We start from the raw sequence: 144,179 nt of genomic DNA, 5'->3' as shown, positions 1-144,179 counted from the left end.
CACACAGAGATCTGGATGAAATTTAACCTGCAAAGGGGTTAAATATGAAAAACAAGACTATACCTTCGTCTAGCTGGCTCTTTCCTTCCATTGCTTCAGTTTTAGCTCTGATTGACAGGGCCCTGGGGAGTTAGGAGGTTAGGCCTCTGTCAGAGCCACGGCCTGGTACTGGAGATTTGGGGCCCCAGTCTGATTACTTGTACGATCCAATTGGGAACCATCTTTCAGCTCTCCCTGACAAGAATCCAAGCATCCTTCTGCCTCTAATTTTTCATTTCTATCGTTGCCAAATAGGATGAGGTTGCTAGGTAGTTGGGGGTTTTTTGGTTGCCCCTTCCTTTTCACCCTGATTCATTATGGTCATCATATATCCTCCTAAAAAATCCCTCCTGCAAAGCTGTACAGCGGAGAGTGTAGATAGTCGAGTTTCTCCAGCATAAAGAAACATAATTGTGTCTTTAAATTTCTCGACATAGGGGCTCCCTTTTTTTTGTTTTTGATCAGGAAAGCAGGACAAATTCCCAGGTCTCACCGCAAAAGAAACTTGCCTTAAATCATCAGCTGATACAACAAAAGGCAAACATAAGGTAATCAAGATATAAATGTTGGCAGCCCACGTAGCCCATGGTGCAAGAGCTCTTATTACTTCTATTCTGGTAGTTCGCCAGGAATTGGTGCCTCATTGTGCTAGGCACTGTACATGCTTAAAAGAGAAAACCTTTTGTACGATACTAAAGTTAGAAAAAAAATAGCATCACTCGACCTTTTTGTTTCTGTACCTACTTACCTATTTTTTCTGTATTAATCTATATTGCTATGTTCCAAATGTGTATTTTAGTCTCTTCTTACTTTTTCCCCATGCGGTTCAGGATGGCAGTTGCACAATTAGAGTTGCGACACACGTTTCTACTTGTAAAGGCCTTACCTTACAAGCATTTATGCATGTGCCTAAATTTAAATGTGTTTGCAAGTTTGACACAGAAATGCATAACTCTGGTATGAATGGTGATTGAAATCTTTATTCCTATTATTTTGCTTAAGACAAGGAAAAAGATTTAAATGAATATACCTATGGGCTGCATTTTTCTAGAGGTCTGCAACATTTCAGCTCACAAGTTCTTTTAATAAACAACCGGCTGAACAATTTGTGCGTGTGTGATTCTTGGGCAGCACTTTGAAACCATACTCCTCGTTTGGAATATTTCTGATGTCCCAGTATATTAAACTATTTGCATAAATTAAATAAACCCCAAATGGATGGCATTCGGAACAAATATTTGGAACAGCTAGTTTTTGAGAAGTTCCACAATTGTTACCAAAAAAGATGGAGCTTTAAACATCTGGAATTTCAAACTTCAATGTTCTTATTCATAAATTTTAGCCATTTCAAGGCATTTCCACCACATCTACAATTTGCCCAGATATGTTTTAGGGCTCGAGATGAAGAAATACATTTTGCCTCAGGTACATCAATGAGTCAGATTTGTGGAGGGCAATTCTGTGAGACAAGATACTTTGGAACTGTCTAAAAATATGTCATGTGTGGAAAGAAATAAGCCTCTTCTGTGGTCCCTTTAAGAAGAGAACTACTCAAGTGGACTAAGAGGATTGGCTCAAGTTGTATCAAAATTGGGATCATTTTTTTTTCATGTGAATCAGATGGCTTAACAGCAGCACAATTCTTTTCAGTGTGGCATTGTTTTGCAGTCAGATTAGCACCAGGTATGTCAAGACTTGAGCAAACAGCCGGGGTATATCAGTTTTTCCCGGAAATCTCTGTAGACTAACTTTGGGATTGATGGGTTTTCCATTGTATTTAACACTGGCTGCACTACCAAGTTTCACAAAGCTTTCAGTGATTCCAACATCCCTCAAGCTTTAATAGGCGGTATTTCCTATTCTGACTGGTACTGTGATCATCCATAGATCTTTAGCACGTGTTAAATGTCTCTTGTCTTGTTCTTTGGTCTTGAAGGTGGAGAAAAATGTCCATTATTTTCATGGCACATGCAAATATGCCACGTTTGATTTTTCAGCACAGTCTTATTCCTCCTCAGAATCTTCTGCATGGTTAAATTAAAGCAATGACATGCATCGTTAAATAATACTCAAAACACCTAACCAACTCCTGAGGAAAAGGGGTTGCTCTTAATCTGTAGCAGTTCCAAGAAAAACTTGCGATGTGATCCTTCTGCAGAGCAATGTTCAAGTTAGTGCCTTTGAGACTGGTTAAGGTCAAAGTTGGGAGTCTAAGTGAGTAAGAAGCTGTCATAAAATAGGATTGCCTTGATGGAAAGATACCCAGTAGCCAGGGCCTTCACAATGCACTATGCACAACAAAGACCAAAAGCTGGACCCTAAAATTATACAAATGAAGCTATTTCTTTCTGCAAAAACTAGGCTGCCAGATGGTCAGGACAGTACATTTTATGCTCTCTCTACTGTTCATCAGGCTGCAACTTTGTATGCTTTTTGTATTTGCATGGCACCTTTATTCTGGCACACGGAAAAGGTGGAGCATCCCAAGCAGAGATACATGGTTTAAGCAGGATAACAACTCTGTGCAGAATACCAGCACCCTTGGGGCTGAGGAGAAGCAAAGGCTCTCTGCTTTTTTGTGCTATTCCTTCCTGTCAATGAAGATGACATATCAAACTCACTCATACCCACTATGCTCCTTGGCCTTGGCTTATGCTAGATACTGCATGCCTTGCATATGATGTCTGAAATCAGAAGGTTTCAGAGAAGTTCCCTACATATCTTTCTAACTCCAAGAGATCCTTGTCTGCTTCTGAAGTTCTTCTGAAGTAGGGTGTTAACTTCCATGTCCTGGCCAAATTCCAATTTGAGGAATTACAAACTGTCTACCTAAATTCCTCCTCCTGTGTCAACTGGATACAATATTCTTGGATAGGATATTTTTCTTCACTTTCTGTCCTAAACAGTTATATAGTGCTGCTGTGTGCAATTAAAAAGTTACCACCTTGTCCCCAGATTAGGTTGCATGCTGGAAGCATGTAGCTACAGGTCTGCCATGTTTCAGCTATTCTAAGCTAGAGGATCCCCCTGGGACCTTTAGTAGTTGGTAGTCATTTTTAGAGCAGCCCCAAGGCTACCCTAAACTATGACATGGCAGGAGCTAACACAGAATCATGGCTCAACAACCAGTTCTCTGGCAGCCCCCTTTGTCTCAACAGTGCCAGTGGAGCCTGGGTGCAGGAGAAAACCTGGTCCCTTTAACCTTTGTAAAATCACTAAAGTTAATGAAGATCCTTGAGATCACAGATGAAAGGTACAAGATGATTATTGTCAACAAGATCACCAGTAATGTGGAATAAATACATACTAAATATTGCTTTTCCAGTCTCTACGTAGCTGTAGGATGCATTGGTAAGCAGCACCTCCAAAAATATTGCCCTTTCCCACACAGATTATAGGTATGTAGATGAGGAAAGAGGATTTCTGAGCAGCCCATACAATGGGAAGAAGTATAATATTCCCCTACAATAACTTGGTAACAGAGAAACCTTCCAAAAGTGCCTTTGTTGAAAATGGCTAACTCTATGCTAACAGCAGCAAACCAACAATCCATTAATCTAGCCTATCATGCCATAGTAATTTGTAATGTTCTGAGCTCTAGAAACCCCTGGGTCCTAATGCAAATCCATCTTTGCTGCAGTCAGACATTACAGGAAGCTTGCAATAAAAAGATTACTAGTACAGTTCAGCACAATGAACCCAAAGACATTTGTGCAGTCTGAGAAAAACTACAAGCCGAACCCACTTAAAACCAAGACGTTTACTTACCTTGAAATATTTATTATTCCTTTTCTGTATTACTTCCCTAATATCAGCTGTCTCCAAAGTGGAAGAGTGCATTCCAGATTATCCATGATGCTTAAACCACTGCAAGACAATGGTGCATGTGACAAACTATTTGTTCAGGGTTCTTGCACCTTCGTGCAATTCCACTGGCAGTTCCCCCACTCCCAATACTTTGTTGCACTGTAAAGTGCTTTCTTCTCCCTTCTGTTAAGAAGACAATGGGAAAATATGTTTTAGCACTTGCGCTGGAAGGAGTGGCACAAGCGATGTCATTATGAAGTTATGTCACTGGGAGAGAGGGTAGGTGAGAAATCAAAGGGTTAAATGTTGCTTAGGGTTTTGGTGAATTAACACCTTCTTTCACATCTTTTGTGTTTCTTGTTAGAGGGCACGATGGGCCGGAATGAAATCCCCGTGAAGTCAATGGGATTCTTTCCATTCACTTCAACAGGCTTTGGTTCAGGCCTTATATGGCATGTTTTATTTCTGCCTCCTGTTCCTCTCAGCTCTTCTTACTGATGAAAATAAGCTTTAAAAAATGTAATAAATCAGCATAATACCAATCTCTCTCTCTCTCTCTCTCTCTCTCTCTCTCTACATATATATAAATGGAGCTAGGGAAAAGATTGCAGGATTATCTTGTAGTTAAGCCATAGAACCAGAGTCACGAGACTGGCTGCCCAATCCTAGCTCTGCCATAAACTGTGTGACCTGAGGCAAGTCATTTTAGGCTAATTTTGAAAATCAGACCTGCACAATTGCATGCACCTAATTCATGTGTGAAAATGACCTGTGCGCAAAGGCACTAATTGCGTACATACATCAGAGGCCAGCTCCTCATTTAGTGTAAAGCGGCATTGCTCGGTGAAGTCAAAATTCTCCCCTCTGATCTGCCCTGCACATTTGTTACCCAAATCACACTGTCTGACATCGGTGGGAGCTCAGAATATCAATCTCCCTGCAGCTTCACGTACTGCAGGGTATGAAAAACAAACCAACCTTCCAGCCACCTCCCAGGGTGTGCTTATGTAACCCACACACCTCTGGGGTGTGGTGTTCTGACCCATCTAGTGACACTGAGACCACAGAGAGAGCGAGAGAGAGAGAAAATGAGTCTGCTCTACAGCCTTAGCGAACAGCCAGTTGGCTTTTAGCTCATGCGGTACAGGCTCATGCCCTAAGCTCCAGAAGGCCCACGTTCAATCCTGACGACTGGGTTCTGTCAGTGTTACGCTTACATGAAGTTATTATGTATGCACTATCACCATAGAGATTTTCTAAGTGATAGGTGATGTGTTGTGCTCAGAGGGATGAATCCAGGAGCCATTTCTCTCCCCCGGATGGGCACCCCCAGCCTGCTCTCCATTACATTTTAGAGGTATTAAAGGGAATACACATGAAACCTTACACTTTGCCTGCTTCCTTTTTCTGCCTCTTTGTAATCTGCACCCCCCATGCCGCTCCTACTGTAAGATCTAGAAATTCGGTATTCATTTTCAAAGATTTCCCTTTGATTTTCTTTACAGTCTACTGCGTTTTTTAAGCCCTTCTAAGATAGCTGCATTGGGGCAGGAAATTCTGTAGTCCCCACTCTGTCTCAGGAAGAGGAAAGGTGAGCCAAAGGCCTATTAGCACTTCCTTTTAATTTTCCAGCCTTTGAAAGAAAAAATCATCACACAAAAACAGCACAAGGCACATGTATTTTATTTTATTGATACAATGCAGCACAACAAGTTCTGATGGGCAGCTTATCACCAGGAAGACAATTTGCCAGCCTAAAGGGCACAGGATATCTCCGGACAGAACAGACTGTGGGAAAGCAGATGCAATTGTTAGTTCAATCTGAGCTTTCAGCTTCAGTGCATGAATCAAATACCTGAATCAAATTATTATGTGCAGCTGAAAAAATTGTGATCTTGAAACCAGATTATAATTTTTTTTGGAAAGGTCAGTGACAATACACAAAAGATCCTCCCTGCTCTAATATAAACATGTGATGGAACAAAGACTACTTTCTCTGTATGCTCAAGGAGCCTTTGCATTTCTCAGCAAAGGAACATGTACGATGCCAGCAAACTTCAGAGCAGAAAGAGTTCAGCACTGACTGGAATTGGCTGTCCTCTAACCCTTTGGGCACTTTGACTTTTTTCCTCCTGAGCTGTTTTAAATCTCACCTCACTAAGCATTTCAGTACAGCCGATAGTAATTCAAAAGGACTGTTCGAATAAACAAACAGTTAGCCGCATGGTGATCCTCTCAGTATACATTTTCCATGCAGTGAAAGCAGACAGCTCAACTTGATCCTGTTCTTTCACAGGTTTCCACTTGGACAATGTAGCAGTAGCTAAACCTTCATGCCAAAGCCAGCAATTACACATAAACAAACCATTGTGAAGGACGCAGTCTGAACCAGATGGAGCCAGGTGTTAATATTTCATGTTGCCTAACAGGAGATCCAATTTATGGCCAAACCTGCGAACTCATACTCATTCACTGAAGTAAAGATGACTCACATGAGTAAAGTTCTGAAGGATTGAGCCCTTAAAATGCAGTTATAGATGTAAAGGGGACTATGTGAAAAACAACTCCTTCCTACATAGTATGTCTACCTCCACCATATTTTCCAGTCATATCAGCTTTCTTTACTGCCAAAAAAATGGGCTGTCCTACTAGACACAGAGATTGGTCATGTGGTTAAGTGTCTCCCCCCACCCTTATTCATATGCTGGAGATCTGGCTTTGATCCAGGCTTCCTGTCTGCCTCATTTCCGCATCTGTAAAATGGGGATAATAATCCTTCTCCTATTCTTTGTCTTCCTTGTCTATTGAGATTGTGAATTCTTTAGAACAGGGACTGTCTGTGACTCTGTATTTGTACAGTAACTGGCCCAGTGGGCTCCAAGATTTAGTTTGAGCCAGTAGGTGCTACTTTACTACCAATTGGTAATACTGTTAGTTCTGCAGAGTTTGTGCAGTTACAGCTACGTTTGAGTAATTCTCTTCTGACTCGGACCGCATCCACAAAATTGTCAGCCATATTTGACTGCAGCATATTTAATTTGCTGGTGTGGATATAAAGAAGCTGAAAAAGGATTGTAATTTAAGCTTGTTTGAATGACAAGAATATAGGAAATGGTATCTTGCTTGGGAAACTCAGGAAGAGCAGAAAGAAAGAGTCACCTTAAATCTATGTTTTTCCCTCAAAATGGGGTCATTTTTCATGTATTACGAGAGCTGTTTGAAAATTTTTCCATCTACGCTCTTTTAAAGATAAATAAATAATGGCTTTTTTTTCCGGAACATTTTAATTTTGTTTCACTTTTTTTTTCTTTTGGGCGGGGGAAGGGGGCAGGGCCCTGAAAACTTTTCAGGTTTAAAAACCAAATCTAATTTTTTTTTCATTACAGCCATTCATTGGAGGAAGAAAAGTTGAGGCCTGTTGTACAAGGAGTGTGCACCTCACACCAGCCGTGATAGGGTTAAAGAGGTCCTGAGAGGCCAACAAGGTTACCTGGCATCCCCTTAGAGGAGGGGGCGGTGGCGGGGAAGGGTTAATTGAGAGTGAAGCCCCACTTGGGAAGGGCTGGGCCAGCACTATAAAGCCAAGAAGCTGAGAGCAGAAAGAGGATGCAGAGGAAGGATTCTGTGATCACCCCTTGGAAGGAGGAAGGTTGTCAAGAACACGGAGGACAATAGGGGGATAATAAGCACTAGGATCCTGCCCTCCAATAAGGAGTCTGACATGAGGATGGGAGGGACAAAGTAGCCACAGGGAGGCTCCTGTGGTAAACCTAGATCCAGGCAAGAGAAGACAGAGAGGCTGGGTAGGAAGTAGCCCAGGGAAACAGCAACAGAGATAGGGACTGAGGACCTGGATTGCTGGTTATAGGGTCCCTGGGCTGGAACCCCAGGCAGTTGCTGGGCCTGGGTCCTCACCAGCCAGTGGTTTAGTGGTGCAGAGCCCTGAGCTGGGGTTGAACACCATCTGGAGACAGCATTCGGACAGTGGTCCTGATGGACGTGGTCACCGAGGATGGGGGCAGATTAAATGGTAACCTGGCCTGAAGGCCAAGTTACTGGAAGAAAGACTATGGCAGAGCAAACAAAGAGCAGCCAGGGGGCACCCGATGAAGCAAGAGCTAGGTTCCAAGACGTAGATATAAGGACTCACACCAGCGGTGAGAGCCAGCCTCATTGCAGAGGCATTCTATCCACAAAAAGGAGCATGAAAGAAGGGGCAAAGATGGGAGTGGGAGATGGAAATGAGAAAGGTAGTGAGGTTAGTGTCATTTGTACAGTATGGGAAGCAGGAGGGAATGTGATAAAAGGCAAGATGCTGGACATTATGCCCGGGATGAAATTTTACAGGGGAAGCCAGTGGTGCCAGTAGGTAGTGAAGCAAGATGATTACATCTAGAGAATAAGTGCCACCTCTATTACCCTCAGGATTTACAAGCTCCAGGATGAAAGGGCCCAAGGCTGCTCATGAACTTGGGCCTTTGGAATGGCAATTTGCTGGGCTTACTGCCAAGCCACTAGACCAGATGTTCCTGACTTCGTTTGAAAACCACCATCTCAGTCAGTAAACATCACATCAGTGCAAACTCAAACCTGATTAAAGGAAACTTTGGATTTTCCACTTAATGAAGAAAGGGCGAAAGGTAGGAATAGACAAAGGGTCGCTCTGTGCCAAGAATGAATCATGGAAGTCAGTGTCTTTATTCAGCTGACTACAACTACTGTAAAACTTCACACAGGTCACAATCTCAATCTCAACCACTTTGGAGTGTGGGCTCAGTTCAGCTAATCATTCCAAAGTTCACATGGTTCCCTGGGGCACCTCCTAACTTTTCAAAATTCTTGAGTCAAGAAAATTGGGCTAGAAATCTCACAAGAACAAGGTCCCCATGGACGAGTCCCAGTACCAGCTGCTTCCATCTCAAGTACCTTTCAGAAACTGCCTGCCTTGTGTGCTCTGGCTCTAATGGAAACCACACATACAAAAGCCTGAAAAAAATGTTATCCAGACATTTCAGAACCACAACAAAGTTCGATTCAGCTTCCCTTAGAAAGATTGAGTCAACCTCCAGGAGAGTTATTCTTTTCTTCAACCTGCTCACTCCATCCCTACTTCAGACATGTCTTCCAGTGTTTGGGGCTGGATGTCCAAGTCTCTTCACATCTCTGTCTGGTTCCTCTCCTGCTTTTTGTCTAATTTGAGAGGTGTTGCAACTCTGTCATGAAGGAGGGATGGCTGGGCCAAACCTGCTGCCATAGGCTTATGAGGCGGGGAGGCAGTAGTCTGAGGTTTTGCCTCGGGCAGCAGATGGTCTTGAGCAGCCTCTGATCTATATTCTAAACTCTTTGCAGGCAGGGACTGGCTCTTACCATCTGTCTATACAGTGTCTGGTCCCAATCTGTCTTGAGATACTATAATACAAATAATAAATACAATACTACTACTAATAAGGCAAAAGCTGCTTGGAAACGTTGGTCCCTTTGACTTCTAAGTTGTAGTGTAATTCATAACAGGCCAGACCATCAGCTGGTATGACCGCACTGGAGCAAGACCTGTTCACAACAGCTGAAGATCTGATCCACTGTCATCGTATCACAATTAGAGGCCTGCAAAAATATTCACAATGAAATCTGAAGCCACTCAAAATTTGATTCCCCACCCATTACATTCTGAACTTCAAAATGGTCCCATTTCACTGAATCTCTCCCTCCCCCCTCTCTGCCACAAACAGCATTTCACAATTTTTGTTTTTTGCTGGAAAATGGGTCTTTTTTCCCCAGAGAAAATCAATTTATTTGTGAGCAGAAATTGGCACAAGAGTGGGTGTGAAGTAAAAATTGGCCATTTGAATTTTCACATGGTCTCAGATCAGTTCTTATTATATACTTAATCTAGGTTTCATTCAGCATATATTCAATTATAGACTGAATAAAGATATTCTGATTTGCGACTTGAACTATGTAAAACAACTTCAATTTTAGCTTGCTAAAGCAATGAGGTGAGTAATTAGGAACAGAAAGAAACATTATCTCCATTTGTTCTGCACTTAGTGGTATTACCATTATTTTTTCTTGGTCTTTTCTTAGCCTTAAGCAATAAGACATGACACGATGCACATGATTAACTGGCATTTAACACATGCCTCAGGTGCAAAGGGGAATGACTTCATCCACCTGAGAAGTGCGTTAATGCCCAGTAATATATGGGTAAGACAACTCTCACAGGAAGACTGTGCAAGAAAGAGCTGTAACTCATGTTTGAGATAGGAACTAGGGTTCATAACTCACTGGGTTACCCTCACTAAGGGCCTTATTCTTCTCTCGGGCCAGTATGAATTAGGAGTAGCTCCACCGAAGGCAAGAGGAACTGTGGGTGTTCAGCACCTCTGCAAATCAGAACACTTTATTTTGGTGACTAAGGAGGGATTTACCTGCCTAAGCTTAGCTTGAAAGCTTTGGTTCAATCTGAAACCAAATTTAACTCTATGCCCATGATGAAACAATGTGATGAATATTAACGGCATAATTTAGAGTAGTACCTCCATCTGACTTCCATTTTCACAATTCTGCACATGCATACATAACCCACTGGTGAACATGTGTTACAGGCCTACCTCTATACCAGTCTCCAGAGGATGTGAGTTGGCATAGATCCTGGATATCAAACCTTAGATCTTTACCTCAAGCTGTAGAAGCTTATGCTTTTAGCTCTGGAGGTCACTGCTATGCAGTGCAAGTAGCTCCACTGAAAAGAGTGTGTGACAGAGGAGGACAAGGGTGTGAAAAAAATCAGACCCTAAACGTGCTTTTAAACAATTTGAACAGGTCTGCAAGGCTGAAAAGAGGTAAAAATGTGTGTATGAACATACAGGCCCAGAATAACTAGCTTTCACTATGAGGTAAAACATTTCATGATTTCTTCCCTGCCCCCCAGTTTTTTTCCAGTGCGGGGGAGGTGTCTCAAATTTGGCACCTCCCCAAGTGGAGATATCTCCAATTCATGACCAGAGTTTGAAAACTGAGGCCTCATTGACTTGCCCAAGGTCTCATAGGAAGTCAGTGTCAGTTTAAAGAATAGAATCTACATCTCTCGTGACTTATAGCCCTCTGCTTTACGTACTCAGCCATGCTTACGTGTTAACCACTTAATCAGGAGAGCATGGATGTGGTTTATGTCACTTTCTATTTACTCTGTGCAGTGTGATAAATATTATGTAGCCTAAATGAAGTAGGAAAGCAGATGAGATCATGTCAGTTATTCAGTGCAAGTTAAAAACGACTGTAGGATCACTAAAAGGCATTCAACAACCCATTAAATGCTTTTGTTTTTGGCAGTCAATAATGGCCAAAATGATACTAGAGGAGTAATTTATGGAACCACTTTGTCCTCAGCATGCACATGTGTGATGTAAACAGATAGATAATAAACAGCAGCTGAGGATCCCCTTTTCACACAGATGGAAGCTTGTTTGAAAGTGTTCTTGCTTCCAACTGTAAAAACGTTTTGCATTTTTCGGCTTAGGACAATAGCCCACATATTGGAAACAACTTTAATTATCCTGGCTGCGTCAAGACAGGGGAGGAGGAGAGGGGGAAGGAAGCCCATGTCATTTGTGATAGTTTAAACCAATTGCTAGAAATTAGACAATGTCAGTTCAGTTTACTACGCACTTTTTATGTAAGTAGTCAACGCTGCTATTAACAGCTGAACTTCAAAGTTCCGATGAAGCAGGAATCTTGAGGTCTGTGCAATGTTACTTTTCTTTTTTCTTTTTGCCCCTGTAGTCATTAACAAGAGCTGGTTTACATGAACATCAAGTGCTGATAAGGATGTCTGAGTATTGCTACAGAAATTGCTCAGTAAAGAGAGCAATTTATAGGAAAGCCAAGTGTAAGACATTAGTCATGAACTATTAGGGGACATTTAGATTTTACAGAAGGATCTTTTTGAACTCAGTTGGACTTGAACTTAATAAAAGCAAATTCTAAGGGACTGGTTAGCTGTATATTGTCCAACCCTGTTAAAATTATATTGGTCTGGAGGTAATAATAGCAATTCAAATTAACCAACTATCACCAATAGTTTCTTCTGTTGGAAATACAATTGTTCAGAATGATCAGACTTAAATTCAAGCTTAGAGATGGTTGAATAATGGAACAAAGTTATTCTCAAATCAATTGTGTTGATAAATGAAAAATATCAGAGGATTCTTTATTTTGCTATGCTATTTTTATTGAAGTCATTGGAGTTAATTTGGTGTAAAACAGGAGTAACGGAGCAGAGAACTAGGTGCCAAGAATAATTATTTGGTGGATACCAAACTACCACCTATAGAGCTGGAAGGGTGGTGAAAAAGTTATTCATAAATAATTTGATGAAAGAATGCCAGAAATTCACATTGAACATTAGGATGAATTATTTGACCAGCCCTAATTACTGTTGAAATCTTCTCTCCAAGGATGTGTATAATGAACACGGTAACTCCGTGAAGTTTATTTATTACCAGGCTGACACAAAGACTGCGCAAGGAGCACTGAGGCAAAGGAGGTGTAGGTGTTGAACCTGAGTTGAGGATATTTTATCATGCAGGTGACAAAGTCAACAGTGAATAGTTTAATGCCGAAACAACAAAAAAAGATCACCTCCATATATCTACAAAGTTATAGGGCTAGATTCTTTGGTGCCTCTTGTGTTGCCATTTATACCAGTGCAAAGTGGGTACACAATGCTACTCATTGATCTAGTAGTATTTTACACTCTTTTGCTCTAAATGGTGCAGAGGAATAAAGAATGAGGCCCACCGAATTTACAATGAGAGCAATCTATGAGTTATAGATGGGGCTATTGCTTACAAGAAGCCTTTCATTGAGTACTGAAGCCCTCAGATGTGACCTACTTCATACTGTTACACTAGGCTGCTTTACACCGAGAGCTTGTCTTTTGACCACTGTTTGATTCACTTCTGGATATGCACAAACACAGGTTTGGATTTTCTGTGTGACAGCACCTGTTAATTGTCCAGTTAGGTATTACCTATTAAACATTTACTGCCTATTTCCTGTACATGTCTGGTGAGGCTAGCAGGAAATTTAGAACAAATTAAGCAGCAGCTGTAATCCCTCACACTTTTAACTGCCTGCAATATTATAAAATATTAGAAATAGATGTCACAAAGAGCAGACGCATTTCATCCAGCAAGCCTCTTCTACACTCCCAGTCTGCCTTGCCGACCAGCCCCAGAAAGTTCAATTACTCAGCCCATATCTCTCCCCTTATGATCTCTGTCTCTCCACCCACACTTTTGGTATGTTTGATGGGGCTCTTTCATCCCCCTCCCCCCCCCCACTGTTCCCACACAATTTCACATGTGGTCTGAGTGGGGCACTTCCTGCCGTTAAAAAAAGCAAAACCAAGACCCCTGCAGAAACAGCCTGCGTGCAGAACACCCAAGTTGACAGAGTGTGAGAGAGAAGGCCTAATCCATACCAGATGAGACTGCAGTGGCCTACCGAGCCAGGCCAAACACAGAGCAGAATACAGAACAATTCCTTTTTTTTTTTTTCCCCTTCTTCTTCTCCAAGTGGACACTTCAAAACACTAGAAAAATATTCCAAAGAGCATGCCCTTAACTTTAAACCGATATTGTTTGGGTTAAATTGCCTACTATGCAATGTCCTTTCTTCACTTTCAAAATAAACCATAGGAAGCATTAATGCAAATACTACATAAACACACATTCATTCCTACATTTTAAAATCTGCCCTAGCACTTGAGCCCAGTCCCTTTTTGTTGCAGTTTAATTTGATGTGAGAACCAGATGTATCTTTAAATTGCAGACTTCACAACCTTCTTACATGTAAACAGGAGAATATCTGATCTATATCTGACAAGGAAAACTACAAAAAACAATCCATCTAACTACACTATTTTCTTCTCACTCTGGGGTATGTTTATCATTTTAATTTCAATTTTATCCAATTTAAGAATTACAACAAACGAAGAGATGGATTTAAGCAAAAAGCTCAAAAATGTGCCTTTGACTTGGAATTTTATGTGGCTACTTTTAGTTGGTTATGAACTGTTTAACACTCAGATCTGGTATCAAGAGGGGTGAATCATAGGTAAAAATCCGTACATATTTCAAATCATAGGTAAAAATCCGTGCATACAGGGAAATTCAAACCAACTTATATGTTCTTTGAATATATTAAGGTACATTTTAAAAGTGAATATAAAGAATCAAATGCATGATCACAAACTGCAGATGTTTACAGTTGCAAGATAGGATTTAAATACCATACTGGCCCAGATTCTGATGTCACTTGCAATGGTGTAAAAATGGAATAACTCGAGCTTATTGGTTGTTCCAATTTTATGCCATTGTAACTGGAAACAGAATCTTACCTAATTATATTCATGCCATTTTCAGTATTTTTTTAAAAATTCTTTATTTGAAGGATATTGTAAAAGAGCTGGTCAGGAAATAGTTTTGGTTCCCATAAAAACAAAAATGGGTTAGTTTTCATCAAAATTTTTATTCTATAGTTTTTAGCTTTTCATTTAAAAAAACAAATCCCCAAGCCTCAACATTTTTCAGGCAAGCCTTAATTTTTTTTTTGACAAAACCTCAACCAATGTAGTCAAAATTGACATTTCCCATAGAAATTTCCATGTTGATGAAAAAGCTATTTTTTCATGGAAAAAACATTTTGAATGACAAATTTCAAACAGCTGTTCATTATATGCCAGAAATGAAATGACTGGTTTGGGGATTTTAGCTATTTACTTGCAAAATCACATGTATTTCCATTCATATGTATATACATGGACGTAAAATATAAATGAATGCATCTATTTACAAATAGTAATGTTAGGCTGATAGCCTACAAGTTGCATTTTTTCTATATCTCGAAAGAATTTCATTGCCAAAAGTGTACATTACGTCACTAACTAGATACTTTGTGTTCTAGGATTTTGCATAGTTTACTGTACCATTGGCTCTTCTGGGGCCCATGAGAAAGTCTTTTGGAAAATGCATGCACAACACACCAGTTATTCCGAGAATTGTCATATACAAAAATGAAAGGATTCATCTGTGTGTGCCAACTGAGAAGAAAATGACTAACACACACACAGACAGAGAGGTAAGGTTTTTAAAGTGGTCATCTTTGGCTTAGCTCTGTTCCCAGTGAAGTGAATCAGAGTTTTACCACTGGCTTCAATGGAAACCGTATTAGCCCAATGCTAAATGCTTTTTAAAATCCCTCCCTGGAGGCTTAGATAAGCTGTGTATACACAGCTCCAGAGAGAATAAATTTATATGTTGTTCCTGATTGTACTACAATCATCTCTTCACGTTATCGTGAGGATCAATTATCCAATTAACAGAGCATACTCAATAAAATACTGTGTCAACTCCTTGGCAGAATTCTCCATTGACTTCAATGGAACCAGGTTTTATCCTATCATATTTTGGGGCGTTGATCCTTCAAGTCCCTGAACTGTGCACAGCTGGGTATATAGGGTTCCATCACAAACAGAAGCAAAGATCACACACATGGGCTCCAGTAAGGTTGAATGCTATGCATAGCCCTCTGCAGAGGTAGAACGTTTTAACTAACTGGGTGTCTGCTCCTTTAGTACGAGTGCCAGGTTAGAAAAGTTTCAGAGTAACAGCCGCGTTAGTCTGTATTCGCAAAAAGAAAAGGAGGACTTGTGGCACCTTAGAGACAAACCAATTTATTTGAGCATGAGCTTTCGTGAGCTGCAGCTCACTTCATCGGATGAAGGGGACACAAAAGGGCACACAACAGCCATGTCTGAAGAGATATGGGGTGAAATCTAGGCCCTGCTGAAGTAAAGGGCAAAACTCCCATTGGCTTCAATGGGCTAGGATTTCACACCAGTCTTCTGTGATCCTTAGCTATGAACTCCTCTCCCAGATCTTACACCTATAAGTAGGAGGGATAAACTTATAGGACCACACAGCAGAACCCTTATTAATTCAGGACTCAATTTCCCCATCCTCCCCGGTCGGTTCATCACTTCTTATCTCCTTGTTTCCCATACAAACCTCCACCCCTGAGCTGTGTGGTAGGATCAAGTCCACTGTGATTACTCTAGTGCATGCCAAAAATGGTGCACTCATGCAGCTCATTAGGTCAAAAATCCACTTCTCTGAGATGTGCTTAAATACATATTTACACAGTAATATACCTGATGACAGCTTTAGAGCTATTACAATCAAATGGGTGAACAGTACACATTAAAATATTGTCTCAATAAGTATTTAACAAGAGAGACAGTAATGACTCCAAAAATTGCTTTCCCGCTCTCATTTCTTTTGTGTTTATGGCCAAAATGAACACGAAAATCCCAAAAGAAAATTCACAAGCAGAGTGAAATGGTATTAATCATGCAGAATGATGCCCGAGGGATGGATAGGCATACTCCCCACCTCCACCAAATAGACATTTGGCAGGAACAGTGCATGAACTGAGCAGCTCTGATCCACCACCGCAACTTATTTAGGCACCCTTAATGGCTTACTGTACAGCAGAGGTTCTCAAGCAATGGTCTGTGGAACACTGGTGGCCTATGGTAATTTAGAATGTTACATGATTCTGCCTCTTACCCTTATTTCCAGGTGATTGAAAGAACAGCTGGGATGGGGAGATTAAAGTAGGAGCAAAAGGAGACACTGGGCCAGACCCTCCACTGATGAAGATCAATTTAATTTAATTCACTTCAGTGGTTCTATGCCAATTTATACCTACTGTGGGCTCTGACCTGGTGTGGTTAACTTGAGGGGAGGGGGGGAGGAGAGAGAGTACATATCTTGCACTGAAAGACAGTTAAAATGCACAAGTATTTGCCAAACACTGTAAGTAAATACTGTAGTTGTACAGAAATTTTATGCAATCTCAGCTGAAGGTGAGGTACTCCATGGGTTGCATGGGGGAGCTGGCCCCGAGTCTTTCTTTCTATTTCAAAGTGGTCTACACTATGGAAGATTTTGAGAATCTCTGTGATGTGGGTGCCCAATCCTGCAGCATTACTCCTGTGAATACTGAAAGCCTTCTCTCCTGCAAGCCTGGTGCAGAATTGGGACCTCTAAATATTCGCATTCGGATTTTCATCCCGGCCTTTGCTTCTGTGGGGTCTTGTTCATGAAATGTAAGGACACAGCTGAGTTAATGAATGCACTTAATTACCCAATGTGCAGCCACAATAAAGCACTTAGGACTGGATCCTATACCACTGACTTCAGTGGGTACAGGATCAAGCCTGTAGACAACTAAAGGATGTAAATTACACCTACACACACACACACTTATTACAGGAATAGAATAGAACAGAGATTGCGGGCACAGAAAATCTGGCCAACTATATCTACATGTGTGCGTGCATACCATTGGTTCCACTTCTCTTACCACTGTTTATTGTGCTATTCTACTTTAACGTAGAGAAAGGAAAAGTTCACTGGCAGTTGCCCTCTCCTATGAACAAAACCCCTATTCTACATTTTTTAAAGCCTGCAGCTGAATAAACGAGAGAACCTGGCCTTTCTTTACAGGCAAGGGCTGTCAATATTATATGATGCTAGAAACACAAGGGAAGTGAGTCAAGGAACGAAACACCAAGATTTTCTGTTTCAAATACCAAATGTTTGAAGCCAATGTTAGGCCGTGCCAACATACCGAGGAATGAATGCAATGTGCAACACAATCCTTTCGACAAGCTGAAAGACACTGGGGCTGGATCCTTGGAGTGTTGGTATTAAAAGCCCTTTTGAAACTCTGCTTTGCCCTTTGGGAGGATAATAAGCAAGAGAAGTTTGCTAGTAAAGATTATATTTAATGCTATGTTTCGGATGCCTGGGCAAAATGTCAGAGACAACACAACTCTACATGTTTTTTCTCTGTTTCAGCTTTCTGGAAGGGATTTTTTTTCCCCCTTTTCCTTTTTTTTTTTTTTAAAGCATGAATAACCAAAATATCATAAATGGAATAATTAATCTCTTTTTTTGCCCTGGGATTTCAAAATGCAGCATCTTATTGAATAACTCTTCTATTTAAATGTAACCCAGATGCTGCTCCTGCAGCAATCATAAGCACAAACTATGAGTTTTAGTTCAGGTCATAGCCAGTTTAGTTATTTGAACTTCTTTAAGTGGCCTTGCATCCCAGCTCTATCATTTGTCAGAGCAGGGGCAAATAAGGCAGATGATGGTCACTTTTTAAATTGAATTTTAAAACTCTGCAGAAGCCAACAAAGGTTGCAGAGAGCCACAAGTTCTACTGTGAGATCAAATTAATCAGTTTCAGATCAGCTATATAGGCAGATCTAGGGTTTATTTACACTCAGCAATTTTTGAGAAGGGATTTTTTTTAACTCATCACTATTCTCATTATGTAGAACCTGGTATCAACACCAGGTAGCTAACGGTGACTGTATCACATTAAAGTCCATATTCGGATGCTTTACTCGTGTTGAGAAGCATGTTGCTTTGCAAATAGTCACATTGAATTCAGTGTGACTTTTTTATAAAGATGAATAAATTTATTGAAATCTGTTCCTAACAGATCTGTTGTGTATTCACACCAATTACTGTATATATATACATGCTGCTTATTATATAATTTACATGCTATTTATTATGACCTCATGTGTGGTAATTATGTGTACGTGTGTGTAGACGCACACACACCACAGACCCAAATATACGGCGTACAAATTCCTTTACGCCATAATCTAAATTTTGAAACATGATATAAACTGACAAAGGGGAAAAAAGCAGAGGGAGACTGAAAAATATACAAAATATGCATTAGAATGGACAAATATGTAGCCTTGATATGTATCACTCATTCAGAGCTATACCACATGTGGTGAGTAATGTGGCTTTGCAAACCAGACTTTATAAAGCTCTTTCAAGAACCAATGTGGCTCAACCATGTTCACTAGGACCACCTTGGGGCAAGAGGGTAGGCTAATTTCCATGGTCCATTCAGTCTCCGGCTTCTCTGCTGACACTGCTTAGTAGGGAGAAAATTAGGTCCCAATTATTTAAGAAGTTAGATGCACATTTGCATGTATACATGCTTTTGCAATGACAGGCCTGATTTCTGAGAACAATTATTGTATTTATACATAAGAAATTGCATGTGCAAATGGCATCCTATGCGTCTAAATTCACATTTTGACCACTCACATTTTGAGATAACTTTTTTTTAATTGAGCTCTCATTGCCAGTTCTTATGGTGGTTTAATGAGGTGGCATATGGTACTAGGAGTTGAACAGAGATAACCCCATTTCACATAGGCTACCACAGAGATGACATATGGCAACAAGTTTCATCACTACTAAACTGGACTGGATTTCAGCTCTTTACAAGATCATAGATCTGAGCCTACCTACCAACCCTTGGTACCACCACCAACTTCCCTATACATGTAGAAAGTTCATAATAATTGTTCATTTTAAACTAGGTGAAAGGGCTTATCTTGCTTTAGCCTGTTTTGTTTTGTTTTTTAGTTCAACTTATAAGACCAGTGTGACTGTCCTGGAGCTTGATGCTTGAATTTAAATGTTTTATGGGACATAATTCGCTCTCATCTGGTGCGCCTCGTAAAACGAAGAAGAGAGGTGGCTGCATCCATCCATCCACTTAAGAATGCTTCCTTCCCTTTTATCCATCTTTTTACAAGACCAGTGCTGTCTCTTGTTGTTTTCTTAGCAGTGATCTGGTGAAAGAGAAATAAAATGTCACAAGAGAAATAAGATGCAAATGCCGTCATTTAAGAAAGGAATTAAAGGAACTTCTTCCTTGCCCTTTGCCAGTATAGATTTGCTGCACACCAGCTTGTACCATGCAGCTGTTTTGGGAATGAGCAGATCTAAAAGCATGTGCAATATTTTCCAGTTTCCTGATGGGCTCCATTTAATGTAAACATGGTTTAACTTTTTAACTAGGTCATTAAAAGTGTTGGCAAAAAGGTGCCACTCATGTCACCGAGCTGCCTGCTGCATCACTGTGATTGTTATTTGTCAATGCCATCTTAGAACTTTTGCGCTCAGTTAAGAAGTTCCAAATGGTTGATGCTGAATTGAACACAATGGGTTGAGGGTTTTTTTTCTTTTTCACAGTTCTTACTGTGCAATAAAAGTCACTTGCTGCCTCCTTATATCAGATGAGCCAGGTATAAGTAGTGCCCATGAACATTTGTCCACTGGCTTTTTTGGGGGCGGGGGAAGGGGGGCAGGAAGAGAGTCTGATATCCAGAACCTGTTATCATGATAAAAAGAAAATATATTAAATTTTAAAGCCAATAATTGGTAGGTTTGTAGGCATTTGGCTTTCCATTTATAAACAGAATGAAAAAAAAATACAGAGACTTTATCCCAAAGGAAGATTAAAATCCAAGTGTTCAAACAATAACCTAATTACTAAAAAGAAAAGGAGGACTTGTGGCACCTTAGAGACTAACCAATTTATTTGAGCATAAGCTTTCGTGAGCTCAGCTCACGAAAGCTTATGCTCAAATAAATTGGTTAGTCTCTAAGGTGCCACAAGTCCTCCTTTTCTTTTTGCGAATACAGACTAACACGGCTGTTACTCTGAAACCTAATTACTGTAATCCATTACCGTGATGGAGTGATTTCATCTTCACTGTCCAATGAAACAAGACTCCCAGCTACTGAATGTGCAGGAACAGATGGAGGGGTGTCAGGAATGATAAAAAACTCCTGAGTATAAATGTTACAAATAGGTTAACAGAAAGGAGTGGCGCCATGCACATCATAAAACTCTGCTAGGCTTGTCATGTTCAGAATAAATCTTGATTTTGTAATGGAATAACTCTGCAGCTCCCTGCATTGGGTTTCACAGGTGATTAGATCACTGATGTATGTGGCAGGATTGGGGGCATGGGGAGGGGGACCTTACAGGAGAAGCCTTAAATGACCTCCGTTAGCTGCTTTTTGATAATATGAGGAAAATGTAGCTAGCTAGCAGGATGTATATCTGCAGGACAGTTTTTTTCCACCTCCGTATTTGGGAAAGCAATCAGTTCAATCACAAAAACCCGTTCAGGGCCTGCCTGGCAAGTCTGATGCTGGGCCTCCTGGGGAAGGTGGTCTGATGGGTGAACTGGTGAGCAGGCTTGCAGCAGCAAAAGTCACCTGTCATCTCCTGTCAAAGGGAAGGCAATCCTGCAGCTTGCTGAGACCAGCCATGGAGTGAGCATGGACTGGGGAATCAGGACATGCACTGGTTCAGAGCAAACCCCCACCAACTCCACCAGACTCCTATGGAAAATTCAGCAGAGATTAAAGAGGTCCCTGAATGGTTGAATCCCAGCGGGACAAGCTCATCTCCTGACTTCCCAAGATGGCTCCCCACTCTCCTGGGCTAAGCAGATCTCAGGTGCAGGGCAATCTAGCCACCACTCACTCCCAGTTTCATTCAGAACATGGAACTGACTTGTTAACACAGCATTTCTTTGTTGTTTTTTTAGTTCACTATTTCCAAACTCTGTCATGCAACAAAATGTAACTGTTTACTTGAACAAAGCTTCCCTGAGACACCAAACATGTATGAACAAGTGAGGAATCTCCTTAACTAGCCAGAAAAACCATTAAACTTCATCTCAGGCTATGTACCTATTCATCTTTCTTTACTTGATTCCTTTTAACACTGAAAATACCCCATAGCTCTTGAAATCCTCAAGGTATATTGGCAATGCAGAGGTCAGTAACTTGATCTCAGTGCTAAAAAGACACTAACAGTTCTTGAGGGTAAAGGAAAGTTCCTTAATGATTTTAGCAGATGAATCAGAAGAGAAGAGGGAGGGGTCAACTGGCAAATCCCATACTACCCAACAAAAGATAACCTTTGACTTCCTCTGACTCTCTGAACTGTGGTGCCAGCAGAATCCTGAGTCCTTTTGGGACCAATAAATCCATGGGTGTTCATATCAGAGATCCTATATCCTGGCTGTAAAACATGAGAATCTGAATTCAACCCAGTTGTTAAAAATTGTTGTTGATAAACTCTCTGGGGTTCATTTACTAGTAAAATGGGATCGAGCACTGGAAAGGATGCTATACAGAGTGCACTGAATGGCTTCCTTTTTCAAAAAAAAATAATCCAGTTTCTGTGCTGGCTTGCAAAATAACCAAAACAACAAGTCTTTAGGCCAAATTCTGTCCTCAGATACATGCCTGCAGCGTGTGGAGAAGTCAATGGGAGTTGCAAGTGTTTATCTGAGGGCAGAACTTGGCATTCACTGTTGTAACTCAGTGACTTCAGGCACTAGACCTGCTGCTGCAGACATTCATATGAGAGATCCTCAACCATCCCTTTAAAAATGAATTCTATTGGAAGAAAAATTAGAAGATGAAGCAAGTGATCTTTTGATTATAAAAAAAAAAAGATTTTGCTATTTTTGTTTTCAAGAGCAGGAGGTGGGTGTGGGTGCTCTGTGGGATTTTTTGTTTAAATTTTGTTTCCTTTTACAGAATTCGTACATATTTGATGTGAATATTCCAAAATAAGCGCTCTGATTAGCCATTAGCATGACGTTTATGCTGTGGTATGGTGAGAGTATTTTTCTTAAATCTGTAGTCAGCTGCAGACCAAAGCTTAAAGTTTAGAGAAAGAAGACCCTAAGGATTAGAGCACAGAAATTCTGCATTCTTTTCTCAGTTCTCTCCCTGACTTGCTGTATGACCTTGGGCAAGTGACTTAACTGCTCTGCCTCAGTTTACTTCTCTTTGAAATTAATCACAATAGTATAGTGAGAGTTTTTTAATCAGGGCCCAATGGAGAAATTTGTGTACATAACTGCTCATATGCAAAATACACACCCATCTGGGGGGGCATGAGTACCATGAATGCACACACAAATTCCTGTGTGTGCAGATGGACAACTGAATGCATATCTGTTCATCTGAATGCATAATACTGGATTTATATATATCTATAGCCTATGTGTAATAATAGATGAATTGTTTATGAGTTCTACTATAGTTATTTTCCTTTATTTATAAGACTAATATGAATAATAATGCTGTTAGTTTGGCAGCCATTTGATTTCAGCTCTTTCAAATGGTATTACACCTATTATACCTGCAAAGCTGTTTTTCCGAAAACTAACAGACTTAAGACAAAAATAAATAAATACATAAAGCAGCCTCAGCTCTAGTTAGGGTCGTCAATTTTGGTTTTGATGTATTCCTGGAGGTTTCATCACCTGACATAATCTTTCATTAAAGATTAATCTTTAATTCCTGGAGACTCCAGGACAATCATGGAGGGTTGGCACCCCTAGCTTTAGGAGGAGGAGCATGGTGGCAAAAGAGATTGTTAGCAGGAATTTCACCAAAAGTTTCAGTTGGTTTACTTTGTGCTTTTAAAAAGTTTGTAGATCCACAATGCGGCCACCCTATGATTGACATCTTCCCTGTACTGCTGACGTGACCCAGCATGCACCATTGTAGAGATACATTTTCATTCAGTGGTGTATATCTCTCTACAGTTTTTGTTTTTATTGTTCCTATTTTATATCCTACTGAATAGTTGTTTCTTGGCTATCTGTTATTTCTTATCTAATCAGATATCAATTTGTCTCTTCCACCAGTGCAGTGATGATGTGGAGCTTATCAGCTGAAAGCTTAGAAATGCATTTATTATATTAACTGAGGAATTTTGTAATGAATATAACACAGAAAAAAAAAGGAAGAAGAAGAAGAAGAAGAAGAAGAAGAAGAAGAAGAAGAAGAAGAAGAAGAAAAGATCAATGGTCATAACTATTCGCTCTTGCTTTGAATCCAAAAGGAAATATTCCACAAAGAACTTTTTCCTGATGGCAAGGGGACAGGAATGCTAAGATGGCAGATAGGATACCTATAAAAAGTTATATTTAAATGACAAGGGTGTGGGAATATGGTAGCAGAAGGAAATGGTATTTTTAAATGAATTATTGTAAGAAACAGGGTTCCTAGTCCTTAAAATCTGCCTTTTAAAAAAATTTTGGTTCATCAAGATTGATTAGCCCCAATACCTTGCATTGTTTATGTTTAGCTGTGTGGGTAATAACCTCACAAAAGAATTACTTCAGTAATAATAAAAAAACAGCATCCCAGCATTCAGCGAACAACCCTGGAGGAACATACTGGAATGGATCGCTCAGAGCAACACTCCAATAACAAATTAGTTAGGGTGTGCAGCCGACCACTCCTGAGCTACCCAACAACAACAAACCCATGTGTGCAGCCCAAAGCATTCAAAAACAACCCAAGAATAACAAACCAGTTTGCATGCCTGATGGGAGAAAAGAAATTCGGCAAGGAAAGAGATTTCAGTTTGAATTGTCCAAGAGGTTATTATTGCCAACCGTGTTAAACCATTGATGTTTAAGAATAATACCTTTTCAGAGCCCAGTCCAGTTCCCATTGACTTTACGAAGAATAGGAACATGTCCAATGTATCCGCAAGATGTTCTTTTGGTGTTGAGGACATACTGTTTATCAGTGTACTACCTGTAACTAATGAGCCCACTATGGCAAATGGAAATATTTTTCATGTCCATTTGTTAAGGGAAACTTGAGGGGGAAATGGAACCTGCTTAATTCTTGGCAGTAAGATTGTACTTGCAGCAACCAACTACCCAAGAGTACTGAACTGAACAAGGGCTATAAAAGCTAGAGGAAAGGTAACAAATCTCTTCATAGTTCTCCTAGTGTGAAGAGACACCCCAAAAAAATGCTTCTGAGCTGAATAAAAAGGAACTAGGTGCTCTATACAGGAAACCTGAACCAGTGGGAGCCTTCTCCCTGTAAAGCCTTACTTCAGGAACATCTCTCTACATATATTTGTATCTATAACACATTATGTTACTGCGCAAACTGGTGGGTTAAAATTTTCAAGCCCAGATTCACAGCTTGGGCCTCTGCAAAAATTCTGAAACAGAAATCTTAAATTTTTAAACCACACCCATCTCTGAGCTCCTGAGAATTCTGAACACAGCCCAACTCAGCGAAAGTTCAGAGTGAGCCATGGATGTGAACTTCCCAGTCTGGGCCCATCTCAGATAGAATATGTACATCCCAGTCACAGTAACATTGAATCTGCTATAGCTGGTCCTTAAGATGATGCAATATTTGATGAAGAAAATCTGAGCTCTGGTCTGAAACATGTTCTTTAATATTCAAAGACTTCAGATACTCTGATACAGCCTTTTGACTTAAACAATGGCCTATTGAACCACTAATTCATTTTTCTTGTAGTGTAGTCTGACCAAAGGAAAGCTGGAAAAGAGCACTAGTGGAAAGACTTTTACAAGGCTCCTCTGTGGGGAGATTTGGATTGGAAAGGGATGACTAATAAAGCCTAAACTGTGTAGGTTTTTTTTTCTTCTTGGTAAGACATAATTTATAGAGTCACAGGATATGATTCTGATCTCACCCTGGTGTAATTCCATTGAAGTCCATGGTGATACTCCTGATTTACACCAGTGTAACTGAAATCAGAGTACAACCCATAGTTTTAGGGTTTTTTAAAAATTATTATTTTAAACCTCCCACACTCCAGAGACCTGAATGGAGAGAAATTTATTACACAGATGGAATGGGAATGAAGCAAATTGGCCAAGGAAATCATATGGAATATCAGCCTCACTACTGAAGACCAGGAGAGAAGAGGGGGAATTACCCCCAGTTAATCAGAAATCCCACACTTCTGTTGCTCAGAAAAGTGATGATTCCTTTGGAATTTAGATTCATGGTGAAGGCGAAGGTCGGGGCTGAACATTAGCAAGATACCTACTTCCATTGGCTGCTGCCTGTCTGGCCAACCATACCAAAGGAGTTTCCTCCCTGACAATGAATAGGAGCAATGAGTGAGCCAGTTCTCTCAGTGCCAGAAATTATCTAGATTTCATAGCCATCTTGATGTACTTAGAAGATCAATAGGGCACAGAGATACATTTTTCCAAAGACTTTGAGACTGAAGGTAAGCCAAGACTCACGAGAACAGATAAAGAACACCAAATTATTCTATATATGGATGAAATATCAGATCCTAAGACTTCCATTTATGAGAGGGAGAAGTATATTCTAGGTTCATCGTATTTAATTAAAGTGTGATCAGGCTATTGATTTTAAGTGGAAGGTGCTCAGATACTATGGCAAAGGGAGACAATATAAAAACCCAAAGACCGACAGTTTGAAGGGAATTGTAAGTTATCCTGACTTCACATTTATCATGGTTCGAGGAAAGCTTTTCAAACCTTTAACAAAGAGGTGGTAGATGTGTTTTCATGGCTGGCCTGCCCTGCTACTAAAAGCAGGTGATAGATGGAGTTAAAACTCTTCTTATTGTTTTTCTTTTTGTGCTTTGCAGTGCAACAGATTTAGTTTTAGGAGCTGTTCTGCTGTCCCAGAATGTAATTTACAACGAAGTCATGATCAGCCTCATTCCTGGGTATGTAGGATCTGGGTCCATTAACAGTCTCAGCTCCAGCGAAGGGGGAGTCCCAGCCAAACCAGCAATAGCTGTGTGATCTGCTGGAATAAGCACAGGGGTAGGAGCCAAGCAGTCCTGAGTTCTAAGCTGGGTTCTGCCATTGACTCATTGTCTGGCCTGGGGCAAGTAACTTCACCTTCTGAGTCTGAGTTTCTTTAGGTGTAAAATGGAGATAACTATGCAAACTCACTTACCTCAGAAGGGATTAATTAACTAATGTCTGTACAATCATTTGAACATCTTAAGTGCCAGACCAATGATTCAACATATTGTGAGCTCCACAGAAAGCCAGGTAAAACCAACCACTGGGCAGTGCTGAGGAAGGGAAAAATGTGAGGTACAAATTTCCATGAGATTCAGATCGTTCCTGTCCCTGGGCAAAACGCAAAGTCGAGATTGGTTTCAGAGTAACAGCCGTGTTAGTCTGTATTCGCAAAAAGAAAAGGAGGACTTGTGGCACCTTAGAGACTAACCAATTTATTTGAGCATGAGCTTTCATGAGCTACAGCTAAAGCTAAAGCTTATGCTCAAATAAATTGGTTAGTCTCTAAGGTGCCACAAGTCCTCCTTTTCTTTTTGCAAAGTCGAGATTGTTATCTGTGAAACTAGAAACCGTGCTAGAATGTTATTAATTCAGTGCTTTTCATTTTCAGTTTAAATTCAGTGACATTTTAAGAAAATACATGTATATGCTAGATGGATATGGCTTCTGAGGATGTGCAAAGACAGAGGCGATGCACAACATGGAACAATAACTTATTGCTTTCAGCAAATATCAGTACCAAAAAAATGACTTCTTTGCCACATGGAATATATACAAAAATCCCAACCCTGCATCCTTTTTCAAATAAAAATTTCCTAATCTCACGCTACGGTACCAAACACATAAATGTATAACAATGAATGGAAAAAGAATAAGGTTCCTTTGTATGACAGTTGGGTTAGAAAGGAATGATTGGAAAGCCTAAATTGTAACATAAGAAAATTCCATTTTAGGGATCTGATGACATTTTAGATGAGCTTTGCTCTTGTGGTTTACAATACCATCATACTGTATATCTAGCTGAAAATGTATCCTTGTATGAAATGTTTTCATAAACATTATCCATATATTATTTTCTTCTACCATCGTCAGAGTGGTTTCTTTTATCATTAGATAAAGGGTACAAGTTAACATGGCAAAAACAAGCATTCTTTTAAAAAATCTTTATTATTAATTTACATCTAAAAATTTCAAAAGGTAGCATTGGAGCAAAATATAGCCATTGGAAAGCTATGTCAGGAACTGCAAAATGTTACACGTGACTGATTTAGTCAGGCTGTATGACACCATTTGCTTATGAAAAATGTCACAAAAATGTGGTACTTTGAAGGCACAATAATATGAAAGTGACTTTGTCTGGCATATAAAATGATCACTGCGAACATCCCACACTGTCTGGGTGGATTGAAAAATGTATTTTCTTTACATTCTATTCATATTATTCAATTAGAGCTTGATCAAAAGGAATTGAAGTCAATGAGAGAGCCTTTCCCCTGACTTCAGTAAACTTTGGATTAGACCCCTAAATTGTAGTCCAGTAAATCTAATCTAATAATGAGTGGATCAAAAAATTGAAAGTCTAAACAAATCTGCTTTGTTTTTAAAATACACAGTAAGTAGCAGAAGAAAGGCAGAATTTTTCTGCAAATTTATAAGCTTGCTTGATTAAAAGGAATACCAGAATAGTTTTTTTAAACACTGGTATGACAGAATGTTTGGACTTCACACATACTCGGTAAAAGTCTACATGATAGATCAGAAGACAGAGTGCTTCCAGAGTAACAATACATATGAATGTGTTGAAACTATTGTTTCTGTTATCTTTTTATTGCTACTGGGAAGCTTTTGGTGGCAAAGCAATAAAGCTATTGCCAGCTACATTATTAGTCTCAGGCTAACATCTGCAATTACTATGGAATAAATGGTTTGCATCACATATGAAATATATACAATTAAAATGAGGAACAGATTTCACTATTACTCTCTCTCTTTCGCTTCTCAAAATTCTGTGATTTTTTTTCATGGAATATTTGTGCTCTGGAAGAAATGTAAATCGAAGTGCCCATTTACAATTAGTGACAGGTGGACCTCAAATATAGCTTGCAGGTTCTGCTAAACTACTAAAAATTCAGATGCTTATCAGAAATCTATGGAAAACTTATTCAAACCTCAATAGAAAGCAGGATCGAAATGTAACAAAAGGAAGCACTTATGAGGTTTCCAGTACTTTGTGCAGAATGCTGCCACAAAGATCATTCTCTTAGTCAGTTGCTTTAACCACATCACCCCTCTCTTTGAATCCCACCACAGGCTCCCCCACTTCTCTAGTACATCAGAACACACGCTGTTTGTTTTTGCTTTCAAGACCCTTCACGGTCTATCCCCACACTGCCCATCATCTCTCATTCACTATTGAAATGTTGACACCCACCTTCGATTTCTGGGGCTGCCACAGACACTGGCAGATGGCATCCAACCCTGTCCCCACATCTTTGCCAACGCCCTCCTCCTATGTGTTCCCAGACTAAGGTCTAATTTGTGGGAGGGTCTTGTATAAATCCCTTCAAACCAGGATGGATTTCAGCCTCACGGAATATATTACAAATCACCTTAATGTAGTTGCCAAGTCCTGAGATCAGGGCTCTGGGTTTCTCTGTTGTTGGTGTCATAAGCTCTGATAGGAATTCTGACAATGAGCCCCCTACTTGATTCAGTGGAAACTTTATGAACCCCAGACTTGTACTTAATATTCCTGATGCTATCATTGGAGGAGAAATGAACTCGGGTCTTTATACGCTTACCACTTACAAAGTGTTTTTATGTCTTCAAAGCACTGTGCAAATATTTAATTAAAGTCTTGATAGGTAAAATGTTTTTTGCATTTTGACTTTAAATAAGCTATAGTCAGTGTGGTGGAAATTGATTAAGCTCCCAACCAAAAAAAAAAAAAAATAATCCCAGTTTAATAAGAATCTAATTTGGAGCATACATTTGGTTTAGAACTGAATGAGCATTTTTTAGTAAATGTATTTATTTATCCATTTTAATGTGATTTCCTCTTTTTTCCTGCATAAAGACAAACAAATACATTCCATCCTGAGTCAAATGATATAATATAGGTAGAACAAAGTTACATGCCAAAGCCAAGTTGGCCAATTAAACAAAACCCCACTGTCAGGGGGCAATAGAAGTGTCCAATTCTTTCATCCAAGTGTTTACAGCTTATTTCTGAAATATGATTCTAAGTGGATAATGTAGTGCACAGCAAGAGCTCCGTGCATATAAATACTTTCCTGTTTGTGATTTTTTAAATCATAAGACTTTGAAATACAATAATTTTCAGTCTTGACACAATCAGTGTAGATGAAATGAAGCCAGTTACCACCATTTCACAGGGCTGCAGCAATCCTGGAACCTGAACAAATAATTCCTTGCTTAAAAGTAGAGGCCTCAAATGTTCAAAATAGAGTGACGAAAGCTATACACCTAAATTAATAGTGACAGATCTGCAGAAGTGTTGGGCACCTATCATTCCCCCACTTTGACTTCAGGGAGTGTTCTAGATTCTCAGTCCCTCTTGAAAAAATCAGAATATTTTTAAATATTTAAAATATTTTAAAATAAAATATTTTAAAATACTTTTAAAAAATCAGACAATGTACAACATTTCATAAGTATAAGCTCTCCAAAATGGGTATAGGATAATGACCTAAGCTGTCAAGAAGGTGCAGGGGAGACAATTGATGCAGTAGGTGATTTTAATTCATACAGCGGGGCTTTGGGAAAAAGTGTATTTATAGGTATGCAATAGTGCCATGGATTGTATAGCTTTTAATGCAACTTCCATGTGTTGTATTTATTTCCTGATACTTCTCCTAAATAATCTTAATTTTTTCACTAACTTGGTATTTGACACCACACCCAACTGGTCTGCAAGGGATGCTTCAGACTTCCATCTTTTGTGATTATCATATTTTTGTCACTGTTTCAGGACTAGAATTATACGTTAAATTGTAGATTGTCATGTACAGATCTTAACCGTCCCAGTTTTGGCAAGTATCCCTTCCTCAACCCATGGTGTGTTGTCTTCTTAGAACGTAAGCTCTTCAGAATACTGGGTTTGTGTCTTCCTACGTCTTTGACCAGAACCTAGCAGAATGGTACACTTTGGCTAATGGGGCATCTGGACACTACTGGGTTTTGACCACGAAGACTAATGCACAGATATCAACACATAGCTAAGGTGCAAGTTACACTTGCAATAAAAAATTAGGTGCCCAAACTTGGGCCCATAATTTGGAAGTCTGGTTGAAGCCATTTTAAAAATCTCCCCCCAACTGCCCATTGTATATCACCAGAAGTTTGAACTGAGATAATAAATCAAGATGTTTTCCTCTTTTGTCAGTTTCCTAGTACTCTTGCTATTACGGTGCACAAGCAATTCACGCTGGCAGAGTTTGCTCGGAAATATTTTGGAACACTCAGAGCGCGGGAATGCAGCCATTAGCATACAAACACGCATATACATTTGGGACCAAGAGCTTTTTGGGTGCATTCAGTACATTTTTAATAACTAGCTCATTGGCAGGACTTTCAAAAATTGTTGGTCTGCTGCACCAATAAACAGAGAGAGCTAATTCCTTTCCGTTAAGTTTGTTATTGATTGTTTTCGCTACTTGCTTCACTCAGAGAAGCATTACGACCCAATCTCCTTAATAACTGAGATCTAAGAAGTTTTCTCATGTTGAAATGTTTTGTTCTGATCAGCTTATATAAAATGTTATGCAAAATTGAATAGAATTTACCATTAGGAAATGTTCCTGTTATTCATTCAGAATTTTCATTTGCTTAATTTCATATCCTAAATTTCCCCTTATGCCAACCAAACAATTCCTTTCCTTCCTCCATGTTTTACAACATTCATATACATGCAGACAGTCATCACATCCTCTCTTAGTAATAGTTTGGCCAAGTTATACATAGTTCTTTTAATCTTTTCTCATAAATCAATCCCTCTAGACCATTCATCATTTTTATTGCTCTTCTCTGAATTCTCTTCAGTTTGTTGATATCTTCCCAGTATTGATGTGGTCATAGTGGAGCACACTATTATATGTATTGTCTCACCAGTACCCTGTTCAGACAAGCTATCACCCTCCCCCCCCCGCCCCCCGGCATGATATTCCATCTCTGCCTATGGAGCCTCTAAATCCCATTTGGCTTATTTTTGCTGCCATATCACATGACAAGCTCAGCTCAAATTCTCTGTCCGCTCTCTGTCTTTACATTTCTTTCTGCATAAATGTGTTTGGGCTCTTGATTTTTATTAACCAGTTCTTTTCTTTTAGGACAAATCACATTTTACTTCCTGCCAGGATTTCTAGCTTCCATGTTTTATTCCTGTGTCTTCACTGATGCTTGTCACATTTCTCATTCATCTGCAAATGTAATTAACATGTTTGCCTCTTCTTCCAGTTTATTAATGAATACATTAAATAAATCTAGACTTAACTCCAATTCCTTTGGAACGTTTCCCCCAATCCGACATGCTGCCTTTAATCATTATCTTGTTTGTAATACTTCAGCCAGCTCGGAGACCACAGATGACTACTTATATCCAGACCAGTTCAGATCAATCTTTCATCATTTTACGAGACTACCAAATGCTTCACTAAAATCCAGACAGATTTGCCCAGAGCGCTGATGTTGTTGTACACTGCACTGCTGGCCAATTAAAGCCAGCATACCTGCCATAGGAGGGTCAATCCATTTCAGGGAGATCTTCTGGCGGCACAGAGCCAATCATGAGATTTCTACCGTGCTACTCCTCCCTCCTGCCAACTCTACTGAGTTCCAGCTACCAAAGCACCCCCTGGGGACTGTTGGCAGCTGAGGTAATTTAGGACAGTTGTGGGCTGCTCTGTGTTATATTAAGAGATCTGCTCAGGACAAAGGGAGCTGAGAATCAGAGAAGAGGAAAGGCCAAGTGGGCTGGGCCATTATGTCTACTGGTGTTCTGTCATCTGCTAATTCAATAATTTGTACTTTTATAATTTTATTAAAAAAAATAAAGAATAAAGTTAATCTGGCATGATTTGCTCTTTGTAATCCCTGGCTCATGTTTCCATGATCCTATAGATGTTCAGATATTTGTTTTCTCTCTTTGTTCCGGGGCAGATGATAGATTTATGTTCTATCTAGTGTGTAGTACGACCCCTGGATACATAGCAATCAGTGATTATTGACATGCCTTGAACAGCATCCCTCCTTGGCAAGATGATTTGGAAATGGCATTTACAAGAGGATGGGGAAAGATTTTTTTATTTCCTGGAAGGAAATTGCAACTGCTCTGAAGTTGGCATATGTCTGACTATTACACCATCTAAGGTTCTGACTTTGAGAGCCAACAGTTAGTAACAGGGCAGATGCTTCAGTGTGAACCAAAGTCACATGTCCTTCAAGGAATTTCACCATGAAGCCATTCACATATCTGACGTTAATTCTCATTGGGTCAAAACAATAATAGGAATAAGTGACTTTTTCAGTTTCTGTTTATTTTTTCCCAGGCCACAAAACATCCATCTATTATGTCATTTAAATTAACCAAATAACAGATGCCTGCTTTCATAACAAGGTCCCAATGCTGTTTCATAAATAATAGCATAAGAAATTACAGACACAGACTTTACCAAAAATGAAAAAGAAAGCCATATTCAGTTTTAATATTTAATGTTTATCACATGATTTGATAATGCAAGAAACATGTTTCTTCATAGTTGGGGGCTCTGAAAGCAACATTGCCCACTGAACTCAACATAAAGCTAGCAAGGAGGAGTTCTTATGTCACCTCGGCCAGATTCTCACTGCATGGCCTTGGCTAGATCACTTGATCTCTCAACTTCTATTTCTCCATCTGCCAAATGGGTATTTAATTACTCACACAGGTGTTGTACAGATCAGTTTGTTTGCATAGTGTTCTGGAGACATGGAGCCTGATGGACCTTGGGTCCGATGTAGTGCAATGATTCCTATGTTATCACATGTATTTAGGGCACAATTCACTAATATGCTCTGGCTGCTTTGTACTGATCTGGAGATGTAAAGTCACCCTGAACCTGGTTTAACTGGCTGGTTAAACCAGACTGATAACTGATTTGCACCAAAGGCATGGTGTAAAACAGCTGGTGCATACCAGCAAATCTGGTCCTTGTTTTATAGTTATTTGCATTTCTGTAGGGCTCATTACCTTAGTATGTGAGCACCTTACTATATTAAAGATACATCAAAATAGCCCAGGAAGTTGGAGCTCTGCTTTCTGCCGGAGGCAGATTCCTTTCCATTGGGTTCTTTTACAATCACTAGATGACCCCTGCCTCCATAAACGAAAGTGCTTGGGAACATAGCAGGGTGGGGAGCAGAAATAGAATTGATCCCTGGAATAATTGTTCTGTTGTCCACTCATGGCTTGGAAAATGAGGGTTTTTATTTAAAAAAGGGACCCAGTTTTCGATTGGCAGCCAGTGCAGTATTTGAAAGTGTATCCATATCATTCAGCTCGGCTTCGGAGATGGGCCAGTCAGTGCAGAATTCACCTTTTAAAGTGTTAAGCACTGGTTCTCTGCATCAGTCATGGTGGCTAGTGGGTTTTCTCCATAGGTCAAAAGTGAGGCTGAGCAAACATATTTTCTAAAGAACGGTGGGGTTTGAACAACAACAACAAACTGCACTGAGGTTTATCACTTTTTAAATAAATGTGACGGTCCCCCTGTGTTCGGAGAGGATTTAATACCAGTTTGCTCGCAGTGTGAGGCGCATCATGAGCCATTTTGTGTTATTTCTCTTGTACGCGTTATGCAATTGTGGCCCACCCTATGGGGCTACCTGGGGAAATGGCAGGGAAAGCATCATGATAGACACACTGGGGTTAGGGGCCTGCTGTCCGTTTGCTTGTTCTAACACAACAGAACCATCTCCTATCTTTTGACGCCAGCCCTCTTAAGTAGGGAACATTGAGCTAGAGGGAAGGAGAAAAGATGTCTCTAGTCTTACTTCCGGCCACTGCCACAATCCAATGTTAGCCAGCAAGAGCCCAAACCTCAGCCACAGCAGCCACAGTGTCTAGGTGGGATAACTGTCAAGGGAAAGCAGCTTTGTAATGCGTCCCTAATTCTTTATTGACTTTGAGAAGCTGAGAGTTGAAGGGCTGGGCAGTGGGCTCGACAGGAAATACAAATAAGAGACCATTCACAATGATGCCTGAATAACCATATTCTTCTATGGGAAAACAATAGAATAATAAACTACTTACAAGCAGGCTTATACATATGGGGTTTCTAATCATTGTTTGTATATAAACGCATTCTACCCAACTAAATTGGAACATCCATGTCCAGTTTCCAAAGGCTTTACAAGGTTACATTTTAACCTGGCTCTTCATGCAGTTAATTCAAATGCTTTCCTCCCTCCTTGTTCATTTCTTAGTGGTTGAAGTCTGTAGGGTCTGTACATCTCAGGATCAGGCCCTTAATGACTTGGACTTGCAGGTTTCAGTATCTTTCTGCATTTGGATGCATTGTGGAATCAGGCATCCATGGCTAGTTGTCCTTCTCAATTTCCCCCAGGTGCTACAGAAAAGCAAAACAAAGAGCAGTAAAATTCACACACATTGTTAAGTAAGTAATCTCAGTGGAGGTGAGGTTCTTTCAGCAAAGGAAAGGAAAAAAATACACTGAATATGAAGTGGCAAGCTGTGATTTCTGTGTCTCTGCTAACTCTGTTCATTTTATTTTTACATTACCCTCCAAACCTACTACTGTCTTACTGTCTATTTCACCCCCCTATTGCAGCCTGTCTGTTGTGTAGATTGTGATTTCTCTGTCTTCTTTGTTACGTTTACAGGCCCTAGCAACCGGGGGACCTGATCCTCGACAGGGATCCAGAGGTGCTCTTGTAATAATAATGCTAATATAGAAGAAAGTGTCTGAGAATGAGAGATTTTAACAGTCAAAGGAGAATTTGAAGTAAGGGTTTGGAGGAGGATATGAGGTAGTTTTGCTGAGGTTTATAGGGAGCTCCTCCAGGAGACTATGGCCTCTCCCACTTTTTACTGGCCAAAAGGGTGAGTGACAGGGGGTGGGGGGCAGAGAGGAGTGTGGGGGAGGTGGGGTTTTGAAGGCAGTGCTGGAGCGGGGCATTGGGGAAGGGAAGGTGCAAGGGCAGGGCCTCAGGTGGGAAAGGGGTGGCACAAGGAGCAGGGCCACAATTCGGGCACTGGTGGGCCCCTCACTTTTAGGGACCTTCTGCCGCTCCTGAGCTCCTCCCAAGCATGAGAGACAGCATGGGAGAAAGCATAAAGGTGCTTATTTGAAAATGTATGTGATGGAGGCTGGTATCACGGACCGACCAAAGGCAGGAATCCACCTTTTGACATGAATGAGAGGTGATAGGTAGGGTATCCCATGAAGGGCCTTGAAAGTTAAGACAGGCAGCTTATGGTTAATGTGATAGAGGGGTGGGGGGGGTGGGCAGGCAGTGATGGTATTCAAAGAGAGAGGATTAACCACCACATGGGCAGTCAATGATCACAGCACCATGATGGGGATACTGATGTGTCACTTAGCCATGCTGCTCCTCTAGGTAGCTCCTCCCAATTTTGAACTTTTTACCACTAGCAGCACCTGTGCTAGGCCTGCCTAAACCTGAATAACCCGGGACTCAATCCAGCGCAACTGGTCACTGATTTTTAGTTATTTCACCCCTAATGAATTTGTCCCTAAGGGCTACATTTCCAAATGACTTCTAGTTGGGGGTGCACCTATTTGTGCATGCAAATCCCATATTTATGCATGCAGATCAGGCAATTGTACACACAGCACGCTCCAATGAACACTAGCATTTGCAGATGCAAACTGGATGATCGAACAAACAAGGACCTCTACACCCACAATTACCCTGGTTTGCAGAGTTCAGAAGCCCAACTGCACTGACAATATTTATGGCATCTGCCAATAAGTGCTCCTAAAAATTCTTTGTAAGTGCATTAAGATGTTGTCCTAAGCAATGTATACTCTAGCCACCCTTAAAAAGTTTCTTCCAATTTGACAGATTCTGCTGATCTGAGAGATGCTCCTTATAGCAGTGGTTCTCAACCTTTTCCATAATGGATTCCCTTCTCCCATTAATGTCTCCATACCAGGACACCCTTCCCATCTAGCCAGGATCTAGGCAGGGCTCCTTCACATTTAACAATGTGGGGAGGGTGATCAGAACATCCAGGTTGAGAACCCAAACCCTATACTTATAAGATATAGAATGCTAACAGCACTGATAATCTCTCTTAAACCAGAAGAAGCACTCACTGTATTCTTCGCTCTTTATGCTTGCTGGAGGTTGATTAACACACTCAAGAATGAGGTTGTCTCAAAAGGAAAATTATTGATTGAATGACAGTTACCCCCCAGTCAGAATTTGGACCCCACTGTGCAAGATGCTGTGCAAATATACGTCCTTTCCCCAAACTGCTTTTAGTCTAAGCATATAAAAAACGAACACCTTCAAGAGAAGAGTAAATAGATTAGAGTTTTCCCATGTTGTTCAGTATGAAAAACGATCACAAGAAAAATAACTGGTAACGCCGAATCAAAGAAAAGGAGAAATAGACTCAAAAGTATACTATTGGGTCTTGACCTTTCAGTTCATTGAGTATTCCTATATAGCACCGGGCTTCCTTGACTCCCAGTGAATTGAGTAGGATTTGAGGAGACTTCACTCACCACAGAAGTTTGTTCAGTACCAAGCCCTAAATTAACTTTTTAAAAAGTCAAATCAGATTCTAGGTTAAAAAGTTCATTTTTTTTTACATCCTCTCATCAATCCATAGGGATTCATTTGTTTAAGAGTGACAAACTTGTGGCGTACACAAAATCACTGAAATATTTAATCATACAGAAAAAGATAACATTACAGCATAAACACAAATTCTGCATCTATAGTCTAAACAACTGAATGGATATAAATTTCCTATCTTATAAATTAATAAGATGCAGACCCTTAAGAAAATATAGAATCCAGTCCTGTAAGCACTCCACTGGTCTGATCCCATATAGTCATAGACCTCAATGAAAGTTGGATCAGTTCCTATCTGGAAAAGTCGCATTAAAATCAATGGGATAGCTACATACACATGATCAGAACAATAATGCACTCAGAGCTGTCATTTCATGTTTATCTACTTTACTTCATTTAAACCTATCAAATTAATACACCTCTTTGCAGATGTAGAATCATAAATCAATATACCTCCCTTGAAATTCTTTACGGAATAACTGCTTATGTTTTGTTTTTATAACACTGTAAATAAAGATTGAAAAAACAGTCTCGCTTACTGCTAGTAAACAAAATGAAAAGAATGGGATGAGAATCAGGACATAATAAAAAAAACCAATCTCCCCTCCTGGGATGGACATTTCTAAGAGACAAATAGGGGATAGGTTTAGGTTTTAGAATAATTGGGTGGGATTTTCATATGTACTTGAGTGATTTAGGAACACAAATCCTATTGACTTGCACTCCCAAATTAGACACTTTTGAAAATTCCACCCATAATTATCCAATTTTGTATCGATATAAAATAGGATTTTAATTATAATCTATTTTTAAACAAAAATCAATAATTTATCAATGTAAAATTCTCATTAAATGCATTCTTCTTGTATTCGATATTTAGTTTTAAGTTTTCTAGAAATTACTTTTAAAATAGGAACTGGTAAGTAAGAATTTTTTTTTCAGTGTCTCTTGTAAAAAATAGACAGCTAAATAATGGGGGAAATGTGGAATACAAAATAAAGTTGAAATATTTTAACCTACATGTTTATTGCTGTAAAATGGTACAAATAACACTTAAAGATATAAATATAGGTTCATTACAGAATATAATATAGTAAGGGTTTGTGATCATGAACAAATATGCTGTAAAATAGAGCAAGCCATTTAATAATAATGATCTTTTAAAATCATTATACAAGACTTTAAGAGGGATCAGGTGTATTTATAAACCAGGCTATAGTAAAATATAAATTATACTTTGTATTGCAATAACATACCAGTTATTAAATTTAAGATGTACTATGGTATGATTGTTTTTTCTTCAAATCTAGAGTTGTGTTTCACAGAAAGACTTTGCAGGCTTTGCTATTTGATGTATTTTTCAGGTTTCATCTAGATTGGCTTTTTTTTTTTTTTAACATTAATGGTTTTAAAAAAGTAGAGCTAAAGAACAGGAACAGCACATATTTCTTGAAAATTCTACAAATTCAAAATATCTGACCATTATCCTGACACATCTTTTTAAATATCTGACCTGGTGTTCTTTTGCTTGTTAAAGAAATATAAAACAGAAATCAGATACTCCATTTTTTCTTTAATCTCATTCTCCTGGTGCTTGCTCGGTTGATAAAACTCAAAAGTCAGTAAGTCCTCAGTCCAGCAATGAAATTTCATACTCTAGATTTCAGTTCAGTAACTCACAAAAAAAGCTTCACATTTCATACATGTTCATTGCTGTTATGGCACTGAGTTTCAGAAGCAGGCAGGGGAAAAACTTTACATCCAAAATTTGACAAAATTAAATATGGTTACAATTGAGGAAGTTTGCAATAAATAAACAGACAGACAAAAAAAAAAGCACATACTGTACACCCAGGAGAACTGATTAATTGCTGGCGAAAAGTTCTTAGACATTCAGATTTCCTGAGGCTTTTCCACTCTTTCTGTGCACCACTCACTTATAATTACATCTGGGGCCATTCCTTCCTATTCCACAGGATAAACTGGAATATACGACTCAGCAGCTTTGTCTCTTGCTCTTTAAACACTAGAGACCTTGTAAGCGGACAACTTTTTTTCCTGTTATGAAATTTTAACGATCTTCCAAGTCTCTCAAAATTAGATCAGGTTTTTTTTGTTTTTTGTTTTTTTTTTTTTTACTGAGACAGACCTGGCTTATTTATATAACAGAAAATGGCTTATTTATACTACAACTTTTATAACAGCAAAACCAAAAACAAAATCAGTGGAATATATATATAAAAGTCCAAAGTGTTCTCTTGCTTTACTGTATCTCTGGCTATTCCTGATAAACTACTGCTTGGACTATATCTGGTTAGCACCAAAAAGAAAGTTGCACTCTGGGTCCATGGGTCAATCATCATCTTTTCACAGGACTACCTTTGAAAGGGCACACAGTCTTTGGAGTGGGTGGCCTCTAGCGAGAACTCACAGGAGATATCAGGAGTCACCATTCCTGCACACCACCAACTTATTGGGCGATGATCCCTTATGGAGCAGCTTTGCAATGAAATAGCCCATTCAGACCTGTGATAACTGCCTCTGAATGACAGACACTGGCAAGGGGAGGCAAAGTGAAACCAAATAAGAAACTAATAAATATCAATATCCTTGGCCTTAAGGCTCCTTATTTTAGCACTCACTGATGTGACAACAGTAATAATTTAAAATAGGGGGCACTTTTCACTCTAAAGAATCTAAAATATGGACCAAATTCTAGTGTAGTAGACAAGAAAGCCACTTCACACACACGCACTGAACTCACTCCATTAACCACTGAAATGCATCCAGCTCTGGGGTAGAACATAACTGGAGTTTAAGTGTCACAGCAGCACAGAATTGTTCAGACCAGGAAGTGAATTACCATATGTATGGCCAATTTGTAAAAGCATGTCGTCTTTTCTCAGACTAGATACTTGCCTGGACAACAGAGCTATTACCCATAACCCTCAGAGAAAATACAATGGGGTGTTTAATGAGCATAAGATATCAGGTTCTTGGCTCGCTCTCTTTCTCTCTCTCATATCCCAGAGGCACCAGGAGAACAGCACACTCTAGCAGCCACCCATAATCACCTTCTACCCCCAGTTCTGGATTGCTTGTGGTTCAGTCTGGTCCCCCTGATAAATGTCAGCAGCTTTAGGGCCTCTCTAGTTGATGACCAGGTGCCTATGGTCCAAAGAGGCCATTCTGACCAAGAGGTTTTGCTAGCACAAAGATACCCCAGCCAAGCTCCCTTTTTCTACTGGATATTCCCCCTTTACGAGAGGCTGGGAGGACAGCTTGTGTGCGAGCTTCTACCCCAGCTGTATATTTCCTCTAACGTTATGGGGGATCCTTCACCAGCCAGATAAGCTGGACACAGAGCTACTTTGAACCGCTGGAATGATACACTGTGCAAGGGCTGCTTCGCAAGGAGGTGCCCCACATTTCTTCAAATCAGAACAGATGACTTTTGAACAGCTGCAGTACAAATACCTACCTACTTCACAGGGGGGCATTGTGAGGATTAATTTGTGACTGTTTGCCCAGCTCTTTGAAGTGGAAAAGTGTGATATAGAGCTAAGCTTTGTTATTATAAACACTCAAAGTACCCTCCTCCCAAGCAAGAGAAAAGGGAGCATTTATAAATGTCAGCATTATTCATAGCAACAGGGGAAATCAGTGATGCAAATCGCAGACCTTCTAGAATTTGGCAATTTCTGAAGAGAAGGGAACCTTTGGAAATTCACATTCCATGCCTAAGATGTCCCTAAAACGAGACAGATTGACTGCTTTGTTGGCAATTGAGTCATCCCCACATCCCCTAATCTGTCCATCTATATAAACACTGAGTGAAAGCAGTAGGGTAAGCAAGAGGAGGAATATGAGAGTGGACTGTGTGTCACTGCTGAGTGGTGAAGAGGGACACCATGGGAATGAGGTCTGGGCAGGGTTTGGATATGTCCATGTATCAGTCACTGTACTCCCACAGCCCAGTGCAATATGTTCACTGAAAGTAGACATGTTTCCTCCCAACTATTAGAGATGGGAAAAAAAGCAAACCAGGCCATCTTACCCCTCCATCTGCCAATGGAGAGCTACCCCTCTCTCTCCCTGTCTCTGGAGATATTCATTGTTGGGATTCTGAGCAGATATTTCAGGCTGACACTTTAGCCACTAGACTCCATGATCTCCTGTCAAAACAGATCAGTGGATTTTCCATGCCCTGGACTCACTCTTCTAGACCAGCAGGATTTACCAGAGTTGCAGCTTACCAAGAATGGCTATGTCATTGTAGCAGGCTTCACTTGGGGGCCAGCAGACCTAGTGGTCAGACCATGGCCACACAGTCTTTCTGAGTCTTGGAAGTCTGAGGGGCCCAGTGGTCAAGTCCTGGTTAGTCACAACTCTCAGGCAGGGCAGGGAGGATCCCTGAACTCCAGCCCAAGCCCGAACATCAACATTGCAATTTTACCGCCCCCCACACAGCCCAAACCCCGTGAGCCTGAGTCAACTGGCACATGCCAGCCATGATCATTTAACTACAGTGTAGACATACCTTCAGTGTCCAGTTTTCCCCCCAATCAAGGAAAAGAGGAGAACAGGGATTGGGTCAGGCTCTTGTTTGAGTCTTACTCCCAGTCCTCCACCTTCTCTGCCTCAGCAGCTAACACTGTCTGCCTTCTTGCAGTCAGTCAATCTCTCCTTCCCTCTCCCCACACCTGACTGCCGGAACTCCCTATGAAACCAGACCTCCATAGGGAGCGTACCTGGAAGCTGTTGAGGGATGGGGGGCTTCTTTGCCCAATAGTGCTCCACCACTCCTTTAACCTTTGTGAGGGTTCTGTAAACCACAGCACAATCATGGAGGGAGAAAATCACCGCCGAACAGAACTCATCCTAAGGCTCTGTGCTCCTCATGAGCCCTTATGGAAGTCCTGAGAGGTGTGTAGGGTCTGGAGCAGACCTCCTGAGTTAGGGTGACTGACACCCATAATAAGCAGGAATTAACTGGGGATATTCCATCTGCCTTTTGAGGGGGATAGGGGCTGCATCTATCCCCAATGTCCCAAAGAGGTTGGCAGTGCAAACGGTGCACCTCTGAGACAATACATCTTGGGAAGCTGTGGATGTCTTAGAGAACCATACACTTGTTGCCAGACTCCATTTTCTGCCCCTCGCTGGATATATATTTTTTTAAAAGCCCTTACAAAATAAGCAGTAAATCATAACAGATTGAAAACATCATTGGGCGTCTGTCCTACCGCTTGGGATTTTGGCTGCTGTGAGCTTATCAAACAGGTCTGGTGCTATATGATGGGACAAATATGACATGAACTTCACCCCCGAGGTCTGCCATCTTCACATAACAAGGGCATATATTCCACAGCTGGGGAGCTGTTATTCGACTCGTACTGTACCACAGGTCAGAATTTATGACTTTGTTATTATTATGTTTGAGTTTTATGGCCACACTGCTCCCGCAGGAACCCAGAGCGCTTTTGCTAGGACATGTCAGTCAGACGTTCGTAACGCACTGAAAAGGAAGCATTGAAAATGCTGGGAATATCCTGTGTAACACTGTTTCTCATCTCTCCTGACCCGCAGGTAGGGGCCAGACTTTGTTTGCATCCAAAGTGGGAGGAAAAGCTGATAAAGTGCATAAGCGGGGGGAGGGAATGGCACCGAACCCTCGGCAGCATTATTGGCCGACACCTCTGCTGCCTCTGTTTGTTCTCTGTAATGACACATGTCCCAAATTTCCTGATCATAACAGTTATTACGATGCGCTCAGTGGTTTATTACCCTCTGATGTGAAGCCAGAAGCTTCACAATGGGAGTTAACCTAACGCTAATGAGTTTAACCACTGCCACTGATTTGCTGACTCCTCAAAGTGTTAATGCCTTTGGTAGCAGAGCGATTTATATTTTTACCCTAGCACAGTACATCAACAGACAACATGGTCTCTATCTTGTGGCAATCTACCAGCAACAAAAAAGGTTCACACTTTGTACTCTAGATGCTTTGAGCTTTGCTGAGAATGGACAGTTGCAGATTAAACAGAACTGCAGTTTATTGTCCCCCAAAGATAATGGATGAACTGCACAGGGGCCAGGTTTTGGGAACCTATCAGACTCTTTTGGGGGTTCACAAATCCTGCACGACGTAGTGAATTTTTCCCCTGTAATCTAAAGCCTAGTATTTGCACCTACAGACTCCAACTAAAATCAAGGCCCAGCTGAGCTAGGCACATGGCCAGATTTTCAAAGGTATTTAGAGTCCTAAAGATGCAGATAGAACACTTGTGAGATTTCCAAAGAGGCATCTAAATGCCATGTACATCAATTGGAGTTAGCCATCTAGCCTGAGCAGGTACTTTTCAAAAACCCACTAGGCACCTATCTGCAACATTAGACACCTAAATACCTTTGAAAATCTGGCCCACAATCCCCACCCCATACAATCTAAGCAGAAGACAAAGTGTTAGAAGGGAAACAGAGTCAGGAAGTGACTTGCCTAGGATCTCTCAGAAGGCCAGGAGAGTAGAACCCAGGTTTCCTGACTCCTAGTCCAGTACCCCATCCACTGGACCACACTGCTTGATATAAACTCATGGTTTCTATTCCTTTTATTCCCCCAAGGTTGATTCACTTTTTGTACCAACATGTTTTCTAACTAAGGAAAGCCCTTTCTGTGCATATGAGATATGACACCCTCCCCTGTGTTCCCTTGAAAGGGAACTGAAATGATCCTCAATGTAGCCAGGCCAACCTAGTGGGGGCCTTCAGCAAAGGCTCAGCTACACTGCAGTTGGCTCCTATGAAGCTCTACAAGGAACAGCACTCCCCACCCAAGTTAACTCCCCAGACCTGCAATGGATCTGTATGGATCGTGATCCCTTTGTCTCTTCTGGCCTACCCTAAATCCCATGGAGTCACAAGCATGGGAAGAAAGAGTAGAGCAATAGGAGGCTTCAAAAACAATGCTTTGCTGGGCAGTGCAGAGGAGAATTATGGGAAGAAGAACGCAGGTTTCAGCTATCGCCATCTCCATTTCATCTCCCCTGGAGATGGGCCAGCTGACATCTCCACTTCGTAGCTGTCATCCAGGCCAAGTACTGAGTGGAGAAAGGGGCAGCTGGTCCCTTCACTGACTCTCTGGCTTCACTCAGTTAAGAATTGGGTCCTTGGAGAAGGCATTGCCTTTCCTTTCATTCTCTGGTGAGGCCTCATGCTCTGAATTGAAAACATTGTTGGGCATCTGTCCTACCCTCTGCCATGTACAGAAATGTGGCAGGAAAACAGAAACATAAACTCTGCCTGCTGGGAACCAGGAGGTCATATCGAGTGGCTGCAGAGATGGGCTGGAGCCGCTGCCTGGAGATTCTCCCCTCTGGTTTGGAGCTTTGCTCTGTGGCTGTAGCCAGGTGCTCCACCCACAAGGTAGCAAGGTCAAGCTTTCCTTAGAATTCTTCTCTCTCCCCATCCCTGCTCCTTCGTTCAGTCTCAAGTGACACGTAAAACCAATCATATTCAAATTTAGCTCAGACTTTCAAAACTGACATTGTGGGAGGTTTGATGTTCAAACAAAGACCATACTTTACAGCATAGGAGGTTTGATTTTATTAGAGTTTAGATGCACAAAATGTGTGTGCAATTCAGGGGTGAAAGTGGGCCGGTACAGCGTACTGGTGCGCAGCCGACATTAAAGCACTGCCAAGGCAAAGAACCCTCCTTAAAGTGATGCCACGGCCCTTTTAAATCGCTGCCGGAGGCCCGGGGCAGCACGGCCCTGGCAGCACAGATGGGCTGGCAGGGGGAGGCTGACCCCCAGCCTCGCCCCTTCTGCCCGAGGCCCTGCCCCTTACAGGGGCCCAGAGCTGGGCCCCCGTACCGGTAAGGGATTAATATTTCTTTCACCACTGGTGTAATTCCACACCTCCATTACATGCACAGTTATGACAAGTGGACGTGCAAAGTGGTTAACTGTTGGCCAATGTAGCCAGTTAGCCACGGGAGGTGTGCACAAATCAGGGAGTTGCACAGTCACGGTAACTGTGCACATATAATGCATAAATTGGGCAGGCAGTTACACAACCTCTTAAAGTTCCAGTATGTAACATACCTATACACACACAGCCCCAAACAGTCTCCAGTGCCATATATCGGACTATACCATATATGCTGTTTTATAAGCATGTTTGTTTTTAAAATCTGAATGAATGATTTCCTTCCCCACCTGTTCTTAGACTATATCTTCTCAATTTAGCATACCCCAGCCCCTGCTGTGGACAAGTGGAAAGGAACACTGGCCATTCAAGGCCAAAGCTCTTTCTCCTTCACCCTAATAAGGACACACAGCAGCAGAGGAATCTACAATTCCACTCAATTTTTCCCCAAGGAGACAGGTGTTGCTATTCCTCCAGCAATGTGAGCTTCCGACTGACATGGTCATAATTCTGAGCCCTTATCTGTTCTTCTTTGGTCTTTGCGTTCTGCTACTCTACACCAGCGGTGGCGTTTCTTTCACAGGCGCTCATACCTTTGGTAATGATTATACTCTACATAGCGGTGGAAGCTGAGGTTAGCATAACTTATCTCCAAATGCCAAATCCCATTCTCTGTCATACTCTTTGGTACTGATTCTGCATGATTTGGAATACCAAGCAGAAGTCAGGTAGAGGTACACCAAGATAGACTGGGGTGCATCAGCTGCCCTCTCATTTTGCCATTCATCTGCTTTGTGAAATGAAAGCCTCTTTAGTTTCTCCAGAAATAGGGAAAAAGCAGTTAAAGCATTTATAGCAAAAAGTGACTCAGGGACATAGGCAGCACAGAGGTTTTACACAAACTGAGAGCAATGCCAGCCTGTGATAGCAGCATATGGGATCCATAGTGAGAGAAGGATCCAAGGATAGAATGGCATTGATGAATAAAGGGCAAAGGGAAGAATTTGCTGAGGAATCATTGCTATGACTGTAGGTGGGGAGAAGAAAATTGGAATCCATAGATTCCTGGGAGCCTCCCACATGTGCCGTCAATTCACACAGCGGGTTTTTATGAGGTGAGACGTAATGCTGGAAGGCATTGCCTTCAGCCTGTCAAAAAAAGACTAACATGAACTCAGCAAAGTGAAGTGAAGGCTGCTGTACAACTAGAGGTGTAACGAACAAAGAATAAGTGGCTTCTTTGATACTTGGCTGTTAGATTGTACAAAGTCTTTGTTGAGTCCCAGTCATGGGAGGAGAGTATTTAACCCTACACAAAAGAGCCTTACCTTCAGCTTAAATTCCAAAATGTATCACAACACTGGGAGAGAGTTTCTGTCTTTTGGGAGCCTCTAAATTAACGAGCCAACAGTTTCAAAAGAAAATAAAGGCAGACTGGATAAATTCTCCCGTTCCCCCTCTGATACAGCAGACCATAGTATTGTAAAAGTAAATCTTGGCTTTTCTCACAATGCAGGAAAATTGCATATATAAATAGATTCCCACATATTTATGCATTTAATCTTAACCGATCCACTATCATATATGCCTTGTAGAATAAGAAAAATACAGAAGTACTATTCATGTATAGGTATGTATAATAATGCACACAGTGTTGTAGCTGTGTTGGTCCCAGAATATTAGAGCGACAAGGTAGGTGAGATAATATCTTATTGGACCAACTTCTGTTGGTGAATGAGACAAGCTTCTGAGCTTACACAGAGCTCTTCTTTGGGTCTGGGCAAGGTACTCAGGTGTCACAGCTAAATACAAGTGGAACACATGTTTTTTAGCATAAATAGTTCACCTTGAATGGTGCCTTGTAATATGTGTTAAGTGGCCAGTTAACGTCTCTCCCATGGTGGGGGGAGGGGTGCGGGGGGAAAAAGCTGGGGGGGAGAGGGGGATTAGTGGGTTATTATAGATTGTTGTAATAGGCCACAAATCCGGGGTCTCTAGCCAGTCCATAGTTTTTTAGTATCTAGCAAAGTTATGAATTTAAGCTCCCAGGCTTGTCTTTTGAAGGTGTTGTGCAGGTTTCCTTTGAGGATGAGGACCAAGAGGTCAGATATAGAGTGATCACTTTGTGAAAAATGTTCACCCACAAGTGATACAGTGGTTTTGTCTTTTATCATAATGTACAAAATACTTTATATATATATATTAGTTATACAGGGCAAAGTTTGGGTGTGTAAATTAAGTAATGTCCTTTGCGGTGTTTAAATTGCACCCTAAATCTACTTCCAATGTAGTTTATTATATGTAGGAGAAAGAGCACTCTTCAGCAGTGAAGTATGAGCTGGCATTATTTCCATTCTAATATCTCCCCACACTCACCAACATTTTCAGATACTCAAAACTTTCTGAACAAATTCCTTTTCATCTGAAAGTTTCCATTCTTTATCTCACTCCAAAGGTGATATTTTGTTGGTGGCAAATTGTTTCTAAATCGATTTAGCCATTTTGAAGTTACACCTGGTTGAACAGATAGACTTTTCCCACTGTAAGATTACTTTCCTGATTTTTGCCCCAATGGATACAGTGATAGATTTTGGAAAGAATAGTCTAGTTCAGCGGTTCTCAAACTCTGGGTCGGGACCCCAAAGTAGGTCATGACCCTATTTTTATGGGGTCACCAGGGCTGGCATTAGACTTGCTGGGGCTCAGGGCTGACACCAAAGTCTGAGCCCCACTGCCCAGGGCTGAAGCCCTCAAGCTTTGGCTCCCCACAGGGTGGTGGTGCTTGGGCTTTGGCCCCCCCGCCTGGGGTGGTGTGACTTGGGCTTCGGTCCCCCTTCCCAGGGTTGCGTAGTAACTTTGGTTGTCAGAAGGGGGTCATGGTGCAATGAAGTTTGAGAAACCCTGGTCTAGTTGATACTGAAGGAGCTAAATTAGACAGCAGCAAAGAGATTAAAGGGCAGTATTTATGACTACTCTAGACTACCAATGTGTATGCATTAAAAATACCCTTATAGGAAGAACAATGGCATCTCTGTGTTATACCTCAAAAATACAGGGAACACTTTTGAAAGACTCAAGGCCCACTTGCACATCCAAAATGTATACATGTAACTGTGCAGACATTGGCAGGTGCAAAGAGAGAATCTGTGTGCACTGCATATTAGCCAGTGCAAAAAGCTAAAAAACTTAGACATGCAAATGCTAGTTCACACTTTCATGAATTTTGGATTTTTTGCATATTTACCACCACCACTTTGTTGAATGAAGTTCAAAAAATTTGGAAAAGTTGTATAATATTTATTAAAACTAGGTAATGTTCGGCTAAATTCCTTTTCTCCCCCTCCATTGAAAGTTACCGCCCTAGTCTCCCCGCAAAAATTGCTCAGGTAAAAAATAAATTTATTTTTATTATGTAAAAATAGGTAAAAGGCCATGAGGTTCAGATACCGTCTGAATGCTTCTCAGAATTGATTCATCAACATTTCCCCAGTTTAACCACCACTATTGTGTAACAGGGTTACTAAGGCCAGAAAATCTAACAGCAATTTTCATCTCAAGCAAATGGATACACAAATGTCGTCCCTGAGCCCGAATTTTCACTTTTCCACCAAATGACAAAATTTAGAATTTTCTTTTTGCATGCAAAACCTTCTTGTCCCTAATGAACAACTTCATATAAACCAAATTGTACCACTGTTGGACAGAAACACATTGAAGAAAGTTACTGGTTTAGATATATATTTTTTAGGCAACTCTTTTCCTTTCTGTTCTTTTCTCCGGCAAACATATCAAATGTGGCTTTAAGAAGCTGTTTTGAACAAGTAACCCAGTGTTTTAGCGTGTATTCTATTTTTCCAGCTGAATTTAAAATTTTTATAAATGGCTTCATTAATGTCAATTTGCGGATCTGTGATTTGTTAAGATGTAGGTGGTCCAATTCCTTAAATATGACTGTACATTTGTTCCATTCCACCACTCTGAGAAATGCTTCAGTGGGATAGAGCCTAAGGAACTCTGGCTTGCCACCCAATTTTCTTTCTGCTTTCAAGAACAGCTGTGTCACAGAAATCTCTTCCCTCCATTCCCCTTGTTCAGCTGACCTTTTATTCTGAAATCCTACTGGATTCGCTCTAGGGAGGACAAATATTCTCTCCACCTTCCCTCAGAATTACACGATCCTTTAACCTTGGAACAATCTTTGGCCACTAAAAATAGGTGACAGAGTAGCAGCCGTGTTCGTCTGTATTCGCAAAAAGAAAAGGAGGACTTGTGGCACCTTAGAGACTGCCACAAGTGCTCCTTTACTTTTTAAAAATAGATGAAACTCCAAAGCTCAGTAATTGATTCCTTTAGGGCCGGGCTAGGACTAATTTTCAACTGTGTTTAAAATTTCTGTTCTCCTCATAGCATACGTTCCTCCCTCCCTAACAAAGGTGACAAGAGGCACAGAGCACAAAAACCAATCTGATACTGAAATCTTGAATAGTCATTTATACTTGCCAGACCTTTAAGAAGAAATGCCATGCATGGAAGCTCTTTTCACATGCAAAGCAATAGAAAAGTATCATAGAATTACAGAATCCTGGAAGCTAGACATGGAAAATCTATTAGGTCATCTAATCTATTTCCTTGCCAATTGAGGATTAATTCCCTATAGAACAATCTAATTTTTAATTTCCTAAACAATATAGCTTTTACCACTTATCTGACATGACTATTCCATAACCCAATACATATTTGCATCAATACGTCAGAACATTTTCTGATATTCAAGACTAGATTTTCCCTCTTCTGAATTTCACTCCATTTCTTCTAATTATCGCCCCTGGTGCCACCAACAAGGATTCATCTTTATCTTGGTGTTTCAGGCCAAATATTTGAAGACAAAGTGACGGCTAATTTGCTACCTTCTATCACCACCAAGTCTTCCTCAGCATCATTGTTTCTAGGTTTCTTCCATCCACTGATTATCAATTTTGCACTATGTTTAACCAGATGTATTAACTGTAATTATTTAAAAAATGAATTTCTTTTTTTTTTCTTTTTAATTTTCTGCCCATTTTTCTACACTCTCAAAGCCAACTGTGGATAAAGTGGGAGTTTGTGGATCAAGTAAAAATTGGGGTCAGCATTGTGAATTAGCCTCATACGACCTTGGACAAGTCACTTAAGCAGTCTGAACCCTGTCATAGCAGGACAAATAATGCTGACTCATCTTTGTAAGATAATTTGAGATCTGCAGTTGAAAACTGCCGAGGTGCAGGGGGTGAATTCAAAAGACAGTGTAGACAACTGCACCTACAAGGGGTTATTTGCTTGGTCCTGGTGACTCACTCATCTCTCACTAGTAGGTCCAAGTAGCTATGCGTGCACTGCAGCACCACCCCCCAGGACCGTACCTCAGCTGGCATGATAAAACTAGTAAGGGTATCTATCAACAACCACCATTAGTGGCATGGCACATCTGGCCCTCCAAGTGCACAATGCCTCCTGCAACAAAGCCAGCAAAATAACTTCCAAAGTATTTCATTGACTGAAAGGTGCTGGAGCAAGCTGGTGGATAGCTTAGAACAGTGTTGCAGATGGATTGCAATATATTAGTCAATCAGAAAGCCAAGGAGCCACGGGTGGATACTTGGCAAATATTGGACTATAGAAACCACCTGAATGGAAAGAGAAACAAAAACATGCCGGCTTGGTCATCATCACCTGAACAAACAAGGGCCGTGTTCACTGCTCAAAAACCAACACAGGGGTGAAGAGTATGCAGTCAGAACAAAACACAACCACAACAATATGCACAACGGGCAATTACATGATCAGCTTGAAGGATAAGACATTTATCGGAGCATAGACCGTAAGAACGCTGTACCAGGCAGGAGCACTAGGACTAATGACAGACAAGTTGAAAAGATATCAGGCAGAAATTAATCAGTTTTATGTGAAAGAAGATGGGAAAATGAAGGTCAGCACAGGCTATTGGTATCGGGGAGAGAAGATGGTGGACACCAAGATGAGTTGCATTGGTGCTAAAGCTGAATATAAGCTGGGTTCTTATGGCATTTAACCTGACTTCTCCCTGTATGTTGAAGACGGGATTGAAAATTAACCTGGTGTAGTCACGGTAGTACAAATATATATGCCAACCTTAGCAGCAATTAAGAAATTGATGAATTTTATAAAGACCTACAGAACAATATAAGAATTTTTAAGGCAAGATATGTTATTGGTAATGGGAGATTTTAATGGAAAAGTTGGATTGGACTGGAATTCCAATCAGCTGATTCAGACTCAAAGAAAACAAAAGAAGAGAAAGGCTACTAAATTTCTGCTTATGTTGATTTCAAACATGCTATTTCCACAAAGAAAGTTGCAGAGGAAGTGACTTGGATATCACCTGGTGAGCAAAAAAAGAAATTGATCAACTTCATACTTGTGAATCAGACAGAAATCAAGTGTGTTGTCATGCAAATTATTTGTGATCAATATCAGATCATAAATGAGTGCTGGCATCAAGGAGGTTGAGAGCAAACAAAAGAGTGCTGAGAACTAAGATCTATGATGTAAAGAGCCAGGAATCAGGAAAGAATACAAAGAAACCAGGAAAAACCATCACATCTCTGGCAAAATTAAAAATGAACAAGGGAGAGAAATGGAACAGTGTGAACAATGGGATTATGAGGGTGGCTGAACAATTGTTGGGCTACAAGGCCAAAACAAAAATAACATGGCTGGCAATGGATTAAGTTTTGCTATTGAGTGACAAGCGTAAGAAGGTTTCAGAGTAACAGCCGTGTTATAAAGTCTGCTGCAGTTTCCACGGTATGCATCCGATGAAGTGAGCTGTAGCTCACGAAAGCTCATGCTCAAATAAATTAGCAGGAGAGTGAATTTGTGTGGAGGGCTGGGGGGTGAGAAAACCTGGATTTGTGCTGGAAATGGCCCAACCTGATGATCACTTTAGATAAGCTATTACCAGCAGGACAGTGGGGTGGGAGGAGGTATTGTTTCATATTCTCTGTGTGTATATAAAGTCTGCTGCAGTTTCCACGGTATGCATCCGATGAAGTGAGCTGTAGCTCACGAAAGCTCATGCTCAAATAAATTGGTTAGTCTCTAAGGTGCCACAAGTACTCCTAAGCGTAAGAAGCTGAAAGAGAATTAAAAAAAAAAAAGAGAGAAGATACAAGTTTAAGAGCTGAGTTCAGTAGTTGACCAGAGATATAAAATGGAAAGTAAAGAGAGACAGAAACAACTGGGTAAGTGAACAGTATAACAAAGATGACGACACAAAGAGAACTGTGACACGGGTGCACTGCAAGATAAGAGAACCAAATGGGACATATAAATTGGAGACATCAGCGGTGACAGATGAGCACAATGAACAAGCAAGATGAACAAGAAAGGAATAAATAATAGAAAAAATATTTTGAAGAACAGAACACAGTAGATGAAACAATCTTGGAGAAACTTCCCAATACAAATGTGGGAGAGCAGATGCCAAAATTTTTAGAAGAAGTAAAGATCTCAATAGAAAGTTTCAAGTATCAGGGGGTAGCCTTGTTAGTCTGTATCCACAAAAACAACAAGGAGTCTGGTGGCACCTTAAAGACTAACAGATTTATTTGGGCATAAGCTTTCATGGGTAAAACACCACTTCTTCAGATGCACGGAGTGAAAATTTTCACTCCGTACATCTGAAGTAATAGAAAGTTTGAAAAAGTAAAAAGGTGCTAGGAAATGACAACATAACCCCAGAGCTGCAGCAGGCCGGTGAGGAACACATGGTAAAAGCAACGCACAAGCTATTCAAGAAGATTCACAAACAAGAGCAGGTGCCAAGCAAATGGGGGCGGGGGTGGGTGGACTGATAGTAGTACCGATCTGTGAAGAAGGAGATAAGAGTGAGTGCAGCACTGCAGAGGAATCAGCTTACTGAATATGCCAGGGTAGGTATTCACTAAGAAGTTGCAGAGGAGAATAAAGAGAGACTTGGAAGTGGTGCTTGCAGAACAGGCCAGATTTAGACCAGGATGAAGTACAATAGACCGGCTATTTGTGGTCAGGCAGGGATCAGAGAAGTATATAGAACACAACCGATCCTGTTACAACAGCATTATGGAGTTGAAACAGGCTTTTGACAGCATTTGTTGGAAAGGGTTATGGCAAGTCTTGAGAAATTGTTGAAGCTGATAGAAAACATCTACAGCAAGTTGATGAGTGAAGTGAGAGTAGACAAGAAGCTGACAGAATGGTTCAGGATGATTGTAGGAGTGAGACAAGGACGCACGCTATTTCCAGATTTGTTCAAGTTAGTAGTCGAACCGGTAATGGTTGTAAGCACTGAGAGACGCAATGAGAAGAGTCAATGTTGTGAAGGAGGTCAGTGAATAATCTTAGATTCGCAGACAATATTGACTGACCAAGGAGGATTTACAGAAAGTAGCTGACAAAGACTGGAAAAGCAGAAAAATTTGGACTGAAGATCAGCATGGAGAAGACAAAAATTATGGCAGTTGGAAGATGAGAGGAAGAGATAATCAAAGTTGGATACAAAGAAGTAGAACAACTGGAAAAAACTGTGTACCTTGGAGGACTAATCTAGAAGAATAGAAATTGTGAAGATGACATAAAAAGAAGAATCAGATTAGCTGCTACTGCATTGGGGAAATTTTGCAAGAGCTGGAAGACTAAAGCATTTCAATAAAAACAAAAATTAGAATATATGAGACAATTGTCACGTGGATACTGCTATATGGTAGGGGTGTTGGAGTATGAAGAAAGCTGACAAATGAACTATATTGACTGCAGAAATGAACTGGCTCGGGGATCTACTGAGAGTTTCAAGTCTGCAAAAAAATGAAGTGATAAGAAAACAGCTAGGGCAAGAAATAACTCTGTTTCAAAAGATTCAAGAAGGATGACTGCAATGGTTTGGACATGTCTCGAGAATGAACCTGGAAAGGATACCATACATGGTGATACACATTAGAACTAGCAGGAACCAGAAAGAGAGGATGCATTGGATAGACACTGAAGAATGACATGGAACAAAAAGGTGAATGAAGACATGAAGCTGATACAAGACAAAGTGGTGGAAAGACTTCATTTGGCCCCTTCATCACTGCTAAGCTGATGGATGGGACCTGAAGACGATGAGATGGAAAAGGGCTGTAAGTATAAATTACTGTTATGGATCCCATTATATTATTTCCCCTTATCCTCACTGCTAGGTCGAACTCCTTTCAATGTAGTAAAACCAATTAATTTCATTAGCATTCAGTTTACTCATTGTCTCCATTATTGAAATGGACATTACATAAGACTAGTCCTGCAAAACCCCACTAGTCTGTTCCCTTCAAGGTAGCAATTAGATAACCCTGATGACCCTGTAAAGATGTATAACCATGCTTAACTATATGCACATAAGTAGTCTCATTTCCATATGCTATGCAACATGCAATTTCCATAGAACTACTCATTTGCTTAAAGCGAAGCATGGGCATGAGTCTTTGTAAGATTGACATTGTACATGAACCTGGTCTATATTCTATAGGAGAACAAACAAAAATAGGATTGGAATATCAATTCTTTATTCCCCTCTAAGGGAGCACTGCTGCACCTAGCAAATACGTTTAATGGAAATAGCCCAAGGAAAATTCCTTATTTGCAAGACATTTGTGAGAAGATACTGCTTCTAATGGTTGCACATGCTCACTTTGGCACTGAGTAGCACACACACAGAGCTGCGGAAAAGGTGAGGACAATGAATGAAAAGCCTGATGGATTCTCCAGATGGTGGCCACATGCAGAGGATGAAGCTGTAAGTTTTCCAAGGGCTCTTTTTTTTGATCCAATTAATTAATTAGTCTGAACACCATTCTCCTTGTCACAGATTTTAGGGAGAGGGGAAAGTTTACATTTATGAAAACACATCCTATAAAATCAGGACTTTGGGATCAGAGGGGCCAACTAGAGCGACGCATTTCAAGTTCAGTTTTGTTAGGTTTTAAACATTTAAGCCCAATGCAAACAAGACCACCCCATGTGAATTTCACCATCAAAGCAGCAATGTGCAGTGGACCCACTGGGCTTGATTCTGGGAATACTGCAGCCAGTTCTTGAACTCCTACTTACTTCAACTGGACCTGGACTATTTATAGAAAACCTATGTAACCTGATGTCATTACTACTTATTATTTATACAAGGCCTCTAACGTTCATGATGCTACACAGAAAAATAAGAGAAAAGGGGCAGAATTCATTATTGGTCTGTGTCACTTTCTTCCCCCAGCCCCATCAGGAATACCCCCTGAATAGAACTCCAGAGCTTACATGTAGAGCCGGTCCCAACAGCTTCTGCACCACCTCTGTAGCAGCTCCACCCCAGAGCATGGGACCAATGGATGCAGGGGATAGGAGGGAAAGAGAAGGTCTTGATAATGGAGGGGAGCAGGTATGGCCAGAATGAACCTATGCTGTGGCAGGTCTCATCAGCATGGCAAATCCCAAAGGAACGTAACCTCCTTGCAGATCAAGAGCCACCCAGATTGTTCTCTAACTAGGTCTTTAAGGGGGGTCTGGTTGAATATTCAGTTTATATCCATTATTGGTGATCTTATTGTACCACCAAAGCTTTTGGTGACCACATAATCACTGGCTCTTATAGCAGCATTCCTTGGTCAGTTCTCCATCCCTCAAAAGCCCCATCAGAGCTACTGTAATGGGACTCATGATGGAAGACTCCTGAGGGCAGACTTTGACTCAGCCAGTGGCTAGAAATTGTCTCCCCATCTGTCCTGCTACCGGTGCTTGCATCTGTATTGCATCCTTAATCTAACAAGCTTGTGATTGAAATTACCCCCATAGTGCTACCAGGCCCTTTAATCTGTTCTACATGCAGGATATTTGATGTTTTAACTGTGGCAACACTTGTACATCTCATCGTACCAATGAAGTTATTGAAATTGAATGGACAGTTTGATCTTCAGGCATATTTGAAAATTCTTCTGTGTGTGTGTACACACACACGTATTTTTCTTTTAAAAAGGAAAATCTTTCTCAAAGGATAGGCCAAAGACAGAGGCCTTTCCTCAGTTTTTACTTAATTTTCATTATTGGCCAGATTTCAGTTCTCTTGGAAAGTCAATGGGACTTATGTTCCTAAATGCCTCAGTCGCTTTTGATACTGAGATTGGGGCTTTTAAATCACCTAGCAGCTTTTGAAAATGTTGCCATATATTTTCACTCGAGTGTTGGAACATCAGTGGGAGTTTTGCTTGACAAAGGATTGAGTAAAAAACCCTCAAGATTTGGCCTAATTTCCCCCAACTTTAGTTAGTGTAACTATGTAGCCAAATGTTTATGTTTGACTTCAATGGGCTTTGGCTCATTCCCTATGTAAATTGGTTTACGTTTCACAAAGCCCTTCATAAAAATGACCTCTCTCCATGATCTGTTCCTTTAAATGATAGTGAGTCTCAGAGAACAGAACATCTAAATACAATTCGTTCTGATTTATCCAAATGATTCGGGGAACATCCAAAACTTTGGGGTAACCAGATGTTCGGATAAATGGAAGTGCTATTTTGAGCGGCATTTTCACTGATATAGAAATATAAGGAATGAAGGGAGTAATGCTGATGTTTTCTTAATACTTTATTTCATTAAGAAGAAAGACAAAGAAAATGTCATTTAGTCTACTAAAACACCAGATAAAAGGAATTTGGATAACTGGAATTATATTGTAGCTCCAGACCCTGTCATGGCAGCTTGAGATTCAAGCCTTGATCATGCTAAAATGTTCCACACAGGTTCTTTCAAAAAAACAAAAAAAATTGGGTCATTCAAAATAACACTGATTTAAAAGTTGATACAAAAGTTCTAATGAGTGACATTATCTCTTGCTCCCTTCCGCTCAAGACTGACTTTGAAGGGAGACACTTTGTTGAGCTGTCCTGTTTTAAATTACCATGTGTGCCTGTAACCCACTTGTGAGATTAGGGTGTTTTCAGAGGTGTAAGTGTCTGGGATCTTAAATGTAAATGAGTTGGCACTCCAATTTGAGAGAACGTCAAAGCTTATAGATGGGAGCTGATTACTGTAACCCGGTGTGAATGACAAACACTTTGAACACTGACAGGAATGCAAGAGGCAGCTTCAGAACCAGAAATCAAACACCACTTGTGTCTGGATGCGGGAATCCAGTTTGACCTGTTAGAAAAATAAGAGCCTCTTTGGCAATAATCCTCATCTCCTGGTCTGGATCTGAACATCCCATTGTTAAGAACTATTGGAGCTTTGGTTTGGTCTCATTTCTATTTATAAATGGGTGATCACTTGGATCCAACCAGTTCTAGAATGAGCCAATATTCACATTTGGGGCAAAAAACAGAAAATAAAAGCCTGTCTGAAAGCTTCAGGGAATGGAGAATGCTGACATGCTGATGCTCTGGCATAGTTTTTTCAAGTTTCCTTACCTTCCGAGAGGAAGGCTCTCGGGAGTGAGTGGTCCATTGCTTCAAGCTAACCTGTTTGTATCCAAGCCCTGGAGCATAATATATCACTTTCACTTCAGCCTTAGAAACGGAGCCCTCCTCACAAGCCCAGCTTGTTCCTGATCAATTCTTCATTAAGGGTGAAAGTGAATGGGACAAATGGAAGAGATTTATTAACCCTACTGATATGTTAAAAGCATTCTGTCAAAGAATTTGAAAAATGCTTCTCATATTTAGTGTTTGGAGACAGAAAATCCCTTTTGAGAAAGGAAAGGGATGTTAAACACATCAGTACCTCAGCATGGAAATCCAGAGCTGGCTTACTGTAGCCATTACTGATGAATAAGTATTATTTAAAACTGCATGTGGTTCTTACAAGAGGGAGCAGCTCTGCCTCAGAATGAGAAACAGCACTTGTCAGCGCTTGAGGAGAAACACTGTCACATCTTTGAGGGAGTGGAGAGAGCTGGAGGCCTTCAGATGGTAGACACAAGATTAATGGAACTGGGAGACATTGACAGAACATCCTGAGGGGAACGAAATTGGAAAGTGATCCATGTTGGGACATGGCCCTATGAAATTTGCAGCAGTCTAAGTTTTTATGCAGATCTACTCACTGTCATAAATACACAGTTTGAAAAGAAATGTGCATTTAACCACACATCAGAAAGTTCCTGTTAGATTGTCATTCCAAAGTGCACATTGCAATACCACAACTCGCAGACCACGGCATACATTGTGTACCATAAGTGGACAGACAGTGTGATGCACTGTAGGATAAGCTAATCATCAATCATCATCATAATGCCCGATACCATGCCTTCTGTCATAACAGAGCCCCCAAAGACCTACCTAAAACTTGGGCCATATGCTTTTCCCTTACCTTTTACCTTAATTTTACCTTAAATCACCAGTCCTGTAAAATCACACAGCACTTGAGCACTTATAATTAAACATAAATAAACCTACTTAAGGAGCAAATAAAGATTCATCTAGAAACAAGGAAATGTGATGGGAACAAATGCTTACAATATAAAAACAATCCTAAAACATGAACTAGGGTATGCACTTATGAATGGTTACCTTTCCTATCAAGTAAAGTAGGTTTTCCTCCCAAAATTCAGTCTGTTGCAGAGCTGGCTGGCTTCACAGAAACCAGGATCCAAACTTCCATGAAAACATCCCCAACTCCACAAGATGTTTCCTTGGTAAAAGGATACAAAATGCCTTTCCCCAACCCTGTGTTATACTGAAATGGTCTTTTGTTTCTGTTCATAGACAGGGTGATCCCATCTGTTGTAATATTCCTTTTTTACCTCCAAATGGTTTGGATTGTTTGCAGGTGTTTCTGATAGTCTTCCATTGATAGTCTTGGGATGGAGCAAGGCTAGACAATTAAGCCTTGCATTACATCACCAGCTAACCACTAGCTTGAATGGACCATCACATGAGACATATTAGCCTCTGTGGTGACTAACTTTTACTCCAAGAGCCTAAAACATATTTGCAGTACAGGTTTCAGAGTAGCAGCCGTGTTAGTCTGTATTTGCAAAAAGAAAAGGAGTACTTGTGGCACCTTAGAGACTAACAAATTTATTTGAGCATAGTTACATTATCCCTTAAATTTTACTCGGACATACATCTCACAATGCTTATGAGTTTTGATAAATTACGAGCTTTCTGTGGATAGCTTACATGATACCCTTTATGGATAAATACCCTGCAAGACGTGTTTGGTGCACTGAGTTTGTCAGACCTGAGATGAGAGTTATTTGCAAAGACCTTTGCTAAGGGGGTCTATGTTATGGTCAAGACCTTGCTTTAAGGTCTCAAGACAAAGAAGGCACTTTCAATTGCCCAGTACCCCCTTATGCCAAGCTGGGACATTGCTTCAGTATTGACAGAGCTGAAAGAGCTATCTATTGAATTATTAGTCACATTTTCTGAGGCATCCTCAATTTACCTGCGAGGTATTCCAAACAAATAATGGCCACCCCAATCTTACCGAAAATGTGAAAGCTGAAGGAGTTTCAGCTAGAAGTTGGCAATGGCTGCAGAAAAGTTTCTTGGAAATATATATGCAATTTCTACTGTGCAAAGACTAGAGAGTTTAATCATTCCTACCAAAGGACCAACCTGCAAGCACTACAGAATATAATTTCCAGATGTGTCATGAAATACATCTTTCTGTCTTACTGTTGCCTTCTGCAGAGATTAGAGGGAGGTTTTGAGAAAACAAAAAATACAAGCAGGGAAATATCCATTTTTATTTTAATGGGCTGATACAAAGTAATTTTGTTTAGGAATGTAACTCTTCACATCAATGGAGTTTTCCGGCTGAATGTTGATGTCAAATCTGTGAATATGTCATTTCACCCAGACTTGTTATCATTGCTAGTATCAAGCACCTAAGAACAGTAGAATTACTAAATTGGTTGAATATTCCAGTAGCTATTTTTAGAAAACAGATGTTTGTTCATGCAGTGGAATGGCTAATGAGGACTGTACCACTGACACTTTTAGGGGAGTAGGCTGTTTATAACAACCAAATCCTTTTTTTAAAAAATAAAGGAAATAGGCTAGCCCAGTGGCAGGGCTTGGTGACATGCGTGCCCATTTGGATATCTTAGTTTGTGTCATAGACCTGGTCTTTCACTCCAGATGCCAGCCAGGGTTAGGAAGGCTGTGGAGGAAACATATATATCCCTTGAGGGATAGGAAAAATCTTTGCTTTGTTCATCATCTGATGAAAGAGCCCCAATGATTTTTTCCAAAGGGAATCTCACAGAAACTTTATCCTACTTGGCTGAAAGGATGATGGTTACAGTATGGATATTATGAGAATGAGTTAATGGTTAAAATGGTGGGGGTGGAGGGAAAGAAGAGGAAGAGAATTCTCAGGGGTGCATAGAAGATTCAGAGGGCCCCAACTCTGTACACCGAATTAAAAAGAAACAATAAACAATCCTCAAAGTTGCTTTGTTAGGGAAGGATGAATTGATTCTATAAAATAAGAAGACATCAAAAGTCTTTGTCCAAAATTTCAATCAAAAAGAACTGCAAAGAGTTTGGAAATGTTTGGTTTATGCTTTTATAAAAATAATTAATGTTACACATTTCCTGGTAGAAATTGTAGGGGACGGTATCAGTCTGAATCTAAACTTTGAACTGAATTTCATGGCTTCTCCATCAGCCAGACCTAAATGCCATCTCTCAATACCCTCAAACTCTATACGTACATCTACACTGGCATAAAAGACCTGCAACATGGCCGTGGTTGGCGCGCGTCAGCTGACTTGGGCTTGCCGGGCTCAGGCTGTGGGGCTAAAAATTTCTATATAGACTTTCGGGCTTGGTCTCTGGGATCCTCGCCCCTTGCAATAAGAACTGATGTTTGTGGGAGAGACAGCTTCATAGGAATGTATCGCTTTGTTTTGTATACACAGATATGCAAGCTGGTCATAAATACCAAGGAAGAAGAGAAATTGATTAGGGTGATATAAAGGGGTGATATTGATTGAGTAATGGAAAATACCTTAATTGTACCCCATTCTTCCAAGGAAAGTGATAAATGCCACATAACATGAGTCATTTAAAATAGACCAAGCAAAGCACTTGAGAATAGGACTGCAGTGGACAACCCTGAATTAGATGGGATGGAGAAAATGGCCTGTATGGTCATTTTCCATCTCAGATAGCGGACAGTGGGCTAGATTCTGACACTCTCTCTCATGTTGAGTTTGATCTTCCCCTTCAAGGACTGTCATTTATATTACAGGGGCTGTTTGTGGAGTGTTGTGTTATTCAGTGTGTGAAACAATGTCAGAATCTGGCCCAGTAAGACTTAGCACAGCATTTAATCACCCCCAATGCTTCTGAACGTCAGTTTCAGGTATCAAAGGATTTGAATATATTGTATTGTTGCAAACCCAACATTCTTATACAATTACAAGGCCATTTTGTAATATTGCCTATAACAAAGAAAACCATAGACAATTATGATGGTTTTTATATCTATTCAACCTTTAAATGACTAAATTCAATGATTTGGGCACTAAAACCTCCAGTTAACCTTGCCCTGAACAAACTGTGGAGTGATTGTGTAAATGAAGAGGTAATTAACTGGGAGTTAACTCAACCAGCTGCTCTCTGAGGCAGACTAAACCCTTGGCAACTTGGTTTGGTAACACCCTTCAGCAATTTGCAGCATGTCTTTTCTCAAAGCCTCTGATGAAGCCAAAACCCCAGGAATCCACAGGTTTTTAAGTGATCAAATACACACTTTGCCTGCCTCTCATGTTCATGCTGCAAATGTAGTGGATCTCTTAGAATAAGGTTTGTGGCACGTCTTCTGGATTTGATTAGAAGAAAATCTGTACTTCATCTTAACTCCTCCAGTTTTTCCTGCACTAGACTTAAAGAATGTGATATTGGCTTCTTGCTCAGCTACTCCCACATTTGTAGCAAACATTATTGTGCTGGGTTTTTACCTAGATTTTTACTATTCCAAATGTTCATTTCCCACCTCCAGTGCACAGCATTTAGTGCCACATAAAATCATTTACTATCAATGCTATGTACATTTGAGAGCTTGCCCTAAGTTATTACATGGAACCTTAACGTGCTCAAAAATGTTCTCTTTTCCAAGCTGCAACTTGAAAAAACAAACATAGTGCATTTATAAAACTATTGTACCACACTGAATAAGGGAATCATCAAAGGAAAACTCCCCCTCCAAATGCACAAAGAAAGAATACAGGTGATAAATTCAAATAGAATTCCTGGGGTAAATTTGTCTCAGAGACTGTAATTGCACCTTCACCATCTTGTTTAGAGATTGCAATCCAGCAACGCATGCAAGCAGTGTGCTTTCCGAGATACACATCATACTGTCAGAAAAAACAAAACACATAGAATTTGGAATTCAAAATAATTAACTGTAGGCTAGAATTTTCTCATTGGGTTTTTATTTCATAAAGTTTTTTCAGGCCAGTGAAGACAGTCAAGCAAATTTTTAGCATCTTGGTTGTCTACTGCTAAATGTACTTACTTGTTAGAGCAAATGCTAGCATGGTTCCACTCATTAAGTCCCAAACTAGTTGAAGTCAAAGGGAGTTTTGTCATTAATGCGAGTCTATTGGTGGATCTGTTGGAATCAGAGTCTATGTTAAAGTGTTAAAATCCCTTAAGAGCAGTATCATCTTAGTTCCAATATTCACCTGCTATATGGTGGACCTTCATTCCTATAAACAAGGCTCTCTCTGAATCGAAGCCCTGCTTCCCAGATTTAGTCTGTTGTAAACCATGTCTTACGTGAAAATAGAACAGTTGTGTGAGAAAAGCCTCGCTGATGTTGTAGATTTGTTGCGTGGGGCGGATGTCATTCCTGTCCACTGATAATAGCCACTGGAAATGAAGGCAAGGGAACGAGAGGCGATATTAGCAAAATTCAAACAGATAAGGGAAGAAAAATGTGATGATGTTTATCATTGCTGGCAAGAATTCAGAGTTCTTTGCCCACGTGAGATGGTTTAGATTCCAGGAAACCTGCTGCCTGAGTGTGGATTTCTCTGAAAAACCAGCCAACGAACCTCTGTTATCAGCTTGCAATGCCACTGCAATATCAGCTGCTCTCTCTCACCACATAACATGTGAACTGTCCAGAAAGGAGTTCGGAACAGGCAACTTCTGCCCTTTCAAATTAAAGTTACTATAAACACTTAAATATGACTGATAGGAGGCTGAAAACTGCTAAATCAAAACTATCTAAGGATAAAAATATGGACTAAAAGTAGGAAGCGAAGGCACAGAGATGTAGCCAAAAAGTACTTTTAGTCCTTTCTTTCTTAACTGGAGAGGTTTGAGCTCTGTTGGCCTGGAGCAAAGATCGAAGGTATGCTGACATGTGATGTTGTTCTTAACCCCAAGAAAAGTAAGAAGTAAATCAGAGGTTCATATTTGTTTCGTTTTAAGTTAAGTGTTAATCCAAAGTGGCTGACTGAGGACTTGAAATTTTAGAGTTAATGATAATGGGATAGTTCCTTTAGAAATTAGTACATGCACATTTACCAGTGTCATATCAGGGTGATAGAATTCAGATTGAGCTTCTGGTGAACTGCAAACATTCAAGATGAAATACTGGTCCCATTAAAATCAATGGTAAAATTCCCATTGGCTTCAATGAAGCCAGGATTTCATCCTTGGTATCCAGTTACTTTTTGGTTTCAACTAGTTGTGAATGCCTTTTGTTTGAGTTTCAGTTTGCCTGGGGTTCAAACCCCTTGAACTTTGGTTTGAGTTCAGTCCAAAACCAAACTCAGTTGAGTCCACAGAGTTTCATATTTTCGTGTGGTTTTGATATGTGGGTCCAATTTTAAACAAACTTAGGCCAGAATTGATTGAAAAAAATTGGGAACCTCTGCAAACTTTTGATGAACCTTAGTTGACTTTTGAGTTTCCAGAAAAATTCAAATGAGGACAAATTCTACATTTTCTCCAGTTTCACAGATAGAGGTGGTAGAAGTTTTTTGTTTGGTTGGTTTTGGTATTCATTTTTGGAAAAGTTTCAAACGTTTTCTCTTTCAGATTAAAACAAAAAATAATGGAGACCCTATTGGTTGCTCTGCAAAATGCTTTTTTGCTTATGTCGTCTTTGATTTTTATTTCTTGTATTGCCACTGTGTAACTTCTGATTGGTTGGCTGTGTCATCTGGGTGAATTTTTTTGAAAGTGAATTGTTGTGTTTTACAAACTGTATTACTTCACAGTCTAAACATTTTGGGCTTGATTTTCCCATTTCAAAGCCAAAAAATTATATTTTCAAAAAATATTTCTGCAGAAAATTTGGCAACCATAAACGGGACTGTTATAAAACAAAATCAGGATGAAAAATGCTCCCAAATTTTGCTAAAATGTCCAGAGAATCTTTCAGCCCATTTTCCATCTACCATTATTTGTAACCAAAGTTTCCCAAAGCTCAAGCAAGCACACAAAGAGCAGCAGAGGAGGAGTTACAATGCATAGTTACACTAAGTTAGACAAAGATTAGCTTCCACTTCTTGTAAGAGACCCATCTGAATCAGCTATTGAGACGTTAAAAAACAAAAAGGTGCAATAAATTGCTGGGGCTGGCTGGTGTGGTGGAAGATGAGTTATGTGACTGCAAACTATAGAGTGAAAGGTCACTCTGTCGCAAAGCTCCCTGGTCTGGCTCAAGTATTAATGTGCAGTGTTAGGAACAATTCCTTGCCCTGTGAAAAATACTCCTTCTCCTCCATGTAATTGGACTAAATCTCCAAAGATTCCATTGGCAAGTGCTGGGACCTCCCAACATGGGACTTGATCCATCCTTGAAAATACGGCTTGAATATTTTTCAATTAATAGATAATTGGTGGATGTCTGACACTTCAGGGAGAAAATTCTGTTTAGCCGCTTTGAGCCAGAGACAATCGGCTCAAGCTTTTCAACAGCTGCTTTATCTCTGCTTCTCACCCCCACCCCAATTTGAGTTTAAGATGAGCCTCCACTCCCAAGCCCATGATATCTCACTCCAACGTCCTGTCAGAGCCACAACCAGGACCATAAATTTCCCTGCTGGGTCACAGTACTCCCTATTCATTTACTGAAACATTATAAATGTGTCCAGGCTCCAAGTGAAACCTAATCCCAACATTCCATGCATGGAGATTCCTTAAACTCATGTCAGGGTCATCTGGAACTGCCATCATCTTATCTGATTGGAAACTGATCACCTGCATTTCAACACCAAGAGCTCGGTAATGTCTGGTAACATAAGGCTCTTTTCTGCTTCAGTTCTGTTTCTTTGGGACAGAACATTGATAGTCCATTAGAAACACCACATCGTTTGGCTTGCCATGTCTAGCTAGAGCTTGCTCTGGATCAGTAGAAACAACCCGTTTGAGTATTAGAAGCCATAAAGAGAGCAACATGAGAAATAAAAGACACAAATTGCTAACAGCTCACAATGAGGGAGGAGAGGAAAGTGCCACCCAGAGGACAAAGCTAATTTATTCACTGTAAAAAAAAAAAAGAACTTTAGGAGTCTGCAGCTTGGAAAAGTTATTGTCACTGGGGCAGATCCTCAGCTGGTTCCATTAAAGCTACATCAATGGACTATGTCAATATACACCAGCTAGTCCATTCCACTCTACATAGGGTCTTATATCATCGTCACTAGCATCTGAGCATCTTCTAGTAATGCACTAAATGATATGATTCACATCTGTCACATGTGGTTTGTTCTTTTTCTCATCTTCCCAGGGGAGAATTGTGTTTGAAATGGAGTGTTCTATTTTGGTAGGGCTGGTGTGGGTTTTTTTTTGGTTTGTTTTTTTTTGGCGGGGGGCGGGGGAAGCTAAGGATAGGGCCTAAAATAATACTTTGTGCTCTGGGAGCCTGATTCACCATTGCCTTATACCTCATATAGTTATTTACACGAATGCAGTGTAAAACACCATCATTCTGATTTGGTGGAATTTTCCCTGGGGCAAATGACTGCTGAGAGTGCCAGTCAGTGAAGCATCAGGCCCTGGGACTTTACTAACTTAGCTGGCTGCAGATTTAACTACAAAGGTTGATGGGATGCTCAGGTTAGACACAGTGGGTTTATTTTTTATACAATCACACTTGTGCAAAAGGTCTGATTTTACAGGCCACTATCCTAAGTATTCTGGGTTAAATTCAGAGGTAATGTGGAAGGGTATATCATTTCACAAAGTTGTTGTATCGCTAAGAGACCAATGGAGAATTCCGTTATCAGAAGAAGGGAACTAGGGGGAAAAAGAATGTAAATTCAACCAATTTAGGCTTACTCTTTTACACTCCTTTCTGAGTGTAGCCTTCTAACTAAGTAGTTTTTAGGTCCAGAGATGGGTGTATTGTTGGGGTGAAGGTTAGAAGGGAGTGTGGTCAATAATGTTAGAGTCCTACTGCCAAACTAGAATTCGGGGATATATATACACAATATGGAGCTAGTCCAACATAGTCCTCTACAGTCTAAGGTCCTGTGCAGGTGCAGAATTTACCTACAGGTAACAAAAGTTTAATAGCAACTTGCATATTTTTCAGTGTAACCCTATCTGTGTTGCTTCTATTCCTAAATATGAAACAGCAAGTACCCATGAGCTATACACTAAATAAACTAAACACAACCCAGGAAAAGCTAAAACAGAAAGTCTATATTGTTGTATTAAGTCAGCATTCCTTTCCTTATGCCAGCCATTCATTCCTGTAATATTTAGCAGATTGCAAAGAGATTCTGGATTTGCTGCCATGCTTATATCCTTCAAGGAATTAATTATGGATCAGGGATTGCTGTGTCCTTCCTTAAGTTGTCAGATTTAGATATTGTTTGTAATGTCTCTCTCCATCCCTCAGAAATATCCTATTCAAAAGACCCAGGAAATCAATGGACTTCGTAGAATTTTATTTATTTATCCGGGTCTGAAGATTGGGTCTTGACTGAGTATACAGCAGCTCTCGGAGGTACAATGTGTGCAGGACAGAGAGGAATAAAACACTTTGGGCTATTGGGCACAACAGGGCATTTACAATAATTGTTTCCTATAAAACTAAAAAGGAAGAGGGAAGGAATCCCAGAAAACACATTTATAGGGCAAGAAACTCAGATTCAATTACACTTCATCATATCTGAGGAGCATTGTTTGATGTTATCCCATTCAAGTAGTCCCCAGTGACTGTATATGGAACAACTGACCACACTGGTCAAAATAAAACTAAAGCCACAATTTAGTCACACACCAACTGGTTGGTCTCTCTTACTTCGGAGCAAATATCTTACCTGACAGAGCCTACTGCCCTGAATGTGCCATGTCAGAATTTTCTACCAGTTCAAATAAACTGTGATTATTTGTATAATGCTATAGGTGTATGTTACACAGTACAGTGGGTAACAGGTAATCTGTGCGTTTGAAACAAAGCACAGTTCCAGAATATTAACCTGTAGGCATCCTAGCAACTAGCCTCCACTCCTCCCTGCAATCAACATCCTGTTCACTTGGCTTGAGACTGGAGCGTGAAGGGATCCACTCAGACCCATGAACTCTGTCATGCAGGGCACTGAACAGCCATTCCTAATAAACAGAGCAATTTTAAAATGTTATTGTCTACCTAATAGGTAGAAGCATTCACCTCACATAAATATTGATAAAATCTTGTATTTTAAAAACAAATTTGGAAGCTTAGTACATTCAAAACTGATCAAAGGGAAATGCTTTTTCACACAAGGCAAAATTACCCCGTGGAACTTCCTGCCACAAGATATCACTAAGGCCAAGAGCTAAGCAAGATTCAAAGACGGTAATAAATATTTAAACACAAACAAGTTTGGGAGGGATATAAAGCCAAACTTTAAGTACTGGGCATTAGGTGGAAACTTTCCCTGGGAGCAGGGAACTTGCAGGATTTCTTGCACCTTCCACTGGTACATCTGGTACTGACTCATGTTGGTGACAAGACACTGATCTGAACCACTCTGACAATTCCTGTGTCCAAGTGCTTGTGCATAACATCATTATTGAGTCAATCATATGTTTGTTTCCAGTGTTGTAGCCAAGTTGGTCCCAGGATATGAAAAAAAGAGAAAGAGAAAAGAATGTCTTATTGGAATTTTACTTTATCAGAAGTTTGTCCAATAAAATATATTACCTCACTTACCTTCTTTCTCTCTCTCTCATACATTTATCTGGCACTTTTTGTCCCAAAGGACATTACAGGCTAGGGACCTGATTCTACAGCGCATATTCATGTGAGGAGTTATTAAGTCTGTTCATATTTATTTCAGTTCCTCTGTCTGGGCAAAAAGCCATCCCTTCAGTCTGAAGCATTCCCAGCCTGATGGAAAAGGTTCAGACTAATCTTCATATACAAATGTGGAAATAGACTTATTTTTTACATTGTGATTTGCAAGTAGTCTGACTGGAGTTAAGGGAACTACCAACTTGACTAACCAAAAGGCCAGTTTTGGCATCAGCTAGCCCATGTATCAGTCTCTGAACAAGAGAGGCGTATGACTGCCATAGCAAACGTTACTGCTGGTCAGGATGGAGGAGCAATCTCAGAGGCACGTGGCCAACACAAGAATAGGACTAAGGACTGCAGGTTAGGACTTAATTTTATTGGCAGAGTTGTGTGAGCAAAGCTGGCCTATGCCTATTAATCCTTCACCCTTTTGCTCTGTATTTCTTCCTCCAAAATGTCATAAATGCATCTCTTCAGTTTGCCAGCGCATGCCACAAATGAACTGAGTATAAAAGAATCAATGTGTATGTATCCGCAAGAGGCCTTTTCGTTACGTTGGTTTGGAAATGAATTAAATCCTTTGGAGGGAGCAAGGAAAGTACTTCCCATCAGAGGTCACAAAGTAGCTTTCTCAGTACCAAAAGGCTTGCATTGCACTCCTTTGGAACAGAGCATGCTAATGTAATGAAGGAATTTTTAACTACAGCTACATATAAAATAGGAGCAGGTGCTCTCAATAAAGAAAATTCTTAACCTTGTTCATATTTATTTCAGTTCCTCTCTGTCTGGGCAAAAAGCCATCCCTTCAGTTTCAAGCTTCCCTGGCTTGCTGGAAAGTGTAAAGGGCAATCTTTTTGTGGAAACAGATTTTAACAATCAGATCCAGGAGAAGTTCTTAGGTGATTTGCTAGTAAGGCTTCTGAAATGATTTCCTAACCCTTCTAATTAAACAAACTTTACTGAAATCTTAAACCTATGCCTCCTACAGTATGGGAAAGACTATTTTTGGCCTCTTTGAAGAAGGGGGTTAAGAGGCACTCTCAACAACAGTGTTACAATTTTTGTGGCCCAGGTGTGGAATATTTTAAATAGTGTTTTGTTTTCTTAAGAAGAGATAAGCCCACGCTGCAAAATTTACACCAGAAACTACAAATAGATCAGGAACCCCTGAAGCTCACCATCAACCTCAGCCTGGACCAGTCCACACAAGAGATCCACTTCCTGGACACCACAGTGCTAATAAGCAATGGTCACATAAACACCACCCTATACTGGAAACCTACTGACCTCTGTTCCTACCTACATGCCTCCAGCTTTCATCCAGACCACACCACACGATCCATTGTCTACAGCCAAGCTCTATGATACAACCACATTTCCTCTAACCCCTCAGACAGAGACAAACACCTACAAGATCTCTATCAAGCATTCTTACAACTACAACACCCACCTGCTGAAGCGAAGAAACAGACTGACAGAGCCAGAAGGGTACCCAGAAGTCACCTACGACAGGACAGGCCCAACTAAGAAAATAACAGAACGCCACTAGCCGTCACCTTCAGCCCCAACTAAAACCTCTCCAACGCGTTATCAAGGATCTACAACCTATCCTGAAGGACGAACCATCACTCTCACAGATCTTGGGAGACAGGCCAGTCCTTGCTTACAGATGGCCCCCCAACCTGAAGCAAATACTGACCAGCAACCACACACCACACAACAGAACCACTAACCTAGGAACCTATCCTTGCAACAAAGCCCGTTGCCAACTGTGTCCATATATCTATTCAGGGGACACCATCACAGGGCCTAATCACATCAGCCACACTATCAGAGGCTCGTTCACCTGGACATCTACCACTGTGATATATGGCATCATGTGCCAGCAATGCCCCTCTGCCATGTACATTGGTCAAACTGGACAGTCTCTACGTAAAAGGATAAATGGACACAAATCAGATGTCAAGAATTAGAACATTCAAAAACCAGTCGGAGAACACTTCAATCTCTTTGGTCACTCGATTACAGACCTAAAAGTTGCAATTCTTCAACAAAAAAACCAGACCCCAACGAGAGACTGCTGAATTGGAATTAATTTGCCAACTGGATACAATTAACTTAGGCTTGAATAAAGACTGGTAGTGGATGGGTCATTACACAAAGTAAAACTATTTCCCCAAGTTTATTCCCCCCTCCCCACTGTTCCTCAGATGTTCTTGTCAACTGCTGGAAATGGCCCACCTTGATTATCACTACAAAAGGCCCCCCACCGCCCCGCTCTCCTGCTGGTAATAGCTCACCTTAAGTGATCACTCTCATTACAGCGTGTATGGTAACACCCATTGTTTCATGTTCTCTAGGTATATAAATCTCCCCACTGTATTTTCCACTGAATGCATCTGATGAAGTGAGCTGTAGCTCACGAAAGCTTATGCTCAAATAAATTTGTTAGTCTCTAAGGTGCCACAAGTCCTCCTTTTCTTTTTTTGAAGCTCAAGAGTGTCCACATCTGGCGTTTGCTCTGCTCATTATAAAGACAGAGGCCATTTGCAAAATTCAGAATTGAATTTCAACTACCCATATAATTCAGGGATGTTTACACCTGGAGTTTGATTTAGGACCATAATTTTTCTTGTTAATGGTTGATCAATGCACTGTCTTGTGTGCCTTGGAATATTGCACCATCGCACCTCATGCTCTCCCTTCTCGTAAAAAAGAAAATTAGTTAGCAGAAGAAAGAGCATCAGCTTATAAAATAAAAGTCAGCTGAGCTCTATTACTGTTTTCATAATTCATGTGAGCAGGAGTTGCTAGCTGCTAGATCTGCTAAACTGCTCTGGGCTTCTGGACAAGTCTGGGGTGAAAAAGGACTGCCAGAGGAGAAGGAGACAAATGGGCCATTCATAAATGCATCACTGTGGTGCTTTATGACATTTCACGCTTCCAGAAAGAAATCACTAAGAACATTGGGAATCAAGCTCTAAGCTAACCACCAAACAGGTCTTGAACTCTCCTACTGCTTAAAAATAGATGTTCTCTTTCCCCCTTCTCCCCCTCTATCAAACTTTAAAGTGGAGTCAGACTGATATAAAGGGTAAGGATATTTAAAAACTCAGTAGTGAAATAAGGGCACTTCTCTGTTTGCCCTTCACTGCAGTAATCAGGACATGTTTGGATACTTTGATTAACATCTTACTAGCATTTTATTTTCAGCCTGCTAGAAAATAATCTAGAGAGGCAAAAAAAGGAGCCCTATCAATTTGAGTATCGTTCCTGAGCTTTGCAATGGGCCTTTCCTTGTATTTTCTGTGGTCACCAAACTGGGTAAATAAAAGGAAACCATTATTTCTGCAAAAATATTTTATCTGAAAGATTCATCAAAGAATGAATTTGGTGACGTGACCGTGCAAATTCTCTGAGCAACTCTTTAAACTGGGGAAATGCTGAATAAAAGGTTAGTCAAACAATATAGTGAAAAATTTTTTTTTAAAAAGGCAAAGTCTGCCAGACAAATAATCCCATTAATATTACTCCACTGGCTCTGTTCATCGGGGAAGCTGAGGAGCTCTCAGGATGAGGTAAAGCCTAGGGATCAGTTTTGCTCTGTTTATGCAAGCAGCGGATACATATTTTGTATATACAGTCACTTGCTATCGAAAATCCAAAACTCAATGTATTTGAACAGGGGAGACGCATCTCTTAATATGATACAGCTGAATTTTTTGGTTTTTTTTTTGTTTATTTTTATTTATATATTTATTTTTAGTTTTCTATATTTTGGTACAGTTCAGCTTAGTCTTAACATTCATGGACATCATTATCTCCATTTGTTACAGATGGGCAACCGAGGCTCAAAGTTCAACAGGAGGTCTGAAGCAGAGCTGGGAATATAACCCAGGTCCTCTGAATTCCTAATTTTGAATCTTTTCCACTGTATCATACAGCCTCACTCACATCTTTCCAGTTACCCCTATTTTTTTAAAAATGTTGAATATTAATATGAGATGGATAAATTACAGGTGGGTTAGAACACAGCTGGCTAACCATATTTTTAAATGTTTAGGTGAGAAATAGGTGGCAGCCAGCAAAGCTTTAGCTGTTCTTTTGTTAATTATCGCTTTCTTGTTCAGAAAGCTCTGACCAATTGCCATATATACTTTAAAAAAAATGGATATGGCATATACAGAGTATACTTTATTCCTTGTCCAAGTGGTTCATAATTGTTGACTATAATATTGTTTTAAATTGGTTAGTCTCTAAGGTGCCACAAGTACTCCTTTTCTTTTTGCGAATACAGACTAACACGGCTGTTACTCTGAAACCCATTGTTTTATTTGCAACTCTCTTTCCATTTGGCTAGTGTCTCTTTATTGCTCTTACAACTTCAGATCAAATATATCCTCTTCTCCTCATTAATATAATTTAACTGGTCTCTCTTCAGAGCTGTATTTGAGTTAGGATTCAATAGCAAATAAAGTGCTGTTTATATTTTAAGTCAGTTCACTTCAATCTTCCATCTCAAATCCTTTGAGTTTTCAAAGTTTGAATAGTTTGAATTGTATATTCTTAAAACAGTTAGGTGAAAGAGTTAGGTGAAATTACCACTTAAAAGTATAATGAAGTGGCTCTCCTATTTAGTATGAAAATAGGACTCTTTTTCCATAGCCAATCACGCATTTTGCCACTGACCTTAATGGAGGTAGGCTCAAACCCCTACTCTAACCATGACCATGTAACAGCATAAGTTTTGCTGTTTTTTTTTTTTAAAAACATTATGTGCTAAGCCAAACTCCAAGTCCTTAAGCTTTTTCACCTAGCTAAAACTCTGATTAACTTCTATTCTGAGTAATCCCTCCAAATTTTACCCTTTTTCAGGAAATGCCAAGTCATTTGATGATTGTGCCTGAAATTACTATCTAAATCCTAGAAAACACAATTATTCCCTTAGAATTCATTGAACGACTCTCACTAACAACTGACAGGTTTCAGAGTAGCAGCCGTATTAGTCTGTATCTGTAAAAAGAAAAGGAGGACATGTGGCACCTTAGAGACTAACAAATTTATTTGAGCATAAGCTTTACCCTACTAATGTTACACATCTTGTTTAATTGGCAGGGGGAGAAAAGCAGATTGGTCACTATTTATAGAATTGAGATGAACATTTGATGACATACACATGGAAACAATTGAGAATGCTCAGTGACTCATTCTGTGTCAAAGACTGACACCCATTTGTTAATCCCCAGCCTTGCCTTCACCTGAAATTAGAAAGATATGATGATAGCACTTTAAGATAAACACCTCAAACAAGCATTTTAATGAGAACTGATAAGCCAGTTCAAGTATGTCACTTAAATACCAATGCACTGTAAAAAGTTAATTAAGTTTAATTATTATGCAATGGTCTAATCAATGCACTTTGCAATTAAGTGCAAATTACTTCCATAATATATTACAGATGTGTACCACTACCTTAGAGAAATGGTGGTATTAGGGTACATAGACAGGTTTCAGAGTAGCAGTGTGTTAGTCTGTATTTGCAAAAAGAAAAGGAGGACTTGTGGCACCGTAGAGACTAACCAATTTTCTTTTCAGGGACCATAGAGAAACTGTTGCTGCAACATTAAAAATGAGACTTCAATTATACAAGAAATAGGAAATATATATGTTATGATTGTCTTGGTCACCTAAAGTGTGAACTGCTAAGATTCCTTTGATATTTAAACCCCATTTGTGATGATCATGAGTGACCTCAGAGCTTGGGTAACACCATAAACATAATAAACCTAGGTTGAAAGACAAGGTAGAGTGAGACAAGGTGGGTGAAGTCGTATTTTACCTATGTTTTATCCTCTTCCATTTTGTTTCTCTCATATCCTGGGACCAATATAGCTACCACAACACCGCAAGCAACTAGGTTAAAAGTCATTCTATTTTAACCCACTGTTTTTATATCTTTGTGTATAACTTTCTCTAAAAATTTACTTTATGGCTAAAATTGATTATATTTAGTCTGATCCTAAGGTGAGTTTAATAAAAAAAAACCAAAAAAACCAAAACCCAATAAACTGTGTTTGGCTGTTTTAAAGTTACAGGCCGGGGGAAATGAGGTGTGTTCTTTCTTAGATGTTGCTGTGAATCCACCGAAGCGACTAGAGTAAACTGATGTAAGTGAAAGTAGAATCACATCCAGTGAGTCAGATTAAAAATGCTTCTTGAGCTAATAATAATTAGCTCCTTCCTCCCCACCGCTACCACACACCAAGGTTTTACCCTGCAAACTTGTTGTGGTTTGTCCTCAATGAAACATTATTGAAACTCCAAAAGAAATGTGGTTCAAAGATAAAATGAACAACACTTTAATTTGCTGTTGCATCATGGATCAACTGTAGTTCTCTGGAAAGAAACAAATAAAACTATGTTAATGTGAAAAAAAAACCAGACCCTGTTTTAACTGATTCAGCTCACTCCTTCCTCCTTTAAGCACTAGAGATGGGATGTAACATGATTCTGCTATATTGATAAGATGCCACTTGTCACTACATGAGATGGAAAGATAATCAGTAGATCAGTGCAAAAGATCAAGTTTCATTGTACATTGTATTTGTAGGCTTTCTTAATATAACTCTTCAGTGTAGTATCTGAGTACCTCATATTCATTAATGAATTTATCCTCACAACACCCCTTTGAAGCAGGGACTATTATTAACTCCATTTTACACATGGGCAAATTGAGACACAGAGCGATCAAGTGACTTACCCAGATCACACAGGAAGCCTATGATATAATCCAGAACAAAGCTTAGATCTCCTGAACTTCAGTGTATTGCCTTATCCACAAGACCATCTGTCTTCTATCATTCTATTCTTTACAGCCATGCTAAATCAAGTGGGTGGCATAAATATCTGGATATTTTGGGCACAAAAATATTAATTCTGGATGTCCATCATTGGTAGGTTCATGATCTCCAGCTTCATATTAACCTACAAAAGCCTTTTTAGCCAGAATGTAATACTGACATAAATAGAACTGGAATAATATATATATATATATATGGAATCCAATTCCTGTGAGGAATCTCATTTACTTCAGTGGGATTACTAGTTTGAGCAGGCTTGGTTTGCCCCATAATCTCTTCATTTGTTTCCATCAAATGAAAAACCTTGTGTAATATGACCAGAAGAAAATTAGAGAAAGCTAATTAATAATCTGGAAGTTCAATAATGATTAAAGATGGTTGGAAAATAGCATTTTTTTCATGCACAAAATTGTAAAGGATGAAAAAAAGTGACAATTACAATTTTTTCACAGAATTTTTTTGGCTTGTTGAAGAAAAACCAAAATCCAGGCATTTGTCAGTTTTTAAAAACCTGTTTTTGGTTTGAAAACTAAAAATGTTCAGGCTTTGTTTTATTTCAATTTTGGAAAACTTTTTTTTTCATATTGGATAACCCCAAAACCTCAAACAAAACATAAATTTTGCACATACACATACACACACAAAACTCAGTTAGAAAAAGACCTCTTTAAAAAAAAAAAAGGAATAAATTTCAACCAGCTCTAACAACTGTAATGTCAGATAGAGTCTCAACATGAGACTATTTACTTTACTTGGCAGAAGGAAAAAGGCTTTTGACCAGCCCAACTCAGGTACAGATGTGTGGATGCAGCCAGTAACACAGATAAGTAATATACACAGGACTGCACTGTGAAAGGTCAGTGGAAAAACTTGACTACTGCCCTGCTTCTATCAGACAATTAAGTCCATATGTTCTGGATATCACTGTGCCCAGGCAACATGGAGAAGGTCAGAACAATTCAGAATTATGGGGAGGAATGTGAAAAAGCAAGAATATATTTACAAAGGCAAAAAAAAAGAGGCTTTCGTTTTTACATGCTATTTATCTTTTAGCTTCTGAAAGGGGGCAAGGGGAGGTTAGAAATTATGGTTGAGTTTTTAATTTTATTAATGGCAGACTTTGTGGTTGCCAGGGGAACTTGACCCAACTGACTCATTAGAAAAAATGACCCAACAAGGTATTATCAGGATTAATCTACTGTCTGAAAATCATTGGGTTTTTCTCCACCAGCCTCATAAGTCCTTCCTGCTTCGCCTATATCTCCACGACCACCTTGTTGACATGAGCCTAACGCTTAATCCTTAGAAGGAAACCTAACCCTTGGCCTTGGAAAGATGTCCCTAAGAGAGGGTAACCAGAGTGCAGCTGTTCAAGAGGTGAACCCAACTAGAACTTCATAATAGACACTCAAACACGTCCGGAGTGAAGGAGCCTTGAGGCTTTCCGTACTGTCAGACAATAAAGCAGGGAGCACAAGCTAGACCTTAATTTTATGGGAGGCTTGATTACACTGAGATAGGGCCTTGCTGATTGTTTCCAACAGACCCCTTTATGGTATTAGTATTTATTACACCCTGTATTATAAGGCATGGGGATTTGCTTCTGTAGAGCAGTTTAGCTGAGCAGTGAAATATAATGTTTCTTTTATTGCTCAATAAACACTGCTCTCTCTTTCACTAACTCTCCAGCCCAGCTTTTTCAAGCCTTTTAAGCCTTTAACTAACACAATAATCTTACAGCGTAGCAATAAGAAATCTCAGTTTGCAAATTCTCTCAGTGTTACTTCTGATGCCTCCTAGCGGTGAGCTTTGTAGGCCAGTGCTTACGGCTGCTAGACAAGTAAAATCCATGTTTGCTGGTTTTAAACAGATGCTGGGGCATCTGGATTTAGTGTTTTAACCTCATCCCTCAAATGACCAGAAACAGAGAGAAGTCCTGGGAGTGAGACAGCCTTAGTATGATCTGAAAGGTGCTACTGTAAAGTGTTCGGCATTTTGTGCCCCCCTTTTCCTATTTATTTTAAAACTGTGTGTGTATTTGCTTCTCAGGAAGTGGAGGATTTAATACCCCTGGTCAAAGCTAGCCACGGTGCTGACAGGTAGCCTACTAGCGTCCTCCTCATGTCTCTGCCAGGGTACCTCAATCCTTTCCTGTAACATGCCCTCCTACCCGCCATTCCTAATCCAGGCTTCTCTTGTGCGGAGATGAGGAATGGTAACATATTAACTGGTGGCATTCTGAACTGTTCAGCTGGCCACTAAGGACAAGAACAAGACTTCCAAAGTCAGGTTCACTTATACTTTGGTTGGTGCTTGAGAGCTAGCATACCAACGTACTCCATTACCTCGACGCAGCTGCTTGTTTTATATATCCTGCAATATATCATGCTGTGAGAGATAGGATACAATGATCCCTGTTACACCTGCAACAAACTGTTTGGAGATAATTTTGAGTACCAGTACCATTTATGATGGTGAGGTTTGGCAACTTGGGTCTTCAGTTGTGTAGAACACAAGCTTGCGAATTTTAACTGAACTGCAGCTAGTGATGACAAAGCTTTGGGGTACCATTAGATATCTCAGAAGGGGAATTATAACATCAAGCAGCGTTGTTCAGTAAATGACTCAGGGGAGAGCCATGCTTTCACATTTTACTATCCAACATATCTAACGGTATCCTCATATTTTACAGAATCATACAATTTAGAGATGAAAAGACCTACAAAAATAACTCCTATATGAATTTGTCCCCTTCTGGTGTTTTGTCTGGTATACTTATGAACGTTCACAACAACGGAGCTTATTAGCACTTCCCCTGGGATACTACTGCACAGGCTACTGGACCTTTCTGTGAGGAAGTTCTTCCTGAATTAGCTTACATTGTCTCTTTCTTAATTTTATTATATTACTTTTAGTTATACCTTGGCTTGGGAGGATTCGATTTTTTTCAGTTAGTGCTGGTAACATGGATTCACAAAAATTGATGGGAGACTATTTCCATCGATAATCATCAAAATGTATAAATAAGCTAAGTGAGAACAATGCTGCTTGAGAACGCATTGGAGTTTGATTTAAGCTATTTAATTTATATACTTTGACATGTGACTTTGACAATTTGTGTTTTAATGGCTATAAAGCTTTAATTTTTTCGAATCTCCGTGTCCACTGTCATTAGTATCCCTCCCTCCATTGCCTGACACCCCATCCATAAACCCCATAATTTCCTGCAACTGTGAAAATTTAAATTGATACAAAATCAGGAAAAAAGCTTTAAAATAAACAGTGAATTCTGCCAAGCCCAGTTAGATCCCTCTCCATTTTAATCCCCCTAAATAATTCTTTGCTGGTATTATTCTTCAGATATTTGCAGACTGCTATTATGTCCCCACTAGTCATTGCCCAGTCATACCATAAATATTTAGCTGTTGTAATCTTTCCTCCTGAGTCAATATCTTTCGGTAAGCAGAGTTACACCTGGGAGGGCTCTCTTCCATATTTTTACTTATTATTTTTTTAAGACACCCAGGCTAATGCTAAATGGTTGGTGTTTATTTTGTGTATAAATACTGAAACAGTCATGATAAGAGTTTGTGGTGTCTTAAATGTTCTAACTACATGTTCAACAGGAAACCAGGAAAGTAAATGACCATTTTCACACCTGTCATAATGTTGACAATTTTTCTTTCCCAAAGATGACTAGGAAAACGAACTTGTCCTTTAAAAAACACCTCCCCCTCCCCCATACCCACACGATAAGGCTGTTCCATGCAACACTGCACTTGCCTACTTTGCTATTTAAAGGGGTAGGTAATTAAACAAAGCTTTCTAATAGCCTCTGTTCCACTGAGACAATGTTAAAAGCCACGCAATCACACATTTATTCTATTGCATGTCAGAAGAAAAATTCATCACAAATTCTTATTTTCTTAGGTTATTTTGTATAAATATTAGAACTGTATGAAGACAAGGAGTACTTGTGGCACCTTAGAGACTAACCAATTTATCTCAGCATAAGCTTTCGTGAGCTACAGCTCACTTCATCGGATGCATACTGTGGAAAGTACAGAAGACGTTCTTATACACACAAACCATGAAAAAATCGGTGATTATCACTACAAAAGGTTTTCTCTCCCCCCACCCCACTCTCCTACCAGCAGGAGAGTGGGGTGGGCGGAGAGAAAACCTTTTGTAGTGATAATCAACCATTTTTTCATGGTTTGTGTGTATAAGAACATCTTCTGTACTTTCCACAGTATGCATCCGATGAAGTGAGCTGTAGCTCACGAAAGCTTATGCTCAAATAAATTGGTTAGTCTCTAAGGTGCCATAAGTACTCCTTTTCTTTTTGCAAATACAGACTAACATGGCTGTTATTCTGAGAACTGTGTGAGTTAAACTAAACACATTGAATGGTAAACCCCTTATTTAACCACTGCTTGCAATATTACTATTACATACCAAAGACTGATCCTCACTGAGACCTATCATTTTACTTACTTACTTACTTCCCTACCAACTCTGGTGATTTTATTGATACTGATTTTTTTTGTTAAAGCACCAGCTCCTGGAGTCACATGATTATGTGAGACCCTCACCTTTCATTTTTTTAAATGTAAGATTCTCACCCGTAGGGTTGCAGAGAAAAGCTTGAAAATGTGAACCCTGAAGTCTCAAAAAGAAGAAGGCAAATACAAAGACAAAACATTTCTCTCTTTATTTTTAAATAAATCTCATGATTTTGGGGGTTCCGCACTCAAGATTTTTGAACTCCTGAAGGTGGCAATGTTGCAATTCCCAGCAAGACATATAGACTGATTAAGTAATTTTAGACATGGGAAATGTAGCTCAGTATTTGAATAAGAGTTGGTCAGAATTTTTTTCCCTTGTCAGATGCTGACTTTTTATTGAAAAATCTAAAGCTCTCTCCTTTCCATCACCCCCGCCCCAAATGCTGGCAAAAAATCTAAAAAAAGTTTGGCCAGAATCTGCTGAAAAAAACCCAGTTCTCTGACACCTCTCTTTTTTCTTTTTTAAAGCAGCCACTTTTCATGTTACATTTTAATTTAATCAAAGCCTCAATTGTCCATTTAAAAAAAGTTCTGAGGGAAAAGTTACAACCAGCACTAACTGGGATGCATGAAGAAGGCCAGAGACCTTCAAAGCTGTTGTAATATGCAGAGTTGTTGTGGTCGGATTGGTCCCAGGATATTAGAGAGACAGCTTTTGAGCTTGTCTCTCTCACCCACTGAAGTCGGTCCAATGAAAGATAACACCTCACCCACGTTGTCTTTCTAAAGCTATTTTACAGTAAATGCTATTAATTTTTAGAAATTTCTTCTTAGCTAGTTTAATAGTGATTGCACTCATGCATTCAAAAGTTAATCTTTTCCTAAATCTTAAATTATGTCATCAGATTATCCAGAGGATACCTATCTGATGGTTAGTTATTCAAAAGACTTTTTAAACAATTGTTTGTAATGATTCACTCTTCTCTGTACTTCGAGATAGTGATCAAAATCTTTTTATGGGTCTGTTTTGATACTTGTAAAAGTCAATGGAAAAACTTCCATGGATGCTGGAGTTTTTCTTTTAATTTTTAAAGACAAACTCCAGCCACCACTCCATCCAGCACTTTTACCCGTGGCCCACAATCACCAAGGTTGAGTAGCAACATCTTAATCAGTGATTCTTCTCAGAACATTTTCCTCCAGGACTGAGTATTAAAATCCGGGCTCTGATTCTCTACCAAAGGCGTTGTCCTGCTGTCAAAGGATTAAAAGAAATGAAGTTTGAAAAGGAATCCGTTCAAATTGTGACATGAGTGACAGCTAACATATCTTCTCAATGGAGTGTTAGCTGAATTTCCTAAAGATTTGGGGTGAAAAAAGTCTGCAGTGAGTCTCTGAAAAAAAAGATCCTTTGAAACATCCCGACTTCTGTTATGATAAGCAGTTCAATAAGCCCACCCATGGTAAATTATTAGGAATTTATATCATATGGATCCCATTAACCTAAACGTTTGCTTTTAAAGTAAACTTCTCAGTACATGACTAGCAAGTCTGAGCACTTCAGGTTTGAGGGGTTTGTTTTTACAAATGTATCCTGGGTTATCCAACCAATTAGCTGAATTCCCTATGTAATTGTGCTTTTAATGAATCACCTAGTACTAATGAGACTGTGTCTGCCCAATTTTTATTCATTAAGGGCAACAAATTAGTCTTGGAGAAAGTTTTTCACTTAGTCTATAGTTAACCTTTGGAACTCACTGCCACTGGATATCATTGAGGCAAATAGATTAGAAAGATTAAACAAAAGGATTTGACAATTATAAGAATGAGAATAGCATCTGCAGTTACCGTAGCTATAGTCAAATTGTTATTGCTAGTTATTAGTATTAGAATAAAACCTAGAGGCCCCAAACGAGTTCAAGGCCCAGTTATATTGGGTGTTGTACACACACACAATAAGGGAAAGTTGCTGCTCCAAAGAGCATACAGTCTAAACAGAAAAAGACAGTGAAAGGATGGGAAAGGGAACAGAGAAGTGAAATGATTTGCTCAAGGTCACATAATAGATCAGTGTCAAAGCTGGGAGTAGAACCTAGTTCTCCTGTGTTCCTGAGCGGGTGGATCTTGCTGATTCTCTAAAAGGATTTAGGCCATAAGCTTCACCCATGAAACAATTTCTCTCCAGGCTATACAGTTGCACTGTTTAGATACATTATGGGAATTGTATGGCCCCTGAAGATTCCAGACTAGATGCACCATTGGCCTGTTCTAGTATGGCAATTCCTAGGTACATCAGTGGTTTAGAGAGGTATTTTATCATGCTGTTTCTAAATGAATTTGGTCAAGCGCGCACACACACCCAAAAGCAATTAAGGCCATGATATAAACAGTACAGTCCTCAGGCAGGAGGCTGCAGCGAATTATGTGACACATACTTCTCCTAATCACAGCTCTATTGAAACAATTTACTGGATGTGTGCATTGAACGATGATGGATCTGAATGACGGTTGGGGAAAAAAACTAACCTCGCTCCCAGTCCCACCAAGAAAACACTTGACTCTCCAATAAGAAAACCACTAAAAATCACAACCCTTTTGTGTACATCAGCATCTTCAAGTTCTGCCACATGCTGCTTTGTCCCATTGGCTGGTGTGACATGATGTAACACATCAGAACTTAAGAAGAAAACCAGACACCAGGTCAGATATTAAGCATATTGTTGAAATTATTGCAGTTGGGCTATTTTTGGGTAGTTCAGAGGTCAACACACCTCTGTGGAAAGGGAGGAACGAGACCTTCCCCAGACAAACAAAGAGACAACTACTTGACAAAAAAGAAAAAGTACTTAAAAGCTGGCAAGCCACTGGATATGTTTGTTCTAATTTAGAAAAAGCTCTGTTAGGAATACTTAGGACTTCTTGCATGTAAAAGGAGTCTGGTTGAATTTCGATCTGACTGTTTTCAGTGGAGCGGGGGAAAAAATTAGAAACATGCAAGAAGTGCCTACTTTTGATCACTGAGGTATTTTGATCTTGTAAATTATGTCTGAAATTAGGCATGGCCTGGAAAATGTGAGAGTGTTTTCTCTCGGTCTGGGGAGCTTCTGGTTTCCAGAGAAGGAGCTCTGTTCCTCTAACCTCGTCAAATCCCATTTTTTTTTCCACCTCTGCTTTCTAACAAGTGGGTTTTTCTTGCCATTCATCTGAGGTGACATATGGGTGGATTGGAGAAGCACCACAGACCTGCCTCCTCCTCTGGGGCTTCCACAATCCAAAACCTGAGCTCAGGTCCAACTTTTAAACAGACCTGAAAATGTTCCAGTCTAACGAGTAGGCTGACCTGCAAACTAATCTCAGCCCAACTGTCATAACATTGTGTTTGCCATGCACAGCTAATAAATCATAATAATGCTATGTTAATGGACCCAGCTTTGACAGTGCCAGAATTAAAAGGGCATACAATAAACAAAGAGTTTCTGAAGTACAGAGGTATGGAATGGCAATGAAAATGACCAAAGGATGCAACAGATCTTTTGCTGGTATTTCCATGGACCTCAGCTAGGTTTGCTGCCAGCCAGGAAGCCAAACAGAATTTCATCCCATCCTATTCTGCCAGATGCAATAGTTAAGAGACCCACAAAGAGAAATATAAACCTGATGGATGGTTGTGTTAAAGGGACAGTGCAGCAAGTCTGGAAGGGAACAAGATGATACCTGAGCATTCTCTCGAGTCAGAGAAGATCTTCCACAACAAGAAGGGTAACTTCCTGACAGAGCTATGACAAATCATGTAGAATCGGAGTCCATTGATTAGGACTGAAGAGAATCGTTTATATACAATTCTGGTCTTTTGATAGGATGCAGATATAGTACTTAGCATGCATAGCAGATAGCATTTAAATAAGCCAGATAAGAAAGGGAGGTAATCACTTCACTGACAGCCTTTCATTTGTCCCAGGTTTCTGGCTGTTTTACTGGGTACATTGAAGTCCTGAACATTTTGTTTCACTGTCTAAAATCCATGGTACCATTTATTCTGTGAAAGCTACGTTTGTTTTGTATGAGCTCTAGTTGATCAAATAAACAGGCAGACAGACTTTGGATACAGACTTTGGATTCCTATTATTTTAGGATATTTTTAGTGCAGGGTTGTGCTGCTCTTGTTCAAGAAGCAAAGCTGGATTTAGTTCTTTCTTGTCCCTCACATGAGAGAATCCTAGTTAGTGATGGACACACCTCAAGACTTTCAGCAGTTTGCTTCGATACAGGTAAGCAATCAAAATAACCTTATCTGAACTATTCAGACTTCCCTGATTTGGATAAAGGGGCTGGAAGTCTCAAAAGAATAGGATTTCTAACAAGATTTCCAGTACTTCCTCTCTCCAGTCAGAATAGGGACACAAAGAGGATATCCTTTCTTCTTGTATTTCAGCACCTCTGCTTCTCCTTTAAAGTTGGAATGAAGAAGCCCAGAAAGTCATGGGAAACTGGGGGTTGGGGACAACTTTTAATTGACCTTTCAGAAATTGGATTAATAGTTTGGTTTGGTCTGAGATAAAATTCTGCATGGGTTATAATTTGATCTGAACAACTTCACCCACCCATATTAAAAAAAACATCTCTCTGATGCACTTTTTAGACTCTAGGATAGGTCCATTAACTTCAGTAAGGTCACTCTTCACTTATACACTGTTAACGGAGAGGACTATCAGATCCCTAGTTGATCGCTGATCTTTTGCAGTACTTTTACTGATTGGATTGGACCTTTCTAAGCAGAGCTAAAACCTTAATTCAGCTTTATGTGTCCTGGGGGCAGGGGGGAGGGATGGAGGGAAGAGAGAGTGATCTTAGGGTTCCAGCTGAAAGAGTAAGTTGTCAGAGCAGATGAACTAGTGTTAAACACCAGTGAGTAAAATGGGGTTTAACTTTCAAATGTGAACTTGTTGCATTGCCAGAGACACCCCTTCTACCAAAACACTTTTGAGTTCTAAAAGGAAAAATGAAAGCAGATCAAGAGTTAAGTTATATCTATTCCAGAATATGGAAACACACAGTTTATACGAGGTCCTGAACTAACAGAGCAGAGAAACTGACACTAATAAATTGTGCACTTCCAGACAATAATAGGGCCTTATGCTTCAAATTATGTGAGTAAAAAAAAAAGAAAGAAAAAAGAAGGGCCATGATCCACGCTGATGCTAGCGTTTTCATTATTAGTAGTGGCCCTGTACCAACAAGGAGGGTATCGCATGGAGAAATCAAAATTAAATGTTGAGCAATACATTGGGGGTTTGGGGTTTGGAACCTCCATGTTTGGGTTCACTCCAAGATGAGCAAAAATTTGAGAGATCTTGTTTCATCCACACTTCAGCGGCAGCCATGAAATCTGTTCCCTGGAATTTGCCAAAGGCACATATCAACTTAGACTAGACTCTTCCAAAAGGACTCACTTGGGGCCTGATGCACCACTCATTGAATCAAGTGGAAAACTGTCCATTGACGTTAGTGGTCTTTGGTTCAGGACCCTGATGTATCTTTGATGCTTATCAAATATTAAGTAAGGACTGATGCTTAATCAAATATTAAGTAAGGACTTTTTCTCCAAACCATACATATAGATGTTAGCAGAAGATAGCAGCATTGGCTAGGATGCAACAGTTTGTAAATCTCTCCGGTTTAAACTACCTATGTGGTAAGTGAATGTTTTTCATTGGACTACCCTTTATAGTTATTAGGAATTTTTTAGAGATGGAGCCTACTTGATGGTCAATCTTGGGTTTTCCTGGCATGATTTGGGATGGCTGGTCTACAGAACCTAGCTCATTCTCACTAAAGGTTGAAATACACATTGGAAGTTACTGGAGGTTATAGATATGAGAGTAGGTGGAGAAACACAATAAAAGAAAGCAAGGATGCTGCACTGCATATGTACCTCTTTCATTTGGCAAGTGTAGCTGATTTTTAACAATTTCTGTAAAACTTCACAGTAACCAAATATAAATTGAGAAGATGATCTTGTAAAAATAACAAATTCTTCTTAATAAGAGACCTTATGAGGACTCTGCTATTAACTCTGTTGAGAAATGGCAGAAGCCACAATCTATGTCTATGTGTCTGGATGTGAATAAAGAGGTGTGAAGAGGAGTGAAATGCAAATCGGCAAGGTTCTTCTCTTTCTTTCTCTGTATAGATATTTAACCTATTCTTCCTTCACCAGTTATACACCAGTAAAAAACCATTGACTCCAGTAGAGTTTATCTTATTTATAAGAGTGTGATCAGAGATTCAGACCCATTCTTATTAAATGCCTGATCCTGAGCACCTTTAATGCTCATTGGTTTCAGTAGGAATCAAGGGTGTTCAGCCCCCCATAGGACTGGGTCTTCTAAGACTTTCCAGTCTTAAGAACACTGGTAATATATTTCAAAGCTCTTTTCAGACATCTCTGACTTGGGTAACGATTACTTACCAAGCAGATCCATTTACATTACACCTCCCTAATGCAATGGTCATATTTTTCCCCACGAATGAGCTGTTCATGAGCAATTTCTCCAACATGTCACACAAGTATGCTGTCCATCAACGAAGTGTTGTGCACGTTTTCTGTTTCCACCCTATTTTTCCTTCATCAGACATATTTATGTTGTCCTAAGCAAGGCGCATCCCACACTCCATTAATGCTACATCTGCCCCTACATTTGTCTTGCCATATTTCGGAAGAGAAGTGAAGAAAAGCACCTTGTTATAATTCCGATTTTGGTTTTGGAGAACTTCAACATTTCTGTGCCAGCATGATATTTATGGCTGTTCTCCAGCAGATATATTTTTTTTTTTTGCAGGAGAGAGGTTTAGAGTTTATTCTCTTCCTAGCATTTGAAGGTCTAGACTGTGTCCTTGTTCCCTCTAGACAGCGCGGCACTGCAAAGGGTGCAAAGGAAGACAGTGCAAAATACAAGAGCATCTTGAGCTTTAGATGTTGCAGCATTGCAAGCACAAGCATGTGCTGGGTGAAGAGCAGGTGAAAGAAAAAGAAGAGACCTCAAATTTCAACCATTAAAAAAGCTTTGTTGCCACCTTGCTACAGTCCCATGCTAGACGATGCAGAACTATCATGCTGAAAGACTGTCTTTCCTGACCGTGATTAAGGGGAAATGCTAATTTAATGAGAGGAGGAAGCTGGTACAGCAGCCTGTGTGGAAGATCTTGAAATACTTTGATTTTTTTTGTGATAAAAAAAAAAGTGGAATCAATAGACAACCGTTTCCCCCCACATCCCCCCAGATCAAGCAGCATCACTGGGAGTCCTCCCTTAGTTTCAGTCCAACAGAAACTTCAGACCTCATTGTAGTGGAGAAAAACTAGACTCAAAGTATAAGAGTTTGATGCAGTCCTGTTTTTGTCCTGACATTTCTGTGAGGCAACGGGTGCTTTGAATGAAGTAGTAACAACAACGTGACCAACCTGAGGCCATTTAAGTTCACGAAGCTGCATTCCTCCTTACAGTGCTGGTGAAAGTAAACAACAGTATTATAAATTTTGGTCATGCCCTGGTATCGGTAAGTATAGTTTCTGAATTTGCCATATGCTCTCATTGAACTGGAACACCGATGCATACACAGCGAAATTGTCTAAACAGTTGTTCAACCTCAGTACTCGCTGTCAAAATTATGATCTACACGATTCATTCTGCTAACCACAAGAGGGGTTTTGTTTGTCAAATGAAATAATGTGTAATTTGGTACATCATTTTGGAAAGCATATTTTCAATATGCTACCACAGGCTTGGACACTGAAGCATCAGATTAGTGGATAATGTCCTACAGTTTCCTTTGGCTACAATGATTCAGCATTAGATAGGAGGCAAAATTGTCCAGAGGCATCAAATCATAAAGACTGCAGAGGGGGAGACTTTACTGAGCCAAATTTTTGAAAGCTGATTCTCGGAGTGAAATCTTGATGCCACTGAAGTCAATGGGAATTTTGCTGTTGACTTCAATGGGGCCAGAATTTCACTCTTGATTTGAGAGCCCAATTTTGTGCACCCTAAATTTTGCACATTCTGTTGCACGTGCCACGTTGTCTGTGTGTGTGCATCAGAACTTGGATATGAATACAGATGCTTCCTGTATGCATAATTATGAGGTTTTTCTGCATGGAAAAACTGGTATGTGAAGGACTCTGTCTGGAAGATATTGTCCACAAATTTTGAGGCTTCACTAAAGCACTTTTGCAAATGTAGTTGCTATATTAGGTCATTCCCCCATAGGTGATTACAGGTGCTGACTATAAAATGTTATGGGCATTTGGCCAGTAGAGATGGTCAACATTTTTTTTTTAAAGCATGAAAACAAACTGAAATTGAAATCCATTATTCAGGGTTCAAAATGAACACCTAAATGTTTTGAAATATTTTGTATTTTTTAATCAAAATCATTATTGTAATAGGTAACAATCTGGATATTGAAATGTTTCATTTTCCAAAACACCATTTTTTGGTAAGCAAATAACTTTAAGAGCATTTTGAATAATAATTTTGATGATGGTGGTGGTCATAGACCAGGACCTCATTATGCTAGGTGCTGTACAAACAGGGGCAGGGGGAAGAGACAACAGATGGATACAGACAGATAGGGGAGTGCAAGGAACAATGAGCCAATATGAGTCAACATGACAGGCAGCGGTGTTAGCACACCAGCAACCGAACCATGGTCAAGTTTTTGTAGGCATTATGAAAAATGAGCGTTAAAAAAAAAAATCACAAAGTATTTCAACAGACAAAAAATGTGGGCAACATTCTTGAAAAAAGGCCATTTTTCAACTGAAAAGTGACATCGGCATAGCTTCGTCTTTCAGGGGTGTGAAAAATCTGCAACCCTGAGAGACGTAGTTCAGCTGACCTAACTCCTGGTGTAGACAGCACTAGGGCAGTAGGAGAGGGAGTACCTATGCCTATGGGAGAATCCATCCTGTCTGCATAGGTAGCGTCTACACTGAAGTGCCTCAGTGGCACCGCTGGAGCAGCTCAGCTGTGCTGCTGAGGCGTTTTAAGTGTAGACCAGCCCTAATTCAGAGATATTGCTGAAATATAAAGAGGAAAAAAAAAAAAAGAGTTCCACAATCCAGGGTATAATTTCTTGTAAGATCGTACTTTAACATTTCAAGCTAGATTGTAAGGCTCTTACTCGTACCGAGGCTGTGTCTACACTTAAAACGCTACAGCTGCACCACTGCAGCCCTTCACTGTAGATGCTACCTAAGCCGACAAGAGGGATTCTCTCGTAGGTATAAGTAATCCACCTGCCCAAGAGGCAGTAGCTAGGTCAATAGAAGAATTCTTCCATCGACTTAGCTCTGGCAACAACAGGGGTTAGATCAGCTTAACTAAGTCACTCAGGGGTGTGAATTTTCCTACCCCCGAAGGGTGGATCTGGGTTGATTTAACTTTTTTAGTGTAGACCAGGCCATAGCCATGCAGGACTCCAATGTAGGCACATACCTACTGGGTTTTAGTAGATGTTTGCATCTCTCTCAGCAATTGATAAACAGTTTAGAATCTCCATTTGAGTGGCATTAACTAAAGAGGAACAAAACAGGATCAGAAAAATGTTAAGTACCCATAAATTACATTTACATCCTCATTAAGTCCCCTTTATGCTGCCAGAGGAATGTAAAGGGGCCTAAGTGGAAGTGAGAATCAGACTCTTGGTCTTTATTCTTAGAGTGTTGTTGTATCTGGCATGTCTACATAAGAAAACATGGAGGGTCTTGTTCCAAAAAGATGCAATGTGGGTCGTAAAATGCTTGTTTTTCCAGTTGCTCTCTTTTTCTCAAAATATTCCGTCTTTGCATGCCCACTTTAAGGTTCCCTTATACTAAGGACATAAAATCCAAATCAGCCCAAAATCCAGATCAGCCCGAAGAGTTTGCAAAGCAATAACACAGGAGTCTGCCGCGAGTTCATGGTATTTAAATGCTGCTAGTCCTAAACCTTGACCTGGATTCTACCAAACTTCTTAAATTGCTTGCTGTTTATTAACTCCAGCTGATGAGCTCAGTTAATTAGCTAATGCATGGGTAGCTTGTTATAAATAGCAAGCAAAACAGTGCCGTTTCCTCCCTCCCCCCCAGCTTCTTCAAAAGAAAAAGCATTTTTGACCAGAAAGTTTTACTTGTAAACGGAGGCCCGAATTTAATTTCAGATAGCGTTACTCCACCTTGTGCAAGTGATTTGTCTTGACACTGCACTGACTACCCACACACAAAAAGCCCTTTATGAGTTCCACGCCAAAGAGCCTGAAGTATTTTTTGCTTCTCTGAAAATGACATTTTGTCCTTTTTTTTTTTTAATCACCTGAACATGGGTCTTAAAACCACAGCACGCAAAGGCCCCATGTGAAGTGGGGAAAGGCATTTCGGCATCTGCTTAGACCCCCAAACTGAAGCGCCAGTGTGCTTAAAAAAGCTTGTATTTAAAGGCACTGCAGCTGCACCAGCTCATATTTCATCCAGCCACCAATTTCCTTTTTCCCCTGACAAACAGGCCTCAGAAAGAACGCAAGCCAGAAATTCTCCACGTTAGCGAAACATTTCCTCTTTCCCGTTCTCCCTTCCATTAACATTATTACACTGCTCCTGGGAAAAGCTGACTTTTCCAAGCCAGACAGCGTATTTCTTTCTTTCTTTTTTGGGGGGCCAGTGCTAAGAAAAGCATTGAGGGGAGGTGGGAAGGGCAGCAAAGGAAGTATGGGGGTGAAGTGAATTATAACGTTTCTTCAGGAAACATACTCTCTCTCTCTCTTGCACACAAACGCACAAAAGTAATGAATCCTTGTCTCTTTCCCTGACTGGCTATTGCAGAAGTCGAAAAACACAGACATACAGAAATCACTGACAGTCTCCTTCCCGGGGATTATATGCTCAATCGAGACTCAATAACTGTTTAAAGCCTATTTGACTAGGATGGTGCTTAAACGCACCACAGACCTAACTGCAGCCAATTCTATCTAAGACCTTGTCTTTAACTGATTAATAAGCCTTAATCTGCAGCCCTCAGGATATTATGTTTTTCTAGCCATCCAACGTCCCAGAGATAGGGCTGCACCTTCTGTTACATGCCTGATGTATACCACCTTTATGTAAAAAGAACAGGAGTACTTGTGGCACCTTAGAGACTAACAAATACAGACTAACACGGCTGCTACTCTGAAACCCACCTTTATGTAAGCTATTCAAGATCCCACATTGCAAAAGATATCCTATGACAGTTATGACCTTGTGCGTCCCCCCTCCTTTACCACCCCTTCAGATACTTCATATACCATGACTGTAGGAAATTCATGCTGCTTATGTAGAGCCAAATTCAGACCTGGTTTAAGAATGAGCAGCCATATTGGATGTCAAGAGGGTTGCACTCACTTACACCAGGCATGATTTTGGCCAATGACTTTATTTGTCCTGCTTTTATTTTTTCCTTTCTGGAGAGCTGTAACAGAAAGTCACATTTACCTAGAGAAGAGATAATCCCCACCCTATGAAAGCCAATGGCAAAACTCCCACTGATTTTAACAGTGCCTGTATCTTAGAAGCGGATAACTAGAACAAAGTGTCCTGTCTTCAGAGCAGAACAGTACATAGGTAATGCATTGCTGACTGAACCATGAGCCTAAAATGGTATGTGTAGGAAAGGAGAGAAGGATTGAGCTTCCATGATGGGCCTGGACCAAAATCCTGGATCTAAACAGCCCTAAACTTGGGTAAAGTTTGCTTCCAGATTTGGACTTTATGGATTGAGCCTACCTCTAATGTCTGTGTGTTTAAGGCTTTATGTAATCTCGCTGGACTTTTTACCACAAGCACAACAATTTTCAGTTTTTGGCTTAAGGTATTTTGTTTTTTAGCAAAAAACTGATTACATTTTGGGTTTTAGATGTTCAGTGTTCAAACAAAAAGTAAAAATTTTCCCCAGAAAGCAGGGATTTTTAGTAAAAAATTTTGGTTAGTCAAAAATACAGTTTTCCACTGAAAAATAATTTGAGTGGAAAATTTTTGATTGATCCTAATTGATACATCATTCCCATTGCTCAACCTCCTGGATCAATTACACTTCAATAATGCTTTGAAGCTGGGCCAATCCATATAACTATTTGGATAGCTATACTTGAAGTGGATAGAAAATGGCTTTTACATCCTATGAGAATTTTGAAAAATTTTCCCATCCTGAATTGGGACAAAAATATTTACATCTTGAAAATTATCAGAAACTGATACGCCCCCACAACATTTGGATCAGGTTAATCAAAACTTTTAATTTCAATAATTTTAAAAGCTTTTGTTTCAATTTTGATGTGTTAACATTTTAACCTTTTTCACTATAAATTAACTAAAATTTCTAAACACAAAATTGTTTTGAAGAAAAAAAGGAGAAAGTTTCCATTTCAAAAGTATTGAAAAGGGACATTTTGCTAATTTTGACTTTTTTTTTTTTCAAAATTGTTTCACATTAGGAGATTCACCAAAACCAACTCTTTCCCACAGTTTCAGTTTCACTGGAAAATTCCTGACCAGCTCTAATCTATACACTGCTGGACATTTCATTTCAAAGGACTCTGAAGTGCTTTGCAGACTGTGGACCCAGTTGTCTGCTGGTGTAGCTCCACTGACTTACTTTGGCTGAGAATTTGGTCAGCATATTGATGGAAAGCATTTCCACGTACCAGTGTTGATGGAAGACATTCCGCCCAACATAGAAGTACTGCCTCCTCTGGGTGGGATACAGCAGGAGTTTAAAGATAGGCAACAATGTTACACAATAGTTTCAACAAAAGGAGAAGAACAAAAAGATTCCAAGTTTAACCCTAGATCTAGTTGAAATATGAAATTTCATTAAAAATGTCAGTTGTGCAGTTATTTCTATTTTGCAGGATTTGAAAGGGACCTAACGCTTCATTTTTTCACAATATTTTTTGCAAAAAAAAGTTTTTACATAATTCATTTTCAAAATCATAATAGAATTTTTTATTAAAAATCATGTTTTCTCACTAAAAAAATTACATTGAAAATAATTATACTGATACAAATCTCACTTAAAATTTCATGAAAAATTAAACATTTTCATAATGTTAAACTTTTTTTGTGGAAAGCTTTATTTCTGAAGAAAGGTCATTTTCTGAAGAGTAAACTTTTAGCGTGAAAAATTTTGACCATCAATAATTGTATCTTGTTTTTCCACAGTCCAAGCTGGTTATGTAAAAAGTCAGTTAAGATATATATATATACACATTAAGTAAAGTGCAGGAGCAACATAACGTGGAGCAAAAGCATTAGACATAGACAGACTCAATTAGACAATCTGGTTAATTCTTTGATTATATCAGAGTACTATAAACCATTCACTTGATTGAATCCAGACAAACTGCCTCAACACAATCTTTGACTCAGATTTATTTCTCTAAATTTACATTGCAACAGCTACCACAAAAATTACAAACTGTGGTTTGGGTTGATTTTTCTCCCCTCCCTCATGTTTACATGGTCTTCAAGGGAAAAATAAAACAGTTACGCCCAGAGAGACTTTGCTTGAATTATTCTCCAGAGTACCATTTTAGCAGCTTTTATTTACAAACATAGCCGGCATGTGTTTCATCATGTCTGGTTTAAGATTTTTATTTTGTGCCTTTCATAGAACAAGCATGGTTTATTACATTTACGAATGTGACCAGGCTGGGAACATGCTATCTGTCTGTTAGTGTCTTAAGCCAAGATTTACATCATTGTGGACAGAGGTTCCAACTCTGGGATAGATGACACATCTGTGTGTGTTAATACACAATCAAAATCATATCTGCTGTAATGAGAGGGAGCTCCTGTTCCGACTCTCAGGAATTGTCAATGATAGGCTTTTGTTATCAGAGATGTTACCTGGGAGAAATCTCCCTGACTTTTTAGTAAGACTTTCTTCCTCTCTCTCTCTCTCTCTCTCTCTCTCTCTCTGTAAGATTTTCAGTTTAATAACAACTGTGAAAGTAAAGAACCAAACACATTCCTGGACCCAGATTCTGAGTGACCCTCAGGGAAATCAGTTAAGGTTATTCATGTCCTGAGATGGCAGGATCTGCCCCCCTAGGATTAATCAGTTCAAAGAGTCGACACATTTCAGTTTTTCTTTGTATTAAATTTACCCATCATCTACCAGCTGGACAGTAACCCTGATACTCTATCACTTTGGAACATCTGAGTTAATACCTTTAACTTCCACCTATTGGGTTCTGGCAAATGAGCTTTGCTTTTTATCTTTTTGTTTTATTTTAAAAACTCAACAACTCTTGATTAAAACTTAACTAAATTTGGTAGAGATCAAGTTAGAAAAAATAAAAGCTGCAAAATTCTGCCATCCCCCTGAAATTAAAAAGGGGGGAATAAAAGAGATAAAAGGAGAGAGGTGTTCTTTGCTGAATAGTTTTCTAATTATACCAAACGTGGCCACAGAAGGGACAATATCAAGAGCAACACCACACCTCAGCTGATGAGGTTAATTTGGTTGATATTCTTCAGAACCTGGAATCTCTAGGAGTAATGGGACACACAGCAGTAGCAGTGGATAATAAGTTCAAATTTAGTGGTTTCAATTTTTTCCATTATGTTTGAGTCCTGACATATCTTACATGTACTGTAGGAGCTAAAAGGACCATTTGTTTTTTCAGCTGACTTTTTGGAGCTGGGCAGACCTGTGAGATACACCATAAATGGATTGAAAAAGGTGAGGTTTATGAACTGCAAAGCAGTGAGGAAGTTTTCCAGGAAACTATGCAAAACCCTGCTTTTGACAGTCTACTTGAAAAATAAATACTACAGATTCCTTCAGAAAAAAAATTGACCTACTCTTGTCCTCTTGGGTTTATTTTCTTTTAAACTGAGAGTTTGTTAATTTGAAATACATATATATATAATTTCACGCACACATATTATGAAGATAGTGCAGAATTTGCAGAAATACAAGACCTGATCCAAATCTCACTAACACTAGTATAACTCCACTGATTTCAGTGAAAGTATTTCTGATTTTCCCTGTGAGACAGAGGAGAATCAACCCCCTAATCCTTCGTTTAGTCCTATAGGAATTATTCAGAAACAATATTACACATCTACAGTAAAATATGTTACCTCGGTGGTCAGGGGATTGGAATGAGCTTTAGAGCCTTTTGCCACTAGTTCAAATCTGTTCCAGCCACAGCCCAATGAAGTCAATAGGAATGTTTCTGTTGACATCAGTGGGTTTTAAATCAATACTCAAGTGCATAGTAACAAAGGACTCAATCTGGTGAGAAATTTAATCTGGATGCTTCATGAGCAATTTTTGAAACTCTTTTATTTTTTCAATATTTTGGGGCAGGGGGAAATTTCAAAATTTTTAGATTTGCTAGGGAAAAACATTTTAAAAAACTGATTTTTTCCCTGTTTTTTTTATTTTTTCACATTATTGTTTACTTTTTCCTGCGAGCTCTATGTTGCTACTTTTTACATTTTGCCAATGGAAAGGGAGGGCAAACCGGAGAACTAAAAAGGAAAGAGGAAAATCCAAACCTGAAAAAAAATCTTGATTTTGTTTATCTGTTGGGTTTTTTTAATCAAAAAATTGTAAATGGTTTTAAACAACTTTTTTTTTTTTTTTAGAAGACAGTTTTTCAATGAAAAAAAAAGTTTGGCCTGAATGTTGACCAGCGCTAGCCGTTACCATATATGTCTGCTTCATAACATGAATGACTCAAGAGCTGACCAGTTTGGCTATGTGAATGAGCCTCATTCCATTTCCTCATAGACAGGTTTCCACAGCACAAAAATTGCCAATACAACTGATAGAAACTTGCTCTTTTTGACAGCCAGAACATAGAAAATGAATTACTCTTGTACCCCTGGGGCCACCTTCCAGAACAGGATCCTGGGGCAGTACCGTACTTGTTGCCTATGTCCGCTGTTTTCAGATGCTAGCCTCTGTAATTCACTTGCAGGCAGGTCTTTACTGAATTGATAGGTATTTGGATATGGTGATGAATGTGGTATTTAAAAAGATATGAGAGAGACAAGGTGGGTGAGGTAATATCTTTTATTGGCTCAACTTCTGTTGGTGAAAAAGACAAGCTTCAGAACTACATAGAGCACTTCTTAGTGTCTTTAGAAGCGTAATTTAAAAGATAGACTGACTGCTGTCCCTCTCAACCTTCTGTTGCTAATGAAGAGGGAAACAACTCCCTCCGTATTTTTCTTCCAAGCTTTATCGGAAAGATAAATTAACAACGTGTATGTGTTCTAATCGGTACAGTTTGTAACAAAGGAAAATTGGGGTTGTCTGAATTATTTGACGATTGTGCTGGTAAAGTGGCTTTGCAGATGATCAGTGAAGGTAGTAAAATCTTTTCCATGATCACTGTTTGGTGCTAGTTTGTTATTGTTGTTTTGTTTTTAATTCTGGGTGGGCAAGGCTGCTTTTCCTCTGATCAAATTGGGGAAAAAAAAAAAACCAGGGTGGCTCTCCCGATGGGTTTCTGGGTAACTGCACACATCTGGGTTTCATATCAAAAGAAATAAATATCAGACCTAATTAATCCTCAGTGGCTTCTGGGTATGGACTCCTGAACAATGCAGCCTCTAATTACAGTTTAAGCAGGCATGGTGACAGCGTAAGCTGCATCAGCCAGGCTCTGGATTTCATGCAGTATATCGTCTTCTAAATCAGGAGAAAAAAACCGAGGCGCAGGCGTTCTCAAACTGCGGGGGTCGGGACTCCTCGGGGGGTCACAAGGTTATTACATGGGGGGTCGCGAGCTGTCAACTCCCAAACCCCACTTTGCCCTCCAGCCCTTTAAATATATAAAAAGTGTTTTTAATTTATAGGGGGGGGGTCGCACTCAGAGGCTTGCTATGTGAAAGGGGTCACCAGTACAAAAGTTTGAGAGCCACTGTTCTAAATGGAGAGAGAAAGAAAGAGAAGTATTTGTTTAAAACTTTGTCAAAGTCCTTAAACCAACACTGATTTTCACCAGCGGAGGATCTGGCCCATCTTGAAGCTATCTAGGAAGGGGAAAAAAAATAGAACAAATACACGTCACACTAATTTGCTTTTGTGTTGTGCCTAGCGGAACGTCCAAATAGCACCACCGCATGCTTTTTGCAATTTAAGGCCACTTTTAATAAACCACAGCCTTAATGCAAATTGCTGAAATGCAAATCTTGAAATTATTTGTATGAAAAAAAATAGTACAATTATATTTCCTTTCAAGAAATGCAAACTGGCTGATTTATTAGTCTTTTATAAAGGGTTATTTATAACTGATAACCTGTGTAATGATTTTACCAGAAGATAAAGTTCCTATATTGCAGACAAAGAGATATCTAGGCAGCAGTATTCTGATTAGTTTTACATCTTTTCTAATTCGAGTAATTTAAAGATGGAGTTTGGGGATTTGCTGAGCTGCAATAAAACATGTCGGGAAAGGGGTCTGTTAAATGTTTTATAACTCTAAAGCCATCTTTTTTTCCCCATGTCTTTAAAACCATTTTGATTTGCAAATATATGAGTGAACTCAGAGCAAACAAAAGTAAAAGGACTGTTAACACTGGCTTTGGTACAGGCAGTCTCTGTATAAAATTTCCCTCTCTGCCAATGTACCTCAATCCTGGCTTGCAATAACCCCTGTTATTCTAGTCCTGGATTTATCCAGAGCAAAGGCTGCCAACTATACCAAATTATGTGGCTGGTTTTTTTTCAGTGAGGACTAATGAGACCACCAAACTTATTTTCCCTCCTAACCAGAGCCAGGATTTGAACTGAGGTCCCTAGAGATGCAAACATAGTATATTAACCAACTATGAAACCACCCCCCTGCTATGTAAAGTCACACCCAGGAGGGTTTTTTGGTGCTAGGCAGCAGAGTTTTTACATGGCTATCCATATATTACAGGATATTATTTTTCCAGCAGAGAATATTTCAAACATTTCCAGTGAACTTTTTTCTCTTCTTTTTTTAATTTGTATTTTACATATAAAAATCAAAGGAATAAAATTAAACCACAAAAATATGTTAGAGAAACAAAAGCAAGGACAAAATAGACTTTGAAGGCTGAAACTAGATCCTCTTTGCTCTACCATGCTGTCCCTGGGTATTGCACAGACCTCTATGTAGTCAAAGATCTTACATAGCATATAGTATGGGCCATGAGTCCTTGCATTTAGGTGTTAATCACACATCCTTTTGCATAGTCTAAAAGGTACAGTGCACCATCTCAACACTAAGGCCAATGGAATAATCACAACAGGCAAATATAATGATAGCACTTATATATTGATAGCTCTTTGTATTTTCACAGTGCTTTACAAAGATTAAAGGCCAGATGGGACTCTTAGATCATTTAGTCTGGCCGCCTGTGTAACACAGCTCATAGAATTTCATTCAATTGCCCCTCTGCTGAGCCCAATAACTGGTGTTTGACTAAAACATATCTTCCAAAAAGACACCCAGCCTTGAGCTGAAAACTTCAAGAGACAGAGAATCCAACACTTCCCTTGGTAGATTGTCCCAGTGATTAATCACCTTCCCTATTAAAACTGGTGCCTTATTTCTAATTTGAGTTTGTCTGGCTTTCACTTCCCTCCGGAGGCATCCCTTGGGGCTTGGCTTGTACGGAGCATGCTCAGTAACACTGCTGAAGCCAGCTGCCCTCACTCTGCCCCACCACTATCGGCAGGCACAGGTCATCTCTGCTTCTACCCACTGGTTCTTGATATACCTTTCTCTGCTAGGTTAAAGAGCCTTTCAGTACTTCAGCACTTATTTTTTCTATTAGGCGGAGAAAGTGGTTGGAGTTCAACTTGAGGTTAAGCACCGGACTGGCACTCAGGAGATATGCATTAAGCATTTGGCTTTGTCACAAACTGTGCATGGGACTTTGGACAGGTCACTAAACCTTTCTGTGCCTCAGGCCCCCATTTATAAAATGAGGATGAAGAGGATCCTTTTCAACAGGCCTCTCCAGTGCAACCATGCAAAGACCAGACACGAGATGGTCCTAACTTATTAATCTGGAGTATGTTGCAAAACGGGACACATTTTCAAAAAATGTCTTTTAATGTGGAGTCCATAGGTTTTTATATTTTTTCAGAGGCACATATTGCATTAATTAGCTAGTGTGCATATGTGTGTGTTACTGTTCTCTATTGGACGAGAAGCTGAACTGCTCAGCTGAGTATCGCTGGCCCTGTACTACTAATAGCCAAAAGAGATTCGCCTTTATCTGTAGATGTAAGGGCCTATGTTTTTGATTGTTTTATCCCAACCGTGACTGTGTAATTCTCAGTGGCCATAGTAGGAAGCATTGTGACAAATTTGGGCTCTTTGGCTATAGCAAATTATATTACTGGAAATGTATGCAATTAAAATAAAGAGCTTGGATGGATGAGTGAGGGCATTGATGATGGTACATGTAACCCTTACACTTCTTGGTCACTTTCATAGTAAGTACAAATGTGTCAGTATTAAACACCTTCCGCTGATGACTAGTCAGTCCAGCCTCCAGGAAGATTAATGAGCTTTGATGGGTTGTGGCAGGACTGGCAGATTGGCGGAGGGGAACCAGCAGGCTGCTTTTAAGGTCAGTAGCCACAGAAGGTTGCTAGAAGCTCTGTGCTTTGGCCTGCAGCTGTGATTGTTCTTGCTCCTTCATCAGCTCCTGTCCTGCTCCAACCCTGTTTCTGTCTTTCTCCTGGTTCCTGAGTCTGGCTGTGATGTTTGGCTCTGATTTTGGGTCCTCTCAGCAAGCTTCTAACCAGTGAGCATGACTGTCACCATGTGAGCCTGGCACCATGTACATGTTGAATACTGTATAAATGGCAATCAGTAATTAAGAACAACTCATTGTTTTGAGCCTGACCCGGGTCAGCAGTGACTGAGAGTAATTTCCATCCTTTGGTGGCTGATGTAAAATGATCTGGTGGTCTCAGCCCATTTTCTTGCAGACAATTAGTTAGTTTGACCCCAAAAAGGAAAGAGTGACAGAGACTCCATGAAGGCCACAAGGGACTTTGCTATTGCTATTGGTTTTATGTGGAAAGTGCCCAGTTACTATGGTCATGGGCAACAGTATAAAAGTCTGATAGAAAATGAATAATTCATAGAATATCAAGGTTGGAAGGGACCTCAGGAGGTCGTCTAGTCCAACCCCCTGCTCAAAGCAGGACCAATTCCCAATTTTTGCCCCAGAGCCTTAAATGGCCCCCTCAAGGATTGAACTCACAACCCTGGGTTTAGCAGGCCAATGCTCAAACCATTCAGTGATCTCTCTCTCTCTCTCTCTCTTCCCCGCCCCCCCCCCCCCCCGTCCCCCAAAAAATACATTCTCGCATTGGTACTCATTGCTATTCCTGCTGGTAATAGAGCTTCCAAAGGCTGAATTACTCTTAACCATACAGATGTTTCCTTCTATCGGGGTGAGGTAGAGGGCAATGGGAGGAAATTTCACAGCATCACTATACCAGGATCTTTCCCTAGCACTAGTTTAACTTAAAAATCCTTTTAAAAAGAAAGAAATTGAGATCATATGCTGTAAACTATTACCCCATTGCTTATGTGCTGCAAGAGATCACCTTATCTTCCAGTTATACGAAGGGCTATCACACAACATTGAACTGCTCTTGACAGGGCAGAATCTCGGCCGTGCACATTTTGTAACAGCTTCCTCACTTGAAACAAAAACTATTGGTGGAAGAAATAGTTGCTGAAGAAAAGGTCATTACCAGGAAGCCCATAAAATGCTAGTAATTTTCCTCTATCAGTCCTCCTCAGCTGATAAAACTTATTAGGCCCTTAAGTTCTGTTTACACTGCTGTCTTTAAGTGGTCACTTATCCACTCCTGCCCTGTGTATCTGCCTAAGGGTTTTTTATTATTATTATTATTCCACTTTTTCTTTCACTTTAATAAACAGCTCCAGTCCTGATACCAAGATAGGAAAATCTGACCCCTTCAGTCGTTTGCTCTAGGTGTAACAAGAAGTGCGTCCTCTACTGCGTGACATCTAGAGAGTTCATTATCTTAGATGAGAATAGAGTCCAAACATTTGCCTGTTGTGCCAAAGTGTGTTTCCTTAAACTCTAATGGCAGTTCAACGAAACCCAAGTTTTATAGCATGTTTTTACTCTAAATACCAGAATACTAAGACACGAACAGTTTATCCTGAGGGCCCATTCTTGCACTCAGTGAAGTCAATCACAAAACTCCCATTGATATCAATGTGAACAGGATTGGGCCCTAACATTTCAATGAATTTAGGACCATATTCTACCCCCATTCGACACACACAACTCCCAATGGCACCCAGGTGACTCTTGAGTGGGTTAAATATGGTCCTACTATACTAGAGGGCTCAGTTCGGTGGAAGTAACTCTATTGAAGTAAATTACAGTTGCAACTCTGGAAACTGAGGATCAAAATGACTCCAGATATATTGATTTAAAGAAAGCAACCAGAACTCTCATCCTGAAGTCTTCCTCATTAGGGTGACCAGATGTCCTGATTTTATAGGGACAGTCCCGATATTTGGTGCTTTTGGTTATATAGGCACCTACTACTCTCCACATCCTGTCCCAATTTTTCACATTTGCTATCTGGTCACCCTATTCCTTAGTCTTGGCTAAGTACTGCTTACAGTTACACTAGATCTACTCTGCTGTGAGAGAGTTCCCAGAGGGAACTGTGCCTGAGCGAAAACTGCATTAGGATGTCAGGATTTAGTCTCAGATTTTCTGAGGATACACTTTCACATATATGCTTTCTCCATCCCACTGTCCTTCTTCTGATGACTTCTCTACTTTAGGAATTTATACCCTGCATCCAAGGAAAAAGGAACCCAATCAAAAGGTTTCCTTACCTGTAGAGATATGAACTATTGAAACCTCATCCACTGTTACTCCTGACATGTTGAAAGGTTTCAGTCTAAAACTTGCCATCTTTAACATTAGTGTGATATATCCGTTGTAATGCATGTACAGTCACCAGGTCTCTATAAATAATTCTATTCTGGACATTTGGAAGAAATTCCTAGTGTCATCCTTTCAGGAGCTTGCAGAAGACAATGAACCACAGTATTGACGCCTAAATTACAACACCTCCTTTCCCAAAAATAAAGAGACTTTATTCTATTGCCAATCCCTTCACGTTCAGACACTAAGAAGCACTTTGATCTATTGATTACATTACTGTGTGACCAAGTGCTTTAAATGAAATATCTTTGTCGTACTGACAAGTTTTTTTGCATGATAGGAATGTTCCTTAAACTGCCTGCTGGTTGCAAAGAAGATTTGCTTTGACTATCAATGTGTAACAAACTGAATTCACACCAATGATTTCAGGTTTGCTCCTCTAACATGCCAGGTGAGAGACAGCATTGCTGAGCTTGTTGAATCATTTATACTAGACATGCTTCCACAAGCCATGTAAACAGAAAATCTGGTCTATCCTATATAAGTTCGGGAACTGCCCTCATCACCTAATTAGCTGAGCACCCAATTTGCTGCCAAAGCAAACCATTATAGGGACACAACAGTACAGTATGTTCTTCATATTAGAAGCATAGAAAACGGTACCAATTCAAGAAATGTTCAGGATTCATAAACATTTTCCTAAGTTACCAGCTGATTATCCTCCTGTTTGAGAACAATGGCAAGCACGGCCATGCATAGAATTCAAGTCCAGCCCAGTCACTGGTAATTTTACCTAATTGGATCTTTTCTCATCATTGGATCAGTTGTAATCAATATCAGACTTTCATTTTGTCCTTTTATTACGTTTTATATTTAACATATAAATTCTCATGTCCATGAGTGGAACTGATTCGGGGAGGAATGGGGCAAATATTTTTCAGGAAAAATGTAATTTCCTGACCAGCTCTTCCTGGGAGTGCCACTCTTAAATCTGTTTTTACTCTAACTCACACGTGCAAGGGTTTGTAACTCAAGTGTAAAAATGCGCTCATGGCTGGCACTGGGCATATGAGGTTTTTTTCAAATTCTAAGGGCCTATTACATTTTTCTTAACCTGCACCCATACACATTCAAACAAAAGCCCTCCCATTGACTTCAGAGGGTTTTCACAGAATCAGGAACTGAAATTGAAAATAAAGTTAATGGTTGCATATGTGATCAAATATTAAAATGAAATCGTGTGCCAATCATTGGCCAGATTCACCAGTTCTCTCTGCCTGCTTTTTTGCCCCATCATACCAGTGAATGACTCTACCTAGGTACTTCTATGCCCCTCATCACCATAGTGTCTGAGTGCCTCACAATCACTAATGAGTTATCTTCACTATATCCCTATGAGGGGGATAAAATTATTCCCATTTTACAGATTGGGAACTGAGGCACAAAGAGGTTGTCACAAAGGAAGCCAGTGGTAGAATCAGGATTTGAACATAGATCTACAGAATCCCACACCAGTGCCTTAACCACAAGTCCATCCTTCTTCTGCTCCACTAGGCTAGATCCACCAAGGGGATTTAGACTCAGTGTCGCAATGCCCACTATTCAGGCATCCTGCTGCCTAGTAGAATCCACAGACGCAAGTTAGATGCCCAGTGTCCCCAAACAATGCATGGGGATATTATTGGAGGAAAATTAGGCACCTAGGGAATTTAGGCAGCTAGTTAATTGGGAGGAGGGGGGGTTGAGGATCTAAATTTTGGACTTGGGTGCCCAAAGTGTCAGTTACATGCCTGTAATCCCTTTTTGGATCTAGCCCAATACCCTTTTTACAGATCTATTAGTGACCATTCAGAGGCTAGATCTTGGGGGATCCTCCTAAAATCATTATGACTAATGTGATATTTTTAAAAAAATTGATTTTTTAGCAAAAATTACCCAGCCTCCCAGACCACTCTCTTCTGCTTTCCTTCTGGCTTTAAAAATAACATTGAAAGGAAAACGTAGTAAGGCGGTAGTAACATCAAGCACCTTCATCTGAAAAAGGAACGATATGGGTCTGGCTTAAATTAAAAAAATTGCTAGTGACATCAGAGACATTTCTCACAGCTACCAAAGCCTACCTGACTCGGCGCTTTTGGAAGGAAAAAATACCACGTTAAATTGTTTGTTAAAATGGCCTTTACATTTCAGAAGTGGAGATTTATAACTCTCACATAAAGTAAAATAATAGCTTGGCACTTGAATTCTTGTTTTGTTTGTGCAGTGGATATTGCTGAGATTATCATTAAGATCTAACTAATTTGTCTTTCTGGTTTGCGCATTATAGCTAATGACGCTGAGGTCAACACCAAAGACTGCTGGCCATTGGCTATTCCATACCTTTTGCAGAGGCCAAAAACGGGGACTGATAGATTGGCTCCATGCCACTAGACCTTTGGAACTACTTTGAAGGTAATGAAATCACATGGATTTGCCAGCAAATTTGAGTGTCTGTCCAATTTCATCCTGTTTATTCAGCTAGCAAATACGTAGTTAAGGTGAGACTGTGTAGCTGTGCTGAATGCTCAATTGTTATCTAATTCTAATTCTGAGAGAGACTGGCAACTCCTTCTGCAACAGAAGCAATTGGAGCCATTTCTATCATTAATTTGATGCTTGATGGGATACAGTGTACCCTGGCGATAAAGGAGATTTAAATTTCACCTTGTGCCAGCACGCACCCCAGAGGAAGCCCCAGTTCAGCAATGCACTTAAGCACATGCACAAATCAATTTCTCCCCGGCAAGGCACTTAAGTACATGCTTAACTTTAAGCCCATGCTTAAATCCCATTAAAGTGAATGGGACTTACTCATTGCTTAAAGGTAAACATGTGTTGATATGTTTTTCTGACTAAAGATGGTTTGCTGAACCGGGGCACAAGAGAAAGCAGGCTGCATGTCCACTGTGTTTTCCCAGGAATTCCATGTGAAATTAATTGGCAAACTATTTCCCAAACTGTGGTCAAAGTTCTCAGCTGATATAAATCAGCATAGCTCCATTGAATTCAAGGATGGAGAAGCTGGCTCAGTGCTTCAACTAGTGCATCTAATTAATAACAAAAAGACAACGCCATTGGGTATCTAGATTCTGAACATACAGTTGTTTCAGATTATGCCACGTTACCACAGGAACTATTGAACATAAGACCTACCTCAACATAATAACAATAATGCTCAGACTGTACATAGCCCTTCACATATTCATAATACTATACAGATATATATTAGTCTTTACCAAAATGTAATTTAATATGTTGGATTGGGGATTTGTTTTTACATCATACAATTCCACTTGATGTAAATAACATAGTTGTTCGTAAATGTCAGATTTTGGTAAATTCTTGAGTTGAAAAATTTCATACCTTTTTGATAGGAGAAATTTGAGGGTGTCACTGATTTTCAAATATCCTGAGCCTCCACAACTTCTGTGGATTTCAGTAGCTTCTCCAGGCACTCACACATAGTCTGATTTGCTAATGTGCAGTGTATAGAAACCCGTTGTTAAAATGACAAGCTAACATAGGTGCTGGACCTTGAGATGTGGAGGGTGCTGAAGCACACCCTGGCTTGAAGTGGTTTCCATTATATACAGGGGTTTACAGCTTGGTTCAATGGCTCTCAGCACCCCCACTATAAACATTCTTCCAGCACCCCTGCAAGCTATCCTTTTAAACGTAAGGGGTTTCCTGGTCTGGCTTGCAGGCTACGGGGAAGAATGCAATCTGGGGCTCATCAGCAATCAGTCTGCAAAGAGCCAGCCTAGAACAAGGTGGGGGGAGTCATTTCTCTGTGTCTTATGGAGCAGCCTGCTTTGTCTATCTCTGGTTTGGGGTTCTTGTGTGCTAGGGTTCTAGATTCTAAGAAATAAAGTAGTGTTGCACTGCAAACTTCTCAAAAAAGTATTTTATGTTTTTATCTTACTTCTCTGTATGTCATGGACATAACAGCATTATAGTCCATACAAAGCATCCATATCTACCTTTTAAAATTTTGATCTATCTGTACAACTAACCCACTGCAAAATGCATCTCCCCAAATATATGTTGCCCATTTTCCACACACATTTAAAAAATATGCACAAATCCCTGCTTCTGCAAGTTCACACAAATAGGCAAGCCCACGTATCTGTACAGAATGCCACTGGCCTCCCTGCCTGTGCACCCGAACATCCAGGATTGATGTTTAGATTTTTTTAAAAAAACAAAAGCAAACAAACCCCTCTGCAACTGGGAGAGATGTGTTTGTTTACATATAATTGTATATACTCCATGAGGAGTGGGGGTTTTTTGTGTGTGTGAAGGGCAAAACAGAAATAAAAGAGGATGAAATGGGAAAGGTAAAGTATTCATAGATTAGAAGGCCAGAAGGGTCCATTGTGGTCATTTAGTCTGACCTCCTATATAACACAAGCCATAGGACCTCCCTGAATTAATTCCTGTTTGAACTAGAGCATATATTTTAGAAAAGCATCCAATCGTGATTTTAAAATATCAAGTGATGCCTTTTAACAGTGTTTTCTTTCTTTCTTTCTTTCTTTCTTTCTTTCTTTCTTTCTTTCTTTCTTTCTTTCTTTCTTTCTTTCTTAATTTTTTTTTATTTCCTTTCAATTATGAATAGATTATAAGTGTAGAATTTTGGAGATATGGAAAGGAACTACTCCAGACCAGATGTGCTGGCTGCATATGAAGGGCAGGCTATAGTACGTTAGTGGTTTAAAGTAACAGGAAACCTGAGCAATATCATAAATCAGGATTTTCTGACTAGATTTTTTGTACAGACTATAACAAAATGTATTGAATATCTTGAATATGTGAGAGCCTCCAACCTACCAAATTACCAGGCTCTGCCAGTGAGAGGCACACTAATTTGAGGCTGGCCTCAAACTGAAAATTGTTAAACAAAAAATTAGGTTTCAGCATTTTAAGAAAAATCTGCTTGGAGCCCAGCACTAACAGGACCCTAAGGATTTAGCTAACTGCAAGGAAAATACAGACAGACAAATTTCTTGACTTTCTAAGCTCCTGAGACAGATTTCCACTTCTGGATCTCAACAAGGCATACAAGTTCTTCCACAAGTGACAGGTTACTTACTGGAGGGTGGATATTCCCCCCTCCCCCCCCACACACACTCTTCACGCATTCAGTCAAATTTTGGTCTACTGAAGGGAAACGGAGTTTTGCCATTGACTTCATTTGGACTAGAATTTGGTTTGTTATCTTTTTCATTCATTTTATTTATTCATACACATATAATGCATTGGCTCAAGTGCACCGACTGAAGGCAGTGCACTCCAGCATGCAAAAAGTTGGGTCCAGTTAACGGAAAACAGCCTACAACAGAAACACTGAAAGACACACACAAATTATTACCAGTGTAGATTCAAGTCATACAACTGGTAGCGCACAGAGCAGGTCACCTACACACAGGCCCACCAATGGGTTGGGAGCAAAGGAGGCAATTGCCCAAGGGCCTGGGCGATTTAAAAGGGCCTAGGGGCCCCTGGCGGCGGCCGGGAGCCACGGGACTTTTTAAATTGCCAGGGCTCCTCGGCGCGACGGGGTGGGCATATGGAAGCCCTGACCGTGCCAGAAGACTGCGCCCAGCAGCTCAGCCGGCAGCAGCTCGCTGGGCACCAGTCAGCACAGGTGCAGCTCCGCCCAAATGTCAGGTGGACCTTTTGAGGGGGCCCATGGATGGTTCTGTCCTTGGCAGAGCCGTCCCTAGGGTACAGCGGATCGAGGCGACCGCTCTGGGTCCCACGCTTTGGGGGGGCCCTGCGGGCTGGTGTGATTGGCTAGTGCGATCGGTCCCAGAAGTGATCATTTCTGCCCCAGACCCCGCTAGGGACGGCCCTGGCCCTGGGGCCTGGAAATGCTGTCGGTGGGCCTGCCTACACAGGATCCTACCTGTTGCAGAATCAGAGCTTTCTTTTCTTTTCTTGCTCAGCAATTTAAAATTAATTATTGTGTACTTTTCAATACCACCCCAGCTAATGGGGAAGGGATAGCTCAGTGGTTTGAGCATTGGCCTGCTAAACCCAGGGTTGTGAGTTCAATCCCTCAGGGAGCCAGTTAGGGCTCTGGGGCAAAAATTGGGGATTGGTCCTGCTTTGAGCAGGGGGTTAGACTAGATGACCTCCTGAGGTCCCTTCCAACCCTGATATTCTATGATTAATTGTTGCAACTTTAAGGGCCAAATTCTCAGCTGGTATAAATAACCACAGTTCTGACTAAGTCAGTGGAGATACACCCACCTATGGCAGCTGAGAACCTGACCTAGCTAGTCAACAATGCCTACTATTCTTTTGTTTGGTTGGGTTATTTTTTAAATGTCATTGTCTTTTTATAATTCTATGAAATGTATCTAAAGCCCAGGCTAACTCTTTCCCCACATTGTTCCACTTCTAAGTAAAACATATACAATAAACTGAGTTCTATTTTTCTCATAATCATCCAGACGATCTTCATGATTCTGGGGAAAACAATGCCAAAGTGATGGGTTACTGCGGTGTCTTCATTTTGAGCATACTCTGGAAATTGGCTTGACATGCTCATATATTCAGCATGGGTGAGATTTACCCATCTGCAGAAGGACAGCACCAGACTAGAGGACCACGTTAAGTCCCATAGAAGCTAAACTTCTTTGTATGAACTGGCTTTCCTCTCATTCACCCTAGTGTAAAATCAGGAGTAACTCCGTGAAATCAACAAAGTTATGCTCCTGTAAAATTGGTGTAGATGAGATGAAAGACAAGCCCATGAAATATCCTGCCTTACTGGTTTCATTGTAGTTATTGGTTTCTTAGATTCCCCCTTTCCCACCCACCTGTTCTCCCAAAAATGACCTCCCCCTGACCTCCTAGAAGGTCTCCAAGCTGCTGATCCTTCTTATGCTTCATTCTCTTAAGGCTGCAAGGCCATCGAATATGCTAAATACTGCACAGAGCTTCTGCTTGAAATGCATCCACACAAGCCTTCCTTCTGGGCTGTATTTTTTTACATTTTAATTTTTGGCAGTGCTATAGGGAGCAAGAGTGGCGTGCAGCAAACAGCATTTACCAGCGTGTGTAGCTTGGCACCAGAAAATAATTACTTCAGAGTTCAAAAACCTTCAAGGTGCTCTCTCTAAGCTGCTTCACATTTAAGATGTGTAACACTAAAAATGTCACTTTTGGATCCCTGCAGACCAAAACAGAGTGCCTTCAGCTTTCTGATTGGCAGAAAATTGATTGTTAAGCTCCAGGAAATTTCCAGCACAGCTGTAAAATGTCAGAAATACTCTGCTGCTGCAAAAGCTATCGAGACTGGTTTCAATTAACACTACTCTCTCTTCAGACCTCATCCCCAGAAAGCACAAGCTTTCTGTTTGAGTATTAGCCATCCTTGATTTCCACCCACCAGAAACAGGTTAAAAAGTTACTTACTTCGGTTTCTTCCTGTCCCAAGCAGGGGGCTATGCCTCAGGCATCAGAGGGAGGAAAACAAGATCGTACAGACGCCTGTGCAGATATCTGGATCTGATTCTCTTAATGTTCCATGCATTGCAAGTATTTAATCTCCACATATTTCTTACGAAGTGGGAGAGATCCTGGCCCCATCCCATTCCTATGATCTTTGACACAGATACATGGGTAGATCTCTGACTCAGCTACCTTGGTACACCTCTGTACTCAGTATGTTGTATGTGACATTCCTACCTTAGCATTTTTTATTTGTATTACTGTAGCATCGAGGAGCCCCAGTCATAGATCAGAACCCCTTCTGCTAGGAGCTGTACACTGACAGTGCCTGTGTGACGCCAGCAGATGAAGTGACAGCTCATGCCAAGCCTCTGGGCCTCACTGAATACTGAGAAATGCACAGCTGGAAACCAGCCCGGCTCATCTCGGTGTTAGGCTTGTCAGAATAGACGCTGAGTTGACAAGCCTGTGTTTAGTCTTGATGAAATGTTTGTAGGATGCTGCATGTATTGATCTCACTGACAACACCAAGTTACGTTGAGTGTTTGCCTTGTAAGCCTCTGTAATTGTGTAACTCACCAAACAGGAAAGAAGCATTAATTAATGCAAAGTGCTGGGCCTGCACGCAACAAGTCCCACTGAAACCAAATGAGCCATTGGGAAAGATCAAAGGACAAAGGCTTTGTTGCGTTCCCCCCCACACACACACCGATGAAGAGCAGACAGGAGCCGACACTTGTTCCATTGGTTTGACCTCTGGGAGAAGGGAAAAAAAATTCTGACCAGAGGGAACTGTATCACTATGATGCTTGGAATTTGGAGAGGGTAATATTTCCAAGCATAAGCAAGGAATCTCCAAGCTGCTTAGCTTGGGTTATCCCTAGAGGACATAGAGCTTGCACATTACAGAAGCGTCTATTAACACTGTAGCTCATTTGCGTGTGTATGTTTATCTGCTTTAACCTTGTGAATAACTCTTATTTCTTTTTTCCTAGTTAATAAACCTTTAGTTAGTTCAATATACGATTGGCTACAAGCACTGTCTTTGAGAGACCTAAGGTACACTTGACTTGGGGTTAAGTGACTTTGGGACTGGGATTAACCTGAATATTATTGTGATATTTGGTGTAAGGGACAATATCGCAAAGGCAGGGTGGCAAGATAGAAGAGTACCCAAGGGGACTGTCTGTGACTCCATGTTAAGGTTGTTACAGTGCTTGAGGAATTCACACCTGATACTTGGTTGGTGAAATCTAATCATAGAATACACAACCTGCTTCTTAACAGGCTACTCTGAGGTTGGCACTCATTGTCAGCAGCCATTCTAGACAGGTTGACACCCTGGTCTAAGAGTTTACAATCTAGAGTATAAAACAAGAGACAATGGATGGAGACAAACAAGAGGAAACAATAAGACAATATTGGTCAGCATGATAGGCAGTGGTCTCAGATCATCAGATGCCTAACCATTGTCCATAGCATCATGGACCAAATGATCCTAATCTTATTTAGTGCTCCTGTGAGAAACATTTCCTTTCATATCAACTGGAGTTTTGCCTGAATAAAGGTTTCAGAGTAACAGCCGTGTTAGTCTGTATTCGCAAAAAGAAAAGGAGTACTTGTGGCACCTTGGAGACTAACCAATTTATTTGAGCATAAGCTTTCGTGAGCTACAGCTCTCTTCATCGGATGCTGTTTCTGCCGGGGATAGACCAGGAATGGAGTCTTAGAACTTTTAGTAAGTAATCTAGCTAGGTACGTGTTAGATTATGATTTCTTTAAATGGCTGAGAAAAGAATTGTGCTGAATAGAATAACTATTTCTGTCTGTGTATCTTTTTTGTAACTTAAGTTTTTGCCTAGAGGGATTCTCTATGTTTTGAATCTAATTACCCTGTAAGGTATCTACCATCCTGATTTTACAGAGGTGATTTCTTTACTTCTATTTACTTCTATTTCTATTAAAAGTCTTCTTGTAAGAAAACTGAATGCTTTTTCATTGTTCTCAGATCCAAGGGTTTGGGTCTGTGGTCACCTATGCAAATTGATGAGGCTTTTTATCCAACACTTCCCAGGAAAGGGGGGGTGCAAGTGTTGGGAGGATTGTTCATTGTTCTTAAGATCCAAGGGTCTGGGTCTGTAGTCACCTAGGCAAATTGGTGAGGCTTTTTACCAAACCTTGTCCAGGAAGTGGGGTGCAAGGTTTTGGGAAGTATTTTGGGGGGAAAGATGTTTCCAAACAGCTCTTCCCCAGTAACCAGTAAGTGAGCTGTAGCTCACGAAAGCTTATGCTCAAATAAATTGGTTAGTCTCTAAGGTGCCACAAGTACGCCTTTTCTTTTTGCCTGAATAAAGGATGAGTAAAATCTGAACAATGTCTCCAGGATTTGTCTTGGCATCTGGATTTCACAAAAAGTATGCAGGATTTTTAGTGCAGATAGCACTGCGCAAAACTAGCTAAGTCTCCTGGTATTGGGCTTGTTCTGAGCCAACTCGTACTGAAGCCAATAGAAAGACTCCTGTTGACTTCATCAGGAATTGTACTGGTCTTTATTTCCTTAGAAACAAACCCAGGCTTTTACCCGACTCCTAATGTACTTGAACAACAAACTTACAGGTTTCTATCATTAAAAGGCCACTGATCTTTTCTGAGTTCCCTTATCATTCCTCTGTCAAACCCAAAAAATGACTAAAGGTTTTATATGTACCTAGGAACAAATCTGACAAGAAACAATCAAAGATGAGAGAGAGAGAACAGCTGCCTGATAAAAGAAAGGCCAGTGGAAAATACACACATTCAAAGAGAAGCCTAGGGGACTCTAAGGGCTTGTCTATAGTTGAAATGCAAGAGTGGTGCTGCTGTACTGATTCAGTGTAGACACCACCTACACTGGCTGGAGGGGTCTCCCATCAGCGTAGGTAATCCACCTCCATGAGAGGCGGTAGCTAGATCAATGGAAGAATTCTTCCATCAACCAAGCACTGTTTACATGGGGACTTAAGTCAGCTTAACTACACATGGGTGAGATAATATGTTTTATTGTACCAACTTTTGTCGGTGGAAGAGACAGAGACAAGCTTTTGAGCTCCACAGAGCTCTTCTTCAGATCTGGGAAAGGTCTGTTTGTTAATCATAAGTAGTTAACACAGATTGCAAGGGACTATTCAAAATGACATGGGCTATTAATATCTCTGCAGTCATAGGACGATTAATATCTCTGCAGTCATAGGAGGGTTGTATGCAGTGTTGTTGTACCCTTATCCGTTCCAGGATCTTAGCAGGACAAGGTGGGTGAGGTACTATCTTTTATTGGACCAACTTCTGTTGGTCAGAGAGATCAGCTTTCGAGCTTACACAGAGCTCTTCTTCCAGTCTGGGAAACTTACTCAATGGTGTCACCATTAAATACAAAGTGGAACAGATTGTTCAGCATAAGTAGTTAACACTTATTTCAAGGAGGGTTAGTGTGTTACAGATTGTAGTAAAGAGACTTAAAACCAGGATCTCTGTTGAGTCCATGATTTTTAGTGTCTTAGTGGCCCACTTCATTTTGAATAGTCCCTTGCAACTTGTGTTAACTCCTACCCTTAACAATCGGTTCCACCTTGCATTTAGCTGTGACACTTTGTTTGCCTTTCCCAGACCTAAAGAAGAGTTCTGTGGAGCTCAAAAACTTGTCTCTCCTCTGTCTCTTCCACCAACAGAAGTTGATTCAATAAAATATATTATCTCACCCACCTTGTCCCTCTCATGTCCTGGGACCAACATGGCTACAACAACACTGAAAACAATATGTGTGTACAGATACACATTGCATTTATTAATAATTATGCTTAATATTTTAATTGTGCCTTATTTTAAAAACACCTGACAATCAAATGACTAATGTATTCCTACAATAAATAAAGTAGGTAAGTAAGATTATGGATGAGAAAACAGAGAGAGAGAAAAATTAAGACTTGTGCCAGACCACAGGGCAAGTCAGCATGAGCAGGGGGATTCGAATTCTGGAGTCATTTGCCCTATGCATAGTCCACTAAGCCATGCTACCTCCTTTGATCTCATGAAAGCATTGTATTGAAAGTATATTTTTCCTCTGCAAGGAACACCTAACAGTATCAATGAAATGTAAATTAATATGCACCATTAGACACCATTCCAAGGAGACAGCTGACAGGAAACCTGTGTGTGAGAAATCCTAATATCTGTGTGTCTGAAGGAGTATAAATTCTTCTGCTCCTCTCCAGTAGCCTAATTCGATTCAACTTTATTTATTAAGGAATTTCATTTGCTAACTTAACATGAAATGAAATCCACATGATTAAAAAGTCACGAGCAATAAAATTTTAACGAGGTTTATACAATATAGTATTAGAAATTTTCCTTTCATATCGGCAACAATGAAACCCGCCAATGTTGAATAAAGGGAAAGCAGGAATGTCTTTAGACCTAGCGGTAAGGATCTTCGCTCTGAGACAGAATAGGTGAGCAAAATGATCATACGATTCAGGTGTTGTCTCAGGAGTGAGAGCAAATAATTGGGAATAGCAATGTTTTCACCATATAACCGATTCCAATATAATTCTTTATGGGTCTTCAGGGGTATTTTTAACCAGATTTACTCATAAGTGTTTCAGAATTTCCTTGAACAAGTATAAAAGATAACCTTCAGTTCCTCCAAGCCTCTTTTCCATATGTCACAGGCATATTTGAAGGTACAGAGTAGAGCTGGATTTTTTGGTTCAGCGGCTAAACCGAAAAATCTGAAAAAAAATTGTTTCAAGTTGACCCAAAATGACAATTTTTCATTTTTTTCTTGCTGAAATGGAAAACTGAAAAAAGAATTGGGTTTTTAAGTTAAAACTAGCTACAATTCAAAATGAAACAGTATTTCAAAATGACAAATTGAAGCATTTCAACTTTTTTGGACTTCCACCCCCCCCATTTTTATTTGGTGGAAACTATTCACCGTGACCCTTTATCACTGAAGGCCTTCCACAAATAAACCTTTCTTTACATAGTATATAAATTTTCCTGAAGGAGTTAATCATATTTCATTTACTAACTGGCCGTAGAGGCAGAACACAGCATGAAAATGAATGCAGTTCTATATGAGAGACAAGTAGTAAGGAAGATAGGCTGGGACTTAAAACCAGAGTTCAATTTCCTGTTCTGCTATAGATTTCCTATCTGACCTTGGGCAAGTTGCTTAGTCTCTCTGTGGCTCGGTTGTTTATCTGTAAAATGGGGCTAATATTTTGGAGCTAATATATATGTTCAGTCTCTGCTGCCAATTAGTTAGTGGAAACATGTTTAACTCATTCAGAAAGATGTAGATGCCATGTAACAAAAGGGGATAGACAGATAGATAGACAGACAGATAGATAGATCCTTCATTCGTTGACTTCAGCAGGAGCAGCCCAAGCTAGATTCCACATATGAAATCACTGGGAATCTGCAATGACTAATTTGCCAAATGAATCTCAGCTTGAAACTGGTGACCCAAAAATCTCAGTCAGGAAGATGCCAATATTGTCACTTAACGATAGAAAAAAAAACCTCTGGTGCTTTCTCCTAATAATAAGGGATATCAAACCTCTTATTTCATGGGTAATCTGTTCACTGAGGATACCTCAGTTTCAAGCAGGAGTAAGCTGCACCTGTACATACATCAATTTATAGCAGGTTTTCACAGGAGCAGCTACACTAGTGGCTAGCATCCCAGTGCAGGAGAAGGCCTCATAGTGTGAATGACCTGGTTGCTACGGTTAACCCTATGGATAGTCATGCAGGTGATGGTATCCTACTTATACTGGGATCTTGTGCGAAGATTGTACAGTCTTGAGCAAAGATGCAGTCTGAGGAGGAAGAAGGGAGCTTGGAATCGAAAGAAAGTCCTAGAGAAAACAAGGAGAGAAGCTCAGAAGAGATCATGGGAACATCTAACTCTCCAGCTCAGGGGCTCTGGTGAGCCAAAGTGAAAGCCTCACCAACGAATCAAACCCCGAGGGATCTGTACAACCCAAGGCACTGAAAATTCATTTTGTCCCACTTTGGGCTTTTCTACAGCCAAAGGAATCCATGTGATCCTGGTCATAGAGTTTAAGGCCAGAAGAGACCACCACATTATCTAGTCTGAGCTCTTATAGATTACAGGCCATCTTTCTGTTTTTCTAGGTCTTTTGAAATGCATATGGATGTGTTTGGAATCCACATCACTGCATTCCTTAAGAAATTGTCTGTCATGTAGATGTAATTCAAGATACCACCATACACCCACCTGTCAGATTCTTTAACAACTCTGTGCATTTTTTATGCTCAAATATTTTAGAATTGTTCTCACTCTTCCTGAACAGTAATTGGTTTGAACGGCCCCAAATGATGGTTCATCTAACTCGAGTGATTTTTGACTCACAGCCCAGGCACTGTATCACAACATTTATCAATTAATCATAAAACATAACTAACATAGTTGTCCACCCAAGAAAAACTGTCACTTACAGGCTCATGTATGTTCGTTCTTATGAAAGAGCTGCTATATAGAAGTCTATATCCTGCACAGAGAAGATGGAAAATCTGCTAAAGGCAGAGGTCAAATCTAGTTTAATTTTATACCCCTTTGTAAGAATGTTCTCTCTCCCTCTCTTTCAAAAAATAAAATAAATTTAAAAAAAAAACCTCAAAAAAACCCACACCCCAAACCCTCATGTTTCTTTCCAAGTTTCCCAAAGTTAATTCATGTTGAAGAAAAAAAAAATTAGGATAAAATTTCAAATATTAAAATCAAACACAGGATTAATGAGTTTTATTTCTAAACCCAAGAGGTTGTCTGGAATTTGGGATATTTTTGTAGTAGTCAGACACCAGACATAACCAGATGCTGTCATGTTTTGTACCAGCTCAGCACAAATTTAACACCTTGATGGAGAAATTTTATGTCTGTTTTGTAGTGAAAATGTTTCAACTTTTCTGAAATCTACTGTCCAAAATATATTCCTATCGTCTGAGCTGAAATAAAAGGATTTGAAATAGACATGGTTTCTTGCTTTTAGGGAGAACAACAACAATTGTATTTATGCATCTTGCCCCACCTTGCATAAATCTTTGGGACCTCATCTAATGATTTGAAAAATACTGTAAAACACCTCAAAATATAAGTCAATTAAAATAAGGCATAAGGCCAAATTCCAGACAACCTCTCCAGCACCATGCAGGAAAAAGCTTTCTGCAATTTTTCTTTACTAAGAAAAATATAGCCCATTCCACACTCTTGCTGCCAATATTACAAATTGCGTCTATTGAGAATTGGTGCTGTTCCCAACCTGTTCTCAAATATAAAGTATGTATTGACAAAACTTACCCTTTTACTAGGGCTTGGTTTTATTATCACTGAAATTCACTAAGATAAAATTCAACACAGACTTTCTCCCCAGCGGTGGCTGCTCTTAGGGCTCCTCCCCTCAGAATGCTCAGCCCACACAGATCATCTGTCTCTAAAGGTCCTGTTCTATTTTCTTTGTTGCCTTAGTGAATCAGCAGAATCTACTTAACCTCTACTGAGCAAGACCAACACCTCACAGAGAGGGTGTTTCAGACAAACCCTGCCAACTTGATCTTTCTTTCTATGTATCTACCTACCTACCTACCTATTGTTCAGTGTCTACCAAATGCACACTTGACCATTGACTTAAAGTGAACTGGCAATACCCCCAAGAGATGATTTGAGGAGGAGCACAGGACAGACATGAAACTAAGAGCAGCTTACTCAAGTTTTCGAATAGCCTTCCAAGGGAAGCAGTGGGGGCAAAAGATCTATCTGGCTTTAAGATTAAACTCGATAAGTTTATGGAGGAGATGGTATGATGGGATAACATGGTTTGGTAATTAAATATTCATGGTAAATAGGCCCAATGGCCTGTGATGGGATATTAGATAGGGTGGGATCCGAGTTACCCAGGAAAGAATTTTCTGTAGTATCTGGCTGATGAATCTTGCCCATATGCTCAGGGTTTAGCTGATCGCCATATTTGGGGTCGGGAAGGAATTTTCCTCCAGGGCAGATTGGAAGAGACCCTGGAGGTTTTTTGCCTTCCTCTGTAGCATGGGGCACAGGTCACTTGTTGGAGGATTCTCTGCTCCTTGAAGTCTTTAAACTACGATTTGAGGACTTCAGTAGCACAGATATAGGTGTGAGGTTTTTTGCAGGAGTGGTGGGTGAAATTCTGTGGCCTGTGTTGTGCAGGAGGTCAGACTAGATGATCATAATGGTCCCTTCTGACCTTAGTATCTATGAATCTATGAATCTATGAATCAATTACCTGGATCACAGTACATTTAAAGGTGGGATTTTCAAAAGTGTTCAGTTCTGGCTCAACTCTTCCCCCACTGAAGTGAATGGGAGCAGAGTTAAGCCTATGCTGAGTTTAATGCTTTATACATCAGCAATGAAAGCTTGTTATCAGAAATGGGCCAGGATGAAAACCATGCTGTGAACACTACCAAACTTTGGAATCTTGTCTTGAAAGATTCCAATTAGACCTAAAGAACAACTCTGACATTTTAATTTCCAAAATGTTAAAGTCTTTGATTACCTTGGATGTTCACATCATCTGTGGTGCATCGGCCCAATTAATTGTAATCTGAATGAGTAATTAGGAACCTGGAGATGGACAAACTTCAAAAGATTCCGACATACTACTCCATTTAGAAAAGCACCCACAAATTTAGATGCTTATTCAAACTTCTCTTTGGTCTGGAAATCTTACAAGAACAGGCTTTCTTCTGGAACTGTAGATCAGTAATATACCACAGATATAGCCTGTCTCACGGTATTTCTGCTTATGGTCCCAGCCAAAATCAGCAAGTGCAATGACATGCAAAATAATTTAAAAACTAACTGAACATTTTAGAACCTCAAAAGAGCCTCAGTCTAAGTTGAGAGTGAAGGTTTTGATGGGTCATGATTTTATCCTGTCCCACAGACCTAAGGCATATGCTGACTCTTGGGCTTTGTAAGGGCATCAGGGATTTTTTTTATTTTGTTTTTCACCAATTGATTTGTTTTTATCCACAAGCTTTTGAACAGCAGGAGAGAATATGAGCTGTAATTGTTATGTATGTTAGCTAACAACACCCTAGAGTACTGGGATGGTAAATTATGGCACCTGTACAAAGAATAAATCGGACAGGAGAAAGGATTCTTGTGGAGAGTTCTTTGGTTCTCTGAAGTTTCAAAAGACCTCGCTGGAGGTTATGCAGAACAACCAGGCATGTCAGCTCCATCCATGCACGTTGCTCACAAAGAACCAAAACTAGCACAGAAGTAAAGGAGTGCAGCTTCTAGTATCTTTAAAAGGAGCCAGCCCCACTTGCTATCAGGTTAGAATTTGGTTTGACATGTAGTATCGAAAATGAAAATGTTAATGTTTTGCAACTAGTAGATAGTCCACGAGAGCTGTTCATCTGAGGGTTTCCTTCCTTTCCAGAAGGTGACAGGATTTTGTGAAAGCCTGTGGGCATTTGGGGGAATAAAGTAGTGGGAAAATCAGTGTTCCGAGAGACTAAAACAAACATTTTCTGATGTTTGGATTCCACAGACACTCCAGCCCTGTCTCTGGAAATTAGCTTTGACTATTTGGCCTAAGACCAACTCAAAGTGAAACCTCTTTGTTTCACCTAGTTTCGAGTTGAAAGCCATGCAGGACATCCTATATTTGAGTGCACCAATGTGTATTTTGCTCTCAGACCCACTTTGTGCAAAGTTGGTGTCCATGTTACTCAGTTCAGGAGCACAGATAAATTCGGGTATGTCTACACAACAAAGAAAAACCTGTGGTTGACCTGTGCCAGCAGACTTGGGCTTGCGGGGCTAGGTGGGAGAGTCCCAGAGCTTGGGCTCCAGCCCAAGCCTGGAAGACTACATAGCAGTGAAACAGCCCTGCAGCCCAAGAACTGCAAGCCTGAGTCGGCTGGCACGAGCCAGCTGCGGGTTTTTCTTTGCTGTGTAGACATACCCTTGTGGACATAGTCCAGGGAAAGGCATTCCAAAGAACTACATCTGCAGCTGAAATTTATTGTATGTATAGGCAGGATGTGAACCCTACACAACTTCTTCCTTTTTCAAGAACTCACACTCTTAACACAGTAAGATTTTTGGGCTGCTCTCCCATCTGGACTATGTAGTAACTCATGATGCCACTTAAGCTGAACAGAGTCTGAGTTTCCATTCTTGGCCTGTGTTTCAATTTAAAAAATTCCCACAGTAGGATGATCATTATGCAGCCAATAAACAGAGACCCAGAAATCCCAGTGTTCAACAAACAGTTGCACGCTGGCCAAACATGAGCCATGTGGAAGCCTGCAAGGTGACCGATTGCTCTACACCAGGCTCCGAGACACAGGGATTTCACACACAGTGCTGTCATGTTTTATGGGCACTTCATCTGTCAGGAGATTTAAAATAATAATACTAATATTAAAGCCAGCAAAAATAAATAAAAATGGTGTTTTATTGGCCTAGGAGGAGCTAACCTGGAAATATCATTGGCACAAATAGAGCTGTATAGCCTGTCCAAGAGATGATAGGGCTGTGACATTGTAATGGGTTTGTTTATTCAAGCAGGCAGTCATCCTCATTGTGAACACTGCCACCATACGATCCCTCAGCAAGATGAGCATCCCTCCCCCTGGTTGATGGAACAAAAGCAAAGTGGTGATTTCTATGCTGACAGCTTTATTGCCTCCCTAACCTAACTATTTTTAAAGAAACAGGTTATCTCGGTGATGTAAACAGGTCTTCCCGCATGTGATTATGTCATTCCCATTGCCAGAATGTAGTAGCTTCACTTCACACTCACTTGTCCTGTCAAGTCAGCTGTATAGATCACTCAGTAGCTTACATCATTGGCTTCAGCGAAGACGGGCTGAGGACCAACTCCGTCTTTTGATTTATAAAGTGGATTGGAAAATAGAGAGCTATATCCCTTTTAAAAAAAAATTGATCTAGATTGTAAGGAGATGAATTAAGTTACCTAGACACTCAGGGCCAAAGTGGTGTCTGTCTAACTGTGGTTGGTTTACATGTAATATTGGACAAATGGATTTCGGGCTAGGGTCTACCATCTATGCATCCAAATATGAGAGGCTGTCAGCTATGAACACAGGTGTTGATCTTCCGGTTGTGTGGCCACTGGTTGAGAATCACATTTCCTCACATTTTAAAGTTGGTCACTTCAGAAAGGACAATGGAGTTAATGGATCAGATTCCCTGTTGGTGTAAATCAAAAGTCATAAATTGCAGTCAATGGAGCTATGTCAGTTTACATCAGCTCAGCATCTGGCCCATTGTTTCCATTTTAGAGATGGGCAAACATCTCTGAAAAGGATCAGAGTTTGCTTTTCATTCTGAAAAGTATCTAAAATGTAGATGCTTATCTGGAGTTTACCACATGTGAACTATTCAAACCATGTGTATGCAAAATGAAACTGGAGATCCTACAGTCTTCTGATATTCTGACACTCCTGTTTTTGGTCCTGGTCATAAATACCATGAACACAACATCTCTCACAACAAAGTTTGGATCAGATGTGAATCCAAACTTCCCCTAATCGTGGGGTGTTCAGACCTGGGTTGTTGATTCAGGCACATCTCACAGTAATTTGACCCATCTGGTTCCAATCTCCATGAAATGCGGGAGTGAAAAAAAAATTATGCAACTCTTTCTCAACCCCTGTTGGGTCTAAACATGCTCAGAGGTTTCTAAATTGATCTAAACTGCTTCACTGATCCCTATTCTTGTGGGACCAGTGTGCCTCTCACACCAGCATCATAGAAGTCATAAAACACCACCACAGAACTGCCTAGGATTGACTTTCTTGGAGCTGACCCTCGTCTCTGTGCTAGTCTTGTGGGAGATTAAAAGAAACAAACCATATTGTTATAATGATGAGTTTGTCTCAGAGTGCAAACTTAAGTGACAACCTCAGTTGCTTGCACCTCACCATTTTGGATTTACTTCACAAGAAGGAGTAAATTGTTGCAGATAAGTAGATCCAAAATGATGGCACGAGCCCCATGGGACCATGCAATACCTTGCCATTTGTCCTGCAACGATACAACTCCTGTTAAAGGGATATAGCACTGTAATTTAGACTCCGCAGGAAAAAAACTTGAATGAAACAAAACCTGTAGCTTTTGTTAGTTGTTTTGCCAAAACTTTGAGCTACTGTGAGTTAGTGCTGTACATGAAGACTTGGAGGACCAAGGAAATAAAGCCAATACAATTAGCAGATTACTAAATACCAATGAGAAATTTAGAGCTATAATGCAAAATCCTGGAGCATTAAAGGATTTACTACTTGGCTGATGAGAAGCAAAACTTTGGATTTCTATTTCAGTCCTTAATTAGTAATTTTTTTAAGACTGAGCTAACTCATAAAAGGTAACATGGGAAGCAGCACAATAAACTTAATAAAACATCTTCTACAAAATAAAAAAGGAGAAAAAAGAAAGAATAGTTTCTAATAGAAAACTAAGTTCTGGTTCATCCATTTCCTTTTGTTTTCTTGCCTTCCCACCCACAATTAGCTCTTTTCTAATAACATTAAGCTGTTTGTTAAAGCAGTAACTGAAGCAACAAAAGTAGCATTTTAAAACCAAAAGTGGAGGCTCCAGTGGAGAAGGGGCCTTTAGGGAATTTTCTTTCTCAAGGCATAGCTTTTAAGGTATTATTAAAGCTTTCACTCTCTGAGACTGATTCCAAGGATCCATCCATGGAAGTAGATCTTAAAATGGATGTTGGTCACCCTCTGTGGTAGCTGACCAAGCTCATGCTTAAATTCTGCTGGAGCCACTTGTGCAGTATCATGCCAGCTCTGCCTGTGTGGAAATGGGGCAGGTAGATTAGGAGAAATGTATACACTTTCAAACATAGGGAAGAGAAGATGCTAACATTCAGCAATGCCATGTTTTTATTACATCATCCTTGCAAAAGTATAATTGTTGGTTGCCTTTCGCAGAATTATGATACATCACTGGCAATCTATTTACAGGAGTTGGTCTTTGCAATAGCATTCAGGCAACTTGGCAATTGGGAGAGAAGGCTGCTTTGGGATATGCACAGGTACATAGCTATTTCATGGATTCCAGTGGTTTCATTTCTGGCCTTCTTTACCTGTGACACACTCCCATCAACATCCCCCTGCTAAACATTTCAGGGCCTTTCCATTGATTTCAACAGTCTTTAGATCAAGTCCATAAAAGATAACCAGCTTGCCTCATGAGAAAGGGGAGAAAAAGACTGTAACTGAAGTCTGAAGAAATATACTGTAGGTCAGTGTTTCCCAAACTTGGGACGCCACTTGTTCAGGGAAAGCCCCTGGCGGGCCGGGATGGTTTGTTTACCAGCCATGTCCACAAGTTCGGCCGATCGCGGATTCCACTGGCCACGATTCGATGCTCTAGGCCAATGGGGGCTGTGGGAAGCGGCGCAGGCTGAGAAATGTGCTGGCCGCCCTTCCCCCAGCCCACATTGGCCTGAAGTGGTGTACCGCGGCCAGTGGGAGCCGCGATCGGCTGAACCTGCGGACGCGGCAGGTAAACAAACCAGCCCGGCCCGCCAGGGGCTTTCCCTGAACAAGTGGCCGCCCTAGTTTGAGAACTACTGTTGTAGAGAACCAAGTCCTAGATAAATTACTTGCTCCAAGCAAAGGCAATTTTAAGTACCTTTTCCATTGCCACCATTCGCACCCTGTTCTCTTTCCTCTCCCCAGAGAACACAACAGTACAAGTCCCCTCTAGGAATTAATTACGAGTGCTGCAAATGATCCCTGATCAGATCTGTGGCCTAAAGGCACTTACTGGACATGACTGAGCAGGCACACTATTGGAGTAAGTATCAGGAAAGTAGAAATGCCCCAAATGAAGAAGAGGAAATTGAGAATGGCCTGTCCCAATACTGAATTAACGGCACCTCTTACATATAGTTCCTCAGAGAGCTGCCTACTTGGCATATGTCTGGGGCACCGCCGTGGGGACCAATCCTACCTGGAAAGGACAGAGAGAGATGGACAGTCTGACCCAATAGGTCCTTGCTACAGTGCTGTAATGTCTCACAAGTCTCTGCTATTCCAGTAGCTCCATCCAGTTACATGATATGCGAGAATGTGTCAGGAATGAACATGAAGGAGACCTGAATGCAAGAACTAAATATTTCTGCACATAACCATCTCCCTTTCAACAATTAAATTTAAAATGGGATCCCCCCTTCTGAATAAAATATCTCTAATTTTGTTTATTAATTATTATTATTTATTATTATATAGTGTTATTTATATGACAATTGAACCTAGAGGCATCACACAAACTAAGGTCCCATTGAGCTGGGCGCTATACAGACGTACAGTGACAGACAGCATCTTCTCCAAATAGATTAAGATCTATCACACAAATCCAAGCCAGTTGGCTCAGTCCTCAGCTGCAGTGAGTTCACTAATTTTATCCCGGTGACCTTCACTCCCATCCCCGGTTTCTCGTTTGTTGTCCCTCGTAATTAGTTGAGGCCTGGGGCTGGGTCACTTTGTGAATTAGCCGCCCCCCCGTCAGGGACTTCAATATTGGTGTGGACGGTGCTATGTCGGCGGGAGGGCTTCTCCCACCAACACAGCTTCGAGCGGCTACATTACAGAGCTGATAGCAGCATCAATACATCTGCAACGCTGTAAATTCTCTCATGCAGCCACAGCCTTAGTGAAGAGTAAACAGGCCTCCTAATTGTAACTAGGTCGTGACTGCTAGTGTGGGAACGAAACAAGGAGAAGCACAGAAGAAAAGGTGAATGAAGAAAACAGCTGACTGTGTGTTTGGTTTATAATCTGTGAATGTCTTTAATTGTCCAATATTTGAACATTAATTCTTATGAACACATAATAATCTGTGAAGTGAACATGCTCTGAGAATACAAGACACGTATGTCTTGTGTCTCGGTTTGGGGTTAGGGAGGAAGTGTACTAGCAATGTATATTGCTAATACAGACACTAATGCAGACCTAACACATGTACCTCCTAGCTTAATTATGTGCCATAACGAAATGGAAATTCAGTGAAGGTGGTTTCACCTCATCTGTGAATCAGGAATGCTCAGATTTCAAAATGCTCAACAGTGACAAGGTGTCATCAAGCAGTTTCTTTAAATTTAGGGGTTTGAAATTCAGAATCCACAAACAAAACCAAACACACACCCACACACATTGTATAGACACTAAAAATATGGACTGCCAAAAATTTGCATTTGGTTACTGGACTATTTTGTGTGGCCTCAGATCCAAGGTCCAGGATGGAGCCATAGTTCAAATATTATTTTTACAGAGCTTGACTGCAAAACAACGCTATGTGGCCACACAGAGAATATGAGACATCTATTCCTCCCCCTCCTCTATGCAGAGTCACAGGGCTTATCCCAGGGACACTTTTAGCAGGGGTTCATCAGTTCAATGGCACCCATGGAAACCATGAAACCAGCGGTGCCAAAACAGGGAGTGGGGTGCAGAGCTACATTCAAGCCACATGAGAAACTGCACGCAGCTCCATAGACCAGGCCTGGGGTCATAGTGGGGCCAGTCCCAGCCATGTCACTGCATGAGGACGAAGGAGTCAGAGGTGCTGGAACTAGGGGTGTTAAGGGTGCTGATGCACCCCGTGGCTTGAAGTGGTTTCTTATATATGTAGGGTTTACAGTTTGGTTCAATGGCTCTCAGCACCCCCACTATACACATTGTTCCAGCACCCCTGGGCACAGCTATGTGTCCTGGTCTCCAAGCAGCAGGGAAACGGAACTGGGGTGCTAGGCTCATAGCAGGGCCTCTCCCCACTCTGAGCAGCCAGATCCGGATGATGAGCAGAGCTGCCTCCCTCACTACAGGGTCTCTCTCACAAGGAAAGTCTTGCTCCAAATCAGTCAAGTAAAAAAAAAATCATCAGATAATTAGTAAACTTGTAGTAGGTATTGCCCAAAAGTTCAAAAATCATGAATTGAGCCTCAAAAAATCATCAGGTTTTCTTAAAAACCATAAGAATGTAAAAAAATCCAATTGGGGTCATTTAAAGGGAGGCTTTAGGGTGCACGTAGGTCACATTTCAAATTTTTCTCTGCAGACATAAGGGCTAGAAATGTACTTTTTAAAAATAATGAAAGGTGAGATTCTCACATAATCACATGACTCCAGAAGCTGAGGCTTCTCATCACATACCACATGTATTCTCATCACATACCACAAAACTCACAATAAAACCACAAGGGCTGGCTACATAAGCTACCTTTGCATGCTGTTCTCATAGGGAAGGAAAATGTCCTGATTTAAAATAAATTATTTAAAAAGAGATGCAGTTAACAGATTTCAATTGTTAATCGGACCATTAAAAATCTCCCTGCTCCCTTGAAATATGTGTTAATTTATGTTAAGAAATCTGTTCCACCTTGTATTTAGCTGAGTACGTTTCCCAGACCTGAAGAAGAGCTCTGTGTGGCTCGAAAGCTTGTCTCTCTCACCAGCAGAAGTGGGTCCAATAAAATACGTTACCTCACCCACCTTGTCTCCCTGCTCCCAATTAGCATGTTCAATTTTTGGTTGCTACCTCTCTGTGCATTGTTCATATATGTCCCCCACCACCGCAGTATTTGACTGCCTCACAATCTTTAGCATAGTTACACTCTCCACATCCCTGTGATGTAGGGAAGTGCTATTGTCCCCCTTTTACACATGAGGAACTGAGACACAGAAATGAAATGACTGGCTCTGTGGCAGAGCCAGGAAATGATCACAGGTCTTCTGAGTCCGACACTAGTGTCCCTGCCACTGGACCATGGTGGTCCAAGGAGGCAGGAGAGAAAGGAACTTCCTGTGTTGGGTTGTTGTTTTTTTAAATTTGTTAAATAACAATGCCGTACCTCCAGGGTGCAATTTAATTACATGCAAATGCTCTTGGATTTATGCAAGGCTAACGCCTCAGTGTATAAATGCTCTCTTGTCTCACCTAAGTGTGCTTCAAGGGTTAATCTGGAGGGCTCTCTGGAGTTCAGTTAATTTACAACTGGAGACCTTTATCGTTTCAGACTGACATTGAGGGCTCACGTTTCGCACTTAATTACTTGTTCAGCAATCATGGCTGGAAGAGATAGATGTGTTTCTGTGTTTAGTCCATGCAGCTGTGAATTGTTTATTTACTTATCCTCCGGCTGGGAATGGCTGTAATTTAAAGGTTCAGATCTCTGCTACCCTGAAAGGTGCAGGTCTTCCTTTAAGCACTTCCATATTGCAGCAATGGAATTTCACTGGAAATGCCCTTGCTCTTCTCCCGTGCAGTGTGATGGGAGGAACAGGTGTCATCAGTTATTTTGTGGTTATTTATGTTAAACAGGTACTGCCAAGTTCACAATCCTCACAAGATCCACAGAGATAAACCCGAAAGGTAAAAATAAGGCCAAAGAGATGAAACTAGCTGCAGCCCAGAAATTCAGCTTCTGGGTAATGACTTGATTTCTAGCAGGACTGAAACCGCAGCCCTTTAGTTCAAAACAGCAGCTCACAGCAATTCATAGGCCAAATGGTGTAATTACAATTGAAGCTGTCAAATGGTGACCAGATGGCTTTATCTTTCACACCAGAGACCTAAGAAGCCTGTAGGTGTGACCTTTCCATATACTCAATCCACCTGCACAGTACATATGGTCTATTAAATTCGACATCCAGTCGTATCCCGTAATGTGCACCAAAGCCCATCTTTGAACTTCAAGAGTTTTGAGTGGAGTAGGCTAAAATTCACCACAGTGGTTCTCAGAGTTAAACAATATAGTGAGGGTTTCTTAAAAGCTGATCAGTTGACTGTTGGTAAACAACTGTAAGTATGCCAGCTAATGTGAGTTTAACTTAAATGGCATGCTTCAAGACCCAAGCTGAGCACAGCTGGGATCAGGAAGGTATGTTATCCCCATGTTCAGCATTAAAATGATACATTACAGGGTTTATGCCCCTCCTCTGAAGCCTCCTAGAATGGCCTCAGCTGGGGCAAAGACACGGGACCAATGATCCTATCTATCAGGCTGTCTGTCGGCCTATGAAAAAAGAATCATGCAGCACAAGTAACCCAGAAATTCAAATGCTGGATGACAAACGTTCCTGAGAAGTAGAAGAGCAGACTACTGAGATGGTGCACTCTGAACCAGGAGGAAGAGATTAGAGCCCTAAACCCTGTCAGAAACAATTAGGGTCCTAAAAGCAGAGAAAAGAATTAATTTCTTTAATCTCACAGTCCCCTGAGTGGGAGCTATTATTAGCCAGCCTTCCTCAGTTTACAGGTTGGAAAACCGAGGCAGAGCTTAAGTGACTTGCCCACAGAAGTCTAAGAACTCAGGTGTCCTGACTCCAAATTGGAATGCCTGTCTAGGACATTGCCCATCTAATGGGTAGACACACAGCATTACAAGAAGGTGGTATTAAAAATCCACTCAACAGACGGGCTCAGAAAATGACTGAGGTGGAAGGCAGGAGGTGGCGGTTGTGAAAAAGTCCTGGCCCTGGTTGAATCTAATTGGGAAGAGAAGGCTCTAGTCAGGATATCACAAGGAGAAAGTTCTGTAATGTTCCATGTCAGTTGGACTATGGAGAGGCATAGATCTTGCAACAGGCCTCAGATTAAAGGAATATTAAATAAGGACTTTAGTTTTGATGCTGCCTGTTAATCGCAATTATTACGACTTATATACACAATCTCCATCCCATCAGAACCACCACCCAAGACTGATATGAGCTGTGTCATGAGCTCAGTCGTGTCCTTTAACTCCTATTATGTAATAGCAATGGAGAATCAGAGACTCTTTCTTCTAACACTGTACAAGGAACTTTATGAAAATAAGGAAGTTATCCCTAAAGCAATTCTTTCTTCACTGTGCAGCTTTTACCTAAAATCTCCCTCAGTTCCAACCTGCTATAAATTCAAAGACATAGTCATCCCCTGCTGTTCTCTTATGAGAAACATGCATTCTTTTTAGACTTAGGGTTACTTGTGTCCCACAGGTTTCAGAGTAACAGCCGTGTTAGTCTGTATTCGCAAAAAGAAAAGGAGTACTTGTGGCACCTTAGAGACTAACCAATTTATTTGAGCATGAGCTTTCGTGAGCTACAGCTCACTTCATCGGATGCATACTGTGGAAACTGCAGAAGACATTATAAACACAGAGACCATGAAACAATACCTCCTCCCACCCCACTCTCCTGCTGGTAATAGCTTATCTAAAGTGATCACTCTCCTTACAATGTGTATGATAATCAAGTTGGGCCATTTCCAGCACAAATCCGGCGGGGGGGTGAGAAAACCTGGATTTGTGCTGGAAATGGCCCACCTTGATTATCATACACATTGTAAAGAGAGTGGTCACTTTGGATGGGCTATTACCAGCAGGAGAGTGAGTTTGTGGGGGGGGGGGGGGGGGCGGAGGGTGAGAAAACCTGGATTTGTGCTGGAAATGGCCCAACTTGATTATCATACACATTGTAAGGAGAGTGATCACTTTAGATAAGCTATTACCAGCAGGAGAGTGGGGTGGGAGGAGGTATTGTTTCATGGTCTCTGTGTATATAATGTCTTCTGCAGTTTCCACAGTATGCATCCGATGAAGTGAGCTGTAGCTCACGAAAGCTCATGCTCAAATAAATTGGTTAGTCTCTAAGGTGCCACAAGTCCTCCTTTTCTTTTTGTGTCCCACACAAATTAGGAGGATAGGCAGTAGAATAGAGAGGAAAACTGATGGAACAGTAATCTCACTGTTTTTTATTATTCCTATAAATTATTTAGCTCTGCCATATTGAATGCTGAATCTTAAGACTGAAGGGTTTTTTATATTACATTTCTTTTTCTTTAAAGAAGTGCCATGTATACCTATGGTGCCACAGAAGAAAGAACTCCAAGGGACATGGCTATACATATATGTTTGTGTGTGCGCATGTATGTATATATTCTCACACACACACATCCAGACACACGTGTGTGAAATGCAGCTCTCTCTGGTGTGGCATGTACCATCTATTTAACAGCACACAACAAAATTTACACACCAGTTTAATACAGGCATTGAAGAAGAATATCTTATCCAATAGAAGTTTCAGGGGAATTTAAGTAAGCAGAATTTAATGACCCAAATTCCTGGAGTTTGCTGTGAGACAAGGTTAACCCTAATAGTCTTTTTTTTTTTAATGCTAAATTAGCGTATGACCTCAAAAGAGCAGCAAGCTACTTAATAGGACGTTCGTCTTTCAGAAACATTCACAGTTGTGTTGGCAGAGCATCAGTGCACACACTTACACCAAAACACTGCGAAATGACAAACATAAGAACATAACTTTTGCAAAGGATTTTAAACAGACCAGGAATATTACAGGTTATATAAAAACACTTTACAAGACATAAATAGTTACCAAGCAAAAACTGAGCTCAAACACAGACAGAATGGAAATTTCACTGACAATTCAGGAAAAAGAAAGCTGATATACAGAGCCAACCTTTTAGCTTGTGGATGGATCAAACGAGAATTGTTTCTCTGCGAGGTTATTACAAAGGATACTTCAGAATCAAGAGCACTGGAATTAGGGCTGAAAAGAGCTCTGTAACGTCTTGTTCATGTGGGTAGAACTAATCAAGCCCCAAAGTGTCCAGTCTCAGGGGTCAACAGCGAGGCTTTCTTTAGGGTTAGAGCCACAAAGATGTTGCTCTGAATTTGCCTGATGTAATATACAATTAACAGAACCCTTGTTTGTTTTCACTGTTTGTTAGATTATTTAACCTTGAACTGGAAAATAAGATACTAAAAGTCAGATCCTCAGATGGCATAAATTGTAACTAGAATGAGTCATGACAATTTACACCAGTTGAGGAGCTGGCTCTAATTTTTTAACCCATACAGAATGGCGGAGTCTCACTATAGGGATAATCTGTTCATGTTTTCAAAGACCATGTCATCTAACCTCAAGCTGTATTTGCCTGCCTGAGAACGAGTATATAGAGAACAGAGGGAATAGCCGAATCAGCACATCTGCATCTCAGGCAGTTTCAGCCTGCAAAAAGGAGACCAGAGTCGATTTAGAAGGACAATCCCAAGTGCCTCGCTTCAGTGTAACAACTCACATGCTCAACATAAAATGCAAGATTGAATGCTTTGCTGAATTGGGGCCTGTTGCAATGTCAGTGTAGATGAAGGCAAGGAGGATTGTTCTGATATGCCCCAAGCTACACACTTCTGAATTGGGCTTGAGGGGCTTGTATCCTAGAAGTAAAGTGAGTATTTTCTACCACTGCTCTACAGTGGTTACTACTAGGTTGTCTTTTTGTCTATGTGCACCACCAGATCTTGCAACTGACCAGTGCTGTAATAATGTCTTTACCAGAAATGGTTCATTCACGGGGCACAGTGAAACAGATGCCGTGGAGCAGTGATACTCAGACCTCAGTGGTTCAGGAGTCAAATTAACATTATCGAAAAGAGCCACAGTCGTGTGAATTCATTGTTTCATTTTCTCTAGTAAATATATATTTATACTACATATTCATATTTAAGCAGTATGACAGGGGAAATATTTAGTATGTGTATATACTATATATATATATATATAGGTTTCAGAGTAACAGCCGTGATAGTCTGTATTCGCAAAAAGAAAAGGAGTACTTGTGGCACCTTAGAGACTAACCAATTTATTTGAGCATAAGCTTTCGTGAGCTACAGCTCACTTCATCGGATGCATACCGTGGAAACTGCAGAAGACATTATATACACACAGAGACCATGAAACAATACCTCCTCCCACCCCACTGTCCTGCTGGTAATAGCTTATCTAAAGTGTTCATCAAGTTGGGCCATTTCCAGCACAAATCCAGGTTTTCTCACCCTCCACCCCCCCACACACAAACTCACTCTCATAGTTTATATATATCTCAGTAAAATGACTGACCAAGCATTATTAGTTTATCAACTACTGTTGATCAATTGGATAGTAAAAGCATCCTGATTGGTTAATAACTTAGGGTGATTAATAATTAAATCATGCAGAGTTTTAACATCATGTGCTGCAAAGAGCCCCGGGAGACACATTAAAGAGCCTCACAAGCCTCAGTCTGAGTCTCACTGGAGCATAGAAACCTTTTGCATACAGCACATGTTCATCAACCTGGAAAAAAACCCCAACACTCTGATATGTGGTCATCACTGTGCTAAACTGCAGTGAGATTTTATCTGACTGGCACTGAAGATTTCCCACTGCTTACATTAAAAGCAGCTTTTGATGCCAGAAATGAATATTACCCTATTACATAAAGGATTCAAAAGCTCAAGTGCTTTCATGTACAGCTAATCTATCCAAACAAAAAATGTTTCTCAAAAAATTACAATATTTTTATAACAAACCTCAGTCAAACTCAACTCTGAATAAACATAATACCTACTTTATACACTCTTTTTTTTAAAGAAGTGAGCTAAAATATTTTTCACTTTCATTCCTCAGCTACTATCTTCTCTCTAAATTCATGCTGGCTACATACAGGATCCCAGCTATTTTTGCATTTGACAGTAGTTGTACCTTGGTAGCATTTTGATTGATACTGACTAAAGTTGATAATACTTTCAGGTATGTTATTACCATTATAATCAGTTTATTTCAGGTGTTTTGATGATACCCCTTTTAGACAATGTTTTCCGCTAAAGGGGGATGTGGCAACAAAATAACCAAATGAACTGTTAATGATCATAATGTAACTAATATTAAGGGCCTGATCCTGCAACAGCATGAATATGGGCAGAATCCCATTGACTTCCGTGGCACTCCACACTGGCATGGAGTTCTACCCATACATATGCCCTTACAGTCTAAGAATATTGTCACCTCCCTAGCATTGTGATTAAAACTGACCTCTGTGCAGTTACTCCAGACTTACAGAAATGTGACTTGCGGCAGAGTTTGGCCCTTTATTATTTTTTTCTGATCTAGTCTGGCTGTGGAGAATTTTTTCTTGTATTTGTGAGCATTTATTTAGACTCTCATTACTGCCTAAGACCAAGAATTGCATCTTAAATGCCCCACACTACAAACCTTTACTCCCAGAAGTTTTGTAAGTGTGGTCCTATAATGAAATGAGGCCCAATTGGTTCTCTCAGCACGGGATGTAAAACTAAACAATTTGCAGACTGTCACATACATTAAATAGCACAGTATTGGATAAAAAAATGATGATGCATAAATAAAGAAGATGCTCTTGACCACTTACAAAGTTCATGTGCACATATTTATTAGGGTAGAGTAGTAATTATTATTATTATCATCGTCATAGGCTGCAATCAAAGTCAAGACTTCATTGTGCTAGGCACTGTACAAAAGCTATAATTCACATCAAAATGTAAGTGATTTATGTCTGCATCTTCTAAGAGCAAATTTCTTCAGTTGCTAATTTTCTTTGAACTATATATATCAGATGCTGTAGACTATAATTTACTGATACCTGAAGCATGTATTTTAGGATAGTGCTTTCATAGGCTACCGTGGTCCCTTTTCCAAATCCTTGAATGTTTCCACTATGGATCTGATTCTGAATTCCTGATGCAGGCAAAATTCAGCTTAGTGGGCAGGTTATGTATATGTTCTCTGAGGGTGAGCTCCAATGTTTTTGACTTTGATATCAGTTTTCTTCCAGTGAGGAAAAATATATGTATACCCACATCTTCGTTGACTCCCATGGAACTATACCTGTTTATACTAGTTGAGGATCTGGTCTGCAGTTTCTTCCCATTTGTGATATTCCTCGACACAAAAAATGAAATCCTGGTTTTGTTGTTGTTTTTAATTATGCTGACTGTAAAATAACAACAACAATAATAATCCTGGCTAATAAACATGTGGTTTTTGATGAATGATAAAAAAGGTATTATTCGAAAAAAGACAAGATGATTAAATCTATCTTTTAAAAAGAAAACAGTTACACAAAACTTCTATTGTCTGCAATCGAATTTGCCCATCCCTTTGTGCTGAACTCAACTAATGTGTTTGATGTGACAGCATTAGGCACTTCTGTGGCTCTTCTGGCACTTTAAATGCTCCATTTTGGAGATCAATGTTTACTTGTTTTGTTTTTTCTTATATGGTTTTGTCTGACTGTGGTTCTCTCTTGGCATCAGTCTTTTGTTTTTCCACTCTGAAACTGCCATGATAAAATTCTTGGTTTGAACCTCTACAGTTTAAACATCACAATATGATATTATGAAATAAATCTGGTGATCTTATAGATTCCTCTGCAACCCAAAAGGAATAAAAGTTACTTTTTCTTTAACAGATCACAATGTATGTTAATAGTGTACAATTGAATTAGGAATATCCGACATGGACTAGGTCCCTAGAACTAAAGCTAAACATATTTTTATATACATTTTCATTTGCCAGCGATATTTCAGATGTTTGTAATGCAATGACTCCTAGCTTAATATTAAAATGCAACTGTGGACATGAATGTTGAAAATAATAGTTTAGAGTTTAAAGATCAAAGGTAAGGGAATGGAGACTATATTCATTTTCACTGACTCAACATGGCTGTTGTACACCACTCAATTTAAAGATTAGCTTTTGCTAATTTTCCACTGTCAAAATAGCCTAAATATTTAATCATGTAAGAAACACAAGAAATCAATACTTGTTATTAAAGGAGCTCATAATAACTCAGCCTTCCTAATTCTACCAAAATTTCAGTTGATGCAACTGAGGTGGATTAAATACAATAAAGTGATATATGAACTTATATATGATACATGGTTTCATATCCAAAAGTCAGAATCACTTTTTTGGAAGGAATTTGTTTTTTAGCATTGAAATGTTGCTTTTCAGGATTTTCAGCCCTCGGCAAAAGTAAGCATTTTACAATATCTGCTAAAACATAACATTTCTGATATTGTTTCCAGCTTATTAGTTTGTCAAAGTGTACAGTTCAGTCTTCAGTGTGAATTCATATTTTTCTGAATCAGTACTAGAGAAAATCCCTTTAAAGTGATTTTGGTGAGATTAAAATATACATTTGGGTTTCTTCTGAAGTGTTTTCCCAAGTTTAAAGGTGAAGCATGTCCTTCAAATAAAATAAAACAACATTAAAAAGTTTGCGGTTCCTTGACTGCATTCCAGTCAATGGAATTTCACCAGTGTAAATGAAATCAGAATTAGGCTCTCTACTTTTATGATTAATATGGACTCCTGCCTTGGAAACAAAAGAGTTAGAACTCTATTCAAGTGAAGGATATTTAAAACTACAAAATTGGATAGCCTACAAGATATATTAACATTCCCAAGGAGAAAATACTGATGTGAACAGAAAATGTCTCCTTCCTAATGGATTTATACTTAATTTCCCCCCCACACACTTTTTTTTTTTTACAATTTAAAATGACATTTGCAATCTTTTCAAACCCAATCTTATTTGCATATTTCTACATGTTGATATTTAAACTTTAAAGTATATGTTTTTCGCAGTGATCTTATATCTTTTAACCACACTGGATGATATAATATAATACACAGTTTGTATTTATATGGCACTTACATGTCAAAACATTCTGAATATCTCACAAGAATAGGACAGAATTATCTTAGAAATAGTAACATGTGCCCCAAACTTTGGAAAATAGGAAAGTCTTAATATTGTATAAGGGCATAGTATGTATTATATTATATTGCGTTTTACTGATATATCATGTTTTATTAGTTAGTATACAGTCAGCAGTGACATTATTTCATCATTATTTTCATTCTATGGCAAGTCAATATTTTATGTGCTGTCATAAGCTAGTTAAGGAGAGAGGCTATTTATACTCTTTTTTTTTCAATACAGAGACAGCTGATACAAATATTAAACCATCTGTTAATAAAGAAAATTGTATTTTAAGTACATAATAGGTGCTGAAAAGATAAATATGCTGTCAATTGCAGTGCAAATAAAAGCCCCTACAGTATAACTTGATCACTGACAGAGAAAGTGAACTATAACTCTTCCCCCGGCCACTACTGCAAAAAGTAGCAATGCCATCTAATGGACAGCACAGGGACCTCAGAACCAGCAAAGCAGAACTTTTTCCTGATAAGAATCTGTGCCCAGATTTAAAAGCTTTAAAACAGATTTGCAAAGCAAGAGTTTAAATGGAAGAATAACAAAATACTGTAGCAAAGGCTTCACAAATATTTTGATTTCCTTGCTGTATGTCAATGCTTTAAATGAGTATTATTGTTCCACCCTATCCCTGTCACATATATTCACTCAGAAATGGTGAGTGTGTTTTTTACGATTGTTTTATACTAAAAGCATTTCTACTAATATTTATCTCCCGAGTAAAAGTTCCCATGTTTCATATTCGACAAGTAACTTCAATAACAGGATACACACAAATTAATGAATATACAAGCTCATACACATTCATATTCACAGATATGCATACACACATACACAATCATCCTCCTAGGCACATATGTGCAAACACATACATGCTCATAGTGTGCACACACCCAATCACACTCCCTGACATGCGTGTACACACACATACATATTCATAGATGGAGACAAACATTTTCATGAAGAACTGCACATATTGATCAACATGTGCCCGTACATACATATTTATAGGCATACACACACACATCCACATTCACAAGCATGCCTGGACACAAACATGTACTGACTCACACCGAATCAAATTCTGCTGTCAGTTACACCAGTACAGTATAGTAACTTCACTGACTGCAATGAAGTTATTCTGGATTTACCATAGTGTAACAAATAGAATTTGACCTAGAGTGAGTGTTAGGGTGAAATCCTGGCTGTGTTTTTCAATTAATTTAAATGGAGCCAGACTTTTACTCTTAGTGACTTTAAATTCCTAATGACCTTCACATAATTTCATATATACAAATACTAACCAGCTTAAATTTGCTCTACTCTGTCCCAGATACAACTAAACAAAGCACTATTCTCTGTGAGTCACAGAGATTTTCCAAGCGTCTAATATTTTCCTCCACTTTATTCCGTTAGGACCTGCTGCAAAGCTCCCATTGATTTCAGTGGACTTTGGATCAGGCCCGTGTTCTTCTTCAAAGTCTGACCTGCTGCGGACATGTAAGAACTCATTGTTGATTTAAATTATGAACACTATCCTGAATAACAGAGTTTGAAGAAAAATCCATAACCATTTTTTAAATTTTGCTATGATTATTCCAGGATATTTTTAACCCTCCATTTTTGTGTGAATTAAAAAATATTAAGATATGAAACACAAAGTATAGATTTATAAAAAGAAAAACAATTTAAAATACATACATACATACAAGGGAAGAATAAAATATTTACATCTGGACCCAGCATATAATGTAAAAATATCTTTGTGGAAATCTCTAATATTCTCCAGAAACTTGTCCCCCAAAACAAGGGTGGGGGATATATGTTATTTTTGTACCTATATTCTGAGGGTTTGTTCTATCTTTAATAAATCTGAAGGGGTAGGATGTAAGTGTGGAGTAAAAGACAGCAAATTGATTGTTTAAAAATAATTTCTAATATTGTATAAAATAAGCCTCCACTGTTGCGACAAAACATGATTAGGGAAAGCCAATGCATTGCATAAAATAATTTGTTTCCAGTCATGCATCTGCCCAAGTTACTTTCCTCAGGGACAGACAGTTTTGCTAGGAATCCTGTAGTACACACACTGGGAATGTGGGGTGGGAGATTTTAGAATGTCCCTGGCCGAATGTGCAAACTCCAAGCTTGGAGAGGAAGAGGGAGGAGGGTTAGAAAGGGGCTGAAAGTGCAGAGGTAAGAGAAAGGTCCAGTACGTACAGATTGATGAGTCCAACAGCCCCCAGTCTCCGCTGGTCTCTCTCTCTCCCTAAGGCAAGTCAAAAAGGAAACGCGGTTCTTTTGCAGAATCAGAAATGAACCATCAGGAAGTTGGCAAAATCGCTAACTAAACAATCAATCGAGGAAATACAACAATTTCACAAAGATCGTGCATTTTTCCAGTGGGGGAGTAATCAAGATATTATTTTGGGGGAGGAGAGGGAAGACATCGGAGGTTGCAGGACTTTCCTCTCTCTGGCGGCTGGCCTAAGGTCGTAATATAAAACAAAACTACAGTTTACAAACGTGCAGAGAAGTGATCACACAGTTTGCGGGAGCCTAAAACTGAACTCGCTTTGCTAAACACAACAGCCATTCGGCTTTGTTCGGTCCAAATCTGCAAACTACTTGTTCACTTGAACACAAAAGATTCCTCGTTTGCTATTAAAACGTTTCTCAGTCGGTATTTCAAGAGGTAAACTCATCTCCACCGGAATGGCAACACAGAATGCGATAAAGTCCTTGATTTGCGTTTGTTTATAAATAGTTTTCTTCCAAGTGTGGAGTCCCATAATCGGTTGTAAATGTCATTGTCTCTCTCTCAGGGAGGGCAGAGAAAGAATTAGAGCCATAAAACATAGTCTAATGTTCCTGTGGTCCCTGAGACCGGAGTAAATCCAGAGCAATTCCATTGTTTTTTAGGGGTTGCTCTGGATTTACACCAGTATAAGTGATAGAAGAATTTGGCCTTAGGTTATAAAAGCAGCTGGCTTCACTTGAACTCCAGGCAGAAGCTGTAAAGAATTTGTGCATTACCAACTGGGAAAACACGCCTGGAATGAATGTGCTGGGTCACCAAAGACAAATTGTTGTTTGTTGATTTTTAATTTACAAACACACACAAAGAAAGCAAAAGTGCAGTGACACATGGGAGCTGGCGTGGCTCGAAACAAGCCCAGACTGTCAATTTCTTTGTAAAGAAAAAAATACCGAGATCAAAAGAATTTCCCCCCTTCTTCCCCCCCCCCCCCCGACCCCCGGAGTTAAAACATAGCTTCTAACACGTGCAATGTGTAAAACTCCATTCAAAGGGGCTATTTTTCATTCACGAGGAGCTGGAGTAAACAAGATGGAGACTGAAACGCATTTTCTGTAACTGTGCCCTTAAAACGTGCATTTGGATTCACACAGCGCCTGACCGAAGCGGTGATGACCTCCCTGATCTTTCTACAGGTTCCTCACAAAGATGTTTCTCCTTCCCCGCCCCCCCCCCTTTATTTTTAATTTATTTTTTTCCTGTTTCAGACTATATTTCGAACTGCTGGGGCTAGTTTTTATGACTGAAACGAAAACATTAGCTACGTGGACAGGACTAATCATTCCACCGCCAAGAAGTTTCTGTCCGCAACTGGAAAGCCTGACCCACACTCAGTGGGGAATCAATTCATTTTCCTATGGGACTTTTTTTTCCTTCGCAAATGTTCGTATTGGGCAAACTAACGAAATAGCTAACAGGAGGCTTTAAAGAGGATGCCTGCTTTCCTGAGAGATAATCGATGCTTGCATCCGATGGATCACACAGGAATGCCCTCAACCCCCCTCATTCTAAGGGGGGCCGCAAAGCGAATGCTTTGGAAAGCTCGGCGAGGTATTGATAAATGGCACTCAAATGCAACCGAGATGTATTTCAGCCGAGATCTTTGGAAACAGAGGGCTAACTGCCTCTCTCCCTGACTTCCTAGCCTTCAAGCAGTTGCTCGATGCGGCCTGACCGTACCAGCCTAGTTCTCCTGTGCTCTCTCGCCCTGCATTGCCTGCTCACACGAGCTCCAAAAACAGAGGCATGCCGGTTTGCAGCGCGCTCTGTCCACGGGTCTGCTGGCCTGCAGATAAGCCCGGACTCCGTGACCCTGAGAGCTTCCTGCTAAACGCAACGCAACTTTATCTAGACCCATACTGTATATTTAATAAAGAAAGGTCTTCGGCAAGTTGGCTGCGGTCCACTCAGCCCATGGATGAGTTGGCTCTATAAGCAGGGACTCGAAGATTAACGCTGCTGTTGTAACCTCATATAGAGATCTGGGCCTTAGGAAAGCTTTAACTGCCGATGATCTATGGGTTGCATAACAGGCCTTTTGTTTGAAGGGTGACAACAGATCCGACTGGAGCCTTCTGCCATTCCCAGCCCAGTTTAGCAAAAAGAACAGGAGGATTTGTGGCACTTTAGAGACTAACCAATTTATTTGAGCATAAGCTTTCCTGAGCTGCAGCTCACTGGACCTCCAAAGCTTCCCAGGCTTTCTACAATGTAAGCGAGGGGGAGGCGGGACGGGAGCCTTCACCATGAATATGTCCCCCCTCCCCCACCTGGGAGGTCACAAGTCCGATTTGGGTGCCACAGATCAGAAGAAATCATGCCCAAACTCGGGCGAACTTTGTATGGATGAGCTCTTTAATCTGGCAGCTGGGTAGCACTCCTACCAAATGGCAGAGCTACCTGCCGATCAGGTTTGATAGCAGACCCTGGGATATTTAACAATAGCTTCTTATTGAAAGTGTTAGGTCTCTGGGAGGGAAAAAAAAACCCCAAACCAAAACCAGCGGAGCCAATTGCAAGTGCAAAGTAATCGAGCGCACAGGGGTTGCAGTTAAATTATATTAATTCAGCTCTGCTCAAGCAATGTATTTCTGGAAGAGGGAAAAACGCTCTGAAAATGGCTGATGCATTTGTCTGAGACTAAAACTCTCACCTGCCATCCTCTACCTGGGACTTAATGTTGCTCCCCTTGAAGTCAAAAGGCGCTTTGCAATTGGCATGAAACGGAGCAGGGGCTGGTCCCTTTTAGTGAGCCTCAAACTATTTATATTACAAACTGTGGTCGGGGATGGGCTGGTTGGTTGTTTTTCCCCCCCGATTAACCAGAATAAGACCAACCTGGGGATCAGTGAAGAGCTGTGGGATCAGTGAAGAGCTGATCAGATCAAAAATATCTGGAAGAGGAGAATGCCCATCGGGACTGGGTATATTTTATATACATCCAGGGCAAATTCTCTTCATATACCAGTCAGACCTACCACAGACTACAGCCATTCTTCACTGTCACCTTTCCTGCACCACAGCGAACCTGAAACTCCACAAAGAAATATTTATGTAGCCAAAAATACACTGGAATCAAAACAACCCAAAAAGGCAGATTCCTCTTCTCCCCCCCCCCCCCCCAAGATCTTTAAATAGCAGAATATTTCCTCAGTTAAGGATTTTTATTCCCAGGTCATTTTACCCCCTTGATCTCCATTCGGTACATTCCTCCTTTAATACGTGATCTGCTTATTCCTGAACTGTTCCCACAACCCTTTCAGAGGAATGCCCGAAAACGCTGGCGTTAACACATTGTAATTTAAATTCGATTTTCTTTTATTTCATTACAGCACCTACGAGAGAGAAAGCGATGGTGGTGCTGTAAGTGCCGTGTAAAATCCGCAGTAAATACAATTGTAAATTACAGCAGAACTGGGTTGGAGGACCCGGCAAACCCAAATGTCGCCAAAGCGGGGCGTGTACCTTTATGAGACACTACACACTGCTGCTCCGGACACTTTGGAGACCTCTGAAGTCCCTTCATTAGAAACCATTTGACAGGCGAGGTCACGGTACCCCGGAGGCACCCAAAAGTTGGGAAAACTAGTTTTAGTAACCTAATGAGGTGAGCGCACACACGAATTTATAAGAAAAAAATGAAGAAGCAGAATCAAGCAAAAGCAAGAAACTGCACTGAGTTGATAACGCCTGGAGAGTTGTAAATGCTGGATACAAGGGGCTCATTATATATTTGTCAGAGTAGGATTTTTTTTCCATGCTTCAATTTGATAGTAAAATAGCTTTAAAAAAATTAGATCATTCAATTACCATTGTAACTGACAAGCACCCTACAATCCCCTCTGTGTTATAGTCTTTTCCTCTTTTATTGTGGCCACTTGAACTATATAATAACTCAGTCATCTTTCTGAACAAAGGGGACATCTTACAACAGGAATGGATAGTCTGTGTGCTTTAGCAGAGGGGTTTATATATAACGTGATGTTCCCAGTCAAAAGTTAATGAGCCTAATGACTTATATGATAGGAAAGGGCACATTTAAAGGGCGTAATTATACTCTAGTAGGCTTGGCTTTATTTTTTTAATAAGTATGCGTATCACTTATACAGGGCATTTATTAAACGACTTTATTCAAGGAAGTCGCTAGAAAGGGAGCAAACTCAATTAGTTTGTTTATAGCACGTGATTAATACATTTCTGGCTTGCAAATAAAAATTTCCTTTCCCTTGTTTTTGTTGCTACTGTCTACATGGGAAAGTAAAATATGCCTATCAGATCGTGCATATTAAAGATAACAATGATATAATGCCTTGCTGAGATGCAAAAAGGGGGGGGGCAACAACCCCAAATTCTGCATTTAGTTCAATAAGAAAAGTGGCAACAGCGCTTAGAAGAATTTGCCTAACTGAAATATTTCGTTCACATTTATTTGGAAGTTAAAATAGTTCCTCTTCCTATTAATAATCGCTTGTAGGTAAGTAAGTGATTTGCAGTAATTCAATAGTAAGATTGACGTGACATGAACAAAATGTAAATATTTGTGAATATACAACTGAGTACAATTGTACCCTTATTCCTCAGAGTAACAGGTTGTTGTATTTTACTTCTGATGGTATTAATACTACTTCCTATCGGCTGTGTACAGGGGGCTGGTGTTTATTTTGCCCCTTTTCATTCTATTCATTTTGTACATTGCACGGTTGTGCTGTTCTTTCCACGTGCTTCCACAAATGGATATTTCGTTTCCTTTTCTGTCCGCTTTTCATACTTAAAAATAAAATAAAATAATAAAAAGTGGAACAAAACCTGGTGACTCAGTACATTATTTCTAGGCTTTCCTGGAGGAGGATTTAGAGAGAAGAAAAGAAAAATACATTCTTTCCTCTTGTCCTCTCATTTTCTCTACATATAGCCCCACTACTCCTTTAATGAGGCATTAGCCTCGTGGAGCTCAGAGGAAAATTACTTCGGGATATTTTTTTTTCCTAGCTGTGATTTTAGGCTTTTGTTTCTGCAACACAAAGAAAGTTATTTAAAGAGGATTATTTTCATCCACATCAGTTTTCGTCTTGTGATTAGTCCCATCGTCGGTTTAAAAAGAGCGAGGTTCAGCTCTCCATCCTATATGTGGATAAACCTTAGTCACAGCCTAATCGCTCCTTGTCAACCTGTATTATGCATTTAATTCCTAACACACACTTTGAGACCATAAAAAGTGCTTCAGTCTGCCACTAGTTTAAATTGATGTGGACAAGCCCCTTCTATTATCAGCTGGCTGCTAACTGCTGAAGTACTTGTTTATAACAAGAGACCCTGTCTTACACTAAAACCAACATATTGGTGTCTTCTCAGGCATGGCTTGCTCCCTACTTAGAGATAATCATGATTGTGCTGAGCATAATGGGGTGCAATAAACTCAGTAGCAATTGTTAAATAAGTGTGTGGACTGTAAAGCTAAGTGTTATATCCTTTAGATAAGGGCTTATCTATACCCACAGTTGCTTTACTGGCATATAAGGAGACCAGAGATATTGGGCTGCTATAGGAAAATATTTCCCTAGTACCTTTCAGATGTTAGAGATCTTCATTCATTCATTCTAAAGCTGCCAGGATAAGTCAATTTCTCATTTACGGGGCTAAACTAGAATGATGCTAACTGAAGGTTAACTTGGATTTGATGGTTGTTTATAGGAAAAATGAAGCATTGTTTTAATTAAAGTGCCGTTTCTGTGTATGATCGACAGTGAAACTGAACACTTGACAAACAAATGTGACTGATTGTAAAATACAATAGTCTAGTTCATATCCTGGGATCAACATGGCTAAATTTTAAAATATCAGGCTGTTGAAGAAGTAAAGATCTATATTTATTCCAGGAAAATGCTTGTCAGAAAGGAGGGCGGATCAAATCAAATTTAAGGGCCCAATCCTGCACATTCTTGCTCATGCCGGACCATGCTAATGGTCCAACCCTGCTCCCACTGAAGTTGGAAGCAACTCTGCTGGTGATTTCAGTGCCATCAGATTTGGACCTTTTCCCATTGATTTCTGGCCTCATGTGATGGTGTCCATCATAGGACCTAACCACATCAGCCACACCATCAGGGGCTCGTTCACCTGCACATCTATCAATGTGATATATGCCATCATGTGCCAGCAATGCCCCTCTGCCATGTACATTGGCCAAACTGGACAGTCTCTATGCAAAAGAATAAATGGACACAAATCTGACATCAGGAATCATAACATTCAAAAACCAGTAGGAGAACACTTCAGTCTCCCTGGTCACTCAATAACTGACCTAAAACTGGCAATTCTTCAACAACAAAACTTCAAAAACAGACTCCAACGTGAAACTGCAGAACTGGAATTAATTTGCAAACTGGACACTCTCACATTAGGCCTCAATAAAGACTGGGAATGGTTGGGTCATTACAAAACCTAAACCTAATTTCCCCCATACCAATTTTCCCCTACTGTTACTCACAACTTCTTGTTTGAAATGGGCCACTCTCATTACCACTCCAAAAGTTATTTTTCTTCCCTTGGTATCCTACTGTTAATTGAATTGTCTCGTTAGACTGACCTCACACTTGGTAAGGCAACTCCCATCTTTTAATGTATTTATACCTGCGCCTGTATTTTCCACTCCATGCATCTGATGAAGTGGGTTCTAGCCCACAAAAGCTTATGCCCAAATAAATGTGTTAGTCTCTAGGGTGCCACAAGGACTCCTCGTTGTTTTTGCCAGTACAGCTTAGCTTCCTACCCAAAGCCTACCAATAGGATAATCCAGTACCACTGGAAGGTAATGTCAGTTTTGCCTTTAACTTCAGTGGAATAGGCTCAAGCCCCCAGTTTCAAGACTCTAACAAAAAAACAGC

The 144,179-nt window shown here is 40.1% G+C and overlaps 2 long non-coding RNA genes across 2 annotated transcripts; one reads left to right on the top strand and one right to left on the bottom strand.

Moving 5' to 3' along the window:
- Positions 1-33,128: 33,128 nt before the first annotated feature.
- Positions 33,129-137,285, bottom strand: LOC140896384 (uncharacterized). The gene is made up of 2 exons (XR_012154536.1): positions 137,199-137,285; positions 33,129-35,040 (listed from the first exon to the last, which is right to left on the bottom strand). It is a non-coding gene; the product is annotated as an uncharacterized lncRNA (long non-coding RNA).
- LOC140896385 (uncharacterized) lies at positions 84,040-110,215 on the top strand. The gene is made up of 3 exons (XR_012154537.1): positions 84,040-84,105; positions 104,130-104,254; positions 109,570-110,215. It is a non-coding gene; the product is annotated as an uncharacterized lncRNA (long non-coding RNA).
- Positions 137,286-144,179: the final 6,894 nt, after the last annotated feature.

Source organism: Lepidochelys kempii, chromosome 12 (assembly GCF_965140265.1).
Source record: "Lepidochelys kempii isolate rLepKem1 chromosome 12, rLepKem1.hap2, whole genome shotgun sequence".
Classification (NCBI taxonomy): domain Eukaryota; kingdom Metazoa; phylum Chordata; order Testudines; family Cheloniidae; genus Lepidochelys; species Lepidochelys kempii.
This window is presented reverse-complemented; position numbering and strand designations above follow the sequence as displayed.